Source organism: Saccopteryx leptura, chromosome 1 (genome assembly GCF_036850995.1).
Source record: "Saccopteryx leptura isolate mSacLep1 chromosome 1, mSacLep1_pri_phased_curated, whole genome shotgun sequence".
In the NCBI taxonomy this organism is placed as follows: domain Eukaryota; kingdom Metazoa; phylum Chordata; class Mammalia; order Chiroptera; family Emballonuridae; genus Saccopteryx; species Saccopteryx leptura.
The window spans coordinates 243,630,267-243,746,421 of NC_089503.1; the positions used below are offsets into that span (position 1 = coordinate 243,630,267).

At 52.0% G+C, this 116,155-nt stretch overlaps 6 protein-coding genes, 1 non-coding gene and 1 pseudogene across 15 annotated transcripts; 5 read left to right on the forward strand and 3 right to left on the reverse strand.

Moving 5' to 3' along the window:
* The first annotated feature begins 5,834 nt into the window (after nucleotides 1-5,834).
* FGF22 (fibroblast growth factor 22) lies at nucleotides 5,835-9,590 on the forward strand. Its single transcript, XM_066341797.1, has 3 exons — nucleotides 5,835-6,075; nucleotides 8,380-8,483; nucleotides 8,571-9,590. The coding sequence occupies exons 1-3, from the start codon at nucleotides 5,862-5,864 to the stop codon at nucleotides 8,763-8,765; spliced, it is 513 nt and encodes a 170-aa protein (XP_066197894.1). The 5' UTR covers nucleotides 5,835-5,861; the 3' UTR covers nucleotides 8,766-9,590.
* A 1,023-nt stretch (nucleotides 9,591-10,613) lies between these two features.
* Nucleotides 10,614-23,047, reverse strand: RNF126 (ring finger protein 126). 2 transcript variants are annotated; one of them, XM_066341744.1, is made up of 9 exons: nucleotides 22,859-23,047; nucleotides 15,921-15,979; nucleotides 15,502-15,565; nucleotides 14,930-15,174; nucleotides 12,897-12,965; nucleotides 12,754-12,823; nucleotides 11,624-11,717; nucleotides 11,263-11,378; nucleotides 10,614-11,164 (listed from the first exon to the last, which is right to left on the reverse strand). In XM_066341744.1, exons 1-9 carry the CDS (start codon nucleotides 22,931-22,933, stop codon nucleotides 11,015-11,017), a joined length of 942 nt encoding a protein of 313 aa, XP_066197841.1. In that variant the 5' UTR covers nucleotides 22,934-23,047; the 3' UTR covers nucleotides 10,614-11,014. The 2 variants fall into 2 exon arrangements, with proteins under 2 accessions (XP_066197841.1, XP_066197844.1); XM_066341747.1 differs by lacking the exons at nucleotides 14,930-15,174; nucleotides 22,859-23,047 and adding exons at nucleotides 21,898-22,051; nucleotides 22,194-22,821.
* Nucleotides 23,048-32,531: 9,484 nt separating this feature from the next.
* Nucleotides 32,532-38,533, forward strand: FSTL3 (follistatin like 3). The gene is made up of 4 exons (XM_066341775.1): nucleotides 32,532-32,707; nucleotides 33,963-34,148; nucleotides 36,277-36,492; nucleotides 37,017-38,533. The coding sequence occupies exons 1-4, from the start codon at nucleotides 32,614-32,616 to the stop codon at nucleotides 37,385-37,387; spliced, it is 867 nt and encodes a 288-aa protein (XP_066197872.1). The 5' UTR covers nucleotides 32,532-32,613; the 3' UTR covers nucleotides 37,388-38,533.
* A 341-nt stretch (nucleotides 38,534-38,874) lies between these two features.
* Nucleotides 38,875-76,280, reverse strand: PRSS57 (serine protease 57). Of its 3 annotated transcripts, XM_066341736.1 has the most exons (7): nucleotides 50,855-51,406; nucleotides 44,967-45,064; nucleotides 44,600-44,818; nucleotides 44,059-44,212; nucleotides 42,439-42,583; nucleotides 40,340-40,603; nucleotides 38,875-39,258 (listed from the first exon to the last, which is right to left on the reverse strand). In XM_066341736.1, the coding sequence occupies exons 3-7, from the start codon at nucleotides 44,805-44,807 to the stop codon at nucleotides 39,046-39,048; spliced, it is 984 nt and encodes a 327-aa protein (XP_066197833.1). In that variant the 5' UTR covers nucleotides 44,808-44,818; nucleotides 44,967-45,064; nucleotides 50,855-51,406; the 3' UTR covers nucleotides 38,875-39,045. The 3 variants fall into 3 exon arrangements, with proteins under 3 accessions (XP_066197833.1, XP_066197825.1, XP_066197820.1); XM_066341728.1 differs by lacking the exon at nucleotides 50,855-51,406 and adding an exon at nucleotides 76,046-76,280 and having other exon boundaries at nucleotides 44,600-45,064; XM_066341723.1 differs by having other exon boundaries at nucleotides 44,600-45,064.
* LOC136390260 (U6 spliceosomal RNA) lies at nucleotides 46,811-46,914 on the reverse strand. Its single transcript, XR_010748687.1, has one exon. It is a non-coding gene; the product is annotated as a U6 spliceosomal RNA (small nuclear RNA).
* Nucleotides 49,692-79,236, forward strand: PALM (paralemmin). 5 transcript variants are annotated; one of them, XM_066341718.1, is made up of 9 exons: nucleotides 49,692-49,878; nucleotides 62,778-62,829; nucleotides 63,219-63,299; nucleotides 63,454-63,584; nucleotides 65,418-65,568; nucleotides 67,985-68,006; nucleotides 69,147-69,209; nucleotides 71,959-72,090; nucleotides 77,135-79,236. In XM_066341718.1, exons 4-9 carry the CDS (start codon nucleotides 63,523-63,525, stop codon nucleotides 77,665-77,667), a joined length of 963 nt encoding a protein of 320 aa, XP_066197815.1. In that variant the 5' UTR covers nucleotides 49,692-49,878; nucleotides 62,778-62,829; nucleotides 63,219-63,299; nucleotides 63,454-63,522; the 3' UTR covers nucleotides 77,668-79,236. The 5 variants fall into 5 exon arrangements, with proteins under 5 accessions (XP_066197815.1, XP_066197793.1, XP_066197797.1 ...); XM_066341696.1 differs by lacking the exon at nucleotides 49,692-49,878 and adding an exon at nucleotides 49,962-50,261; XM_066341700.1 differs by lacking the exon at nucleotides 49,692-49,878 and adding an exon at nucleotides 49,962-50,261 and having other exon boundaries at nucleotides 69,150-69,209.
* A 2,330-nt stretch (nucleotides 79,237-81,566) lies between these two features.
* On the forward strand, nucleotides 81,567-91,238 carry MISP (mitotic spindle positioning). Of its 2 annotated transcripts, XM_066341649.1 has the most exons (6): nucleotides 81,684-81,720; nucleotides 82,590-82,708; nucleotides 86,031-87,751; nucleotides 88,668-88,798; nucleotides 89,492-89,530; nucleotides 90,094-91,238. In XM_066341649.1, the coding sequence occupies exons 3-6, from the start codon at nucleotides 86,086-86,088 to the stop codon at nucleotides 90,181-90,183; spliced, it is 1,926 nt and encodes a 641-aa protein (XP_066197746.1). In that variant the 5' UTR covers nucleotides 81,684-81,720; nucleotides 82,590-82,708; nucleotides 86,031-86,085; the 3' UTR covers nucleotides 90,184-91,238. The 2 variants fall into 2 exon arrangements, with proteins under 2 accessions (XP_066197740.1, XP_066197746.1); XM_066341643.1 differs by lacking the exon at nucleotides 82,590-82,708 and having other exon boundaries at nucleotides 81,567-81,720.
* A 2,531-nt stretch (nucleotides 91,239-93,769) lies between these two features.
* LOC136390047 (U1 spliceosomal RNA) lies at nucleotides 93,770-93,948 on the forward strand (annotated as a pseudogene).
* The last annotated feature ends 22,207 nt before the right edge of the window (nucleotides 93,949-116,155 follow it).

Below are 116,155 nucleotides of genomic sequence, written 5' to 3' on the forward strand. Positions count from 1 at the left end.
GGTGACTGTAAATCGTTTTCGGAGGACCCAGAAGAACCACTGTGAGGCACAGTGATGTCACTTGCTGGGAATGTCTTCAACAGACTGCAGCATCCTCCCAAACCTGTCCCAGCCCAGCCCACCCCAAAATGCCCTGAGCGTCTCTGACTTCAGACCTGACTCAAACCTGGAATTGCCTTCCTGGCTGGGGGGGAGGGAGGGGAGGGGGGGTAGCTGAATCAATTAGGCCTGGTCCTAGACCTAGAGATATTCCCATGCACCTCAGAAGTATAGCAGGGCCAGGAACCTGGGCTGGAAACCAAGACTCCTGAATTCTTTCATCTCCCCTTATGCCTCAGTTTTCCTTCTATTCTGTGGGATATCAAATGCCCTATACTAGGGGTCGGGAACCTTTTTGGTTCAGAGAGCCATGACGCCACATATTTTAAAATGTAATTCCGTGAGAGCCATACAATGACCCGTGTACGTTTACACATTATCCAATAAAAATTTGGTGTTGTCCCAGAGGACAGCTGTGATTGGCTCCAGCCACCCACAACCATGAACATGAGCAGTAGGAAATGACTGGATTGTAATACATGAGAATGTTTTATATTTTTATTTTTATTTTTTTAATTAATTAATTTATTTTTTACAGAGACAGTGAGTCAGAGAGAAGGATAAATAGGGACAGACAGGAACGGAGAGAGATGAGAAGCATCAATCATTAGTTTTTTGTTGCATATTGCAACACTTTAGTTGTTCATTGATTGCTTTCTCATATGTGCCTTGACCGCGGGCCTTCAGCAGACCGAGTAACCCCTTGCTGGAGCCAGTGACCTTGGGTTCAAGCTGGTGAGCTTTTGCTCAAACCAGATGAGCCCGTGTTCAAGCTGGCGACCTCGGGGTCTCGAACCTGGGTCCTCGGCATCCCAGTCCGACCCTCTATCCACTGTGCCACCGCCTGGTCAGGCAGAATGTTTTATATTTTTAACGTTATTATTTTTTTTATTTTTTTAAAGATTTTATTTATTTATTATAGAGAGGGGAGAGAGAGAGAAGGGGGGAGGAGCAGGAAGCATCAACTCCCATATGTGCCTTGACCAGGCAAGCCCAGGGTTTTGTATTTTCTGAAGCTGGAAACAGGGAGAGACAGACAGACTCCCGCATGCACCCGACCGGGATCCACCCAGCACGCCCACCAGGGGCGACGCTCTGCCCACCAGGGAGCGATGCTCTGCCCCTCCGTCACTCTGCCGCGACCAGAGCCACTCTAGCGCCTGGGGCAGAGGACAAGGAGCCATCCCCAGCGCCCGGGCCATCTTTGCTCCAATGGAGCCTTGGCTGCGGGAGGGGAAGAGAGAGACAGAGAGGAAGAAGGGGGGTGGAGAAGCAAATGGGCGCTTCTCCTATGTGCCCTGGCCGTGAATCGAACCCGGGTCCCCCGCACGCCAGGCCGATGCTCTACCGCTGAGCCAACCAGCCAGGGCCAAGCCCAGGGTTTTGAACCAGCAATCTCAGAGTTTCCAGGTTGACGCTTTATCCACTGTGCCACCACAGGTCAGGCGTTATTATTTTTTTTTAATTAAAGATTTGTCTGCAAGCCAGAGGCAGCCATCAAAATAGGCACATCTGGCCCTGGCCGGTTGGCTCAGTGGTAGAGCATCAGCCTGGCGTGCAGGAGTCCCGGGTTTGATTTCCGGCCAGGGCACACAGAAGCGCCTATCTGCTTCTCCACCCCTCCCCCTCTCCTTCCTCTGTTTCTCTCTTCCCCTCCCACAGCCAGGGCTCCATTGGAGCAAAAGTTGGCCCGGGCGCTGAGGATGGCTCTATGGCCTCTGCCTCAGGCGCTAGAATGGCTCTGGTTGCAACAGAGCGATGCCCCAGATGGGCAGAGCATCGCCCCCTGGTGGGCATGCCAGGTGGATCCCGGTCAGGCGCATGCAGGAGTCTGTCTGACTGCCTCCCCGTTTCCAACTTCAGAAAAAATACAAAAAAAGAAAAAAAAATTAAAAAAAAAAAAAGAGGCACATCTGGCTTGCAAGCCATAGGTTCCCAACCCCTGCCCTAAACAGTATTTTCCTAAGACCTGGATTCTTGGATCTAGTGGCAAGAAAGCTATTCTTTCAGATCCGCTGAAACAGGAAGTGTCCCTTGGTGCCCACCTATATTTGACTCCTATCTCAGCTCCCTGGCTGTGATCCTATTGATCTGAGAATTTGTCACCTGTTCTCCTTGTATTTCTATTTAAGGTCATCTGTTCTTCTCCTTGTATTTTTATTTAAGGTCAATGTGTCAATGTATGACACTAGCTTACCACTCCTGATGGTGATACCAAGTTTCCTTATAAAAGTTTTTTTGTTTGTTTTTTAAGCAAGAGAGACAGACAGACTGGAAGGTAGAGGGATGAGAAGCATCAATTCTTCATTGCAGCACCTTAGCTGTTCATTTTTTTTTATTCATTTTTTAGAAAGGAGAGGGAGAGACAGAGAGAGGAGAGACAGAGGGAGAGAAGGGAGAGAGGAGCTGGAAGCATCAACTCCCATATGTGCCTTGACCAGGCAAGCCCAGGGTTTCAAACTGGCGACCTCAGCATTTCCAGGTCGACGCTTTATCCACTGCGCCACCACAGGTCAGGCTTAGCTGTTCATTGATTACTTCTCATATGTGCCTTGACTGTGTGTGTGGGGGAGTCCAGCCGAGCCAGTGACCCCTTGCTCAAGCCAGCGATGTTGGGCTCAAGTCAGCAACCTTGGGATTCAAGCCAGCAATCATGAAGCCATTTCTATTATCCCACGCCCAAGGTAGCAACCCCTTGCTTAAGCTGGTGAGCCCACACTCAAGCCTGTGACCTCGGGGTTTTGAACCTGGGTCCTCAGTATCCCAGACCAACCCCCTATCCACCACGCCACCGGTCAGGCTCAGTTTTTCCTTGTAAAATTTAAGCAAGCAAGCCTGACCAGTGGTAGTTCAGTGGATAGAGTGTCTACCTGGGATGCCGAGGTCCCAGGTTCAAAACCCCAAGGTCGCTGGCTTCAGTGCAGGCTCATCCAACTTGAGCACAGGGTCACTGGCTTGAGTGTAGGGTCATTGACATAATCCTATAGTTGCTGGCTAGAGCTCAGGGTCGCTAGCTTGAGCAAGGGATCACTGGTTCAACAGTAGCCCGTCAGTCAAGGCTACTGTATGAGAAGCAATCAGTAAACAACTAAAGTGCTGCAACTGAGAGGGGAGAAACCAGAAGAAGGCAGGAGAAGGGGCCTGCAGGAATGACTGGCTCAGCCAGCTAAAGATTATCCACATCTTGCCTGACCTGTGGTGGTGCAGTGGATCAAGTGTCGACATGGAACACTGAGGTCGCTGGTTTGAAAGCCTGGGCTTGCCTGGTCAATGGGAGTTGATGCTTCCTGCTCCCCTCTCCTTCTCCCTCTCTTTTTCTCTCTCCCCCTCTGTAAATAAGAGTAAAAGATGAAATAAAATACAGATTATCCACATATTTAACTCTAACAAGAGATCTCTAACTGATCTCCTGGAGACTCTTACAATACTTATAAGAGAATCAAGATAGGGCCAGGGGTCTGGAAACCCTTTCCCCTTTGCTGCCCCGCCAAAACTCCCCCATCCCACCTTGAGCCACAGGGCACACGTAGAACCTCAGACAAAGAAATCACATGCCCCTTGCATGGACTCTGTAAAAGGTAAGATGTAAGAAATCTAACTTCGAGGAGCTCGTGCTACTAGGCCCACGTGCTCCGTTGGCTACTAATAAATTCCTCTTCCTCTATTAAGTTGTCTGGGCACCTATTATCCTCCACTTGCATGCCAGTTCTTGCTACACAACTACAAGCTGATGCTTCTCATTTCTCTCCCTTCCTGTCTCTCTTGCTCTCTCTGTAGCTCTCACAATAAATAAATAAATAAATAAATAAATAAATAAATAAATAAATAAATAGAAATCCTAAGCAAGCAAAACATTAGTAAGACACAAGGTAAGTGAAGGAAGATGTAATTAAATGGGGGAATACAGTGAGACGGGAGTTTGAGGAACACTGTGTTTTAGAAACTGTGTATGTCAGGTTCTCACCCAAAATATTTTGTCCAAATCATTTAGGGGATGTTCAGATGAATTCAGGTTGTAGGTCACTCTATGAGACTTCAGAAGTGCCCTTGTTTCTGAGAAAGTTAAAAAAAAGGTGGGAATCTCTAGATGGGAGGAGATGATATCCGATTCCTCGGGCTGCTGTAACAAAATACCACAAACTTGGTACCTTAAACAACAGAAATTTATTGTCTCCCAGTTCTGGAAGCCAGAAGTCCAAACAAGGTGTGGGCAGGACAGCACTCCTTCCAAAGGTTCCAGGGGAGGGTCCTGGGGCTTGGGCATTTGCCACAGCCCCTGTTTGGCTGGGGCCAAGAAGTGGGATCGGGGAATCCCCAGAACCACTAGGATGGAAACTCAGCTTCTGGCCAGACCAGTTACCCCTCCAGTGTTCCACTGGGGCAGTCTTGTCACTTTTTCTTCACCCTAGTGCTATCTAAAGGTGCCACCTGGGGCCATGGCTGTATGACTGGGCTGATGGGAGCAGAGGGTCAGGAATTAGAACCGTGGAATGTGTCCTGTGTGGGGCCATGAGGAAGTTGCTGCTCCTCCTAGGCCTCAATTTCCCCACCCATCAATAGTACCTCTTGGCTTTGAGTCTGTGAGGTTCACTGTACTCACCACAAGGGCATGGGATGGCTCCCAGTGGGGCTCAGATGTGTCTGTAAATAATGAGCAGGTGTAAGTATAAACAGGGCTGCCCCATTCCTAATGCTTAGGACATGCAGCTCCAGAAGCTGGGGATGAGGTGCTGGCCTTGGTTGCCATCCACTGGCCATAGACATGTCCATGAATCCATCCTCCCATTGACCACCTTCTCATCACCGCATAGACAACACCGCATCCACCCGTCCACCCAAATGCCTGTGTGCACACTGTCCCCCAAATAGTCATCTGCTCCGGCACTAACACACTCCCCCCACCCCTATGCCCATCCTTCAGTGAAGCCTCCTGCCCAGGGGCCTGGTTCTCAGGAAGATCCAATTTGGAGGGCAGACGTGTTCCAACTGGGCATGCCCAGTCCAGGGGCCTGACAAGCACTGTCAACACTCAGGGTAGAACTTCCCACCTAATCCCTGACCCCTGAGCACTCTACTTCTCCATCTCTCTGTCCACCTTATCCTCTGTTTCTCATATATCTGAGAGTCTCTCTCTGTATCTCTGTCTCTTAGCCATCTTTCCCTATCTCATAATCTCTGTCTCTCATCTTAGTGTCTGTTTCTCTTTGTAGCTCGCTTAGCCTGTCTTTGTCTCTCTGTCTTAGTCTCTGTACTTCTATTTCCATGTTTCTCAAGTCTTCCTCTGTCTCATTGTGTCTCTGTCCCTCAGTCTGTCCCTGACCTCTCACTTTTTCTGTTTCTATCTCTGCCTATCTATCTCTCTCTGTCTCTGTTTCTATCTGTCTCTATTTCTGTCCCTCTGTTTTTCTCTCTGTCTCAATGTCTCTGTCTCCCTCCATGTCTCTGCGGCCAACTTAAACCTGCAGCCACTGCAGGCCAACTCGGTGACTCACAGACACATCCCGCCCTCCCCACAGAGCCAGACACACGCCAAGAACCCAGCGGGTTTTCCTTAATGTGCCGCCACCGCCCTCCGCCCACTGCCTTTCGTGGCCTGGCCCCGCCCCAGTTGCTGCTCCCTTGCGGCGTTATCCCCGCCCCCCGAGGCTCTTATTGGACCATGTGGGCGGTTCCATTCGGGCGCTCCGCCCCTAACACAGCAATGGAAGAGCCACGGACTTGCTTTAGGAGGCAAGAGCCGGCCGCTTGCGGGCGTCGAGGCCATGCACAGCAGCCCTTGGCTGAGTCTGGCATGGCTGCTGCTGGCACTGGCTTCCGGCGCTGCGGGGACCTCAAGCGGTCCGCGGAGACCACGCAGCTACCCACACCTAGAGGGCGACGTGCGCTGGCGGCGCCTCTTCTCCTCCACTCACTTCTTTTTGCGCGTGGACCCCAGCGGCCTCGTGCAAGGTACCCGCTGGTGTCACAGCCGTGATAGTGAGTAGCAGGGGGCTGCCTGGTGACGGGGTGGGGATAAGGGCAGTTCTAGGCAAATAGGCAGGCAATAACAACTGCAGCAGTAATCTTAACGATGAGATGGGCCCTCCCTCACGCGATTCAGGGTTCCAGGGGCTCCTGTGGTTGTATAGATAGCATTGGACAAGTCATTTCCCTTCGGGGGCCTCACTTTCCTCAACTGTAAAATGGGCCAATCCCAAATAGTCACAGAGGAAGCCCCCTGCTCCAGGCCTGGCTCAGTAACTGAGAAGGGCCTTTGCAGAATAGTTGAGTTTGGGGTCACTGGGCCCACTTGCAAAGGGGAAACTGAGACTCCAGGGAGTTACATAATGCGATGGGGCAGAGCTAGGCTCTGAACTCGACTCCCACAATGTAAAACAAGACTCAAGACCTGCCTGGGTTGAGGACCTCTCTATTTCTTCCTAGGAAACAGAGAGGGGAAATGACCTGTCCAGGGTCACACTGCCGGGGCGGGGGGGGGGGGTGTTGCTGCGGCTCCTTGATGCATAAGAACCTCATTGAGTTGGAGTCACTGTCCCTGCTGCTCCACCCAGTAAACAACAGGCACTCAATAAGTATCTGTGGAGTGTATGAGGCAAGAGGAGATGAAGGGGCAAAGAGGAGGGGTTTGGGGACAGCTGGGAGGCCAGGGCGGTCAGTGACCCACCCCACATGCCTACCTCAGTTTCTACACAACTCAGGTCTGGGCAGGGGAAGCTGGGGAGATTGGAGCTAATCGCTGGCCACTGCCTGAATCACCACCATTATGGCAGATAATCACCCCTGCCCTTCCCAGTTGCTTTCATCTGGGGCTCCCAAGGCCCTCATTAGGTTCACCAGGGCAATGACAGGGGACTGGCTGGCCCTGTCTAGTGGTGTTGGACATGGCCAGGCAGGGTGGCCTCAGGCTGGAGGAGAGGCCTTGCCCTGCTGGGTAATCTGAGAGAGTCACTGCTTCTCTCAGCCTCGGTTTCCCCATCTGGGCAGTGATGGGGTGATGGATGGTCAATGGCTCTGTGTGGGTTGGGTTTAGAGGTCTTGTGTTCTTCATTAATTCAGTGGTTATTAATTGGGTACCTCTTATATGCTGTGCTGGGCATAAAGGACATAGTAGTGACCAAGACAGCTCACCTTCATGGGGTTCTGGAGCAAAGTAAAGCAGTTAAATCCGTGAACAATATGATGATTTTAGAGGGGACCACATGAGGTGCAAAGAAAATGAAAGCAGAGCAATGTACAAAAAGACTGAAGGGCTGCTTTATCTGGAAGGTCTTGGGGGCCTCTCCAAGGAGGTGGGCTTGAGTTGAGCCTCATATTGAGAGAAGGAGCATACCATGCACAAGAGGAGTCAGGGGCCTGGCCAAGGAAATGGCAAGAGCAAAGCCTCATGGGGCATGGGGTGAACTCCTTGTCACCTCAGGCATCCAAGTGCAGACTGAAAAGCAGAGGGCAAAGCCTTGACTCCAGATTAGACCCCAGTGCGTTGGTGAGGTGAAGGTGTATGTGGTGGCTTGTACTGAAGTCATGCTTCACTGGACAGGAAACATTGGCTCAGAACTGGACAGGGCTTGCCCAGGGTCACCCACCAACAGATGGAGCCTGAAGCTGACTCTGCTCCTTCCCAGTCCTCAGTTTCTTCCTTGGGAAGTGGGCACAGTCAGCACCTCTTGCCTGGAGCTGTGTGGGATTAGTGGGGTACAGTGCTTGGCATACATTTGGCACTCAAGCAGTGTTACTGGCCATCAAGTTTAATGCTCTGTGCTATAAACATTCTGCATCCCACCCCCAGGCCTTTGCCTGGGTCATGCCTTCTTTCTGGAGTTTCATCTCCCCATAGCCACATAGCTGCAGCTGACTGAGCTGTCTGAGCCAGACATAGAAAGGATGGTGAGAACTGTGGGGGAAGACTGTGCAGCCCATTATCACTGTTACAGTCATTACTTGTTCTTACTGAAATCAGCAGCTCACCCAGGTAGGGACCCATCTCCTCCAGCTTGGTTTTCTCATCCCTGACCTAACCAGGGCTCTCCCCTGCTCCACAGCTTGCTGTGGCTCCCCAGTACCCTCCAGAGAAAGACAGACCCCTCCCCACTTATGTCTTCCAACATGTCAGGACCACATCCTTGGGACAGCTCTTGGCTGTCTGTGTGATCCCCAGTGCATACCCATACCCAGCACAGGGCCAAGCACACAGGTGGTACTTAGTGAATGTTATGAATGAATGAATGAGTACAAAGGGAAGCAGGTGGTGGCTGAGGGCCCTGACCGAGCCCCTCCCAGCAGGCATCATTGAGATCCGTTCCATCCGCGTGGGCGTCGTGGCCCTCAAGGCTGTGCACACCGGCTTCTTCGTGGCCATGAGCCGCCGGGGCCACCTCTACGGGTCGGTGAGTGCATGGTGGGGTGGCCGGTGGTGGGCAGGTGCTGTCAGGAAACGGGGTCCAGTGGCCGCCTCACACCCTCAACCCCCGCAGCGGGTCTACACTGCCCAGTGCAAGTTCCAGGAGCGCATTGAGGAGAATGGCTACAACACCTACGCCTCACTTCGCTGGCATCACCACGGCAGGCCCATGTTCCTGGCGCTGGACAGGCGGGGGGCCCCACGACATGGTGGCCGGACCCGGCGGCACCACCTATCCACCCACTTCCTGCCTGTCATGGTCTCCTGAGGCCCCGAGGGGCCATGAGGAACAGCTAGATGAGGTTCCAGAAGACATCTGGGTAGGCGGACAAGGACCAGAGGCTGGAGGCGGCCAGGCCATGGTCAAGCCATATCTGGTTACTCTTTCATTTCACATGCATTGAGAGCCTGCTTTGTGCAGGGCTCTGGGGACCCTGCAGTAATCAAACAGACACAGCCCGGCCCTCCTCTGAGTCTGAGGTGGTATGGACATTGAGCTGAGCAGGGGCTATAGGTGTCCAGTCATGAGTTGGGAAGCAAGGAATCTCTACCTAGGCACACATCCTGGGCTAGAGACTGAAAGATTCAGCTCTGCAGTCCCCAGGTCAGGGAAGGGCACACCAGGCTGGGACATAGCCTGTCAAAAGTTCAGCAGTGGGAATCCATTGGAGTGTTGGGGCAGCAAGGAATGGAGGAGCCAGGGATAGGGGGGTGGTCTGGGGGTCAGGGATAAAAGGGCAATATAGGCATGCCACAGGGTGAAGTCCTAGTCCCAGGACCTATGGACACATTGTCTCACATGGTAAAAGGACTTTGCAAGTGGGATTAAGTCCAGGCCCATGAGATGGGGATGATCCTGTATTACTGGGGGCCCAGTGTTATCACAAGGATCTTTACAAGAGGGTGGCAGGAGGGTCTGGGCCAGAGATGGAAGAGGGTATGCTAACTATGATGAAGGGGCCACAACCTAATGATGTGGCACCTGTAGAAGCTGAAAAAGACTGGAAAAGTTCTCTCTGGAGCCTCAGAAGGACTAGCCTTGCCCATACCTGGGTTTAGCCTCATGAGAGTTATGTAAGCCTCTTGGTCCATGAACTGTTAAGAGAATAAATGTATGTGGTTTAAGCCACAAATTTCTGGTGATTTGTCACAGCAGCTGTAGTAACACACACACACACACACACACAGGTCTGAAACTGAGTAATGTCTTCAGAGCTCCTTAGTTCTTCGGTGGGAAAGGGGGCCATGTGCAGGCCAAAGGGCTTCATGTCAGCATCCTCCACAGGCTGGGGGAAGGGGAACACGGGAAGTGCTGCAGCTGGGGGAGTACCTACCGCCTTCCCAGCACCTTTGAGCCCCCCAACCTGGGGCTGAGCTCTGTGGCCTTAAGCCAGGAAATTCCACTCTAGGCCTCAGTTTGCTTTTCTATAAAGTGGGGATGATGATGCCATTTACCCCATGGAGTTTTATGGGAGGCTTACATGGAAGCCCCTCCCAAGCCAAGGTGGGACATTCTGGTTAGGGCAGGCAACAGTCCTTGGAGGTGAGATGAGGGCTCCCACCCCTTCCAGCCTCCTCTTGCCACTTAAAATACAAAGAACAAGTTGGGGATCAATTACTTAGGGAGTAGAGTCGACACTGTGTCCAGGATCAATATTTCTGCCCGGGTGACTCCAGAATATATGAACACCACTGGCTGCAGTAGGATGGGCTGTGGAGGCCCCACCAGACAGCTCAGCACATTGGGGTTTCCCCAGTTTCACGTTTCCAACACAGTGACCCTCTGCACTTTCTTGTTGAACATCACCAGCCCACTTCCAGGGTTCTGGTTTGGGACAGCAGTGCTGTCTGATGCTCAAGAGGCACAACCCCAGGGTCCGTCGCAGAAGGACAACACCAACCACCTGCTTCTCTTTCTAAGTAGGTGTATTTTTAAATAACTTTCAAGATACACATTTTTTTCCTTTAAAAAACATGTCAGAGTTCTGTTTTGCTGGTCATCCTTGTGGTCCCGAGCCCCTCACACTCGGGGTGGGGACTATTGGCCTGTCTGGTGGGTCCAAGACCCCGGCCAAGCGGCTCTACCCTGTCTTTCCACAGATCATGCAGGGCCGCGTGTAAGCTAATGTCCATTTATTTCAAAGCAGTAATAATTTAAAATTATAAAAACCTTTCCACTGTTGAACACAAAGAGGGTAAGGTTAAAGACAAATGGGACAGGGGATGCTGGGGACGCCTGGGACGATATGTGCCCTGCGTCCCTCTGTGCCCAGCCCCTCAAGGGACGTTCCTGGGGGAAGGCTGGGCTTTCTCCACAGCCTGGAGGCAGTGGGTCCTCTGAGCCTCTGCCCACAGCTGGGGGCACAGCTGGCACCAGAGTCCATGGGAGCCATGGTGGTGTGAGAGCCGAGGCAGGTGGGGGGCACCTCTTGGGCTCCAGGACATCAGTGTCCCCATGCCCGCTGGGCCTGGTGCTGGCCGGGGTCCTGTGCTTACTCTGGGGACTGGCAGGGGGACTCAGGAGTTGCTTGCTGGGTTCTCATTGCTGGGTGAGCTAGAGGACGACGACGAGGAGGAGGAGGAGAAGCTTACACTAGTCAGGCCTGGAGGGTTGGTGGCTGTGTTCTGTCCCGTGAGGCTTTTTCGGCAGACGGGGCAGCTGTCGTGCTTTGTGGGGATAAGGCAAGGAGAGGGAAGCAGTTCAGAGGCTGGTGCAGAGCAGGGGGTAGGGAAGGCCCCCTGGCTGTGGCCACCCGCCTGCCCACCTGCTCTAGCCAGGGCACGATGCAGCCGTCATGGAAGAGGTGGTTGCAGGGCAGCTGCCGCACGCGCTCACCCAGCCCGTAGTCATCCTTGCACACAGGGCACTCTAGCCCAGAGCCTGAGGGGAGCAGGGAGCCCCTGTGACACCCCCAACCAAAGGTGTCCCACAGGGGAGTCTGCCCTTCCAGTTCACCGGCAGACCCAGGGGAGAGAGGCTTGTGTCCTGAGTCCTGTGTCCCAGAACAGAAGGACACTGATAAAGCCTCTCATTCAAGCTGACCTTTGGTCCAACTGAAAAGTCCAAGGGAAAGGGTCTCAAAAAAAAAAAAAAAAAAAAAAGCTGGGAAACTGAGGGCCACGTACCTACGTGTTCCTCAGTGACAGGGACGGTGGGGAGGGCCTGGATTTTCTCTTTGTCTGCGGGCGGGGGGCCCGTGTTTTCAAACTGATTGAGGAGCTGAAAGACAAGAGGCCAGAGTGCAGGAGCTTGGTCGGTGGGCGGGGTCCCTTGCCCCGCGGGACTCTGAAATGCAAGGCTGGGTTACCTGCAAAAGCACCGAGGCCACGTTTGTCCTGGTCCCCCAGGCCCCCAATTTGGGGGGTTAGAGGTCAGCCACCCAATAAGGCCCAGCCACAAGATCCTGCCCACTCTTCTGCTCATCTAATTAGTGTCACCTAACAGCCAGAGTGAAGGATGGGGCCCTGAGGCAGACGGTTCCATCCAGGGGCTCATGAGGTCACTAGAACCAGAGGGCTGGATCCCGCCAGAGACAAAATACTCAAAGGAATCATTGATGAGCAGCCCTGAAGGTGGCAATGTTCCTGCCTCACAAGTGCCACTGAGGTCAGTGACAGTCAAGGGAGAACATGGAGACCTACATGGGACAAAGCCAAGACCCACAGAACCCAGCATGTGGTTTCCTGCTCTATGGTGGGGCTGTGCTGGGAGAAAGCATTTGGTTGACATGCCCCAGCCTCAGGAAAGTTAAGGGGAGCTGGGAAGCAGAGTGTCTATGCCAGAAATGTACTCCTAACAGTCCTCTCAGCTGAGGGGTTGGGGGCCATGGGCCTGTCAAAACTTCTCATCCCCCCTGACTAGGCGGTGGCGCAGTGGATAGAGCATCGGACTGGGATGTGGAAGGACCCAGGTACAAGACCCCAAGGTCGCCAGTCTGGACTCAAGGTCGCGGGCTCATCTGGTTTGAGCAAAGCTCACCAGCTTGGACCCAAGGTCGCTGGCTCCAGCAAGGGGTTACTCGGTCTGCTGAAGGCCCGCGGTCAAGACACATATGAGAAAGCAATCAATGAACAACTAAGGTGTCGCAATGTGCAAAAAAAACTAATGATTGATGCTTCTCATCTCTCCGTTCCTGTCTGTCCCTGTCTATCTCTCTGTCTCTGTTAAAAAAACAAAAACAAAAAAACCCTCCTCATCCCATCATAAGGAAAGATGGCAATTCCCCTAGTGCTACCTGGGGAGGCCCACCCTGTACCTGTGTGATGATCGCATCCAGCCCGTTGGCCCCCCAGGCGTAGTCCATCGGATTTGAATGCAGGACACCCCTGGGCAGAGACATGTGGGGTTCAAGTGGCAGAGGGGCCAAGTGGGACTTGGGGGACCCGCCCACCTACTCACCAGGGGCCCAGGCCCAGGTTGGGGATGGTGGCTGGAGTGATGATGCCATTGACCAACTGCTGGATGATCCTAGAACAGAGGAAGGCCGGGCCCGCAGTTAGTGCCTTCCCAGGGTCAGGGCCTTCTGGGTGTGAACACACAGGAAACTTAAGCCCAGCTTCTAAATTCAAAGCATTTAATGGTTGTGCTTTCAACAAGTAAGATTCATGGTGAGCCTTGGCTGGTTTGCTCAATGGTAGAGCATTGGCCCAGTGTGTGGATGTCCCGGGTTCAATTCCTGTCAGGGCACACAGGAGAAGCAACCATCTGCTTCTCCATCTCTCCCATTCTCCCTCTCTCTTCCCCTCCCAAAGCCATGGCTCAATTGGTTCAAGTGCATTGGCCTGGATGCTGAGGATGGCTCCATGGAGCCTCCACCTCAGATGCTAAAATAGCTCGGTTGCAGGCACAGCCCCAGATGGGGGTTGCCAGGTAGATCCCAGTTCAGGAGCATGCAGGAGCCTGTCTCTCTTTCTCCCCTCTCCTCAACTTGGAAAAAAAGAAAAAAAAAAGATTCAGTGAAGAAAAAGAATGTAGCACAAAAAGGACCCAGAGAAGCATCTCCCTCACTGAGTTCCAGGCCAGGTTTCCCTAAGGCAGCGGTTCTCAACCTGTGGGTCGCGACCCCGGCAGGGGTCGAACGACCAAAACACAGGGGTTGCTTAATAAATATGTATTTTACGATGGCTTTAGGCGACCCCTGTGTTTTGGTCGTTCGACCCCTGCCAGGGTTGCAACCCACCAGTTGAGAACCGCTGCCCTAAGGCCTTGATGGCACCTATGGCCATGTCACAACCAGCCTCCATTATACAACCAGGGGAACATCCTGGAAGTCATGAAAGCTATGGAGTCTGCCCCGCTTTTCGCAGCAGCCTCAAAGCATCCAGCTCAGCTTCCAGTGTACCCAGAGCCTAACGTTGGTGGGGTGTGGGTGCTACTCAGATATTAGACAGCTGGGGCATCAGAGACAGGCTGGGGTATGTCTCCAGCTTACATTGAGGGAAAAGGACAGACTCTGTGTGGGTTTAAATTCATTTTAAGGCCCTGGCTGGTTGGCTCAGTGGTAGAGCCCAGCATGTGGAAGTCCTGGGTTCGATTCCTGGCCAGGGCACACAGGAGAAGCGCCCATCTGCTTCTCTACCCTTCCCCCTCTCTTTTCTCTCTATCTCTCTTCTCCTCTCACAGCCAAGGCTCCACTGGAGCAAAGTTGGCCCAGGAGCTGAGGATGGCTCCCTCAGGTGCTAGAATGGCTCCAGTTGCAACAGAGCAATGCCCCAGATAGGCAGAGCAACACTCCCTAGTAGGCATGCCAGGTGGATCCCAGTTGGGCACATGTGGGAGTCTGTCTCTCTGCCTCCCTGCTTCTCACTTCAGAAAAATACAAAACAATAAAATAAAATAAACCCATTTTAAGTGACACAGGTGTTTCTCCGTGTAGTCATGTCCATCTCAGACATGCAGAAGCCCAGCCCCACCTCCTCTGGAGGGATGGGACCTGCAAGAAACTTTTATTCTCAGTCCTTCTGAGCACTTTTCTCCTTCCTGTGCTGTCCTCTAGCTAAAAAGCCATTATGGTGCCAATCTGCATACAGGAGGGATCTAGGGGTTCCACTGCAGGACAGGGATGCCAGGAACTGCCTGCTCATTGACGCTCTAGGACAAGAACTCAAAGGTGAACCAGCCACACAGAAGCTGATGAGGCCCTGCTCAGAAGGACAATAGGGACACTCAGTAGACATGAGGCATGCCTAGTCCTGTCCAGGTCCTCGAGCCACACTTCAACCCCCTACCCCCATCTGCACCACCCATTTTGTATGGTGGGCTTGGGTGGTTTTGCCCAAACTCAGGGGAACTGCCCTGCCCAGAGGTAGCAGCCACACCTCTAAGACCACAGAATCTTCTGGATAGCAGACAGCCGCTCTGCCTGAGAGGGGTGGGGCAGGCTGGAAGCCCCCAAGAGTGAGCCACCCACCAGCCACCCCCAAGCCCCTCACCCTTCCAACGTGGGGACGCCTTCATGCCGGCCGGTGGCCCGCCTCGCAGTGAGGCGGGCACGAGGCTGCCGGGCACCATACCGGTGCCGTGACTGCTGCTCTCTCTCCCGCCGGCTCTCAGGGTCCCTACCATTGTCAGCCAGTGCCCCTGGGGGGAACGTGGGGATCTCAAAGCTGTCGTCAAAGATGCCGAAAGCAAACTGCCCATAGCCCTGCGGCAGCGTGAAGAGGTGCTGGTCCACATTCTGCAGGAAGAAGGCCGTGACTGTGGGCCCTTTGCATGGATGCCACAGTTCCTCCCCACTGTGGCCACTGTTCTAGGCTCAGGGCTTTGAGGGGACAAGGAGACACCAGGGAAATCTTGGTACATGTGTGGGACACAGGAGGGGAAGAGAGACCCAGGAAGGGGAGTTCAAGAGTTCTAGGGGATTGGGGAGGACAGCCCCGCTTGTTTGGGAGTAGGGTGGGCATCTCCTAAAGGGTGAGCAACTGCCTGCAGGACAGGGGGGCTGAGCCTGTTTCCTCAGCCATGCAGGGCATGATCCATTGTCAGGGGTAGCCAACCAACTCACCTCAAATGGCTGCCTGCTTTGGTCTGTGGGGGCTGTGGAGGGAGCGGAACCATTTTCTGTACTCCTGGGTGGACACGGTTCAAGTCAGCAGTGGGGCGACCCGCTGGAGAAGAGGCAGGACCCCCGCCTGACCCCCATGGGCCTCAGGTTCACTCTTGCCCTCTGCTGCCCTTGCCATCATCCCAAGTCAGGAGGTTGGAGACCATCTCAACCTCTGGCTGCCCAGGAACTCCAGGACACCGCCCCGAGCCCACTCCCTGTCCACCATGGCCCCCAGGCTCCCGAAACAATTCTGAGACAGCACTGGGTGCAGCACCTGAAAGTCCACTTATCACAACTCCGCTCTCTCACCCTGGAGGCCTGGATCCTACCAGCATGCACCTAGGGCCAAGGCCTCTGTGACCAAGGGGCTACATTACCTGGTCTCTTCTGGAAGCTCCTCGATGAAACCAGACTCACATCGTGGGCAGATGTAATCCTGTGGGAGGAGAGAGCAGGTGAGCATGATCTCAGGCTCCCAGCCACCATGTCACCTGCATCCATGGGTTCACTGGAAACCCCTGCCTAGAGCAGGACACACCTTCGGCCCCTGCCTTGGGCCACAGCAAGCAGCAAAGGACAGGAGACCCAGGATGGGCATCACCTAAAGATACCCATTTATGAAACTGCTCCAGTCCAAGGTCAGACCCACCAGAGGCCTGGCTGATGGGTGCGGGCAGGGCTCAAGCATGGACATCTTTTTTTTAGCGAGAGACAGAGATAGGGACAGACAGACAGGAAGGGAGAGAGATGAGAAGCATCAATTCTTTGTTGCGGCACCTTAGTTATTCACTGATTGCTTTCTCATATGTGCCTTCACGGGGTGGGGGTGGGCTCCAGTTGAGCCAATGACCCCAAGCCAATGACCTTGGGCTCAAGCCAGTGACCATGGGGTCATATCTATGATCCCATGCTGGAACCAGCAACCCTGCACTCTAGCTGGTGACCTCAGGGTTTCAAACCTGGTCCTCTGCATCCCAGGCTGATGCTCTATCCACTGTGCCACCGCCTGGTCAAGAAGGCACGAACATCTTTCAACCAAAGCTATAACCTCTGTATCCTGACCTACTCCTCTGCAGGTGATCTTCCCAGACACCCACATCCCAGTTACAGAGTTTCAGATTGTACACTCAGCACATCAGCTGATGAAAGCTCTGACCAGGCCTGCAGCAAACAAGCCAGCTAATGTGGGTCCTCAAGACCATTCTGAGTGACCTCTCACACGCACATATAGGGGACATGGACCTGGGCAGGCATCTGACCCTATATTCCTGGAGGGCTGCACAAGAGACTATCTATGGGGCTCCAGGACTATCTGGGCCTCAGAACAGGTCAGCTCCCAGGAAGGCGGCCACTAAGAGCAGTGGGAGAGGCCCCACAGTGGCATTTCTAGAACATTCTGGCAGTCCAGCACACAAACTGTGACCCTAAGTTGGAGTGTAACCCCATTGACACTGGCCATGCCCCCTGCACCCCCTCTTCCACAGCCAAGTGGCAGAGACCGTGATGTTCTGAGAGGAGAGTGGAGGCCCCGCCCCAGTTACAACATGTGTAAGCCCTGAAACCATGCTGATGTCCCTGAAACAAGCCCATTCCACATCCTGCTTGCTGGGTGTGTACAGGTCAGGGCTAGCATAGGTGTCCCTAAAGCCACAGACAGAAGATAAGACAGGAGTGCAAGGCCTCCTTCTGCCCAAAGTGACATCTCAGAACTGCTGCCTGCATGCTGTGTGGGAGAGAATGCGAGACTGTTTACAGTCCCATGTGACATGGCTCTCTGCAGGAGCTGCCCCATGAGGGTTGTCAGACTCCTCCATCTGTACAGGGGATGCAGTACAAAGCACACCTGGTCCCTCTCACCTGTCCCACTGCCAAAAGTAAACCTGCCAGAGCCAAGTGGGGAGAGCAGAGGGGAGCTGCACAGGTCATGAGGCCCTGTATCCAAAATATCTAAGAACTCTTATAATTCAGCAATAAAAAGACAACTCAGTAAAAAAATGACCAAAGGATCATTTCTTCAGATACACAAATGAAAATGACTTCTCACAAAAAGACACTTGACACCACCAGGCAACAGGGTAATGCAGGTCACAACCAGTGAGATAACTGCACACCAGCAGGACAACTACACTCAGACAACAGTGACAAGCACTGGTGAGGATATGAAGGAATCAGAGCCTCCAGCACACTAGTGGGAATGTGCAATGGGCAGTCTCTCTGTAATACAGGGAGCAGTTCCACCAAAGGTCAGTCACCACGCAACCCTGTAACATTGCTAGGTGTTCACCCAAGAGAAATAAAACCCTGCCCACGTAAAATCCTATACAATCATGTCCATGGCTTGATTCACAAGAGCCACAACATGGAAACAACTTAGTGTTCATCAATGCCTGAATGTAGTCAACCATGACAGGAGTATTATTCAACCATGTAAAGGAGGGAAGCATTGACACTCAATGTGGATGAACTTTGAAAACATGCTGCCTGAAACAAAAGGTCACACAGTATAGATCCCATTTATATGAAATGTCCAGAACAGGCAAATCAACACAGACAGGAAGTAGATCAGTGGTTATCAGGCGTCGGGGAGGGTGATGAGGTGACTGCTGATGGGGACGAGTTTCTTTTACAGTGGTGGAATGTTCTGGAATCAGATAGAGGGGACGGGTTCAGGACTCCAAATATACTGACCACACTGAAGTGTACACTTTAAGTGGGTCATATCTTAGTAAATTGTTACAAGAAACGGTGAGGACAGCAGCCCTCGGCCCTCCCTGAGAAAGGGTGTGGGGACAACTCCACTACAGTGAGTGCCTACGACAACCATAACACAACATGAGATTCCTAGCCAGTGGGGTATCACTCCTCCTACTGCCCTCCCGCCATTCATCAGCTTGTTGTATACCTTTGAGGTTTCACACTAGCTACAGAAGGCTTTGTAAACAGGCCCACAGGGAAACGAGTCTGCAGGGGAGCCTCCATTGACCACAGTGAGGATGCAGGGAACCAGACACCCCATAAACATGGCAAAATCAGACAAACCTGAACTCTGGTATGCCCACCACCAGGGGTCTGCCCAAGTAACCCCCCAGCTCTGGGTCCATGAGAAGGTCCCAACTCTCACCTAATCCTGGTGGCGCCCCCATCGCCCCTCTGCAAATGTGCCACATGGCCTCAGCTTGAACATTAGTTAGACCCACAGGAAACAGGCAACCTCTTCTCCCACTTTTAAGGCTTGTTGCAGCTCCTGGGCTCTCACTGCTCTCAGCCTGTCCCATTATCCTTGTTCTCCAAGTTCTCTACACCTCGCTGAACCCAACCGCTCTGCTGCAAGTCACTGGAGTGCCATCTCAGCACATGGTCAGCTCCAGAACAATCTGGCTCTGCCACACTCCTACAGCTCAGCCCCTTCAAGACCCCAGTCCAGGCTTCCTCCACCCTCACCATCTCCCTCTCACCTTGGCAGCCTCATAATGGTCCTGCCCATCTCAAGGCCTGCACACCTTTCCTTCTGCAGGAACACTCTTCCCCATATAGCTACCTGGCTGGGCCCTTCACAGAAGCTGGGTCTCTGTTCAAATGTCAGCTCCCAGCTGCAATCCTCGGTCTTCCCTCCTGTAAACGGAGGATGGCCTCAACCCCAGGTCTCTGAAACCCAGAAGCCACTGAAGACCCAAGTTCTATGGTTTGACATTGGGTTACGGTCAGGCCCTGCCTGTGCTCCATCCTCAATAGAGAGCCCATACCACATCCAGAGCGGTCCATCTGAGCTGTGGGCTGCCCCAGACTTGAGGCAGGGCTCTAGCCTCTGCTTGCAGGTGGTGGGGAAGAAGTCAGAATCGAGGGTCTTCCAACACTCTCCTCCTTAGACAGCATATCCCAAAGATCTTTATTAAACCAGAGTGGCCAATGGTAGAAACCCACATCCCAGCAAGGGGACTGTGAGGTGGAGTGTATCCCTATCACAGAGCAGAAGCTGTCACTGGCAACAGGGCCAAGGTGGTGGCTGCTCCTCTCCCAGGTGGCAGGACCAGCCTGCTTGCTGGGCCCTGGTTGCTGGTGCACCCTAACTTGTGAGCACCTATCCCTAGCCAATGACTTGACATGAATTTGTTACTTCTCCCCTTAGAGAAGTAGTGGAAGGTAAGGGAACCACCCCAACATTATCACAATCGCAACAGCAGTGGCCAGAACACGAAGGATGACATACAAATGCTAAATTCACTGAACACTCATTCCATGCACTAGGCCACTAGGACATGCCCAGGAGGTACTATTTGGCCCCTCCTTGGTAATAGGGAGAACACGGAGGCTTTGACATAGGGGCCCAGGTCACTGGGGCCAACCCTTACAACAAGCACAGCCTTTTATCCAAGAGCTCCTTCACATCAACATAAACAGAGACTCCACAGCCAGGGGCATACAGTGAAGTTGGAAAACTTGAGGTGGGAGTTGGAGAAATGGCTGGCCCCATATGATCACCCACTCACTCTACAGTGACATTGGTCTCTCAAATAGCAGAGCTCCAGGCGCAGCACAGACTCCAGGGAGGCCTGGTGCAGAGCTGCAGCAGGGGTACAAGGACTCAGACCCAAACACAGACAAAATAAGACCCGTATAGCCCTCTAGCCCTCAAATGTACACTTGCTGCTTCCTCTGCCCCTCACTGCCCTCCTCAGATGTCACTGGGCAGAGGCCTGCCCAGACCCCGTGGGAAAGCAGACCCAGCCCCATTCCTGTTCCTCACCCCAGTCATGCCCTGTCTATCCCCCCAAGCCTCCGTGAACCCTATGTACACTAGATGCTAGGGTACAGAGCCCTGCCAGGACGTGTGTCATCCAAGGCCCGCTTCATGCCAGCCACGTGCCCATAGTGCACACAGAGACCCCAGCAAACAGTTTAACCCAGGCACACCTACCTAACCCAATCTTCATCCATCTTCCCAGGCTGCTCTGACACCATAAACAGGGACTGAGATTCCATTGCCCACAGACACAAGTGTGGAAGAACCTGCACTGAAGGTCTGACCTCTACAGAAGCCCCAAGGATGTCTACATCTAGGACCCTGCAGTCATGCATATCTATCACGTCCCCAGCACTCCCATTTCCAGAAAAGAATCAAATCTGGGCCTGTGCACCAGCCTCAAGGCCTCCAGGCTAGCTGGCCTGTCTGGTTCCTGCTCCCACATGCCACACTCCAGCTAGGCCACCTGCCTTTTTCTGTGCATTCTCTACACATGTACTGCCAGTGGACCTCATCAAGCAAGTGTGGATTATCTCATCAAATGCATCTAACAGCAAGGAGACTGAGGCCCAGGGCGGTTTAACACCTCACCCAGAGTCACACAGCTGAGAAGTGGTGCAGCTGGGTACAGCCTCAGCCTGATCCTAAAGCTGAGCCCAGCTGGTAGAGAAGCCTGAAATCCAGGGTGCCTGAGAAGATGCCACTGTGACAACAACCTGTTCCTGTCACAACGGCAGTAGGACCTGCATAAAAACCAACCCAAGCTATCTTAAAGCAGAAACAGTGGGGGTGGTTTCCCACAAACAGAAGTCCCAGTTTCAGGGGTGAATGCTGGCTGGGACCTTACCCTATTACCAAGTTAAGAGCCAACTTTCCCTCCCTGAGAACACCAGATGTGCCCCTTAATAATAAACATCACTCTTGTCTACTGAGCCCCATTGAATCCCACTGCAAGCACCCCCTACCAACTCAGACACCCCCTTACCAGTATATTTCCTCTTACCATATTTACCAACGTTCTTGACTAAATATTTGACAATCACATGTTCAGGGTTGGCTCCCTGACCAATCTATAAAGCAAAGGTCATGACTACCTTGTCACCACTGGATTCTGTTACTAGGAAGGTCCTCATCAGCCCAGTGAGTCAGAAGAGGTCAGGGTCTTCCTGGTTCAAGGCCACATAGCCAGCTAGGAAATGACCACACCAGGCCAGGACCCAGGCCCTGCACTGGCTCCAGGATGGGAAATCTACAACAGCTAACTGTGCAGATGCCCAACCTGACTAGCCTCAGCTTCCAACTTCCTGATGGTTCTAGACAAGCTACTTTGGGGGTAAGCCTGAGAACCAGGGCCTAAATGGAGTTCACACCACCTATGATGGGCTCCACGCAACTAATCCAGGCTGGTGGGCTGTCAGGCGACCAGCTCCTTCCTGCCACAGAGTAGAAAGACTCAGAGCTGGGGCGTGCAGGAAGCCAGAAGAGGCAGAAACAAGACTTCCAGGAGACTGGAGTGGGGCAAGTCTCGGCTCCCCAAGTCTGTGCTCACCCACCCGAGGTTTCATTTCATTTTTCCCTTCCCCTAGAGAGGGAGGCAAACCCCTTGCCCCTACCCTTTCTCTCCTGTTCGGCCTAGGCACAACTCGTCCAAACCCCGACTCTTGTTCTTTTTCTTTCCTGTGGCTGAGATAATGTAGACAGACTCTTTCTCCTGGCTTCTCCTGGCCCCCTCCCAGCAGCAATTCCTCTTCCCAGGGAATCCCATAGCTGGAAAGGAAGGACTAAGAATGTGCCTCTGAAATCAAAACAAGCTCTTCCTCCCACCAGCCAGGTGACTGTGGGAAGATAAAGTACATGGAGCGCACCTAATAAGTGCTCAGTAAATCCTCACCACTTCCAGATTCCGCACCTGCTCCCTGTGAGCTGGCCCAGTGGAAAATGTCAGGACCCTGGCCGGCCTGAACCGCCATAGGTCTGTTTTTCCACTAGTGAAATGAGAACGGGTAAGCTAGGGGCAGGTCCAATCCCAGACCTACTGACTCAGAACCTCCAGGATGATGGCCCCGGGAAACTATCTTTAACAAGCAGCCCCCTCCTGCACCACGCGGCGCTATCAGGCCATCTTGGAGGATACTGGCCTAAATAAGCAGGAGGCAACACCGGGCCACAGGTTGGGTGACCCCCCAGGGAAGCGCAAAAACGCAGGCTCGGGGCAGCTGTCAGACCCGGGCAGGGACACAGCCACTCGTCCCGACGACAGATCGCAGGCGGGGGACTTCCACCTGGCGGCCCGCAGCAAGGCGCGGCGCCGACGACGCTCTCCGGCAACAGCCCCCGGTCACCTCATCTAGCGCACCGCTTCCTCCTGGGCGGCGCGCCGGAGCAGATCACGCGGCCTCTCGGGGCGTGAGCCCGCGGATCGGAATCACCGGCTCCGCTGCGCCACCGGGGACAGGCCCCGCCTCGGAAACCTTCGCGGATCCCAGGGCCGACGCCGCCGGGGCTCAGTTTCCTCGTCTGGGCCAGTTCGCCTCAGACCGAGGGAGAGGGCCCGCCACCTGGATCGGGGCTCACCGGCAGGCGCGGCACGATCTCGACCGAGCAGCAGTGGCAGAAATACCGTCCGGGCTGCGGCGACGCCTCGGCCATGGTCGCCGCCGCCTCCTCAGCGCCGCCCACCCCCCGCGCGGCTCCCGCCGCCGGCCGTTTTCTGCTCTCTCGCCGGCCGACGAGCCCGCGCACGCTCACGCACAGCACGCACGGCGCGTAGGGAGGAATGGAGAACGCGGGAGCAAGCCTGGCGGCGCGCGCAGCGGGGTTGTGGCCCTGCCGACGGTGGCCGCGAGGGGCAAACTAGATGCAGGAGCTTCCCGAGCTGGGCGCGGGGCGCTGGACAGAGAGGCCAGGCCTGAATAGAGGGAGATTGAGCTACCTCTCCAAACCCGGAAAGGCTCCCACTTCCCTTCATTATTTCTCTTTCCTCATGTCCCAATACTTCCCCTCACTGTCCTCATTGCTCCTGGTAAGCGATAGGCGCGCTCTCACATCCAGGCTTTTGCACTGGCTGTGCCTCTACTGGGTGCACCTTTCCCCCAGACACCCGCTTGGCGTTCTTCGTCTTTTGTTTGTCTAACCCAGGGGTAGTCAACCTTTTTATACCTACTGCCCACTTTTGTATCTCTGTTAATAGTAAAATTTTCTGCCTGACCAGGTGGTGGCGCAGTGGATAGAGCGTCGGACTGGGATGTAGAAGACCCAGGTTCGAGACTCCGAGGTCACCAGCTTGAGCACGGGCTCATCTGGTTTGAGCAAAAGCTCACCAGCTTGGACCCAAGGTCGCTGGCTCCAGCAAGGGGTTACTCAGTCTGCTGAAGGCCCACGGTCAAGGCACATATGAGAAAGCAATCAATGAACATAAGGTGTCGCAACGAAAAACTAATGATTGATGTTTCTCATCTCTCTCCATTCCTGTCTGTCTGTCCTCTGTCCCTATCTATCCCTCTCTCTGACTCTGTCTCTGGAAAAAAAAATAGTAAAATTTTCTAACTGCCCACTGGTTCCACAGTAATGATGATTTATAAAGTAGGGAAGTAATTTTACTTTATAAAATTTATAAAGCAGAGTTACAGCAAGTTAAAGCATATAATAATAATTACTTACCAAGTACTTTGTCAGATTTTCGCTAAGTTTGGCAGAATAAATCTTTATAAAACAAGTTACTATAGTTAAATCTATCTTTTTATTTACACTTTGGTTGCTCCACTACCGCCCACCATGAAAGCTGGAATGCCCACTAGTGGCGGGTAGGGACCAGGTTGACTGCCACTGGTCTAACCTATTGGGATATCCTCCTTAAGAGTACTTATTTTTACCTGATAAACTGTCGGTTCAGCCTCACAGCAGACAGGATATTTGTATTTTGTTCCTGCTGGACTCATAACAGTGCCTGGGACACAGGCATTTCATAAACACTTGTTGAATGAATGCAGAGACCCATTCCTGGCTCAAAGGAGGATCCAGGCCCCAACCAGATAGCTCAGTCCAGAAAGCTCAGTTGGTTAGAGCATCTTCTGGAAGCACAGAGGCTACTGGCTTGATTCCCAGTCAGGGCACATACAGGAACAGATTGGTGTAACTCACTCTCTCTCTCTCTCTCTCTCTCTCTCTCTCTCTCCTTTCTCTCTTACTGAAATCAATAAACTTTTTTTTAAGACTTTATTCATTTTTAGAGAGGAGAGTGAGAGAAGGGGGTAGGAGCAGGAAGCATCAACTCCCATATGTGCCTTGACCTGGCAAGCCAGTTTTGAACCGGCGACCTCAGCGTTCCAGGTCGATGCACAGGTCAGGCTGAAATCAATAAATTAAACAAATAAAAAGTAGGATCCAGCCCAATCATGCATTTATTTCTTTTTTTTTTAAATTTATTTTTATTTTTTTTATTTTACAGAGACAGAGAGTGAGTCAGAGAGAGGGATAGACAGGGACAGACAGACAGGAACGGAGAGAGATGAGAAGCATCAATCGTTAGTTTTTCGTTGCGCGTTGCAACACCTTAGTTGTTCATTGATTGCTTTCTCATATGTGCCTTGACCATGGGCCTTCAGCAGACCGAGTAACCCCTTCTGGAGCCAGCGACCTTGGATTCAAGCTGGTGGGCTTTCACTCAAACCAGATGAACCCGTGCTCAAGTTGGCGACCTCAGGGTCTCGAACCTGGGTCCTCTGCATCCCAGTCTGACGCTCTATCCACTGCGCCACCGCCTGGTCAGGCAGCATTTATTTCTTTTATGTACTCAACATTCATTGAGTACCTGGCTGCAAAGATACAGTGGGGTAAATGACAATAAAAAGGGTGGTCTGAAATACCCTCTGACTAGAGTAGACAGAGATGGGTTCAGACACCTCCAGGCCCTTAAGGTCGAGCCAGAGGATGGGATACTAGGATGGCCCTGGCTCTTCCTGGGAAGACACAGAGCTTCCTAGAGGATGGGGAAGTGGAGCCAGGGTGTTGAGGAAATAAAAATTGGAGCTTGTGTATAAAGAATGTCAAGAGGCTAGGAACCGGGACCTGTCTGCCAGCCACTGTCTTCTCCTTAAGGCTCAGGGGTGATTCCAAGCCATTCCTGCTCTGACCACCAGAGAGCGCATGAGCCCCATGACTAAGAATCCAGGAAACCTCAGGTCCAGGGAGAAGCTGTCCTTTGCCTCAGACCTCTCATGCCCAGCTCCTGGCTCACTTCACACCATCGACATTCATTCATTCATTCATTCTGCAGAAGTGTATGAGATACCACCCAAGAGGCCTTGTAGCCAGCAGGCTCATGTTTAAATCTCACAAGTAACACTGTGTGACCCTGGGCAAGTGGCAGAACCTGCCTCCCAGGGTTGTAGGATTAGATGAGGCTTGAGGCACAATGGGTAGCCAGCCACGGCACCTCCTCGGTCCTCAGTGGACCCTGCTGCCTGCCCTGAAGTCATCTGCTCCTCACCCATTTCCTCCCCGACCCAGCCTCATTGATCAGCTTGGATGGGCCAAGCTGGATCTCACCTCAGGGCCTTTGCCTGCCCATGTCCTTTGCAGGGAGTGCCCTTCCCACTGTTCTCTTTCCCTGGTTTCAGGAGGTTGCCTCCACCCCTTCATGTGGTAGCCACATCCCCTATTGCATCCTACTGCCAAGCACCCTGATCTCTTCCACCACAGCCATCCCCCAATCCATGTTAGCATTGGTGTCTCCCAATGTGTAAGGCTAACACCCAACATACAGTATATGCTCAATAGAGTCATGAATAACTGAACATTAATGAGTACGTGCTGTGTGCCAAACCCAAGCAAGGTTCTGGAAATGCAGTGTGAACAAGATACACAGTGTTCTACGTTATAAAACTATCCCTGGTGGGATAGCTCTATTGGTTAGAGCATTGTCCTGAAGTTCAGAGGGGGCCAGTTAGATTCCCGGTCAGGGCACATACAGAAACAGATCGATGTCCCTGTCTCTCTCTCTCTCTCTCTCTTGTCCTCCCTCTCTCACTAAAATCAATAAAAAAAAAAAAAACTATGAGCTCAGAAGGTTTCAGGCCTGAAGGTTAATCCTCACACAAGCACCATGAGGTGGGACAATTATGATCTCACTCTATAGACAAGGAGACTGAGGCTCAAACCTGGTCAAGCATGTGGCCCAGCATCCCTGAGTTTCTGGGGCCCTCGGGGACTTATTGGTAAACCCATTGGGACAGATTTGGGAGGCTCTCCAACTGCTGGGCACGACAAGACAGGTGCCTATTGATTGACGGTTTCCCAGAAAGTTTTTCTTGGAAAGGATTTGAAAGTAGAGGTGGAATGTGGCTTGGCCCCTAAAGACTCCCCAGGGCAGGACCATATCAACCCCTTCAGTCTGTACCCCAGGTGGGGCAGAGCCTCACTCCTTAGATGCAGGGCAGGGCTATGCTTCCTCCCTCAGATTCAGGGCAGAGCTGTAACTCCCCTCTCAGACTTGGTTGTGCCTTCCTCTTCAGACACTGCAGGACAAGGACACACGCCCTCTGAGCCTTGGTCTTCCATGTGTATAATGGGTCTCTCACCTGTGCCCATAGGATTCATAGGGAGAACACTCTGTAATGGCCACTGTGATTATAGATATCCAGCTCTCTTCACCTCTTAACTTTTGCCCAGGTCTGCTGCACTGCCTAGAGTGTGCTGGGACCATAAGGGAGGATGCCAGCTACAACTTGGTGGTCAGCCCTCATTGTTCAGTTCAGAGAGGGAAAGTACCTGCCCCATAGCTCAGCACATGGGTTCTGGAATCTTGCTTACCTAATACTGAATCCAGTTCTAACCCTGTGGAACTTTGTGACTCTGAAAATTCACTTTCCCTCCTCCAGCTTTAATTGCCCCTCTGTAATTGGGTGCCTGCCTCACAGTGTCATGATGAGGGGCAAAGAAGACTCATCACACACTTGCCCTGGCTAAACACCAATCAGTTCATTTATAAGTATCCATGCACACGTATTACACCCCCACTGTGTGCCAGGCACTGTTCCTGGTGTCACAGCTGCAATCTGCAGTACTGGGAGCCAGACCCACTTAACAGATGAGAAAACAGAGGCCCAAAGAGGTCACACATGGCCTGGACAAGGTAGCACAGATTAGACTGAGCTTCTAGAGACACTTCCTCCCTCCAAGGCTCAGGGTCACTTTCTCAGAGAACCTACAATCTTCCTGTTCCCAAGGTCTTCGTACTACCACCTGTCTTCACACCTTGTTCACTCCTTTGTTTCCAGCCTTGCAGGGACTGTTTCACTGTGGTGACACATTGAACCCAAAAAGGCTGCCTGTATTGGCCTATTGCTACTGTAACAAATCACCAGCAACTTGGTGGCATAAAAAACAAACAAAAAATAACAAATTTTTCTCTTCCAGTTCTGGAGGTCAGAAATAAAACATGGGTTTTGTGGAGATAAAAATCAAGGTATTGCCTGACCAGATGGTGGCGCAGTGGATAGAGCATCAGACTGGGATGCAGAGGACCCAGGTTCGAGACCCCGAGGTCGCCAGCTTGAGCGCGGGCTCATCTGGTTTGAGCAAAAAGCCCACCAGCTTGAACCCAAGGTCACTGGCTCCAGAAGGGGTTACTCAGTCTGCTGAAGGCCCGCGGTCAAGGCACATATGAGAAAGCAATCAATGAACAACTAAGATGTTGCAACGCGCAATGAAAAACTAATGATTGATGCTTCTCATCTCTCTCTGTTCCTGTCTGTCTGTCTCTGTCTATCCTTTTCTCTGACTCACTCTCTGTCTCTGAAATAAATAAATAAATAAATAAATAAATAAATAAATAAATAAATATCAAAGTATTTGGCCTTGGGCAGTTGGCTCAGTGGTAGAGCATTGGCCCGGCATGTGGATGTGGATGTCTCGGGTTCAATTCCTGGTCAGGGCACACAGGAGAAGCAACCATCTGCTTCTCCACCCCTCCTCCTCCCTCTCTCTCTCCCTTCTTCTCACACAGCCATGGCTCAATTGATTTGAGAGCATTGGCCCAGGAGCTGAGTATGGCTCTGTGGAGCCTACACCTCAGGCCTCAGTTGCAAGCATGGCCCCAGATGGGCAGAGCATCAGTCCCAGACAGGGAGTTGCTGAGTGGATCTCAATCAGAGCACATGCAGGAGTCTGTTTCTTTATCTCCCCTCCTCTAACTTGGAAAAAAATAAAAATAAAATCAAGACATCAGCAGAGTTGCTTTCCTTTCTAGAGGCTCTAGGGAAGAATCTGTTCCCAGCCTTTCATAGCTTCTAGAGCAGGGGTCCCCAAACTACGGCCCGCGGGCCACATGCGGCCCCCTGAGGCCATTTATCCGGCCCCTGCTGCACTTCCGGAAGGGGCATCTCTTTCATTGGTGGTCAGTGAGAGGAGCATAGTTCCCATTTAAATACTGGTCAGTTTGTTGATTTAAATTTACCTGTTCCTTGCCTGACCTGTGGTGGCGCAGTGGATAAAGCATCGACCTGGAAATGCTGAGGTCGCCGGTTCGAAACCCTGGGCTTGCCTGGTCAAGGCACATATGGGAGTTGATGCTTCCAGCTCCTCCCCCCAGTCTCTCTCTCTCCTCTCTCTCTTCTCTCTAAAAATGAATAAACTAAAAAAAAAATTAAATTAAAATTTACCTGTTCCTTGTTTTAAATATTGTATTTGTTCCCGTTTTGTTTTTTTTACTTTAAAATAAGATATGTGCAGTGTGCATAGGGATTTGTTCATAGTTTTTTTTATAGTCCGGCTCTCCAATGGTCTGAGGGACAGTGAACTGGCCCCCTGTGTAAAAAGTTTGGGGACCCCTATTCTAGAGGCTACCCACATTACTTGGCTTATGACCTCTTCCTCCAGGTCCCTTCCTCCATCTTTGTAGCCAGCAATGTCAGGTCCTGTCCTTCTCATGTATCATTTCTCTGACCACAGAGAGAAAGGTCTCCACTTTTTTTTTTTTACAGGGACAGAGAGTCAGAGAGAGGGATAGATAGGGACAGACAGACAGGAACGAAGAGAGATGAGAAGCATCAATCATCAGTTTTTCGTTGAGACTCCTTAGTTGTTCATTGATTACTTTCTCGTATGTGCCTTGATCACAGGCCTTCAGCAGACCGAGTAACCTCTTGCTCGAGCCAGCGACCTTGGGTCCAAGCTGGTGAGCTTTGCTCAAGCCAGATGAGCCCGCGCTCAAACTGCCGACCTGGGTCCTTCCGCATCCCAGTCCAACACTCTATCCACTGCGCCACTGCCTGGTCAGGCACCACTTTTTTTATTATTATTATTATTCAGTGAGAGAAAGGGAGGCAGAGACAGACTCCCACATGCATCCTGACCGGGATCCACCCAGCAAGCCCACTAGGGGATGATGCTCTGCCCATCTGGGGTGTTGTTCTGTTGTTTGGCAACTGAGTTCTTCTTAGTGTCTGAGGCGGAGGCCATGGAGCAATCCTCAGCGCCCAGGGCCAACTCATTCCAATTAAGCCATGGCTGCAGAAGGGAAAGAGAGAGAGAGAAGTGAGAGGGCGAGGGGTGGAGCAGATGAGTGCTTCTCCTGTGTGCCTTGACTACGAATCAAACCCAGGACATCCACACACTGGGACGACGCTCTACCACTGAGCCAACTGGCGAGGGCCAAAAGATCTCCATTTTTTAAAAATAATTTTTTAAAGACTTTTTTTTTATTCTTTTTTTTTTTTCAGAGAGGAGGCGGGGGGGGGGGGGAGAGAAGCAGGAAGCATCAACTCCCATATGTGCCTTGACCAGGCAAGCCCAGGATTTTGAACCTGCGACCTATGTTCCAGGTTGATGCTTTATCCCACTGCACCACCAGAGGTCAGGCAAGGTCTCCACTTTTAAGATACTGTGATGACATTGGGATCATCAAGTAATCCAGGATTGTCTCCCCATCTGAAGTTCCTTAATTTAACTCCATCTGTAAAGTGTCTTTGCCACTGAAGGTGACAGAACAGGATTAGGATTACACATCCCAGATTGAATTGGGCTTTCTTTTACTTGTAGCACAAAGATCCCATTATTGTGCTTCTGTTCCCACTCCTCTCTTCCTCTTGGTTTAGTTTAGCTTCCAAGTCTCAATTTAAATGTCCTGTCCCTCTAAGAAGTCTTCCTTGCTCTCCCTGGCTGGGTCAGGTATGGCCTTGGTGCATTCTCTATCACAGCTCTGATCACAATCTATTTCATTGCCATTTTACCTGTGGGGTCTGGGGAAGAGAGAAGCCTGGGATGGGGATCAGAGGTTATGGTGGGTCTTTGAGGTGAGGAGGAGCCTAGGGCAGCTGGAGTAGGAGGTGGGCTGCAATGGATGATGCTGAGGCTGGGTCAGGGTAGAAAGGAAGGTACAAATGGGAAATACTTAAAAAGGAGCTCCCCAGAATGGGCCAGTGACTTGTTGAAGTCACCTAGCAGATGGCCTCTGGGTTGGGGAGACACACCAGACTAGGGAGATGGAAGCCACTGGCAGCTGGTCTACATTTGGAACCCACACCAGGCTGACAATGACCTTTTGATTTGCACAGCCCAGGCCAGCGTGTCTGAAGTCAGGTCTTGGCCAAGGTCTCACTGTCCAGCCCACACACACCCTTGTAAGAACACAGAGTCCCATCCCTGCCCCATTCCCCAACCAAGGGAGAATTCCCTCAGACTCTGAGAGGCCAAGGCCACATCAATACAGCTGGGCATCTTCTCTCAGTGCCTCTAGGCAGTAACATGGCCCTTGGCCACAGGCTGAAAGATATGGGTCAGGCTGGGTAGCTAACGGGGAGGAAGAAGGATGGATGTAGCATCCAATGGCAGAAGTTCTAGAGGAGGGGCTGTGTTATGTGGCCATGAGGACTCTCAATTTCCATACATGAGGAGGGGACAGATACAGGAATAGGGGTTGATGAGGCAGAGTTGGCCCTGGGAGATGCCCAATTGCTTTCCATATTTTTATTATTATTTATTTATTTATTCATTCATTCATTTTAGAGGGGAGAGAGAAAGAGAGAAAGGGGGGAAGAGCAGGAAACATCAACTCCCATATGTGCCTTGACCAGACAAGTGCAGGATATCGAACCGGTGACCTCAGCATTTCAGGTCAATGATTTATCCACTGCACCACCACAGGTCAGCATATTTTTAACTTTCCTGAAAATGTACCCTTCTTTAAAGTTATATATTAATTTGTTTGTCTATATATTTTATTGGCTATGGCCCCTACAAACCATGAGCTCAATGATGATGGGACTGCCTTGGTCACCCTGGTACCTCACCTCAGCATCTCCCAATGGTCACTACCACCAGGAGTTGGTCATTAATTATTTTCTTAGAAACACAAACATAGAGGATTTGCACAAAACCTGAGCACTTTGAGGGCACCCTGACAATTTAAGAGGCTCCCAAGGTAGAAGGGGTCAGTTCCAAAATAGGAAGTGTGCCTGGCTGCACCAAGGCCCCTGTAGACTCACTTCCCAGGTCCATGCTGCCGTCACTGTCATAAATTGAGGACATACAAGATTCCAGGGCGCTGAACCTCAGCAGAGTGAAGGAAAAGTTCTTGTGACTATAGCCCCAGCAGACTGTCTGCAGAGGTCTGGGAGGGGTGCATAGTCACACAGGGTATGAGAGGCATTTGGAAGTCTTGTGGTATAATTATTGCAGTCAGTGACATTGTTGGATCGATTTGTGTCCCTGGGTCTCTCCCTGCAGTCCCCCTCCACTCCCCAAAAACACTTGCTCACACCCAGCTGTGCCCACTGGCTCCAGCAGCCAGGTGGCTTAGGTGGGTGGACTGGCTTGTGAACACCCAGGCTAGGGGCTGATATCCTTGAGTGTGGGGGCATATAAGGACGGGAGGACCACACTTGGGCCATGCAAGTGACCACATGCAATCCACGACATGGTACACACACTCCCACGAGTCACCAATTAGCTCAGCCACAGCCCTACAACGGAAGACCCCCAAACGCAGGGTGACACCTTGAACTCACACCCTCGATCACAATTTTGCCCCCTTGCCTCAGCTACACCATACCTTTCTAGATAAATTCTCGGGCTCCAGGGTTGGGATCACCACCTACCAGCTGCCACCCAGGTGGTCAGGCCCAGCCCCTGCACACATGCTACACGACTCTGCCTCGTGCCCCGCCATTCACGCGCCCCGCCCCAGCCCCGCCCCGCCCGCAGCCAGCGGGACCTTTATAGGGAGCGCCGGCCGCCGAGCACTGGGAAGTCGGTGCCGCCTTCTCTGCCGCCTGCTCACGCGTCCGCGTCCAACGCGGGGGACTGCTGCCACCGGTGTCTCTGTGTTCGCCATGCGTCCCGGGGCGCCTGGGCCACTGTGGCCACTGCCCTGGGGGGTCCTGGCTTGGGCTGTGGGCTTCGTGGGCTCAGGGCATCCCGCGCCCGGTGAGTGGGGTGGCCGAAAGAGGAGGGCGGGGGTGGGCCACCCACGTGGGCCTGCCCGGAGTGCTGTCGGGGAATGTTGGGGGTCGCAGATGCGGTGGCAGCTGCGGGTGGAGGGCGGTAAGGAAAGGCTGCCTGCCAATCTTTGGAAGGGCTTGAAGGAAGGTAACCAGGAGGTAACAGAACAGATGTGACTCTCCCACAATTATGATCAATAGCATTCATTGAGCACTTAGTGCCTACCTCTTACCTCCCTGAATTCATATAACAGCCCAAATGGAGTGGGCACTCTTATCATGCCCATTTTCCAGATAGGGAAACTGAGGCATGGGGTCACACAGTTTGTGGCAGAGCCAGAATTGGAACCCAGACCATCCGGGTCCTGGCACTACAGAGAAGCAGGGCTGGGTGGCTGGACCCAGGAACCCCAGCAGGAGCCTCAGATCATCCCTGGGTCTGGCTTAGGAATATAGATCATTACAATGTCAAACCTGCCACTTATTGGAAGACACCAAGCAAAAGTATCCCTACTCTTGGTCTCAGTTTACCCTTTTATGAGTGCCATGGTGCTGAGTTCCCAGAGTTGGTCCCTAAGAGGCACTCAGTACAGCACCTGGGAACCAGTAAGCTCTCTGGGATGGGGGCTGTGGTCATTCCTACCCCCATTTAAGGGTGAAGAAACTGAAGCCATCTGCCCCCCTCACTAGGCAGCCCCACCCAGCCCTGCACAGAGGGAGGGGAGAGCAGAGCCCCCTCCCTGAAGGCCGTGTCCCCAGGGAGACAGTGAGCTCATGCAAGGGGAATGTTCCCAAATTGGAGTGAGTTAGAGGCAATCCAGGCAATGGGGGGGGGGGGCTGTCAGGAGAGGGAGACCGTATGCCCTCATGTACTGTTTAGACAGAGGGCAGAGGCAGGAAAGGCAGCTCCCAGATCTTACTGACCCTGACACATCCAGCTCTGGGTGTTTGACTGATTGGGCAGGATATCAGGCCTGGCTGGGTAGGTTGCATAGAGAGAGGAGAGCTTCCCAGGATGGTCAGGAGTTGACTAGGGATTAGTGGTGGAGCAATGTGGGTGGTGGAGCTCAGAGAGGAGAATCCCAAAAAGATCCGGAGTCCCCTCCTTCCCATGTTGGGGGAGATCACTCCCTTCATAATTACTGAGTACCAACTGTATGCACCCATGGGGCTGGCAGCTGGATGGAAGGTCAAAGCCTAGATATCAGGAGTGTCCCTTCCCCACCTGCCCTGGTCCACAGGTGGTGTTTGCTGGCTCCAGCAGGGCAGAGAAGCCACCTGCAGCTTGGTGCTGAAGACAGATGTGAGCCAAGCTGAGTGTTGTGCCTCTGGCAACATCGACACTGCCTGGTCCAACTTCACCCACCCAGGGAACAAGATCAGCCTCCTGGGCTTCTTGGGCCTTGTCCACTGCTTCCCCTGCAAAGGTAAGATCTTGGGCACCAGACAGAGTTCTAGGTCACTATGGTGGACCAGCTGGAAGTGAGCTCCTTGTCTCAGGAGTATGCAGGAAGAAGTCAGACTGCTAGGAGGAACAGTTGTGGAGAGGATCCCAGCCTTAGCCTCCCTCAGTTGAGGATTCAGGAAGATGCTCTGAGGACTCCCCAATTTGGTTTCCAGCCTCTAGGTCCTTGCTTACACCAAGCTTTCTGCCAGGATGGCCTTTATCACCTGCATCCCACCTGGTAGAAGTACACTTGGCTCACACCTAACTCCTGGGAAAGTGGATTTTCCTGAGTGGCCATTCTGGTTTGTGACCCCACACTCAGTGTTCTCAACTGTACTTATCTGTCCTTAAATCCATTGCTTCCCAGAGAACTGTGGTGGATCCCCAACTGCATTTTTAATAAGCATGTGCCTTCTGGACCATGTTCTTAGGAATGCAGCCTCCTCCATCAGACAAGGAGCTATTCAGGGGCTGAATGAATAAGTCAAGACATATCCTCTGCCCTGGAGAGGGGGCTGGGAGCCCTCCCAGCCCCTGTGGTCAAGGCTGAACCTACAGGAACCCAGTGGGGACATAAAGGATGTGGGCATTAGAGACAGGGTGTTGAGGGATGATTAGGAGTTTATTAGCTGGAGAAAGTATGGGGAAGAGCATCAGCAGAGGCCAAGGCCTGGGATGAGGTCCTGGTGGGTGGTGTCAGGGCAGGGGAGCAGGGAGGAGGCTGGAGCTGAGGGCCAGAGTGCTGAAGGCCAAACTGAGGAGTCTGGCTGGCCACTGGAATGTGATTAATCCCAGAACAGTCTGGCTGGGTGGTCCTAAACTCACTGCCATGTGCCCTATCTCACTCTAGAACCCTCTCTGGCTTCTAGGAGGAGAGACCAAAAAGTTCCTGGCCTGGGCATAAGATGGTCCAGGACAACCTTCCCCCACCCCCATTTTGGCCTTGGGGTAGGGAATTCAGCCTCCCACTTCTGTTCCTTCTTGCATGAAGTCGAGCATTTCCAGATGTGCATGTGGGTGGGAGGCTTCCAGGTGCAGCCCACATGCCCTGGAAGGGGCAACCAACATGGGGGTGCAGGCCATTTTCTTAAGAGAATCCACTTATTTTATGCCCACCCTGTAAGGTGGTTTCCCCATCACCCCCACTGTATACACAGGAAACTGAGGCTAGAGTGTAAAGTCAGCTTAGAGTCCACCCTCCAGACCCACAAGCAACAGAACTGGGTGTATGTGGGGGGTGTACATCTAGGATCTAGCCTGGAGTTATCCTGAGGTGCTCCTGGCTCTCCTCCACTCATAGAGGTGACAGGGCCTCAGTTTCACCTTTTGTAAAATGGTGACAAAACAGCAGGACCTCCTAGGGTGGCTGGGAGCCTGCAAAGAGCCAGGGAGGGCCTGAGAGGAAGGAGCGACCATTAGCGGGGTATGATTTGCATTTCCAAAGGTCCCAGGGCCAGAGTAGAGGCGAGGACCAGAGACTTCTCCTGGTCAGACCTGTTTCCCTACCTAAGAAATGGGGCTGAGAGGGACTGGGTAACCCCTAGTCCAGACGGCTTGGGCTGTGGGAGGCCCGCTCCCCAGGAAATGAGCCTCAGGCCAGGCGCCGACGCTCCGCCCTCCCTGTCGCCTCGTCCGAGGAGGTCTTGGCAGGCGCAGGAACAGACACTGCCAGTCCTCCCCAGACCTGCGCTTGGATGGGGTGGAGCCCCCCACCCTAACCCCGGGCTGACGCAGACGGACTCCCAGCCGGCCTGCCCAGAAAGGAGAGTCAGGGAACAGACGTCAGTGAAAGCCGGGCGAGGGGGCTGGAAGCCTGTTTCTGGACCCCAAGATTCGGGGCATAGACGACCTTCCCGCCATTGAGCCCAATCTCCAGACACAGCCCCCAGCCCCAGGTGTCTACCCAGGCAATGGCGGAATCTCTCTCACAACGGAACCCCCACCTAGACTCCGAACCAGTACCCTCGCTGTGCGCCCCGACTCCAGACAGTCCCCCACTCCGGCCCGGCCTCTATCCTTCAGAACAAGGGACGAGACGCCGTAGGTTCAGAAGACCTCTGGCCTCAGCCACGCGCCTCAGCCCATGGGCGCGTGTCCTGTGTCCGCAGATTCGTGCGAGGACGTGGAGTGCGGCCCCGGCAAGGTTTGCCGCATGCTGGGGGGCCGCCCGCGCTGCGAGTGCGCACCAGACTGTGCAGAGGGCCCGGCGCGCCTGCAGGTCTGCGGCTCCGACGGCGCCACCTACCGTGACGAGTGTGAGCTGCGCGCCGCGCGCTGCCGCGGCCACCCGGACCTACGCATCATGTACCCTGGCCGCTGCCGCAGTACGTGGGGGCGGGGCCTGATGGGGGGCGGGGTCACCAGACCTGCGCGTCAGTACCTCAGCCGCAGAACTTGGGGGCGGGGCCTGAGGAAGGGCGGGACCTCCAGTGGATGCCTAGTTGCTTAGTAGTGTAGGTATTGGTCTCGAGGGGAACTTATGGGGGACGGGGCCTAGATGGCTAGGTCGTGGGTGGAGTCTAACAAAGGGAGACTTTATGCTCCTGAGAGAACGTCAATGGATTGGGTCTTTTGTAGGGTCGAGAATAAGGAAGAGTATGGAGGAAGTATGGAAAGTGGAGTTCTGAGGCTCACAGGGGGTGAGAGGTATGGGCGAGTGACTCAGGAGCTTATGGGTGCAGAGGAGCGGGATTTAGGATTGACTTGGGCTATAAAAGGGATCTAGTAGAAGAGGTGTGGCTTCTGGCACAACCAGAGGGGCGGGGCCTGAGTGTGGATTCAGTGTTGTGGGTGGGGTTCGTGGTGGTCCTGGTGGCTTCCCTGACCCACCCTGGCGTCCCGCCCGCAGAATCGTGCGCACATGTGATGTGCCAGAGGCCACAGTCGTGCGTGGTGGACCAGACAGGCAGCGCCCACTGCGTGATGTGTCGCGCTGCGCCCTGCCCCGCGCCCTCCAGCCCTGGTCAGGAACTCTGCGGCAACAACAACGTCACCTACATGTCCTCGTGCCACCTCCGCCAGGCCACCTGTTTCCTGGGCCGCTCCATTGGCATGCGCCATCCAGGCAGCTGTGCAGGGGCGGGGCGAGGCGAGGAGCAACGGTGGACTCTAGCTTCCAGTCCCTCTCCTCAACCCCATTTCTCTGTTCGTCCCTCCCGCTCAGCAGGCACCCCTGAACTGTCAGATGCTGAGTCTGAGGAAGAGGAGAACTTCGTGTGACTTACAGGGCGACCTGGGCCTGGCGTTCAAGGCCTTCCGCATTTTATTTATTGCCACAGCAAAGCCTAATTTATGTCCCACGGACACTCCCCAGAGCCCGGGCCGGGCCAGACCACTTGGGGGAGCCCTGGACCCCTCTCCTCAACCATTTAGAAGGATTGGTTGAGGGAAGCCTGGCAATACTGGTGGGTGGATCCTCTACCCCAGACACCTACTGTTCAAGAGATCCCAGCTTCTGCTCCCTCCTGTGTTAATTGTTATCAACTGTCACCAAGAGAGGGCTGGGGATCCTCTGTCAGCTATTAGTGGAAAGGTACCCTGGCCTCTAGAACAGGAACCAAAAGGTAAGGAGAGGTTCACAGCCTAGGTGTGTATAAATGAACCTTGAAACATGCTCAGACCTCTGAACGGGCCAGGGAAGAAGCCTCAGTCCCCTAACAGCCCAAGAATTCAGGACTTTTCTTCTTCACTACCTCCATGCATCTGGTAGGTCCTGTGAAGGCCCCTGAGAAAAGCACGGCTTGTCCTCTGGTGGTGGTGGGGGCACTATATGTGCCTCCTGACACAGGCCTCAGCTCAGCATCAGCTTAGTACAGGGCACCCTGTCAGTGGTATCCAATCCACTTAGGGTGAGACCTGGTGGGGTGTAGATGCCATGGCCCAATGCACACAAGGCCTCCTGAAGCTATGTGTCTGAGTAGCAACTCTAGTGCCTGCTGACCTGTCCACATTTGAGGTCCAGACCCTGGACCCCTTGATGCTATGAGGCCCATCCTTGCCAGGACTCTAGGCCCAGTTCCTAGCTGGACCCTTTATACTCACCAGCTAGGCTCAGAAGTCTTGACTCACATACCCCCAATGCTAGCCTAGGGCCAATTCCCTCTATCCCTTTGGGCTGTCATTTAATGGTGCCTCCCTGTGCCTTTGTGCAGACCAGAGGCTCAAACCAGATATGGGAACTCAGCTCCTCAAGTTTGGGGCAAGGAATGCAGAGGGCAGTGTGCTCACCTTCTCCCAGCAAGTGCCTTACCTATGACATCCAGAAAAGTACCCTTGAGTAGGTGAGTTGCTCTAGCCCCCCGATAAGGCAAGTTTCCCTATCCTGGGGTCCTGCCTCACCAAAGAAATAAAGATTATAAAAAGCCATCCTGGGGTTGATTCCCTCTCTCTGAGCCTCTGTGTTGCCCACTTTGGTAGAAAGTTACTAGCCTGGAGCCTGGGTTGCTATCAGGGTAGTAAGTGGAGGGTTCTGGAAGCATCTGGGGAGACACATAAACATATGTTCTTGGAGCAGCCACTGTCCATCTCTGAACCTCTGTCCATCTCTGGGCAGTGGACAGCAGCCAGAGAGAGGACTGAGACAGATGGAATGGTGGGGAGTGGAGAGTAAGAGAAAAAGGGGGCCAAGCAAGTGGCCCAGCTGGACCCTCAGCCACCTTGAGACCAAGAAGAAGTTCAAGGAATATGGGCAGACCATTGTGTCTGGTTAGTTAACATTTTATTCTGTTATATTGGCCCTTTTTGTTTGGAACTGATGTCTACCCCAACCTCCTGGGTTTGAGGGCCCAATGGACCCCCTGTCCCAGCCCCAGATTTTTCAGGCTGAACCTGTTTGCATTGGTTGCCATCTCATTTGTGTACCGAGCACTGCTGTGGGTTCAGGCACCTCCTGTGGGGGCCCTAGTGGTCCTGGGTGGGGGACTGGACTGGGGGCTGTGTGGGTGCCGCCGAACCACATCCCAGATCCAGGTCATGAAATCAGACACCTGTGTGTACACATCTGGAGTCTTGGGGTCACCGCACCAGAGGCCAGAGAAAGAAACGATGCCATGGGCCCGGTTCCTGCACACCAGGGGCCCCCCGGAGTCTGCCTGGGATGGAGGGAAAGGTGAGGTCAGGATTTCTTCTGTCAGCCTCATATCACCTGAAGGAGTTTCTACATGTAAAGCCCACCAGGATCCTTTCCTGCCCCCCAAACCCTTTCATGTAGGACCCTCTACTGGTCCTACAGCAAAAACTAAACTCCTCACCTCAGCCTTCAAGACCTGGAAGATCCTATCCTCCTGTCTGCCCTTCTCTTCCTGTCACTCACGAGTTTCCAGCCACAGCAGCCTTCCTGGGTGTTCCTGGAGCAATCCAAGCTACATCTAGCTTCTCTAAGCTTTTGTGTGTTGTTGAGACCTGTTACTTCCCCCTACTGGATACTGCTTGTATAAACATAGAAGTCTGCAGCTGTTTGTGTGGTGCAGACCTACACAACAGTACATGGCAGCCCTGTGACTGTCTCTCTACCTGGCATGTCTTCCCTCAGATCTTAAGGCTCCTTCAAGTCTCAACTCAAAGGTGCTCTCCTCAGAGAAGCCTTTCTGAATACTCACCCTAAAATTCTCAGTTTCTCTCATCCCCTTACCTCCTGGGTCTAGCACCCTAATTGTCACCTGGCATCAGCTTTGCCCCTATGAAGTAGCAGTTCTTTATATGGAGAAAGATGGAATGAGGTCCAGAGAAGTGAGGTGACTTTTCTAAGGCCACACATCTGGAAAGTGGCACATTCTGGATTTGGACTCAGGCAGTTGGGCTCCAGAACCTGTGTTCTGAACTACTGAACTCTCTTTCCTAAAACAAAAGATCCTCCAGGCTGTTTCTCTCTCTGCGCCAGGACCAGGGTTGCCACTGGTCCTTACAGGGAATTAGGAGCAGGGGCTCCTTTCTTGAGATCTTTTACTGCAGTCTACTGGATACTGTTTATAAATACCCAAGTCCATTACTGTGCACTGCACAACCTGCACAGCCATACATGGTCACAGCCCTGTGACCTTGGGCCTCAGATGAGGTCCATCTGGCCAAAGATAAGCTGGAAATTAGTTCCTAAGGCTCTTCCCAGCTCTGATCCTTCTATGTAGGCTTGGTTTCCCCATATGGTAAGCAGGAGGGACAGAATGAGTATCTTACCGAGCAGAAGCCTCGCCACTGTCGGTCCCCACTGTGGGTGCAGACCATGGCAGGGCTCAGCTGACCCTTCCAGGAGCTGTTGCAGATGTCCAGGTCCAGTACACGCACCTCAGCCTCCATCAGCCCAGGTGGTAGCTCATCAAAGTCGGACACAGAGCCCCAGCCAGCCACCTGGCACCGTGCCCCAGCCTTGAGTGGCCTGCTGCCCCTCTTTGGCAGTCTCAGCAGCCCCACTGCAGGACCCAGGGTGGCAGACCTGTTCAGCTGCAGGGAGAACACTGAGTTTTGGACTATCCAAACCATCACCACTACTCCGGCCCCAGTTTGCCCATCTGTGACACTTGGTCTCTTGGCCTTATGGAGAGAAAGCAACAGCTGTCAGAAGGCCCATTGCTTTTGCTAGTATATGTTCCCTGTCCATAAGGCCTTACCTACTCAGACTAGGACTGTGACTACCTCTCAGCTCCTCAGTTGCCCAAAGGGTTTTTCTAACCAGCATCTCGTTCCCTGCTCTAAGCCCTCCCTTGACTCTCCATTGCCCTTGGGATAAAACCTCTTGCCCTCCCCTCCATCCAGAATTAATTTACACATACCCTGGGCCCACTTCCACACTTTTGCTCACACTGTACCCCCTGCCTAGAGCACCTTTCCTATCCAGTTTTCAGGTCTCAGCTTAGACACCTCCTACAGGAAGCCTTCCAAGACTCCCAGGCTACGGCAGGCTCTTCCTCTGGGCTCCCTTGTGCCCCTTTTAAGGCCAGTTTACCTAGCTGCCACCCTAATAGACTGGAGGCTCTAAGAGGATCAGCCCTAAGGTTTGTTCATGTCTATGCCCTTGAAGACACAGCTGGCACTCAAGCAACAGTTATGGAATGAATGACTTGGGTCCTTGGTTTTGGTACTCCCTGACCTTGGGCACATCTTGACCACACCCCAAGCTCAGTTTCCCTATCTGCACAATGGGATGAGTGAGTCAGAACAGCAGGTTCCAGGCTTTGGGGTTTCACAAATGAGTAAAATTCAGGCTTTAGCTGCTGATCATCACTTCCCCCTTTTTATTTGCTAAGAGAACCCAAACCTCAGACCCTCCTGTTTCAAGGAGCATCTCTCCACTTTACTTTTTTACATTTGGAAGGCAAGTTTGGGACATTCTCCCTTTACAACAAAGGCCTTGAGGTACCTGGAGTTGAATAGTTGAATTTGGGATGCCTGGGTGGGAGCTGCCAGGGGTGGTTTGAAAGGATGCACCTGGGGGGGATGCAGAGGAAAACTTACATTTGTGGGAGGAGCCACTTCCTGGCCAGAAAACCCCAAGAAGGGCCCGAGTGACAGGGAATTGAGGCTTTTCATGGCTCTAGTGCCTCATTTGTACCCTCTTTCAGCCTGAACATTGAGCACTTGCTGTGTACTATAAGTGGTCGTAAATAAGATAAGAAGTCCTGCCTGACCAGGCGGTGGTGCAGTGGATAGAGCGTCAGACTGGGATGCGGAGGACCCAGGTTCGAGACCCCAAGGTTGCCAGTTTGAGCGCGGGCTCATCTGGCTTGAGCAAAATCTCACCAGCTTGGACCCAAGGTCGCTGGCTCAAGCAAGGGGTTATTCAGTCTGCTGAAGGCCCACGGTCAAGGCACATATGAGAAAGCAATCAATGAACAACTAAGGTGTCGCAATGTGCAACGAAAAACTAATGACTAATGCTTCTCATCTCTCCGTTCCTGTCTGTCTGTCCCTGTCTATCCTCCACTCTGACTCTCTCTCTGTCTCTATAAAAATGAATAAATAAAAATAAAATAGAAGTCCTGTCCTCAGGTCCAGAGGAGGCAGTGAACAATGGTGAAGTAGCAAATGTGCAGGTGCTGCCAGCAGGTGACAGCTATGCTGGACACAAGACACAAAGAGAAGGGATGGGAGGACAGGGGTAGGTTGTAGGATGGGAAGCCATCAAGGGAGACCTGAGAAGGGGACAGTTGAGCAAAGATTTAACCTGACTCAGGTGTTTCAGGATCCTTCAGCTATTTAAAAAAATGTTCAGTCATCATGGGGCTGGCTGGGATGGGTCAGACCCACATCCAGTGTTCTCCCCAGCCCACAAAGCTCACCTGCAGCAGACAGATGTCATTGGCATGGGTTGTGGGCTGGAAGTCAGGATGCTTGATGACAGCTGAGATGCTAAACACCTGCTGAGTGGGCTCTGAGGTGCGAAGGGCATGGGCCCCCAGCACCACCAGGACTGTTCGAGGGTCTCTGCAGGGGGAAAGGTATAATGAATAAGACTGGGGCAAGGGCCACTTGTCCCTGGCCTTGGTATCCCCATCTGCAAACTGGTACACAGCAATTCATTTAATCCTGATGACAGCCCTGTGATAATAATGTTTGTTACCATTCCCACCTCAATTATAGTATTAATTCTAATTATTATAGTATTAATTCTACCAACTATTATAAACTATACTTAGAATGAATAGAATATTTATTATAATTTCCACCTCAATTATAACATTACCTCTGAATGGATTCAGAACAGGCCTTCCCAAGATGTGCCCTTTGGCATGGGGATTATTTTGAGCTGAAGGCATTCAAGACCCAGTGGCTCATAAGAAACTTCTGCCTTGCATTTAACCACCTATGTAGGGCCTTCGTCCATTATGAGGGTTATCACCAGAAATAACATTTTATGGCCTATCTAAAGGGCAAGGCAGCTTCTAAATGCTACAACCTACTCTTTTTAAGGTCTTGAGGGTGACCCTTCTTTCCTCTAACACCTCAGCACCTGACCTCATCCCTAGTTCAGGTGACATATTACTTCTTCTGTCCTTTCTGTTCTTGAACCTCTCATGGATGTGGGGTCTCTGACTCCGTCATGTCTGTGGTGCTCCCATAGGTATGTATGTATTAAATTTGGTTATTTTCTCTTGTTCATCTGTCTCAGGTAGATTTAATTATTAGACCTCTGGAAGAAACTAGAAAGGTGGAGGAATATTTCTTCTTTATTTTATTTTATTATTATTATTTTTCTTTAAGTGAGAGGAGGGAAGATAGTGAGACAGACTCCCACATGTGCCCTAACTGGGATCCACCAGGTAACCTCCTCTGGGGCTGATGCGCTAATCAACTGAGCTATTTTTAGCAACTGAGGCTGACAGAGCAATCTTCAGTGCCTGGGGCCATCACTTGAACCAACTGAGCCATTGGCTGTGGAAAGGGAAAAGGGAGAGAAGGGGGAGAGGAAAGGGACAAGAAGCAGATGGTCACTTCTCCTGTGTGCCCTGATCAGGAATTGAACCCGGGACATCCATACACCGGGCCAATGCTTGATCCATTGAGCAAACCAGCCAGGGCCAAATTTCTTCTTTCAATAATTTTGATATTAATATTAATAATTACAGAAATATACTTAGATCAAGCACAGCGATGATCACATCAATAATACTTATGTCATAGAGGTTGCACCTTCAGTACTCTCTTGGGGTCAGTCCTCAACCTTTTTCCTTTATTGTCCCATAAAGCTGTCCCCACAGAAATACCTCCTCCTACAAAAGCCCCCCCCCCCCAGGGGAGGGAGTGGTGTCTGGCCATCCCAACCATGCCTCCACCTGGAATGTAGCCATGTCCACACCAGGAACACCCCTCAACACCCCTATTGCCCTCCGCACGGCAGCCAGAGCATCCTAGAGTCCCAAGTAGCAGCAGGCAGGGGAGGGCTTCCAGGTTGGGCTCACCTATCACTGAAACAGTGGGCAGCTGAGACCACCCAGCGGGCACGAAGCAGGAAGCCCCCGCAGTGATGCTGGCCTTCAAAGCTCACCGATGCCATGTAGGGACGGGAGTGTGGGGTCACCTCTCGGCCCCCAATGATCCTGGCCTCCCAGGAACCTGCGGGCAGAGCATAGCAGGAAGAAGGGCTAACGGGGGCAGCTCAGGCACTGGATGGGATGGGGGTCAAGCTGGGGGAGAAAGAGTCAGAAATGGACAGAGGCAGAGATGGAGAGACACGGAAGGACACAGAGTGGGTGATGAGGAGCCCAGAGAAAGCCCTTGAGTGTGCTGGGAGGGGGACTGGATCTGAGAAAACCCGGGCCTGGTGAAGACACCAGCTGGGCCTCCTGCCCCTCTCCTTCTTGAGGCCACAGAGGATGACCAGCCAGGGGTTGTGTAGCTGCACCAAGTCAGAGGCCCATATGAGGGAGCCTGGGGGTTTCCTGGGGTGGGTCTGAGTGGGGGCCTTGGGGGCACCTGGGAGTTTCTGGGTAGGGCCCTCACCTGGAGGCTTCATGGATAGCATCAGAGCAGTGGACACAGTCAGCAACAGGTGGTGCCAGCCCCCAGCCCCAGGCCTCATGGCTCTTGTAGGCTGGAGTCTCCCTGAAGAGCTTCGAAGGTCAAGGCCCCTACTCCCCCAACGGCCCGGAAAGGGTGAACTCAGCTGTGGCCTGTGGTTGGAGGCCCCTCCAGGCCCTACCAGCAACATGTAGATCTGAACTGGTGATTATGGAAACCAATGATTTGACTCTCTTGGGGATGTTGATCATGATTGCACAGGAGGAAACAGGGCAGTGGGGGAGCGGGGGTATGCCCACCCAGGCAAACCCTGGCTCTGCCAGTCCTTGTGACTCTGAAAGTCACTTACCCTCTCTGTGCTTCAGTTTACCTCAGCATCTGTCCCCAGGTTTTGGTCATTTCCCCTGCCACATGCCCTTGGGGGGTTGGTAGAAGAATTGACCAAAGCTGCAGGGATGTGGAAACTCATTAGTCCTGGAGTGACCTGAGGATGTCAGTATTGTTTTTACCCCCATGTTACTGACGGGAAAACTGAGGTGCAGAGAAGTTAAGTGCCTTGGCCAAGGTTGCACAGAGAGGGAGTGAGGGGGCCAGGGTTGCAGCCTTAGGACTGCTCCTATTGCCTCTGCCACGGGCCAGTTCTACCCACAGCCGGGCCCATTTCCTTCCTATCTGATGAGCAGTTGTGAAACAGGCAACTGTCCTTCATGATCACAACTAACCAAGCTCCTAGAAGCTCTGCGGAATGGGCTGGGTGGGGGCTGGTATTTTCATTTTCCAACCTGAGGCACAGAGAGGGGAGCCTTATTGTTTGGGGCTGCATGGAAAGTAGTCTTGAACCCAGAACTCCTGGACTAGAGTCCTTGACAGGTCTTTCCATGGAGGATGTGGGTGGCTTTTCTAGTCAGAGCAGACTCAACAACAATGGTGATAATGATAATTATAATAATAACTCCCTTTACTAAACATTAAAAAAATTTTTTTTTACTTTATTGATTTTTAGTGAGAGAGGAAGGGAGTGAGAGAGAGACAGGAACCTCAAGCTATTCCTGTATGTGCACTGACTGGGGATTGAACTGGCACCCTCTATACTTCAGGATGACCAACTGAGCTATCCAGCTAGGGCTAAACACTTACTTTTGTTATTGATTTGTTGGAGCTCTATATATACTGAGGAGATAAACTCATGGTCATATTAATTTCTTTTCTGAGAATTCTCAGGTACAGAGAACACAGCCCTCCTGGGGAGTGAATTTGGTTCTGCTAATCACAGACAGACCAATGCTGAACTGGCTAAAGCAGAGTAGCTCCATCAGGTCCCTGTCCCCTTTACTTGTGAAGGCTGGGCCTCCCAGGGCCAAGGAGCAGGCCAGGAGGACTGCAGGGTCGAGACTCTGGCATGCTGCTCGCTAAAGGGCCCAGACTAGGAGTCAGGACTAGGAGGAGGTACAGGGGTCTCTCACTCAGGGACAGAGGAGGAGTAGGCTTTGGGGGCCCACACAGAGTCCAATGTGAGACTTCACTTGGAGTCCAAGGGCCCCAGAGGATGTCCCAGTGCAGCCACACCAGTGAGGTGGGCTTAGATAGGGGAAGGGGATGCTGGGCAGAGCTCTGGAGATGGCGGCACCCAAAATGGACAGAAGTGACCAAGGAGGTGGGAGAAGGGTTTATTGTGGAAACCATGGTTGTAAGTGGTCCAGGACAGAGGCAGGGCCCGGGATGGATGGGAACTGCAGCACACCGAGTTGAGAGGAGTAGTGATGTAGCCACTTTTATAGAGGGTGAAAGGTCAACTCAAACCCACTGCTCTAGTTCACTACACATCCTGCCTTGTCCTACCGCCAAGCATTTTTGTGGGCTGTACCTGACACCCAGGATGCCTCTCTCTACCATCTCTGCCTGGCCTGATATTTCCAGCTCATGTCATCACCGGAAGCAACTGCCAGTCCCCTGGAAGCAACTGCCTGCACAGCTAAGTATGGGGTGTGGATTTTGGGGTCTTAGGGTCCTCAGGTCCTTGAGAATTGCGGTGTGCAGGGGAGGGTAGCTTTTGATGGGAGTCCTGGAGAGTTTAGGGCTGGGAAAGGTGTAGCAGTAGTGATGCTACCAGAAGTCCCTCTGCATCAACTCTTACCTTCTTCCTTTTCCTCCTATTTTTTCTTTCTTTCTTTCTTTCTTTCTTCCTTTCTTTCTTTCTTTTTTAAACATTTAATGAATTTGTGTGTCATCCTTGTGCAGGGGCCATGCTAATCTCTGTATCATTCCAATTTTAGTATACGTGCTGCCAAAGCAAGCACTTTTCCTCCTACCTGTGTGTGTGTGTGTGTGTGTGTGTGTGTGTGTGTGTGTGTATTTTCCTGAAGTTAGAAGCCAGGAGGCAGCTCCTCCCTATGCCTGACTGGGATCCACCCAGCATGCCCACCAGGGGGTGATGTTCTGCCCATCTGGGGCATTGCTTCTTTGCGGCCAGAGCCATTCTAGCCCCTGAGGCGGAGGCCATAGAGCCGTCCTCAGCGCCTGGGCCAACTTTGCTCCAAAGGAGCCTTGGCTGCATAAGCGGAAGAGAGAGAGAGAGAGGAAGGAGAGGGGGAAGGGTGGAGAAGCAGATGGGTGCTTTTCCTGTATGCCCTGGCCATGAATCAAATCCAGAACTTCCATACCAGGCCAACGCTGTACCACTGAGCCATCCAGCCAGGACTTCCTCCTATTTTTAAACAAAATGCATCCAGCATCCCTTAAACCTTGAATCATTCACTTAGTAGTTAAAAATGCCACTTCTCTGAGAACAAGGCTTCTGCATTTCTGGTACCTAACACTGCCAGATGCACAGTAGGTGCTCAATAAGTCTTTTTTGGACTGATTGGACACTGAGACCGAGTGGTACTGATGGAACTACTCACACCTCCTTTCTGTACATATGTGTACATATTGCCTCTGGCTGTTTTTATGTTGCAATGAAAGACCTGTGTCTGAAATGCTGAAAATATTTACTGTCTGGCCTTTCACAAAAAGAATTTGCCTGAACTGTTGTGTGCTGGGCCCTGTTCCAAGCCCTTCCTGTATATTCACTCCACTAACCCTCGCAGGTGCCCTCTGAGATGAGGAAGTGAGGCTCAGAGAGGGTAAGAAATACTCCCAGGGTCACACAGCACATGTGATTCTGGCTGAGACTCAAGCCCAGCATCCCTGATGTTTCTCAGGGTTGTTGTTGTTTTTCTAAGTTTGCCAATTTATATCATTGTTTTTGTTTTTTGTTTTTTGTTTTTTTTTTATAAAGATTTTATTTATTCATTATAGAGAGGGGAGAGAGAGAGAGAGAGAGAGAAGGGGGGAGGAGCAGAAAGCATCAACTCCCGTATGTGCCTTGACCAGGCAAGCCCAGGGTTTTGAACCGGCAACCTCAGCATTTCCAGGTTGACACTTTATCCACTGTGCCACCACAGGTCAGGCTATATCATTGTTTTAATGCTAAATGAATGCATATTCTTTGTAAAAAGGAGATAAAATGGCCTGTAAAGAAAGAGGTAGCAGTGTCCCTGCCCCCTCTGGGGTGCATCCTTATGAATCTTTCTCTAGAGCCCAACCAGAAGAAAAAGCTCTTTGCCCTGGCCAGTTGGCTCAGTGGTAGAGCATCAACCCAGAGTGGGGAAGTCCCAGGTTCGATTCCCGGTCAGGGCACATAGGAGAAGCAAGCACCCATCTGCTTCTCCACCCTTCTGCCTCTCCTTCCTCTTTATCTCTCTCTTCCTCTCCCATAGGCAAGGCTCCATTGGAGCAAAGTTGGCCCAGGTGCTGAGGATGGCTCCATGGACTCTGCCTCAGGTGCTAGAATGGCTCCAGCCGCAAAAGAACAATGCCCCAGATGGGCAGAGCATTGCCCCCTATTGGGCTTGTTGGGTGAATCCTGGTCAGGTGCATGCAGGAGTCTGTCTGCCTCCTCGCTTCTAACTTCAGAAAAATACAAAAAAAAATTTTTTTAAAAAGCTCTTTCCCTTTGTACACATATCCATTTATTAAGCACCTGCTGAGTACAACCACTTTATTTATAAGAAAACTAAGGGATTTAGAAGAATCTTCCTCTCCTATCCCTCCCTCCTAGCCAGACCCCAGTAAGTAAGTGTGTTAGGGGCCAGGGGACTAGTGTTCTTATAGGAACCTGGGAAGTCAGGGCCACAGTCTGCATGTTGGCAGCAACAAATCCTGCCTCTTTCAAGGTCCATGGAATCTATATGGTGACACACGGAGCACAAAGGACTCAAGATAGAATGTAAGAAATCAAGGGGCAGGCAGGAAAACTGGTTGCTTCTATCTTCTGCCTGTGCCTGCTCCCCACATGATCTTGTCCAGACTTCCCCTACCCAGGCTGGGCCTCACCCTAAACTCCAACCTGGATGGCCAACTGCCCACCCAATGTTATCCTCTGTTGTTTCCCCAACTCCATCATGTCAATGTGTCCTTTCAGTGGCTCAGTCTAAAAATGGGGGCCCCCAATGCCTGTCATCCACACCGTTTTGATGGCAATCCTGTAAGTCCCCCTTAAGATCCATCCACAATCCACCTGCATCTCAACCATATCCAGCCTCCATGCCCTGGGGTTCCCAGTTCAGCCTCTTCCTGGAGGCCTCCAAGCCTCTCCACTCTGCCCTTCTTAATCCACTCCCCACCTAGCAGCCAGAGGGGCCTTCACAAAAATAAACCAGATTGGTCCCTCTCCTGCTCTAAACTCTGCCGTGGCTCCCCAGTGCCCTCAGAACAAAGCCTGAACTCTCCTTGCTCCCTCCTCTATGCACCTCACTCACTTTGGCCACTGGGGCCTGCCCTATGCGCTGTAGGAGCTGAGGCAGATTTCAATCATTAACCCTCCTCCAACTCTAGGACCAGGACCAGCGCGCAGTTAAGTGCTCAGAAGCGTCAGGAATTGCTGTTATTATCATTCTTCCTCAACCAGGCCTGGCTTGGTCCCACCGCCACGCCTTTGCACTTGCTGTGCTCTCCACCTGACCACTCCTGTTGCAGACCTCCAGGCTGCAGCAGAGAGATCAGCTCCTCCTCAGAGCGGCCTCCCAGACCTCCCCTGGGGTCCCACTTGTACTTTGCTCCCCTTTCCCCCACCCGCCTCCCCTCTGGACCAGGAGCTGGGGAGGATCGGGATTTTGTCGACGCAGCCTCAGCTCCTCTCGGACACAGGATGAATGACTCCATGGGAGAGCGGGGGGGGCGGGGCACGGCTCCAGGGAGGTTCCAGGCCAGGCCTATGAACCGTAGGGAGGCTGCGGGGATGGCCCGCGCGCGGGGATGGGGGCGCTGCGGCAGCCCCGGCGGCCGGCAGGAGGCGCAGCGCGGACCGTGGCGCCGGGAGGTGGGAGGGGACCGAGTTGGGAGGGGAGCGACAGAGAAAACGCGCTGGCGGCGGCGGCGACGCGCGTGCTCAGCCCACCCCCAGCGCCCGCCGCCGCCCGGACAATAAACAGCCGCGCGCGGGGCGATGCCCGAGCCGGTGCCTACGCCCCCGCGCCGCGCAGCTCGGGTCGCTGGGCCTTAGCCCGCCGACCCCCTGCTTTCCTCCCCCCACCCCCTGCACAGCCGCCCGCGCTCGCCCCCGCTCAGCTTCGCGGACCCTCTAGGACCTGGGAGGGGAAATGGAGTGAGTAGGCGCGCTCGGGCCGGGGGCGGGGGCCCGGAGGCTGGGAGGGTCCGAGGGAGGGGTGAGGCCCCCGCTACCGCCCCCATCGGGAGCGTCGCGGCCCCCGCGTGGAGAGGAAGTGGCGAGGGGCTTCTGGGACTCCCACATCAGCTTGGAAAGGATTCGGGCTGGGTAGCGCCCGCTCTGAGGCCTCCCCTCTACCCGATTCCGGCGACCCACCGGCTGATAGGGATTCGGGAAGCAGAGGCTGGGGGCAGCCCAGGACACTGGGAGGGGGGGGGGCGCGTGTTTCCGTCTGCGCTCTGCCCGCGTCCTGCCCGCGCCCCCTGGGCTAGCCTTGGCCACCTGTGGGCTCCAGAGTGGGCTCCCTAGGCTGATGGAGCAACCCTTCCAATTGCACAGGTCAGGCCTTGAGAGCATCCGCCATCCCCCACTCCCCCTTTCTCACCCCCTAGCTCGAGCTCGCTGCTCCCTGCTCCCTGGACGCGCCCATTGGCCAGCCCTCTCTCCTCCTGGCTTACTCCCCAAAGGCCTCGAGTACTGTCCAGAGCCTCTCCTAAGGCTGGGGTCGACCACCAAATGTCCCGAGTTACCTCTGGAGGGAGGGGCCTTCTCTCCAGGCTTCTAATCTGGGATGTGTGAGACTGGAGGTCCAGGTGCTTTCCAACAAGGGAGCTTGGAGCTGATGCCCTCCCAGGAAAGTGTCTCCGAGATGGGGTCCCAAGTGGTGTAGCCAAGAGTCCACTGGTACCTGGTTGGAATGGAGTGGGTGGCCTGGATCTGTGGGGGGTTAGGTGAAGAGCTGCTGGGCAACGGATGGCTCTTGCACAAGCAGGTGCTGAATGAGTATTCATGGTTATTTCAGACAGAGTCCTTCTTTCTTGCATCAGGATGGCCCCACACCCCCACTTCCACAAGTGGGCGCTGGGAAGTGGTGGAGTATGTTTGCCAGGACAGGGAGTGGGAAGCAGATGTCATCTGGAGTCCTGCAGCCAGCCCCACTATGTGTGTGTGTGTGTGTGAAGGGGGCATCTGCTGCCCTGCTCTGGGCTAGGTCCTCATGGGGCCAGAGGCCTGGACCTGGCGGTCCAGCCTGTTTAGCTCCCCCTGCACTTCCCACTGGGTGTGTTTTCTGAGCATACACTTTACTCCAGGGATTCACCCATGACCTACCACACCCTCAGCTGGGTGGGAGCCCCCACCCTCTGCCCTCTCTGGAATGCGACACCCAGTGTCCTCTGCTTTTGAAAACCCAGACAAAAGCCTAGCTGCTCCCCAACCCGCCCTGGGAGCCCAGCCAGGGGCTCAGGGGAGCCAGGGCCCAGACTTGTCTGCACTGTGATCCCCCACTTGTTTATCTGTTCTGTTCTCTGGGCCCAAGAGGAGCCTCTGGGCTCCTGACAGCAGACACTAGGCAGAGTGTGGCTTTGGGCAGGGGGCTGCCTCAGGGGATGAGGGCTGAAAATCTAGGAAAATGCCCATCCAGAGCAGAGGAATGAGGGGATATTTGGGTTGGACCTAATTGCTTCCTTTTCACCACCCCTTTCTTTCTCAGGGTAGATACTGGAGCACAGGGAGGGGCAGCACTGCCCCAGGGTCACACAGCACAAGGAGGACCCATTGTCCTGTACCTTCTTGGTCACAGGTTAGATATGGTGCCATGGCCTCCCCTTAGGTGGATCACTGACTTTTCTGGGAACAGATGTGGGAAGGGACTTGGCATTACCTGTCTGGAATAGCCATGAGAGAAAGCCTCCCTTTCCAGTGCTTGGGCTAATGGTGGTGGGGAGAGACTCCATATGGTGCTGCCCTGACTGGAACACCTGCCCCTCAATCATCATTCTTTTCCATGAGGGAAGAGCAGGCTCCCGGCATAGAGGAGCTGTTAGAACAAACCACTCACCTCATTCCGTTTCCATGGATTTTGCCATCAGAGTCATGGGAGATGGTTGTGACTTACAATGGTGCTGGAAAGTTTCTTTTAAAAATAAATTTAGGCCCTGGCTGGTTGGCTCAGTGGTAGAGCATCGGCCTGGCATGCAGGAGTCCCGGGTTCGATTCCTGGCCAGGGCACACAGGAGAAGTGCCCATCTGTTTCTCCACCCCTCCCCCTCTCCTTCCTCTCTGTCTCTCTCTTCCCCTCCTGCAGCCAGGGCTCCATTGGAGCAAAAGTTGGCCCGGGTGCTGAGGATGGCTCTGTGGCCTCTGCCTCAGGCGCTAGAATGGCTCTGGTTGCAACAGAGCGATTCCCCAGATGGGCAGAGCATCGCCCCCTGGTGGGCGTGCCGGGTGGATCCTGGTCGGGCATATGCGGGAGTCTGTCTGACTGCCTCCCCGATTCCAACTTCAGAAAAATATAAATAAATAAATAAATAAATAAATTTAAGCCCTGATAAGATAGCTTGGTTGGTGAGAGTATTGTCCTGAAGCAAAGAGGTCGTAGGTTCAATCCCCAGTCAGGACACATACAGGAACAGATTGATGTTCCTCTCTCTCTAAAACCAGTTTTAAAATAACTTTATTTTAAAAATAAACATTTAAAAAAAGGAGTAGTTTTTTAAAAATAAAAATACATTTAAGATCTGGCCAGGTAGCTCAATTGGTTGGAGCATCGTTCTGATTGTTAAGGTTGTAGGTTTGATTCCCAGTCAGGGTACATATAAGGAATCAACCAATGAATGCATAAATGGGTAGAACAACAAATCCGTGGTTTCTTTCTCTCTCTCTCTCTCTCTCTCTCTCTCCCCCCCCCTTTCCCTTCCTCTCTCTATTTAAAACAAACAAAAATCTATTTTAAAAATTAAAAATATAAATTTAAGAATGTGACAATTTTGTTAAAGGTTAAAACAAATTTTCATTTAAGGATTTATTGAAAAGTAGAAAGTAACTAATCACCAAGGCGGAGAGAGAGATTGCTGATGCTGCAAAGACAGGACAGGGTAGGAGTGGCCAAACAGGGACACGTTCCTGGTGGGGGGAGCTGAATGTCAGTCCTGCCTTGAGGAGGGTTAGCTGTGTGGGCCAGGGTGAGGTACTGCTCCTCTGGGAGCCTTAGGGTCTGACTGGTAAAATAAGGGCATTTTAACTTAGAGCAGCCATTCTCAGATGCCCCAGCTGTATCCTGTGAGGGCAGGACTCCAGCCAGGGGACAGGAGGAGGAGAGCAGAGCTGGGGCAGGACCTTCCCAGATTCTTTCTTGCCCTCCGGCCTGGACGTCTTCAAGAAGTCTCTTTTGGGTGCTAACTGGGTCCCTAATGTTTCTTTCACACTTACTATGTCATTTCCCTTTTTAATGAAAGGCACAGCCAGTGAAAAGGAAACAGTATCTAGTGATAATTGAATAACAAGCTTTTATTTTCATTGTATTTGTTTTTTGGCATTTTTACTCTGTGGCAGTGGCTTCTTGTTTCTCAGTCTTGGTAACAATGAAATGTTTCCTTCTAAACAAGAGGGTTTGATTCAAACAGTGAGCAATGTGAAGGGAAGGAACATGCAGATAATAACAGGTGATGGTAGGAACATGAGAAAGTGGTTCAAGAAGTGCTGGCATCATTTGTTTTCTTACAGATCATTTAGTGAGCACTTGCTGTATACCAGGTCCTGTTCTGAGTGCTTTGTGTCTGTGAATTCTCTTGGTCCTTATAGCAATCCTGTGAGGTGGGGACAATGAGGCACAGAGTGGTGACATGACATGCCTAAGGCCACACAGCTGAAAAGGGGTGGGGCTTGGATTTCCTGGGTGTTTCTCTTAGCTGCCAGGGTGAGGGTGATGAGTGGGTGGTAGGGAATCTTTGTACCTTCCTGTGTCCCAGAGGCTTTGTTCTACAGTGTTTCTAGGTATACTGGCATTGGTTTTCAACCTGGTTGGTGGCCATGGCTCTGGGGTCATCTGTCCTTGCATTCTCTCCCCAAAGACCCCTCTGTGACTAATGATTTGAGAATGGAGCATAGAAAGGGGGTGTCCTAATTCCTTACAAGAATGGACATGTTATTTGCCTTTTCTGGGCCTCACTTTTTGCATTTGATAAATGGAGACATAAGCTCACACAGCCCCCTCACAGGTGGGGCACAGCTAGAAGAGGGACTGGTGCTATATGGATTTGGACCTTGTAAGTACTACCTGCAGCCCCATGAAAGGCCCACCCTCAAGGGTCTCAGATGTTTTTAAAGATTTCATTTATTGATTTTAGAGAGAAGAGGGAGAGAGAGAAAGGGGAAAAGGAGCAGAAAGCATCAACTTGTAGTTGTTTCCCATATGTGCCTTGACTAGGCAAGCCTAGGATTTTGAACCAGAGACCTCAGCATTCCAGATCAGTGCTTTATCCACTGCACCATGACAATGGTAGGAAACCAAGAGGCAGAACCCAAGCCAGGCCTTGAAGTGGGCAGACTAGGTAAGGACCAGCATGAGAGCAAGCTGGTTGGGAGTCACTGCATGGACAAGGGAAACGGTAGAACAAGTCCATGCCTGGGAGCCCAGCCAGGTCAGGCAAGGGCCTCAGATTTTGATGCTGGGAAATGGGTTGGTGTTCTGAAAGAAACATCACATCACCTTTTTCCAAGTCTGGGACCATGTTCCTGTCTATCGTTCCTCTACCCAGGAAGTGTCTCACCCATTCATTTAAGAAAATGCTCCCTGCTGACCATCCTAGCCCCATACAGGATCAGAAGGCCTGAGAGAGCCCCTGGAGGGTCTTTATCGAGGTATGGAGGAAGGTTTTTCTGGTCCTTTCCATCATGGACCTTTTCTGTGAAAGATATTTAAGGATTTACCCAGCAGGCACAAGGGAGCACCTGGTAGAGTGGCCTGTGCAAAGGCCCAGAGGTGGGAAAGCATTGGGAGAAGGGAGCACTCTTCGTGCCCTTGGGGCTAGGTTCTTTTTTTTTCTTTCTTTCTTTTTCTTTTTTTTTTTTTTGTGTGTGTGTGTGGCAGAGGCAGAAAGAGTCAGAGAGAGGAACAGATAGGGACAGACAGGAAGGGAGAGAGATGAGAAACATCAATTCTTCATTGCGGTTCCTTAGTTGTTTATTGATTGATTTCTCATATGTGCCTTGACCTGGGGGCTACAGCAGACCAAGTGACCCCTTGCTCAAGCCAGCGACCTTGGACTCAAACCAGATGAGCCTCCGCTCAAGCTGACAACCTCAGGGTCTCGAGCCTGGGTCCTCCACATCCCAGTCTAACGATGTATCCACTGCACCACTGCCTGGTCAGGCGGGGCTAGGTTCTTACAGGCCTAGAGTGTCCAGCTTGGAGCCATGGAGAGCCATGAATGATGTCTGAGCAGGGGCAAAATGAGAGCTGATGCCAGGCACCAGAAGGGGTTCAGGTAGCTGAGGGGCCAGATCAGTGAAGAACATGTCATGGTTCAGCTTGGAAGGGGCCTGTGGGGGCAGCTCAGAGACAAGTGCCAGAGCCAGGGGAGCAGGGCCTGTCTGGGTGGTCATAGACCTGAGTTCAAAGCTTTGTGGTGTCAGAACAATGCATAGGGCCAGGCTGGACTGGTCAGGGAGAGACAGCCCAGGCTATGGATGCATGGGGAGGCTAGAGGGCACCCTTACCATGCTGCTAAGGATCTCCATGCACTATAGGATGGCTGAGTAGAGAGGTCTTGCATCTGCGAAGTATGAAATTGGACTGGGATGTCTGTCTCCTACCCAAGGTTTTCAAGCAAGAATTCAGGGACAGGCCTGGCCAGTTAGCTCAGTCAGTTAGAGTGTCATAATGAAATACCAAGGTTGTGGGTTCAATCCCCAGTCAGGGCACATAGGGGAAGCAACCAGTGAATGCACAACTAAGTGGGACAACAAATGAATCCTCCCCCCCCCCCCCGTCTCTCTAAAATAAAAAAAAATAAAAAATAGAATTCAGAGACAGTCAGAGCCCATCACTGGGATAGTCTGGATTGGGCCAAAAATCGAGAGGCCTTGTGGTAGGCAAACTAGGTAAGGAGCAGCATGAGAGCAAGCTGGTTGGGAGTCACTGCATGAACGAAGGTGGTGGTAGGACAGGTCCATGCCTGGGAGTCCAGCCTAAGTGAGCAGAGAGGGTGAGGGGGGCAATGATATGGGGCCATGAGGCTGAGTGAGGGGAGGGGCTTGGCAGGGGCCCTGCAGGGAGTGAACGGGTGATGCCCTAGTCAGTTTATGTTCAAATCCTTCTGATTATGGAGAGTCTCAGGGAAAGGCCATTTGGGCAGGACCTCAGCTCCGGCCCTGGCCAGGCCCTTGGTGGACGGGGTCAGTATTTCTGCTATATAAAGGTATATATTTATTTTTGCCAGCTTTATTGAGATATTATTCATATACCACATAACCCACCCACCTAAAAAGTATAATTCAGTGGTTTTTAGTACAGCCACAGAGTTGTATAACCATCACCTATAATTCCGTCATCCCCCAAACAAGCCCCTTTCCCATCTGCAGTCACCCCATCACCTTCCCCAGCCCCTGGTAACCACTAACCCACTTACTGTCTCTAGATTTCCCTGTTTTGGACATTTCACATAGATTGAATCACACACTGTGGCCTTTTGTGACTGGCTTCTCTCACTGAGCATCATGTTTTCAAGGTCCATCCTGTAACAAGTGTCACTGCTTCACTCCTTTCTAAAAAATTATATTGGTTTATTTTAGAGAGAGAAGAAGAGAGAGAGAGAGACTCCAATTTGTTGTTCTGTTTATTTATGCCTACATTGGTTGAATCTTACATGTTCCCTGACTGGGGATCAAACCGACAACCTTGGCTTGTTGGGAGGATGCTCTAAGCAACTGAGCCACCCAGCCAGGGCACTTGGCTCCTTTTTATGGCTGAGTAATATTCCATTATATGGATGGACAATATTGGGTTGTTTTAAAAGGTGAAAGATTTATACCATCTGAAGAGAAACCAGAGTATTGGGTTTCTCTCAATATGAGTATGTTGTTTGTTATGTATTAATTTTTTTTTTTTGTATTTTTCTGAAGTTGGAAACGGGGAGGCAATCAGACAGACTCCCACATGCGCTTGACCGGGATCCACCTGGCACGCCCACCAGGGGCGATGCTCTGCCCATCTGGGGAATCGCTCTGTTGCAACCAGAGCCATTCTAGCGCCTGAGGCAGAGGCTGCAGAGCCATCCTCAGTGCCCGGGGCCAACCTTGCTCCAATGGAGCCTTGGCTGCAGGAGGGGAAGAGAGAGACAGAGAGGAAGGAGAAGGGGAGGGGTGGAGAAGCAGACGGGTGCTTCTCCTGTGTGCCCTGGCTGAGAATCGAACCCAGGACTCCTGCATGCCAGGCCGACGCTCTACCACTGAGCCAAACGGCCAGGGCCTGTTATGTATTAATTTATACAGTTACTTCCAAGGTGGTTGGTGTTTGTCCCTTGTCCTCTGTTGGATGTGGGGAACCTAAACCCTGTTTTAGATCAATATGACAGAGATTCATTAAAAAGAAAAAAAGGGAAGTGGTCATAAGACAAGTGATCTTATGGGAGTCCATGGGGGTGGGAAAAATGTGATGAAGGGAGGGGAACCCTTAGGTGAGGGCCTCCTCTAAACACAGAAAGGCCCTAATTGACTTGCTTGTCCAGTGAACATTTATTTATTTGTTTGTTTGTTTTTGAAACTTAATAAGAGTTTATTTGAACCTAACTGACAACATTGCTGGGAAGCAAGATCTCAAATGCTTCTGAAGATTTATTGAGTCCTTGCTATGTGCTGTGTGCTGGTTAAATGGCAGGGACAAAAAGAGACATTTACTGTTCTCATGGGGAAATAAGAAACAAAATAAGGTCCAGGGTGTTGTATAAGGATCAGGGCGGGTGGGGCTGAAACTTAAATAGGGAGATCAGCGGAGGCCTAAATGAAGAGGTGATGTCTGAGCAAAGGTCTGAGAGAATTAGTGAGTCCTGTGGTTGCACGGAGAGCATGCAGGGGACACGGCCCTGGGGTGGGAACATGCTTGGGATGTTTGAGTGTGGCTGGAGCGGAGTGAGGGGTGGACAGGGACCATAGGTCCTTGGGGCTGGTCTCTGCAGCTGGATATGCCTTGAGACACGGCCCCTGGATAAGGCCTCTGTCTACAGGGCCTCTGTTCATGCTCCACTGCCCTTCCTGTCACAGGGCCCAGGGCAGGGTCCAGCTCCTCTCTCTCCCTGCCCCAGGTTAATAGGCAACAAGTTATGCTCCTCTGGGTCTGTGTCCTGCTCTGACCTTGGTCTCTACCATGAGGGTAATGTCTCTCTGCCTTGAACCTTCTGGGAAGCTCGCTGTTCAACTCACTAATGACAGTCATGGTCCTGGTAGTCACTGGATGAGGGAGGAGACCGAGGAAGGTGCTCGAAGAGGGCACTGAGTTTGAGCTGAGCCTGGAGGTGGAGGAGGAAAAGGGGAAGGCAGGAGGAGCTGATAAAGGGCAGAGAGGCTGAAGTTTTTTCAGGGTGTCCAAACTGTGGAGAGTTTGGAGCAGGAAGGTGCTGAAGAGACAAAGCCTATCCCTACAGGGAGCTGGGAACCAGTGGGTGGAATGGGGCCTTCCCCCCTTCAATGAAGGAAGGGGCCCATCGGGCCACAGGGCTCCCCCACCTCCCAGCCCCGCGTGACTCTGCCACCACCCTCCCCCCATGGCAAGGTCGTTGTCAGCTGTTTTCTTTCAATTAACACAGGAATGTTCCAGTGCTGGGCTCTGAGCCTGCCTGGGCTGGGACCCCCTCGTTCTGGCTGGAGCTGCCCAGGCATGCGCTCTGGAAGAACTAGTGCGATTCTCCCACCCACCTCCTGCCCCGCCTGTCCTGCCCGCTGGGTGACCTTGGGCCGGTTGCATAACCTCTCTGGGTCTTTAAAAAATAAACGCCCTGCAAAGCTGGAGCTTCTGCCGTGCCTGTTGGGTTTGGGCCCCATTAGCTCATCTCCTGGGGCCGGGATTATCTCGCCAGGCTCACAGTGGCGTGCTTGCAGTCTACACCCTCGTCTTGTCCTTAGCCGCCCACATCGCTGCTTGAGCCCAGAATTTGCTTCAAGCGCCATAAAAATAATCAAGCAAGGACTAGAGCCAGCGTGTGCTGAGGGTGGGCGTCTAGGCAGAGAGCGTGTCCTTCCACCCACAGCTGCGAGTGATGGCCCATTGCACAGCGCAGCCAGTGGAGGCTTAGAAACTCCAGAGATTTCATCCTAGGTCAGACCCCATGGGGGCTGCTACCATGCAGCTCTAAAACCTCCAGTGTTTTAGCCAAAACTGAGCTGCTCCACCCAGCATGTAAGATCTTTCGTGATCCGGCCTCTGCTTCCCTCAGAGCATTTCAGCCATCCCACTGACCCACTCTCTGCCCTTGCCAGACCTGAGAGACCCTTGGGCGCCTGAGTCTGCCTGTCTGAGCCCAGATCCCACTGTCACCATTGAGCAGCTTCATTTCTTCCATTGATAAAATGGGTATAGTGGCCCTGGCCAGTTGGCTCAGTGGTAGAACGTCGGCCTGGTGTGCAGGAGTCCCAGGTTCGATTCCTGGCCAGGGCACACAAGAGAAGCGCCCATCTCCTTCTCCACCCCTCCCCTTCTCCTTCCTCTCTGTCTCTCTCTCCCCCTCCCGCAGCCAAGGTTCCATTGGAGCAAAGTTGGCCCGGGCGCTGAGGATGGCTCTGTGGTCTCTGCCTCAGGCGCTAGAGTGGCTCTGGTTGTGGCAGAGCATCGCCCCAGATGGGCAGAGCATCACCCCCTGGTGGGCATGCCGGGTGGATCCCGGTCGGGCGCATGCGGGAGTCTGTCTGACTGCCTCCCCATTTCCAACTTCAGAAAAATACAAAAAAAAAAAAAATGGGTATAGTTATCCCTCCACCTCACAGGATCTTCAAGAGGATGGACACTTAGTATGTCATTTACAGACCTGTCCAGCTCAGTTTCCTCTCCTGTTAAATGGGGCTGAGACCAGCCTGGAAGGTGGGGAGACCAGCGGGGAATTGGTCCTTCCCTTGGCTCTTCCCATGGTTCTACTTTTATTTTTTACGTTTATGATGCTGAACATTATCTTGTCTTGACTTTGGCTACCTTGCGCCAGGGATGGGCCCAGACCCTTCCCTGGTAGAAGCCCCTCCCTGAGTTGGCATCCCTGGACCCAAGATAGGACCTCCACTACACCCAGCAGCAGGGAAAGGGTAAACCCAGTTACCTCTGCCTCCCACCCTCTCTAGGCAGTCCTTCAGGCCCTGAAGCCCCTGCCCCCCAGAGCTGGGCTGGGGGCGGGAGATACATGGTGGGCCCCATGCTGGCTTGCGGGCCTCCGAGTTGCCTTGGGGACGGAGTGGTTTCCAGGACAACCGCCTCCCTCTGCCGCCATCCATCACCAGGAGGCAGCGGCATCCCAGGCGGGGCAGGGTGGCTCCCGCGCCCCCAGGCCTGAGGAGTGGCTTTGAGGGGGGTGCACAGCCTGCACCCCTTGGGCTGTGACAGGAACATGGATGGGAAGGGATTGAAATTTTTTTCTGGGCCTGTCTGACCTTCCCTTGCCCTGGCTTGGCCAGCAAGGACAGGCCACTGGAGCCAGGACACTGCCGCCTTGTTTGCAGCCTGGGGAGCTGACTTGACAGCCATCCCTGTATTCCTGTGTCCAGCCTGAATGGCCACCTGCCTGCCATGGTGGAAACGTGGCGTTAGGTGGTGTCTGGTCCCTCTGCCCAGCATGGCCCTGCATGTACTGGGATCTCAGCTTCTATATGCCCCCCTGCAGCTATCTCTTTCCTGGAGGTGTCTCTGGAGGCCTGATTAGGACTGGGAAAAGAGATAGTCTGTGTGTGGCCTAGAGCTGGGCAGTTGTGGTTTAAATCTGAGTTCTGCCCCTTCCTAGCTCTGTGACTTGGGGCAAGGAATTGCCCTTTCTGGGCTTGGATTTCAGCCATGGGAAGAGCATACCAAGCATAGGGAACAGCAAGTGTGAAGGCCTTGAGATAGGCACAACCTTGGTGCAATCAAGGGACAGACAAGAGGTCCTGCTAACCGGACCAGAGTGAGGAAGGAGAGTAGATGGGATGAGCGCAAAGAAGTGGCTGGGGGTTGGGCTATGCCAGTCTCATGGTTTCTCTTAAGGGGTGATGGGAGCCAGGGAGGCTTTAGAACAGGAGAGTGACAGAGTCTGATTCATTTTTTTGAGGTGAGGCCTCTGGTTATAGGGTAGAGAGAAGGCTGTCAGAGGCCAGGGAGATGGTAGGTAATGGTAGAGTCCTGGGCTGGGGTGAGAAATGTGCTTTGTGGGAGGTGAAGGGATGGGCCTACATGGGAACACAGGTGTGGCATCCTGTCTGCATCACACAGAGCAATGGGGCAGACTCAGAAACCTAGTTCATCCTGCCCTTCAGGAAGGGCCTGTGAGCTGAATAGATGGATGAAGCCTTTCCTGAACTCAGACTCCCTGAGGAAGGAGAGAGGGAAGCTGCCAAGGGTGCAGCTGGTGCTGCTGGGCCCCTAAGAGGCATGGGGGTAGGGGTGCCACCCGCCAAGAAGGGAAGAGCTGAATGGGGTCAACCTGGCTGGGGCGTGGGAGCCAGATGACTTCAGAGGTCTCAGTGAGGCCAGGAAACTGAAGCTGAGTAGGGCAGGCAGATGGGGCACTGTGGCCCAGGATAGATCGCCCCAAGGGCGCCAGGATGGGGGTAGGGGCGGAGCGTGGGCCCTGGGGTGGACCCAGCACACTGTGACTTGAGCCTCCGTTTCCCTACTGAACCACAGGGGAAGCAGGGACATAACAGGAAGGTTTAGAGCTGGGTATCTACTCCAACTGTGCAGGTGGAGAAACTGAGGCCCAAGGGGGTAGAGGGCTCCACAGGTCTTTGGAAACCACAGGGTGGCTCTGGGCCCTGATGCAAGGCCAAGGGATGTTGGAGGGTGGGTAGAATCAAAGAATGGTCTGTAATTTCAGTCCCTGTGAAGATAAGGGCCTTTGGGCAGGGTAGAGGGCAGCTGGGGGTGCTCTGGCTCCCACCGCTCAGACCCTGCCACCACCACTGTGCCCAGCTGGCCCTGCCTCCCAGAGGGTTCTGGGATCAGTTGAGATTTGAGGCAGAGGTCGAGATCTACCCCCCACCCCTAGGGCTGAAGAATGCTCCATAAGCAGGAGGGTGAGGAGGGGGCTGCCCGATCAGTCTCCCAGCTGGGCAAGGAGGCAACACAGCTTATCCTGAAACCCCTTCAGCCTTTGATTCCTGGTGAACCCCTATGCATCCTTTACATCCCAGCCTCAATGCTCTCTCCCCAAAGCCTTCCTCGGGCATTAGACAGAGCCTCACCCCTCCCTTCTTTTGGTCCTGCCCTGGGGGCGTGGTGGGAGGATTTGGTGGGAGAATTAATGAGGTAATAAGGCTGGATGGAGAGGGTGGTGCTGCCTCTGATGGCAGCAGGGAAGGGTCCTACTTTACAGAAGGGGAACTCGGGGAGGCCAGGCCCCTTGCCACAGTCACCCAGCTGGAAGATGCATGGCGGGGATTTGAACTGGATCTGCTGAAAGTAGGGGTGAGTTGCACCCCTGGCTTGACTTGTCTGTTCCCCTTCAGGGTCCTGGCAGGGGACAACACATTCCAGCAGGAGCGGCTGCAGGCCATTGCAGTGAGTTCTTCCTGCCCCTTGGACTGTGGACAGTGGGGTGACTTGGGGTCTCAGGGGCTCCCTACACTCAGCCCGGGGCCCCTGTGGACTCAGTAGCACCTGCTGGCACTTCCCCACAAAAAAAGCCAGAGAGACATTCTTAGTCCTTAGAATGTGGAATCTTAGGCCCCTCGTGCTCTTAGACCCCCTTGAAGTAGGGAAACAGGTGTAGTAGAACCCTGCCCTTATGCCAAGGCTGGGGGGCATGTTGGGGGCCAGTGGGCCAACTGGGTGCCATTTACAGAAAAAACAGAATCCACATGGCCAAAGCCTTAGGTGGGTTGGGTGGGGTCTTCGTGGCCCCCTGCCTGAACCTGACCCCGTCCCTGTCCTGTCTGTCCACCTATCAGGAGAAACGGAAGAAGCAGGCAGAGATTGAGAACAAGCGGCGGCAGCTGGAGGATGACCGGCGGCAGCTGCAGCACCTGAAGGTACCAGGCAGCGGGCTGCCCCCTCCAGAGTCTGGCCGAGGCTGGGGGGCAGGAGGGAGTGGCAGTGCCCAGGGACCCCAAGCCTGGCTTGAATATGGAGTTAGGAGAGCAGGAGGACGGAGGTGACCCTGACCCAGACCCTTGCCGCCCCCAGTCCAAGGCATTGCGGGAACGCTGGCTGCTGGAGGGGACGCCGTCCTCAGCCTCAGAGGGCGACAAGGACATGAGAAGGCAGATGCAGGAGGATGAGCAGAAGGCCCGGCTCCTGGAGGAGTCCATCTCCAGGTGAGTGTGGGGGGGGGGGGAGCTCACAGACCTGCACAAAGTCTGGGTGTCAGAATCCTGAGCAGCAGGCCCTGAAGATCCCTGCTAGGGGTTGGGTTGGGGTTTGGCCGCCTTGCTCCATGTGTGGTGGAAGCAAGGAGACCTCCACATGCTGGAATGAGGGGGGGCAATGTGGGTTGTCAGGGGCAGTGGGCTGCCCTACTCGATCCCTCCCTTCTCTTGACACCTCAGCAAAGCAGGTGCATGAGGGACATGGAATCAGGGCAGAGCTGTGTGTCCCGGAGGATGGGAGTTGCCAGCAGTGGCCTCCCCAGGGGCTTCCTGGCGCCAGCCCAGCTGACGAGTTCTTCCCGAGCTCTGAGCTCTTCCCGGCTGGGTTCTAATGGAGGCCACAGAGGCACTGGCAGCTGGGCCTGCAGGAAGGCTGGGAGGGGCAGGCTGGGGAAAGTGACCATCCCCCTGGGCTGGGACAAAAGACCTCGAGTTTCCAGGCAGGGAGGAGGCCCAGGCTCAGCTCCAGGAGAGCAGGGTCAGGGTGGAGGGAAGTGACAGCCAAAATTCCAAATGTTCCCTTGCCCAGGGAAACGCCTGAGAGGTTGCGGCCTGCCCAGGTCCCACAGCACATTGGGCCATTGCCCTGCTGTACACTGAGGCTGGCCCTGCGGTGGGGACCTAGGATCCTATCCTGATGTGTTTGGTTTGGAAAAAAGTGGGCTGGATTTCCCTCACCAGGCCTCAGTTTCCCACCTGTGGACAGGGAGGTGAAGGTCTTCTATGCCTTTTAATTCCAACAAACATTAAGCTGGGGCAGAGGTGGGTCTATGTAGAGACAGTGGGATTGAGCAGGCAGAGCAGCACATGCTGGGTGGGTTGAAAAGTCTGTAGAAATTACCGGCCACTGGAATTACCAGCTGGACAAGGTGGGCTCCTTTACACCCCACCCTGCTGGTAACTGTCCTGGGGTGGGGTGAGTGGCTCACTTGAGCCCTACTGTGAATTTGGCACATGCTGAGTACTGTGGCAGGCCTTGGCTTTCTCTCCTCAGTGGCTCTATCACCCACATTTTGCCCATTCAGTGCCATGCCTCCTACCTGGACACCTCCTCCAGGAAGCCTTCCAGCTGACCCAAACTATGTCCATCCTGCTGTCCTGGGCTCACTTGTTGAGGGACTTCAGACTCTTCCCTTGTCCGTCCCTCTGGTGGGGATAGCTGGACAGGATTTAATATGCAGCTTTGTTTTCACAGGGTTTCTGTGTAGTTATCTTTTGGCACCTGGAAAGTGACTTTTTTTCCAGTTTTTCCGGGAGAGATAAAGAAAGCTTCCTGTAAAAATAAATGTATTTAAATGGAAAAAAAGGAGTCAGTTGGAAGCAAATGAAGTCAGCAGTGGCACAGGTGATAAGGGGAGAGTGACCAGAGTTCAGGTCCCAGCGCTGCCACCTTCTGGCTGTGTGCATTCTTCACTCTGCCTCAGTCTCTCCAGTCACGAGAGGAAGTGGCAAGAACACCTCACAGGGTGTTAGGAAACATCAGTCTTTTTTTTTTTTTTTTTAAGATTTTATTTATTGATCTTAGAGAAGAGAGAAAGGCAGTCGGGGAGGAGCAGGAAGCATCCATTTGTAGTAGTTGCTTCCCGTATTTGCCTTAACCAGGCAAGCCCAGGGTTTCGAACCGGCGACCTCAGTATTCCAGGTCGACGCCTTACCCACTGCACCACCACAGGTCAGGCAGGAAACATCAAAGTCAAGGGCTCCCATTACGGAAAGTGCCTGGAATGACAGTGGGCACTTGGAAGTACGTGGTGAGGATTGTCACTTGTGCCCTCTCTTTAGGCTGGAGAAGGAGATTGAGGTGCTGGAGAATACGGATGCAGTCACTGCCACTGCCAAAGAGAATGTGGCTGCCCCAAGCCTGGCCCATACACTGGCACCCAGCCCGACCAAGGAGACCCAGAAGGCAGAGGTGGTGCTGAATTCTCAGCAGGTGAGGAGGTTCCCAGAGCCCCACCCCTTCTGTGCCCAGATGTTAGAGCTTCTTGTCTCTCTTTTTTTCTTTTTCTTTATTTTAGAGAGAGAGAGAGCCAGAGAGAGGGATAGATAGGGACAGACAGACAGGAACAGAGAGAGATGAGAAGCATCAATTATCAGTTTCTCGTTGCAACACCTTAGTTGTTCATTGATTGCTTTTTAATATGTGCCTTGACTGCGGGCCTTCAGCAGACTGAGTGACCCATTGCTTGAGCCAGTGACCTTGGGTCCAAGCTGGTGAGCTTTTTTTGCTCAAGCCAGATGAGCCCGCGCTCAAGCTGGCAACCTTGGGGTCTCGAACCTGGGTCCTCCGCAACCCAGTCCGACGCTCTATCCACTGCGCCACCTCCTGGTCAGGCTAGATGTTAGAGCTTCTTGGATTTGAATCTCAGCCTGTCACTTCCCAGCTATGTGACCTGGGACACGTGGCTTTTCCTTCTGGGCCTCAGTTTCCCCACTGTAACAGTACCCATGTGCTGGGGATGTCACAAGGGTTAAATGAATCCATGGACAACAAGCACTTCATACAAGACCTGAAACTGAAGGAGCTTTCCATGAATGCCCCCCTCTTGTCATCATTATTATTACTTTTACTGAGCACCTGTGTATTCCTGCTTGTGCCAAGCATGTTCTAGGTACCATCTGTCTAAGCCTTGTGACAGCCCTTTCAGGGGCAAATAGTGTCCCCATTTGATGGAAGACAAAAACTGAGACCCAGAGAAATTGAGATGGGGGTTCAAGACCACAGTGAGGAGTGATCTTTACTGGACTTAGCTATTGATTCTAGGACCTGATATCTATACCTGGTTCTGGTGATACCAGACCCTGGACTGTTTTGGCCCCAGCTTGTGGTCACCACAGTACATTCATGCATATTCAGGAATCTCCCAACCACATTTCTTCTGTCTAGGACTCAAGGGACCTGTGGGACATGCTTCCTTTCCCCCTACCAATCCAGGTTACCCTCAGCTCCAGCTGTCCAAGGAAGCATGTGATTCCTGAGAGGGCTGGGCAGGCTTCCCAGAGGAAGTGGGGTTTTGTGTGTGTGTGTGTGTGTTTTTTTGTTTGTTGTTTTATTAAGAGGGAAGCAGGAAGGCAGAGAGACAGACTCCCGCATGCACCCCAACTGGAATCCACCGGACAAACCTACTAGGGCTCTGCCCATCTGGGGCCACTGCTTCGTTGCTCAGAAACGAGCCATTTCAGCACCTGAGGCAAGGCCATGGAGCCATTCTCAGTGCCCCAGGGCCAAATTGCTTAAACTATTTGAGCCATGGCTGTGGGAAGGGAAGAGAGAGGTAGAGAGAGAGAGAGAGAGAGAGAAGGGATAGAAGGAGGGGTGGAGAAGCAGATGGTTGCTTCTCCTGTGTGCCCTGACCCGGAATCGAACCCAGGACTTCCACACTCTACCACTGTGCTGATGCCCTACCACTGAGCAAACCAGCCAGGGGAGGAAGTAGGTTTTGAAGTTTGAGTATGAGTTCTTCAGGTGCAGACTCTAGTGAGAGGGTGATTTCAGTGAGATTGATTGAGCACAGGGTGTGTTAGCATGGTCCCTGCCCTCATGACGTCCATGTCATGGGGGCAGACAGAGACACAAGCTGGGAAGATAATATATGCAGAGGGGAAAAAGTAGGTTTACAGTTGTGAGTGTGGGAAACAGTTTATTCTTTTAAAATTGATTTTTAGAGAGAGGAAGGAAGAGAGGGAGAGAGATGAACATTGATTTATTCTTCCACTTATTTATGCATTAATTGGTTGATTCTTGTATATGCCCATACAAGAATGGTATGCACAACCTTGGCATATCAGGATGACACTCTAAGCAACTGAGCTACCTGGCCAAGGCCAGAGCTTATTCTTGTATTATTATTTATTATTGTATTATTTTCCATACAAACAACTGTAACCCTACTTTCATCCCACCCTGTAGTAACTTGAGAGGCTGCAATGTGATGGGAGAACTTTGGATTGGGTGGTCAGGGAGCTGAGAGAGGAGCCAGCCAAGTGAAATCCAGGGAATAGCCTTCCAGGTGGAGGACACACAAAGGCCCTAGGAATGTGTTCAAGGACCAGTGAGAAAGCCAGTCGGAGATAGGGGTGGGAAGGAGAGGCCAGTAGGCAAGGGTCTCCTAACATAGAGCCCAGTATATCGGGAGTGCTAGAGAGCAACAAATACTTCTGAGCATGTCAGGGACATCTTGCTTTTACAGGCTAGGGCAGGGGCAGGAGATGGGTCCAGGAGGAGATGACACCTGGGATAGGGTCATGGCTGAGCCAGACCCTCCCCAGGTTTCTACACCCATGGGTTGAGCCCTGGTTAGTGGGTTGGGGGCACCAGCACCACTGACCCCTCTCCTTCTTTCTTGCAGACCCCGGTGGGCACTCCCAAAGGTACGCTTCAGCAAGGGACCCGCTGGGCCTGGGCGCCCTCTGGTGGCCAGAGTGGGGGTGGCGGGCATAGGGAGCATGCCTTATTGCTACTGAGCAACAATAATGGCAACAAGACCCGTTATTGTTACTTTTCTCAAGGAGCGGGACTTGGAGCCTGACCCTCATCATCATTGTATATACTTAGTTTTCACAACATCCCTGGAGTGGAGTTGCTGCAGCACCCTCTGCACACACGCACACACGCACACACACCCAGTTACAGATGAAGAAGCTGAGGCTTCACGGGGGCGTGACCGGCTGAGGCTCTGGGTCTGGTCTGTCCCTGTGAGGGCACCTGGCCTTGGCCGACCTTCTATGTCCACTTGCTCTGAGCTCCTGGGAAGGTGGAGGTCCTCAGTTTTCACATCTGTAAAATGAAATCTGTGGGGACTAGAATTCAGAGGGGCTCTCGGGGAGAACAAGATCCCTGCTGTCCTGGGGATTGGGTACCATTTAAAAGAAAGAGGGTCCAGGAAACAAAAAGAAGCACACAGTTTGAACTCTGGGACCTACTTTATGCTCCCCAAATTATTACAGGTATAACGTACACATTTGCAAATATTTCACATTTAAATATATACACTCTGATATAAAGATAAAATAGTTTGTTAAGTATATTAAAGTTATTTAATATAATTTGTATTTAAAAACATATTAAATTTGTCTATTTCCCTATGTAAAGTGTGGAAAGAGAGTCACCAGCTAGAATTGGAGGTGGTGGCCAGGAGTGTCTTGGCCTGATTTTTTTGTTTTAATTATTCATAAAGAGAGTCTCTCCTTATCTTACTGTGAAATTAAAATTTTATAATTAAAGAAAGTCCACACAGGCTTCTCAGGGATTTTGTGAAAATCACTTGAGCTCAGAGACAGGAAATGGCCTGTGGGCTGATGTATGTTTTGTGGGGGGAGGGATTCCATGTCGGGGGGGGTGCACATATGGAGCAGTCCGAGTGTGTGTGCTTGCGAGGGGCAGGACCTCGTATCTGGGCAAGTGTGCCTAGGAGCTGTCCACGTGTCTGGGGCATGTCCAGGTGTCTGGAGGATCTGTATCATCATGTCTCCCCTGACCCTCATCTCTCTCTTCCCTATTTGCCCTCCAAGCAGAGAAGCAAGTCTCTAACACCCCTGTGAGGATGATGGAGGGCTCCACCATGATGAAGGCAGGTAGGTCAGCCCCCAGCCTTGGCAGCCTCATTCCAGCTGCTGTCCTGGGCTGATGTTGGTCCTGGAAAGCCTGGAGGGACTGGAGTGAGGTCAGATGCAGATGCACCCTTTGTAGGGGCATTGTTATGGGGGTGGTGGCTGGACCAGGCTGAAGCTCCAAGCCTGGGGTAGGGCTGGGCTATGCCTCTGCTTTGGCAGCTTGGTCACATGCCAGTCCAGCTTCGCCAAGAAGATGGACCCTCTCGCATGGCTGCTCTAACCCATCACTTTCTCACAGCTTTCATCCCCTTAACCGTGCCACTGGCTCCTGGAGCCAGGTGGGGGTAGCGCAAATGCTCAGACACACCCGCACACACTATGAATCCTCCTCTTCCAACCTCATGCTGCCTCAGGAGTGGGAGTGAGGGCCTTGACCCTGGAGGTGACCAAACTGGGCCTCAGGCATTCATTCTGGGAAGCAGGGAGAGACGGGGTTAGTGCTAAGCATTCTGAAAGGTCGGGTTCAAATCCCTGCTCTGCCTGCCAACACCTGACACCTGAGTCTCCACCTGTGGGAGGGGTGGGGTTGCAGTGACTTCATGTCTGAGACCTGGCCCAGAACCAACCCAAGAGCAATATTGTCAGAACAGATGCGAAAACCTTCTTGCTGCTTCTGCTGTTATTGGAGTGAGTTAAGAGGTGAAGACCCTCTTAAGGGTGGAGTGTGCCTAGGAGCACAGGATGTGACAACACTTGGGAAGGGAGAAAGTAGCAAGGGAGGTCCAGGTGGAGTTTTGCCCCAGGGGGCAGAAGACAGAGGGGGGGCACTTTCAGGGCTTCTGTGCCAGTTAAACCAGCCCAGACCAGCACTGAGCCCCCACTTGTCCTCTCAGTTGGCAACCTTGCGCAGTATATGACCCACCCAACTGTGTCTGCAGATGGGGGTGTTAGGCTGTGTAGGGACATGGAATTAAATGGCGCTCATTCATTCTTTCTTTTCTTTTTTTTTTTTTTTTTTGTATTTTTCTGAAGTTGGAAACAGGGAAGCAGTCAGACAGACTCCCGCATGAGCCCGACCGGGATCCACCCGGCATGCCCACCAGGGGGTGATGCTCTGCCCATCTGGGGCGCCGCTCTGTTGCAACCAGAGCCACTCTAGCACCTGAGGCAGAGGCCATAGAGCCATCCTCAGCGCCCGGGCCAACTTTGCTCCAATGGAGCCTTGGCTGCGGGAGGGGAAGAGAGAGACAGAGAGGAAGGAGAAGGGGGGGGGGTGGAGAGGCAAATGGGCGCTTCTCCTGTGTGCCCTTGCCAGGAATCGAACCCGAGACTCCTGCATGCCAGGCTGACGCTCTACCACTGAGCCAACGGGCCAGGGCCCATTCATTCTTTCAACAAGTGCTTATTGAGTCCCTGCTGTGTGCCAGGGATGAGTGACTCAGCCTGAGGGAGCTGATACTCTGGTGAGGGCACAGCCCCCAAAATTAACTTTTGGAGAAAATAAGACAGACCATGGGGAGCTGGGATGGGACAGTTTTAATCATAGGCCTCAAGGGAGGCCAAAGTTAGAAGGTGACATTTGGAAAAGGACCCAAAAGAAAGGAGCAAGGCATACAGACATGGGACAAATGCAGCTCAGGTAGAGGCACTGCATGTGCAAAAGCCCTGAGACTGGATGGTGCCTGGTGTGTTGGAGAAACAGCGGGAGACCTGTGTGGTTGGAGCGGAATAAGTGAGAGAGAGGGATGAGCTGAGCCAAGGAGGTGATAGGGCAGGTGGTACATGGTCTGGTGAACACAGAAGCGAGGGCGGGCCTGGTCAGAGCCAGGATGTGCTCATCTGGTGCTCACTCGAGTACTCTGGTGGTTGCAAGAGGACAAGCTGTGGAAACTATGTTAAACCTGACTTGGGTGCTTACTGATGCCTCCTGGTGGCTGTGAGGAGAACAGACTGTGGGCTGCAGAAGCGATGAAAAGTGTGCTGGGTTCAGGGTGTTCCAATGGTGGAACCTACAGGATTTGCAGATGGACAGAGAATGGGGTTAGAGAGAGAGAGAAGGGAGCTGCCCTGACTGGGGCAGGAAGACCCAGGAGAGGCAGCTGTAGGGGGCAGATTGGGAAGGGCTTTTGGAAATGGTGATTTGGGGGCTTCCATGGGACCTCAAAGGAAGGGTTGAGGAGGCAGTGTGATGTTGGAATTTGAGGTGAGGTCGTGGAGGGTCAGTGCTGTGACTCAGTCCTGACCTGGGGTTTTGTGGTAATGTTATCTACAGAACGTGGGCCAGATGCCGGTATGGAATAGTGGCCCTAAGGGGTAATGACATTCGCTTATTTCAAGAGAAAATTATCCATTCTTCATAGAGATAGATGAAGACAAGTCTCATAGTTGACTAGAGAGAGGCATGAAGGACAGGTAATGCAGGAGTCCAGGACAGGCTGGCTGGCCTGTTGACCCAAGTTCCAATTGTAGCTGTGAACATGGGCAAGGCAGCCCAGTCTCTGCACATTCTTTCTTTTGAGCAAATGGGATAGTGTAAGGGTTTCTAGACAGGATGGAATGTCAAGGATGGGCTTCATGTGGAGCAGAGGAATCCACACCTGCGGCCAGGGCACTGGGGAGCCACAGAAAGATGTTGAGCTGGGGAGGGCCATGCCTAGGGTGTCCCTACTGCTTGGCTCTGCGCTGCCAGCTCCCCTCCCTGGCTTGGCTGTAGCCCAGTGGGGGGCACTTGGGCGGGTGGCCGTGGTATAACCCGTGCCTCTCGTGCTAGCCATGTATTCGGTTGAGATCACGGTGGAGAAGGACAAGGTGACTGGGGAGACCCGGGTGCTGTCCAGCACCACTTTGCTCCCTCGGGAGCCACTCCCTCAGGGCGTCAAGGTCTACGAGGACGAGACCAAAGGTATGAGACTCCCATCCCCCACCCCAAATCCCCATTCACTGCCTGACCCTCATCCAATTTGGCAGGGATGCCATTTAGGACCAGGGCCTCATCCCCCTTAGCTCACTGTTGCTTAAAACTTGGACCTGTGGCCCAGTCCTTCTTCACTCCAATTTCTTCCCTTGAAGGCTGGCTGAGCACCAGGTGCTGGACTGGGCTTTGGGAAGTGAATCCCCAATGGGACTCCCCAGCCAGCCAGTAAGTCCAGCTCTTCAATCCTGAGCTCACAAATAACTTGCTGAAATAATTACTGTTGTGATAGAGGCCACAGAAAGCCCCAGAGTTGTAAAGGGGGACCATGAACTGGTCTAGCAGAATGGGGAGGGGGCCTGAGGAGGATCCTCAGAGGAAATAAGCAGGAACTCATTGGATGCACAGCAAGGTATAGGGGAACAGTGCACCTATCAGTGGCCATAGTATGTGCAAAGGCCCTGAGGTAGGATGGATTTTGCTGGGCTGGAGGAAACAAAAGGAGCCTATGGGCTGATAGAGAGTGGAAGGAGGAAACTGGAGAAGCCTTGGGACCAGTGAGCAGGCAGTAAGACCTGATTTAGTTTTTGGGGTTCCCACTGGTGACTGGGAGGGGAACAGGCTAGGGGAGACACTCACTAGAAAACCTGGAACACAAAAAAGTAGGAGAGCCAGCGTAAAAACCCCAAAGCCCGTCTATGTGTATATGTATGAATATAATTCACATACCATCAAATGCACTCTTATTTAAACAGCAAAAATGTTTATTTAAACAGTATAATCCACCAGTACTTACAGAGCAGTTTCATAAATATCTTGTCATTTAAACTTTTGTTCATTTTTGGCATGACCTGTAGGATATACATAAAGGACCCTGGGAGGAGAAATTCTAGGCCTGTTCACTGTGATGCCAGTAAAAGAAGACAAACCCACTTTAGATACTTTAATAAGACATTAAAAAGGTACATTTAAAAAATCAAGGTAAACATTAACTTTCTTCATGAATGGAATTCACAGGACCACTCCCCTGAGTCAGTATAAGATGAATCCAGCTTGGCTCTAGAGTCCATCAGGGCACCCACAATGCTGCCCTTGTGAGAAACTGGTATACAAAGTGGTCAGTGCACAGTTCAGTGGGTTTGGGCATATTCATCACATTGTGCACCCTCACTGTCTAATTCTAGAACATTTTTGTTCCCCAAATAGAAACCCTATTACTCTCCTCCCCCAGCCCCTTGACAATCACTAACTCACTTCCTGTCTCTTGTTCTGGACATTTCACATAAATGGAATCACAGACCGTGGCCTTTTGTGTCTGGCTTCTCCCATGAAGCTCCATTTTTAAGGTCCTTTCCATTTTCATGTTTTATGGCTGAATGATATTCCATTGTTTGGATGGACCACACTGTGTTTATCCAGCCATCCACTGATGAACGTTTAGGTTGTTTCCACCTTATGGCTTTCTGAGTTTGTGTGGGTGAATATTTTCATTTCTCCTGGCCAGATACCTGGGAGTGAAATTGCTGGGCCACATGGGGACTTTGTTTAACCTTATGAGGAACTGCTGGGGTGTTTTTCCACAATGGCTGCACTATGTTATTTTCCTACCAGCAGTGCATGAGGGTTCTAATTTCTTTTTTTTTTTTTTTTGCATTTTTCTGAAGCTGGAAACAGGGAGAGACAGTCAGACAGACTCCCGCATGCGCCCGACCGGGATCCACCTGGCACGCCCACCATGGGGCGATGCTCTGCCCACCAGGGGGCGATGCTCTGCCCATCCTGGGTGTCGCCATGTTGCGACCAGAGCCACTCTAGCGCCTGAGGCAGAGGCCACAGAGCCATCCCCAGCGCCCGGGCCATCTTTGCTCCAATGGAGCCTTGGCTGCGGGAGGGGAAGAGAGAGACAGAGAGGAAGGCGCGGCAGAGGGGTGGAGAAGCAAATGGGTGCTTCTCCTGTGTGCCCTGGCTGGGAATCGAACCCGGGTCCTCCGCACGCTAGAGGGTTCTAATTTCTCCACATCCTTGACAACACTTATTAATGTCCATTTTTATTTATTTATTTATTTATTTATTTATTTATTTATTTTTGTATTTTTCTGAAGTTGGAAACAGGGAAGCAGTCAGACAGACTCCCGCATGTGCCCGACTGGGATCCACCCGGCATGCCCACCAGGGGGCGATGCTCTGCCCATCTGGGGTGTCGCTCTGTTGCAACCAGAGCCATTCTAGCACCTGAGGCAGAGGCCACAGAGCTATCCTCAGCGCCCAGGCAAACTTTGCTCCAATGGAGCCTCGGCTGTAGGAGGGGAAGAGAGAGACAGAGAGGAAGGAGAGGGGGAGGGGTGGAGAAGCAGATGGAAGCTTCTCCTGTGTGCCCTGGCCAGGAATCGAACCCTGGACTCCTGCACGCCAGGCCAACGCTCTACCACTGAGCCAACCGGCCAGGGCTTAATGTCCATTTTTAAAATTAGTAGTAAAGCCATCCTATTGGGTGTGAAGTGACATTCCACTGTGGTTTTAATTCCCAAAGCCTCATGTTCTTAGTGGTTATTTGAGCCTTTGGGGTATCCAGAATGCGCTTTTTTTTTTTTTTTTTTGTATTTTTCTGAAGTTGTAAACAGGGAGGCAGTCAGACAGACTCCGCATGCGCCCGACCGTGATCTACCCGGCATGCCCACCAGGGGGCGATGCTCTGCCTATCTGGGGCGTTGCTCTGTTGCAGCCAGAGCCATTCTAGCGCCTGAGGCAGAGGCCATGGAGCCATTCTCAGCTCCCAGGCCAACTTTGCTCCAATGGAGCCTTGGCTGTGGGAGGGGAAGAGAGAGACAGAGAGGAAGGAGAGGGGGAGGGGTGGAGAAGCAGATGGGCGCTTCTCCTGTGTGCCCTGGCCGGGAATCGAACCCGGGACTCCTGCACACCAGGCCAATGCTCTACCACTGAGCCAACCGGCCAGGGCCTCCAGAATGCTCTTATGGCGGTCCTGTCATAGCCAAGCTCTGCTGTAGTTCAGGGCATAGACCGAGGTAGGAAGGACTCTGGGTCTAGCTTTCACCACCTATGTAGTCCTGGGCAAGTCCCAGTTGCCTGTCTCCTGGGCAAAAATGACTGCACATGGCTGAAGGGCAAAGGAGATGCCTGTGATTGCAGAAGGTTCTCACTACAGCCCCTCTGCCCAGACTGGCCCAGCCCCCAGGGACTCCGGACCCTCCAGACTAGATTCTGGTTGCTTAGCAATGGGAAGGTGATTTGTTTCCATGGCAGCCGAGGGCTAGGATTACTGTCTTGGGGCAGTGGCCAGTGGGAAATACTCAGCTTGATTCTGTATCACCCAGGCACACCCATCCTCTGGGCCTCCAGCCCAAAGTCACTTCAAGGCCTTGAAGTGTGGATGCCCTTCCCTGGGGGTTTGGAAACTGAAAGTTGAGAGCACTTTCCTTCTGGCCAGAAGCCAGAAATCAGAGCCCTGACCCTTGGCCGGGAGAAGATGAGTCTTTGGGCTCTGTGGGTCCCTCCCTCCTCCCTGGGCAGCCAGACTGCCGTGATTCTGGAGTTTCAGGCTGTGATCTGGGGCTGGCATCAGACTGTGGCCAGGACTCCTCTCAGCTCTGAAATCCCATCCCAGAGACTGCGGCACAGTTCAAAAAGTGACATATCAGAGAGATATGGGACAGGAGAGTTGGAGAGATTTGGAAAATGCATGTAACAAGATCAATTGCAAGGGGTTAAAAAAAGATTGATTGCAGATATAAAACTCTGTCCCATGGATAATGAATGTTCTTGTCAAACACAGGTAAAGCATTTAAAGAAAGTGACCATGTCCTGAGCTGCAAAGGTAGCTGTAAGGATCATTACAACATTTATATCTTATGCTCTGTGTCCCCATACCACAGTCCCTTACTCCCCCATATTTAAAAACATCTTTCTAAATAAATCTTGGCTGCCTGACCTGTGGTGGTGCAGTGGATAAAGCATCAACCTGGAACACTGAGGTCGTGGCTTCAAAATCCTGTACTTGTCTGGTCAAGGCACATATGAGAGTTGATGCTTCCTGCTCCTCCCCCTTTTCTCTCTCTCTCTCTATCTCTCTCTCTTTCCTTCTCTCTCTCTCATTCTCTCACCTCTCTAAAATGAATAAATTAAAAAAAAATTATAAATAGCCTGACCTGTGGTGGCGCAGTGGATAAAGTGTCGACCTGGAAATGCTGAGGTCGCAGTTTCGAAAACCTGGGCTTGCCTGGTCAAGGCACATATGGGAGTTGATGCTTCCAGCTCCTCCCCCTTCTCTCTCTCTCTCTCTCTTTCCTCTCTCTCTCTCTCTCTCTCTCTCTCTCTGTCTCTCTCTCTCTCCTTCTCTCTCTCCTCTCTAAAAATGAATAAATAAAAAAAGAAAAAAAGTTATAAATAAATCTTGGCTGAGAGAGGCAATCAATCAAAATGTAAATTATAAGATAATTAAACTTGAAAGAGAACAAGGTAATCTAACCTATGGGCTGCAGCCAAAGCTGAACTCAGAGTAGGAGGTGTAGCCCTTGGAGCATTTATAGGAAAACAAGAAAGACAGGATGAATGAACTCAATTTAATTCAGGGTCAACCACACAGAAGGGAGAAATCAGGATCCTTGCAACTCCTCAGGGCAAGGAGACAGGCCTGGACTAGAAGTAGGGTCTGCCTGGCCAGCTGTGCGGCCTTGTGCTAAATACTTCCCTTCTCTGAACTTCTGTTTCCACCATCTTTTTAATGGAACACACACACACACAGACACACACACCCCCACAACTACTTTGCAAGTACAAATACTTCAAAATGCAAGACAATAACATCCCAATTCATTGAATTTCAGTCTTTATTTGTTTATAACAAGTGTTTGCCCATGAATTTTCCTCTGTGCACCAGTTTATCTGTGTCCACAGATCCGAATAGGGAGTTTAAATTGTCCATCTAATTTGGTTTATGCTTTTCTCTTTAGCTTGGAGGGTGGCTCACAGACCTGCCAGGCATTCTCTCTGGTCTCATTTTCTCTCTTCACCCCACCAGTTGTCCATGCTGTAGACAGCACTGCAGTGAACGGGATCCAGCCACTGAGCTCCTCCGAGGTGGACGAACTCATCCACAAGGCAGATGAGGTGACGCTGAGTGAGGCAGGTCCTGTGGCTGGGGCAGTGGAGACCGGGAGGGCATCCGAGGAGGCTGTCCGGACCACCACGCCCTCTAGGCGGGAGATCACTGGGGTGCAGGCACAGCCAGGTGAGGCCACATCAGGCCCACCAGGCATCCAGCCTGGCCAGGAGCCCCCGGTCACCATGATCTTCATGGGCTACCAGAACGTGGAAGATGAGGCGGAGACCCAGAAGGTGCTGGGGCTGCAGGACACCATCACAGCGGAGCTGGTGGTCATCGAGGATGAGGCTGAGCCCAGGGAGGCCGCCCCACCCAACGGCAGTGCGGCCGAGCCCCCTGCCACCGCAGGCTCCAGGGAAGAGAACCAGGTGGGGCCTGAGGCACCTGCCAGTGACACCCAGGACCTTGACATGAAGAAGCAGCGTTGTAAATGCTGCTCCATCATGTGAGCCGCAGGCCCCAGGCCCTAGCCCCACCCTCCACACCACAGACACCCACAGCCTGGCCCCGGTGCCTGCCCAACCTCCACCCACAATCATGGGCCCCAGGATATGCCGTGTTGTCACATCTTCCTTCTGAGTTTTCTTTCACTGGAAAGAGAGGGACAGTGGTCCTGTACCCATCACCACCCCAACGCACTCTAAACCTGAGCCGTGTGCCTGTGCCTGGTAGGACAGAGACATGGACAGACCCACCTTTCCCAAAACGAGGATCCCCTACATGTCATGGCAGCTCCACAGATGGGCTCTTGCCCACAAAGTTCCTGGCTGGTGGGACCCGGGCCTCTGTGCAGCCCCAGGCAAGCCCACCACCCTCTGGGCCTTCTGCCTGTGCCTTCCTGCCACCTCCAATGAGATCTCCAAGGGACATCCCACTGGAGAGGGACTGGGGTTCCGAGGGGTCCTGGGGGCCTTTTCTCTCCCCTTAGCCCTGGAAGTGCGGTCCCCCAGCCAAGGCAGTGGTGTCGGGACTTTGGGCTGTTGGGGGTGAGGCTGTGCCTCATTGGGGAGCCTCAGTCAGAGACCAGGCTTCAGTTCTTAGCCTGGAACAGGGGCCCCTCTGGACACTTCAGCCTGATGTGCCCTTCCTTTTATGCTCTGTGGGCGTGGCTGGTGGACGGTGGAGCCTAGGAAGGGGGAGCCCAGAGGACACACTCTCCACTTGGGGGGTAGGGTCTATGACCCTTGTGCTGTCTTCTGGATGGGGCAGGTGAGGGTCTTCAAGTTGTCTCTTGCACAAGGCAGGACCATGTGAGCCACTTTCTGTCCTGAGCTCCCACCCTCACTGGGCCCTCCTTCTTCCTGGTGCTAATTTGGGGACTCTAGGGGGCTTCCCCAGCCCATTCTCCAGCCTGCTTGGGCCAGGGTCCTGGGTCTCCCAACTGTACCCTGGAAATCAGACCCACTTCCAGTTCTACTGGGCTTGGCATAATCTGGGCAGTGGAAGAGCACACAGCTTGGGGCAGGGAGCTTTCCCATGGGTTGCAGCAGGAGACCCCCATTGGCTGCCCAGCCCAACGTGAGCCTTCCCCCCCTCACTGGAAGGGGTGAGGGGTGAGGGACCCTTCTCATGTGGGCAATTGACACCCAAATGTGCACACACATCTCCCAGGTTGTGGCTACACTTGCCCTCAGAGGCACATTCATGCCCATGCTCAGAGACCCTCTTCTGTGTGGGCTATAGGAAGACCAGGCCCCATCTTGGGCCCCTTCCCGGGGGGGTCCCTTGGCCTCGTGCCCAGGCTGAAGCCGCTCCCCCCTTCCACCTCCTCAGAACCGTGCAGGGGCCGCCTGAAACCAGCCTGGCCTGTCTAGTCTCAGCTCTGCCCCTCAGTGGTGGGAGGAGAGTCCTCTCTGAGGTGGTGTCAGCAGTGGCATGGACCCCCTTCCTCCTTAAGCTGCCAAGTTCTCGAGCTGAGAGCCTCCGCTGAAGTGCCCTTGCTGTCCCCTCTGCTTTCGATGTGTGACAGGCCCGTGTTCTTGACTTTCCCAGAGAAGCAAATAAACCGTGTGAACGCCCTGGGTCTTGGAGTTCTTGTATTGGGGGGGGGGGCAGCCAGGGTGGGGCCCACCAGAATGGGTATAAAAGGAGGCTGCACCCCTCCAGCTCATGCGGTCCTGTGGTGGGGACATCTGTGGAGCCACACCTGCACCTGAGCACATCTGAGCACTCTGGGGCAGGTAACATCTGGAGCTAATGTGGCAGCAGCCAGTGTCAGGACTTGCTTTCTGTTTTCCTGTGGAGTCCTCCGTTCTACACCTACCTCGCCCCATCCCTCTCCTGTTCTTTGGCTGTGAGGTCACCCCTGGCTGGGTTCAGCCTCCCAGGAAACCAAAAGGACCTCATAGACACCCCCACATTCTGCAGGGAGCCAGTCTTTGGAAAACAGGTGGGGCCACCAAGGAGGAAGCATTTATGGGACACAATCCCTTTCTGTCTCACTGTGACTGGGAGTAGTCACTGACCTCTTGGGCCTCAGTTTGCCCATCTGTTCAATGCTCTTTGAATCCTAAGTGAGAGTCCACACCATCTGGGAGCAGGACATTGGGGTTCCTTGTCTCCACAGTGCCCCAGCACACTGGGTATTGCAGTCTCTTTCAGGGCCTCAGTTTCCCTATATAAGCAATAGGGTGGTAGGCTCAGGTTCAAATCCCAGCCTTACCACTAACAAGCCTTGAAGCTTGCTGTGCCTCAGTTTTTATGTGTGCAAAACAGATAAAAGGACCTGCAGTGGGGTAAGGAGAAGATGGCAAGACTATATCCCGGGTTTTGACAGAACTGGCCCATGTTGCACACTCAAAAGCTGTCATTCAGGGCTGGGCCCTTTATCTGGACCCATCTCATATCCTCCATCCCAGGCACCCTTGCCAGATTTGGGGCTCCAGGCCCATCCAGTGGAAGAAACTGAGGTTCAGAGGGACCCTACAGAAAGCCAAGGGGTAGGGCAAAGCCCCAGCCCAATCCACTAGGTCCCCTCTGCCATAGACTGACTGCTGGTCCCAGTGGTCTGACTTCCCCATGAATGCTGGGCTCTTGCATTCTCTATCTCAACCAAGAATCAGACAGGATGGCAGAGTGCCTGGGAGGACCTGCCACACAATTAGAGCCTCAGTGCCCCATCTGTCAGTGGGAACTGCCCACCCACCAACATTTTCTGGCACTTTTTTTTTTTTTTGTATTTTTTTGAAGTTGGAAACGGGGAGGCAGTCAGACAGACTCCCGCATGCGCCCAACCGGGATCCATCTGGCATGCCCACCAGGGGGTGATGCTCTGCCCATCTGGGGCGTTGCTCTGTTGCAACCAGAGCCATTCTAGCGCCTGAGGCAAGGCCACAGAGCCATCCTCAGCGCCTGAGCCAACTTTTGCTCCAATGGAGCCCTGGCTGCAGGAGGGGAAGAGAGAGACAGAGGAAGGAGAGGGGGAGGGGTGGAGAAGCAGATGGGTGCTTCTCCTGTGTGCTCTGGCTGGGAATCGAACCCAGGACTCCTGCACGCCAGGCTGACGCTCTACCACTGAGCCAACTAGCCAGGGCTTTTTTTTTTTTTTTTAACAGAGACAGAGAGAGTCAGAGAGGGGTAGGGATAGACAGGGACAGAGAGATGAGAAGCATCAATTATTAGTTTTTCATTGCGCATTGCGACACCTTAGTTGTTCATTGATTGCTTTCTCATATGTGCCTTGACCGTGGGCCTTTAGCAGACCGAGTAACCCCTTGCTTGAGCCAGCGACCTTGGGTCCAAGCTGGTGAGATTTTGCTCAAACCAGATGAGCCCACACTCAAGCTGGCGACCTCGGGGTCTTGAACCTGGGTCCTTGGCATCCCAGTCTGACGCTCTATCCACTGCGCCACCACCTGGTCAGGCTTTCTGGCACTTTTGATGCCTTCCATAGGCTGTTTATGTCCAAGTGGCCTGGGGAATTCAGCCTGCTGTGTGATGGCTCCATTTCATGGGAAGTAAACAGGTTCAGCGACGTTACGGGGATTTGAACCCAGACCCACTGAATTCCCCAGAGACAAGTAAGCTGAGCTTGTCCCTTTAATAAAGGGTGCTGGGGGACTAGCTCCAAATATGGGCAGAGTCAGATTACTCCATGGAGGTCTGGGATTCAAACCCCACAACCCAGAAAGGGGCAGCTGTTTCATGGACCTGCTTTGTGACCCTGGGAAGTGATGTTCCCTCTCTGAGTGACACTAAAAGGTGATGGGGAAACCAGATGGCAGCTAGAAGGAGGTTTCAAGTGAGTTCCAGCTCCGGGGCTTGAGGCCCTGGGGCCTGGGGGGAGTGTGCAGTGGGCATGGTGCCTGCCCTCCGTCCTGCCTGGGTATCGGCTTTCTTCCTCCTCCTCCGGACTTTGTTTCCTGAGTCCAGGTGGGGCCAAAGAGAAGGGGGTGCACCTGCCTCCCTTGGGTGGGGCCTTGTCCCCTGGCAACCTGTAGGCAGGGCAGCGCCGCCAGAGTGGAGCCGAGGCTTGGAGGCTACTGGGAGCCAGGAGCTGGCAGGTGAGCCCGGGGGACTTGAGGGGGCAAGATGCACAGGAAGCTATGGTGGGTGGGGGCCTGCATGAGGTGGGGGCCTTTATTTTTTTGGCATGGGGGTTCCTGTGTCAATTGGCATTATCAGTTCACCCGTGGAACCCTTGGAATGCAGGGAGGGAGGAAAGCACCCCTTCCTCACCTCATACCCCTCCGGACCTACCTAGGTTTCGGAGCTGGTGGGGGTGTCCCATTGCTCTGCACTCTCATTGCCCTGAGGTCTATGTCCTTCCTGCCCTCCCTTCCCCTCCTCCTCAAGGAGCAGAAGGCCTGTCCCTGAACCTTGTCAGGGCCTCAGTCTCCAACCTGGGCTCCTGGCCCCAAATTCAAAAACCTTGAGCCTTGACCCTCTAAGGGAGGCCAGAGAGACCCCCACTGCTAGTACTGCTCATGGGTTCTGGGAATCCTGGAGGCTGCTGGGAAGGCACTTAGCACCAGCCAGAGCCTTGCTTGGGGAGCAGCGTGCAACATCCTCACAGGTCTGGGGCTTGGTAAGGCACTCGAGAGGAGAGTTTTGGGTGGGGCTGTCGACCTATGCAGTGTCAGCATGGAGGCCCTGTCCAGGTTCTTTCTAGTGGGAGACAGAAACTCAGTCCAGTGTCCAAGTGTGTCAAAGGATCGAGTACTCTGTCCAGCCAGGGACTTGGGGGTCTTTAGCCCTGAGTGTTAGTAGAGGAACCCCTGGAGCCCCTTTCTGCTGTGGGACCTTCCCTGTCTGAACCTCAGCCTCTCCAGCAGGTTTTTGCACCTATGGCAGGAGGCCAGTGTCAGTGATGAGGAAGCAGATGTGTGGCACCCAGGGCTATAAACCCAGTTTCACTTTGTTATTGACACAGGTATGGGGTGGAGCTGGGAAGAGCAATTCAGGAAGGCTTCCTAAAGGAGAAGGCAACCAAATGGGAATGAGGGCTCAAGCTTCAAGACCTGTTGCTCTGTCACTCCTGTGTAATCTCAGGTGAGCAACTTCTCTCTAGGCCTCTGTTCCCTCTGCTGTAAATTGGGGGTAAGAATGGTCCCCTCATTGCAGGAACTTATGAGGAGCAAATAAGATGAGGGGTGAGTTGAGACTTGCCCAAGGCCACAAGTGAGAGGCGCCCTGGGACCTTGAACCCAAAACCCAGCCCTTCTTGTCCTCAGTGAATCACCTGGGAGGAATGGGCCAAGGAGCAAGTGGTGCCCCCACCCTCACCCCACCTGACCAGGAGACCCAATACCCTCAGGGCAGGCAGACCTTTTTCCCAGGAGTTAATGTCCCTGTGGGTTATAAATCCTGGTGAGTGAACATCCAGTTACTCACTCAGCAAACACTCTTGTGTCACCCCTGCCACACCTGCTTTCCCCAGGGAGCCCAGGGCATGGTGACAGAGCTGATCCAGAGGACAGGCTATGGTCTGCAGGGGAGCCCCAGAGGGGCAGCCAGATGTGCAGCTAAAATAACCCAACCCCCACCTCCTGAGCACCTGGGATGAGTAGTGTTTGCAAAGACCGCGCCCTGTTCAGTCAACCTTCATTAAGAACCTGCTGAATAACAGACTCTGGGTTGCAGGGGTGGTGCTCACCCTGGGACAGAGGGTCCTGGGCTGCTGACTTCAGGTGAGAGAAGACAGGCTTTAAATAAACTTATTCTCCTTTTTTTTTTTTTTTTTTTTTTTTTTTTTTTGGCAAGAGACAGAAAGGAAGGGAGAGATATAAGAAGCATCAACTCATAGTTGTGGCACCTTAATTGTTCATTGATTGCTTCTCATATGTGCCTTGACTGGCAGGCTCCAGTTGAGCCAGTGACCCCTTGTTTAAGCCAGCGACCTTGGGCTTCAAGCCAGCAACCTTTGGTCTCAAGCCAGCGACCATGGTGCCATGTCTATGATCCCACGCTCAAGCTGGTGACTGTGTGCTCAAGTCGGCAACCCATGCTCAAGCTGGCGACCTCGGGGTTTCAAACCCGGGTCCTCAGCGTCCCAGTCTGACCACTGCGCCACTGCCTGGTCAGGCTTTATTCTTCTTTCAAAAACATGTTCCCCCATAACTTTCAAGGAGAAAATCTCTGTGACATACTGCTCAGTCATTGGGACAGGGCTCAGCTTAGTGGCCTGGCATTTACTATCCAAGCTGATTGTTTTAAATATTGTTTTCCTAATTATTGTTTCAAATATGATACCTAATCTATTAATTGTAACATTGCCCCCATGATTGATTTTGTTACTTGACACTTCCCCAGTTCAGGGACAAGCAAGTTTGTATAAAAAGGTAGCAGACATACATAACAGCTCAGGTGAAACCAGGTTCCAGGGCGGAGGGCACAGGCTGCTTGAGCAGTTGGGAACAGCTCATCTTCCTTCCCTCAGCTGTAAAAAGGTAACACCTAATACTAGGATGCTGGGCTGGGCACACAGGAGATGCCAAGACAATGGGCTTTAACCATGGGGACAATCGGGAGGCTCCCTGGAAGAGCTGTCTGTGGGCCACAGCTAAGGAGGCTATGGAAATGCAGAAATGAGGGACCTTCAAGCAAAGGGAGCTTCAGGGGGACAAGGAGGGTCAGGTTTGGGGTTTAGGTACCTACAGAGTTTGGGGTTTGTGCTGAGGCCAAATGGAGGCCTTGAGCATCGGGGAAGGTAGTGAGACTGAATCCTGGAGAAACCAGGACCACAGGGTGTGAGATCAGGTGTGTGACCTAGAAAGTTCCTGGAACCATGCTCAGCAGGAACCTAGACACTTAGGTGGGGGAGGGGAGGCTTCCTTGGGGCACTGGTTCAGGGTGTTGCCTGGCTATGTGGGACAAGGTCCAAGGCATTCCCTAGTCTGTTCTGGCTTTATGAGGCCCAGGCGGTGGTGGGGGTTGCCTAGGATGGGACAAAGTGTCCCACTGGGCAGGTGCAGGAGAGAGGAAACAGGATGTGGGATCTAGAAAGCTGAAGTCTCTGACAGTTGCTGCCCCTCTCTGGGCCTCAGTTTTGCCACTAGCCATCCCTCAGCGAGAGGCAAAGCCGCTGGAAGCATCTGTAAATGTTAAATGAAAACAATCACAGAGGGAACGTCAGAATGTGTGTGCCCTGAGTGAGAGGCAGACGCACTTTCTGGTGGGGGCCCAGGGAGGCAACCCAGGGATGGCTCTGGGTCTGGACACAGTGAACTAAGTGGAAGAGGGGAGGATTGGGGCATCAGGGGATCCCCGATCCAGGGTGTGCAGCATCTGGGAGATGGGCAGGGTGCCTGCAAATGTCAGACACACATGGGGCGAGTTGTTGGGTCAGTACAGGGGCAAGATTCAGGTGTGGCTGGATCCAGAAGTTCAAACATTTTTTTTTTTTTCATTTTTCTGAAGCTGGAAACAGGGAGAGACAGTCAGACAGACTCCCGCATGCGCCCAACCGGGATCCACCTGGTACGCCCACCATGGGGCGACGCTCTGCCCACCAGGGGGCGATGCTCTGCCCATCCTGGGCGTCGCCATGTTGCGACCAGAGCCACTCTAGCGCCTGAGGCAGAGGCCACAGAGCCATCCCCAGCGCCTGGGCCATCTTTGCTCCAATGGAGCCTTGGCTGTGGGAGGGGAAGAGAGAGACAGAGAGGAAAGCGCGGCGGAGGGGTGGAGAAGCAAATGGGCGCTTCTCCTGTGTGCCCTGGTCGGGAATCGAACCCGGGTCCTCCGCACGCTAGGCCAACTCTCTACCGCTGAGCCAACCGGCCAGGGCCAAACATTTTTTTTTAAAGACTAAGTCTTTTTTTTTTTTAATTGATTTTAGAGAGACAGAGAGAGAAATATTGATATGTTGTTCCACTTGTTCATGCACTCATTTGTTGTTTCATGTATGTGCCCTGATCGGGGATCAAACCCACAACCTTGGAGTATCAAGACAATAGTTTAACCAACAGAACTACCTGTTCTGGGCCTTCAAACATCATTTTTAGGGTATTGTGTTAGGGTTGCAGTTGCTCTCGAGCAGGCTGTGTCCACAGGAGGCATGTATGCCTCCCCCAGGTCTTTTCAGTTTCGTCCCACCAACCTAACAAGCCTAATGGGAAGAGGGTACAATTTCCACATTCACTGCCAAGTCCAGGATTTCATGTCACTGACCAGGTTGAGTCATACGTCCATCCCTGAACCAATCAGAGAGGCCAGGGGATGGAATGCTCTGATTGGCCAGGCTAAGTCACTTATCCATTCCTGAACCAATCACGGAGGCCACTTGGGCAGAACTTTGCCCTTTGAGGAACTGAACATTGTGCCTTTCCCCAAGTATTCTGACCTGGTGGCTGTCATTCCTTCTCATCCTCAGGGAGCTGAGTGTGTCTCCACCCCGGAAATTTGTGGCAGACTGAAACTCCTAGAACATGGACCGAGTGACCAGATACCCCATCTTCAGCATTCCCCACTCACCAGGCATGGCTGGCCTGGCCCTAAATGGGGACACTAGCTACACATTCCAGCTGGTGGATGTAGAGCCCTCAGCCAACGGCTGGGACCAGGACCAGCCTATAGCATGGACAGCTGATCGTAAGGCTCAGTCAGACATGTTGAGGACAGGGGCATCTTGCAGCCTGCGTACCTTCTCCAGCCAGCCAGAAGACGATGAGGACGAGCAGGTGAAGACCTACCACTTGGACACCAGGGATGCCCTGCCCAGGCGGCCACAGGACCTTGAGAGGGAGCGCTGGGCAGTCATCCAGGGCCAAGCAGTGAGGAAGAGTGGCACAGTGGCTACACTTCATGGCACCCCTGACCACAGGGACCTCAGAACCCCTGGACGACCTCAGTTCATGCCCATGGAGGAAAATATGGTTGACAGGGAGCAAATCGACTTCCTTGCAGCGAGGAAGCAATTCCTGAGCCTGGAGCAGGCAAATGCGGGGGTCCCTCAGAACCCACCAGCCAGGGTGGCCCAGGCCTGTGCCCCACCCAGGGTCAGCCAGGCCCCCAAGGCGTTGAATGAGATGCCCCTCGCCAATGGATATGTTGTTTCAGTCAAGCCCCAGGTGAAAGAGGCGGTCAGGGAAGAGAAGAAGGTTCATAGTTGGTTCACTGGGTCTGGTGTCCAAGCTGTGGACGACCCTGGTTCCCAGTCCCAAGCAGAGCCACTAGAGGCCTCCAAAGAGACACCCATTGAGCGAGAGATCCGACTGGCCCAGGAGCGCGAGGCAGCTCTGCGTGAGCAGAGGGGGCTGCGGCAGGCAGTGGGCCACCAGGAGCTGGTGGAGATCCCCACCCGGCCTCTGCTGACCAAGGTGAGCCTGACTGAGGCCCCGTGGCGGGACAGGGGGCGCCCATCACTCTATGTGCAGCGTGACATTGCACAGGAGACACAGCGCGAGGAGGACCACCGGAGGGAGGGCCTGCAGGTGAGCTGTGTGTCCATGTCCAGCTGGAACTCTGAGGGCCCCCGGCCTGGACTTAGGAGAGTACTCAGCTCAGACTCCATTCTTGGCTTAGCCCCAGATGCCAGTGCGGCCAACGCTGCCCCAGAGCTGAGGAAGGTGAACCGCATCCCGCCTGATGCCTACCAGCCGTTCCTGAGCCCTGGTACCCCCCAGCAAAAGTTTCAAGCCTTCCACACGTACAGCAAGCCTAGTGGTCTCTCTGCAGATGTGGCCAAGGCAGTGGCCTTGCCGAAGGCCACAGCGTCTCAGAGGCATCTCTCAGATTCCTCTGGAAAACCTTCGGGCACAAAGCAGGAGTTCTGGAAGCCCCCGAGGGGACCCCCACAAGCCAACGGGGGTGTCGTGCGATGGGAGTACTTCCGCCTGCGTCCCCTGCGGTTCAGGGTGCCAGATGTGCCCCAGAAGGCTGAGGTCTCCCGTATCTGGGGTTGGGAAGTGGCTGGAGCCCCGGCGTTGAGGCTACAAAAGTCCCAGTCCTCTGAGCTGCTGGAGAGGGAGGTGGAGAGTGTCCTGAGGCGGGAGCGAGAGGTGGCGGAGGAACGGCGCAATGCTCTTTTCCCAGAGGTCTTCTCCCCGCAGCTGGACTGTGACCAAGACTCCAGGAGCTCCTCCCAGGCATCCGGTGAGGAGGGATCCTGGGGAATGGCTGCTTTGATCTGGGCCTCATATTGTAGCAGAGAAGGGTGGGGAAGTGGAGTTTGGGGGTGTCAGGAGGGGTTCATCTGGGGGACTCTGTCCACTCCCTCAGTTTGCCTGCATGTTTCCTTAAGCTGTAGACTTTGGAGAGAGGTATGAACTTTACTTTGGGGTTTTTGCTATGGATTTGGACATTTTGTTAATAGGCACATAAAGGTTTACAGATGTTGTATCCTCTTGGTCAATTGCTGTGTACTTTTAATGTTTTTTTTGTGTGTGTGTTTTTTTTTTTGTATTTTTCTGAAGCTAGAAATGGGGAGAGACAGTCAGACAGACTCCCGCATGCGCCTGACTGGGATCCACCCAGCATGCCCAGCAGGGGCTACGCTCTGCCCACCAGGGGGCGATGCTCTGCCCGTCGAGGGGGGGGGGGTTGCTCTGCCGGGACCAGAGCCACTCTAGCGCCTGGGGCAGAGGCCAAGGAGCCATCCCCAGCGCCCGGGCCATCTTTGCTCCAATGGAGCCTTGGCTACGGGAGGGGAAGAGAGAGACAGAGAGTCAGGAGGGTGGGGGGTGGAGAAGCAAATGGGCGCTTCTCCTATGTGCCCTGGCCGGGAATCGAACCCGGGTCCCCCGCACACCAGGCCGACGCTCTACTGCTGAGCCAACCGGCCAGGGCTACTTTTAATGTTTTTTACCTTGCTTGATTGGCCCATCCATTTACCCAGTCTCTCCTGACTGGCTATTTTGGTCACTCAGTTTTCCTAGCAAGCTGTCTGCTCTGTACCTCTGTCTGTTCACCTGTCTCCTTAACTGATTCAGCTCTCCTGGGCTTTGGTCTGATAGATGTTCTGCCCTCAAGGGACTAGAGAGCTGTCCCTGATGCGCCTTCCTTTCCACAGGCATCACGGGCAGCTACTCAGTGTCTGAGTCACACTTCTTCACGCCCATCCACCTGCACTCAGACCTGGTGTGGACGGCAGAGGCCCCTGCGGAAGCTGTTCCTGAGCAGAGAAAGAGGAAGGAGCAGTGGGTAAGTCCAGAACCCTGCCCATCCCCTTGGAGACCTGGCTGAGGTCTGACACCCTCCATTAGGGCCACAGGAAGGTGGAGTGAGACCTTGCCCAGAGTCACATGGCCCGTGAGTTCCTGAGCTGGGAATCCAGGCTTGAATCCATACCCCACATTTGTAACTATTAGGTCATCTCCTCCCTAGTGGGGTATTGGGAATACCATGGAGAATAACACCAACTCCAGCCTCACCCACACTCGTAACCTGGCCTCATGGGTTGGGGCACAGAGTGGAGCCCAGTTATGTGGGTTCAGTTCTCAGTACTGGGACTTTCCGGCTGTGTAATGTTGGGCTGCCCCCTCTCTGACCCTCAGTCTCTTTCTCTATGAAATGAGCATGATGATAAATCCAGCCACCTCAGAGTCTTATAGCAGGGCCTGACCATGGGAAATGCTCAGTAAATATTGACTGTCTTTATTATGCTGAAGTTGACAAAGAGGAAAAAACTGCAAATGATAGACTGTGGCTGCACTGTGGGGAACAGCGTGAGGGAAGAGCATGGTGGATGGTTGAGTGAGGTGATCGAGGGGCACTCAAGAGAGCCATGGTGGAATACCTTCCCTCTTGCCTCGAGTTGTGCATTAAGTTCCAGTTGGACTCTGGGATGGGACAGGGCCAAAGACTCAGGGGCCACTGTGTGTTTCTTTTCTGCAGTATGCCGGCATCAACCCCCTGGACCATGTCAATTCGGAGGTGAGTGTGCTCCAGGGGTGAGGACTATCTTTTCCTCCCCTTCTCTGCCTCCTGCCCCATGGCACCAGGGCCATCAAAAGCCTTTCTTTTGGGTGTGAGGGCTTCACTTGATAGCTTCTCAATTGATAGTGTCTACCTGCAGTGAATTTTGCTCTGATCTGCTTGTGATACCTGCCATGGCACAGATTGTGCAAAATAGCTGCACTTGCAGCTACTTTGTCAAATAATGAAGGTTTTAGAGCAGATTAGACAAGGGCATTTTCTTTGGGGGAGGGGTTCATCTAGGAGTGTGGAAAAGTCCAGCTATCTTAGGGATTTGTGGAATATATTTGGGGCCATCGTTGAGCTGAGCTTAAGAGGCCAGATCTGGGCATTTCCCCTGCTGAGGAGCTCAGAATGAGTTAGGACATCCCTTGGTGCTATTGCTAGGAGTAGAAGGTCTGAAATAGAGGAGGGGATGGTCATTCTTTATCCCTGTTCTAAGCCTGTCCTATGAGTTGGCAGTGGGTGAGGTTTCTGTGGGGGTTAGGACCCTACTGGGGACTCTGGTTATCCTCTTGCAGGTCCTGGAAGCCACACGAGTGACCCGCCACAAGAATGCCATGGCTGAACGCTGGGAAGCCGGTGTCTATGCCAGTGAGGATGAGGACTGAGCCTGGAGACGGGGGCACCCTCACCCTGTGTTAACTGCCAAGACTATCACTGAGCCCTCCACTTTAGGAAACAGGTCCCCATTTAAATCCACAACCCGCCTGACCAGGCAGTGGCGCAGTGGATAGAGCGTCAGACTGGGATGAGGAAGGACCCAGGTTTGAGACCCCGAGGTCGCTAGCTTGAGCGTGGGCTCATCTGGTTTGAGCACAGCTCACCAGCTTGGACCCAAGGTCGCTGGCTCGAGCAAGGGGTTACTCGGTCTGCTGAAGGCCTGTGGTCAAGGCACATATGAGAAAGCAATCAATGAACAACTAAGGTGTTGCAACGAAAAACTGATGATTGGTGCTTCTCATCTCTCTCTGTTCCTGTCTGTCTGTTCCTATCTATCCCTCTCTCTGACTCTCTCTCTGTCCCTGTAAAAAAAAAAAAAAGATAAATCCACAACCCAAGAACCACAAATGACACGCTGACAATCCCAAGGGTGGATGTGCCTTCAGACTCAAGGGCTTCCTCTTCCGTTTTTATTTTCCTAGAGAAATTGTCCTCCTTTTTCTGGATCTAAAGCTGGGGATAAAACGGGCCCCCTGTCAATTCTTTCTGCTTCTAGGACTTTGCCAAATGCTGTTGGGTTCCAGAAGGAAGGAGACCAGCCCCCCTCCCCCAGTTGTAACTGTTCTCGCTAGTCTGAGGGCAGAGGGGCTAGTCGGAGGAAGGTATGAGTCCTGGCATCTTGAGGAGCTGTGGGTCTGAGGGGAGGGACACTAAGCTCACTCTATGTCCCAATCTGAGAAGAGGGATATGCTGCATTCCAACCCCGGGAACTTCCGGTCTGAGAAAGGAAACCTGACTGCCCAATCTGATGGCCTCCATACTGCCCAGGAGTCCCCTCCATGGCACACCAGCAAAGTCCTGACATTATGGGGTCCCATGGGGACAGCACCTGACCTGGCAGAGAAAAATGCTTGATTTGTCAGCTGAAAGGGATCCTTCTGCTCCCCCTAAACTGCTTGTCCATGTCCGCCATGAAATAAACCCTCCTCCTCTGTCTGGTTCATTTCTCTTGGTGACACTTACTGCTCCCATGGGTACCTCTGGCCTTCACCCCTCCACACACAGGGCTGCAAGATCCACGACAGGTTGTCAGGGTCATACTCAGCATTTCCAGCATGCGGCACGCAGTAAGTGCTCAATCCGTGTCGTGGAGTGACCATCTTCAGTAACGCCAAGCCCAGTCTTCCCACGTCCCATGCACCGAGTCAGTCCTTGCTCTTCAGTCATACTCACAGTGCTTATTAAAAACAAGTACTGTGTCATTTCACTCATAGGAGGTCCCTAGAGGAGTCAGATTCACAGAAACAGAAAATAGATGGTGGGTGACAGGCTGGGGGGAGGGGATTAGTGTTTAATGGGATCAAAGTGTTGGTTTGGGAAGATGAGAAAGTTCTTGGAATGGATGGTAGGGTTGGCTGCATGACAGTGTGAATGTGCTGAGGCCACTGAGTTGTGCAATTAACAATAGTTAAGACAGCAACTTTTTTTTGCATCTTAACACAATAGAAAGGTGTTGGGGGGAGTATTGGCTCTCCTGAAGGCATCAGGGTAAAATGAAGCCGGGCGGTCCAGTGGGCGGCACTTCTCAGATCTCATACCTGCGGCTCCCTGACTAGCCCTCATTCTTCCCTGTGAAGGGCAGATACTCACCCCTGGTTTTCCTCCAGCTCAGTGTATTATGATCTGAGAAGGGAGGAGAGTTCTCTCCCAGGCCATTAGACAGGCTGAAATACAAACCGAGTTGCTTTTTTTTTTTTCCTTCTTTTTCTTTTTTTTCAAACCGAGTTTCTAACTAAAATGCCAGAATCCTGACTCCCTCCCAGGTCTGCTTCTCAGCACTTTTCACGGTGTCCCTGCCTTCCCCTCTGAGCATCACTTGTTTAATTGACCCCTGCAGGATCCCAGGGTATTCAGGAGGCCATGCCGCTGTGGTCAGCTTTCACTTTCAGGGAACCCCTCTCATGCAGATGGTCAGGCCACCATCAGCCAGGGGCATAGCGTTGTGAGATAAAACCTGGGACACCTGGTTAATTGTGAATTTCAGGCCAACAACAAATAATTATTTTTTTATTTAATTTTTTTTTTGCTGCAGAGACAGAGAGAGTCAGAGAGAGGAACAGATAGAGACAGACAGACAGACAGGAAGGGAGAGAGATGAGAAACATCAGTTCTTCGTTACGGCTCCTTAGTTGTTCATTGATTGCTTTCTCATATGTGCCTTGACCAGGGTGCTACAGCAGAGTGAGTAACCCCTTGCTCAAGCCAGCGACCTTGGGTCCAAGCTGATGAGCCTTGCTCAAACCAGATGAGCCCATGCTCAAGCTGGCGACCTCGAGGTCTCGAACCTGGGTCCTCCACATCCCAGTCAGACACTCTATCCACTGCGTCACTGCCTGGTCAGGCAACAAATAATATTCTTAGTATAACCACATCTCATGCAATATTTGGGACATACGTATGCTTAAACACACACACACACACACACACACACACACACACACACACACACACACACCAAAAAACCCCCCACATTCAATGTTTGTCTCAAGTTCAAATGTAACTGGGCATCCTGTATTTTTAGTTACTAAATCTGGCTGCCCTTGATGCCGGACTGGCTGGCTCTTTCTGCTGAGGGACTTGTAGGCATCCAGGAATGAAAGGACAGGCAGGTCCCAAAACACAAGCACTTCAAATGCATATGTCACACATGCTGCTGTCCCTCCAACCACATGAAGCATATGACCAGCCTTGAGTCAGAACAAAAGGGCTGCACAGGCATATGGGATGCTTGAGCCACTAGGACTATTCCTGGAATAATCTACCAGACCAAGGGACCTGGGAAGATCCTTACTCTTCCTATGCCTCAGTTTTCTCATTTGTAGCATAAGATATCAATGGTATAGTATCACCTTCATAGGGCAGTGGTGAGGATTAACTGATTAATAGAGTACTGTCTGGTATACTGTAAATGCCAAATTAGCATTGGCTCTGATGAACCATTGTTGATGATTTGATTCATACCTGTCATCCCACTAGGCTGGGTGCCTGATTGGTGGTTGGTGGTGCAGGTGGGCGGTGTCTCTCTTGTCCCTGTCATGTACCCAGTGCCTAGATCAGTGCCTGGAAAACCATAGGTGCACAATAAATATCACAGTCTCTCATCAGTTATTAAGTGTCTGGTATTGTTCAAATCACCGGGACCCAGCTGTGACCAAGGGGCATGGTGTGCAAATCATGGAGCTCACAGGAATTAAACAATGACACTTAAATTTGTGATCTGTAAACTCTGGCCAGGTGGCTGGGTGGCTCAGTGGATAAAGCACCGACCTGGCACTCCAGAGGTCACGGGTTCAACCCCCGGTAAGGGCATGTAGGAGAAGCAATCAATGAGTGCACAACTAAATGGAATCACTAAGTGAAACAACAAAATTGATGCTTGTCTCTCTCTCTCTATCCCTTTCTCTCTCTCTTTCTCCCCACTTTCCTCTCCCTCAAATCAATGGAAAATTTAAAAAATAATAATGTGTGATGTGTATGCTTACCTGGCCTGGGAGATACCAGGATTAGGAAGGTAAATGATCATGAAGGTGGTTTCCCAGGATGAGTCTCACCCACTGCTCTCTGAATGCACTGACCCCTGTGATTTCCCCAAACGTGGGAAACTTGACTATGTAATTTATGGTAGTGGGGGATTGCATTTGCACTTTCTCCTGGGGGAAGAATGTGTGCTGTAACTGCTGATGACATGACACAAGGCAATGAAAACCGTAAGCAGAAACAGAGCATAGCGAGTAATGAGATGGTTTCCTGGGCCAGGGTGGTGAGGGAAGACCTCTTGGAAGAGGTGACCTTTGAGCAAAGGCCAGAATTAGGTGAAAGAATGAGCCAGAGGAACATAACCAGAAAGTGAGCACAGCATGTGCAAAGGCTCTGAGGCTGGACAGTGGCTGGCATGTTGGGGGAACAGTGGGAGACCCAGGTGGTTGGAGTGGAATGAGTAAGAGGGAGAGAGGGAGAAGGTGAGAGTAAGGAGATGATGGAGGGCAGCGGGCAGAAAAGATTAAGTGCTCACAGGCGCCCTCTTGTGGCTTTGGGGAGGCCAGGGTGGAGCTGGATAGAGGGACCTGGAGCTGATGGTGGAGTCCCTCCCTTACTCTATGCCAATGCGGTGGATGAGAAATGTTTGTGGAGAGAAGGCAGGGAATAAATGGTCCCAAAGTTGGCTCCTCCTGGCCGAATAGTCCTTGGGCTCCCAGTTTTCTTGCTGCTTTCCCAAGTTCTTTGCCACATGGCCTCCTTCAATCAGGGCTGTGTGCTGCTCCCAGGCTGTTAGAGAAGACTAGCCTGATTAGGTCAGGCCCACCCAGCATAATCTCCCTTTGGATCAACTCAGAGTCAGCTGATTTCTGAACATTATTTACATCTGAAAAAGCCCTCCACCTCTACCAAATAATATCCTACAAACACTCAAGGGCATGTACATGGCGGCAGGAATCTTGGGGCCTCAGAATTCTGGCAATTTTGGAAGGACCTAAAGTAGGATTTAGGGCATGGGCTCCAGGGAGATGAACTCAGTTTAAATTTCATCCCCAGCATGAGCTGTTGTGGCACAGTGGATAGGGCATCAACCTAGAATACCGAGGTCGCCAGTTTGAATCCCCAGGTTTGCCCAGTCAAGGCACATACCAGAAGCAACTACAAGTTGATGTTTCCTGCTCCTCCCCACTGACTTTCTCTTCTCTCTCTAAAATCAATAAATAAAATCTTTAAAAATTTTTTCATTCCCAGCTCCCATTAATCAGATTGTCTTAAGTTAACCAGTTATTTTAATCTTATGATTCTCAGTTTCCCTATCAGTAAAGGGTAGAGGTGACCCCTTTGCCCACAAGACTAGTTGGCCAATGAAATGAGGTGACTGAAATTCTCATGCTTGAGATCTCAAATTGGCCTGACTTGTGGTGGCACAGTGGATAAAACATCGACCTGGCCCTGGCCGGTTGGCTCAGTGGTAGAGCGTCGGCCTGGCGTGCAGGAGTCCCGGGTTTGATTCCCGGACAGGGCACACAGGAGAAGCGCCCATCTGCTTCTCCACCCCTCCCCCTCTCCTTCCTCTCTGTCTCTCTCTTCCCCTCCCGCAGCCAAGGCTCCATTGGAGCAAAGATGGTCTGGGTGCTGAGGATGGCTCTGTGGCCTCTGCCTCAGGCGCTAGAATGGCTCTGGATGCAACAGAGTGACTGCCCCAGAGGGGCAGAGCATCGCCCCCTGGTGGGCACGCCGGGTGGATCCCAGTCGGGCGCATGCGGGAGTCTGTCTGACTGCCTCCCCGTTTCTAGCTTCAGAAAAATGCAAAAAAAAAAACAAACCCAAAAAACATCGACCTGGAATGCTGAGGTTGCCGGTTTGAAACCCTGGACTTCCTTGGTCAAGGCACATATGGGAGTTGGCTATTCCTCCTCCTCCCCACTTCTCTCTCTCTCTCTCTTGTGTACTCTCTCTCTCTCTCTCTCTCTCAAATGAATAAATCAAGTCCTAAAAAAAAATCAATCAGTGATATCTCAAATTGGAGGTATTCAGAACACAGACTTGGCCATGTGTTTTACTTTTCTTATTTTCTTTTAAGGAATTGTCAACAGTTAAAAAAGCAGAGAATCTTAGCATGACCTGTGGTGGCGCAGTGGATAAAGCATCAGCCTGGAATACTGAGGTCCTCAGTTCAAAACTCCAGGCTTGCCTGGTCAAGGCACATATGATAGTTGATGCCTCCTGCTCTCCCCTGCCCCCCACTTTCCTCTCTCTCTTCTCTAGAATGAATAAATAAAATCTTTTTTTTTTTTTAAAGTAGAAAATTTTAAAAACATAGATTTCTCATCCTGGCTGGATAACTCGGTTGTTTGGAGTATTGTCTCAAAACACAGCAGTTGTTGGTTTGATCTCCAGTTAGGGAATATACAGGAACAGATTGATGTGCCTGTCTGTCTGTCTCTCTTTCTCCCCCTTCCTCTCTTTCTAAAATCAATAAAAATTAAAATTAAAAAACAATTTTAACTTGGAATTTCTTACTTCTCTTGAGAAGTCCCCACTCTGGCCAGGCTGGATGTGGTTTCATGGAGCTACACTGAGCCAGCATAGAGCAGTGTCTGGTCTTCAGGCAGGCCCTGGGCCCCTGAGGTCCCTCCTGATCTCATTCCAGGTGGCTCTGAGTGGATCCAGTGGGGAGAACACCTGTCACTATTTTACCTCATTTCCCCTTGCACAAGAGTAGTGAAGAAACTCTCATTGGCCTAGGTAGGCCAGATAGCTCGGTAGTTCAGTTGGTTAGAGACTTGTCCTAAAACACCAAGGTTGTGGGTTTGATCCTGGGTCAGGGTACAGACAAGAATCAACCAGTCCTGGCCGGTTGGCTCAGCGGTAGAGCGTCAACCTGGCGTGCAGGGGACCCAGGTTCGATTCCCGGCCAGGGCACATAGGAGAAGCGCCCATTTGCTTCTCCACTCCCCTCTCCTTCCTCTCTGTCTCTCTCTTCCCCTCCCGCAGCCAAGGCTCCATTGGAGCAAAGATGGCCCGGGCGCTGGGGATGGCTCCTTGGCCTCTGCCCCAGGCGCTAGAGTGGCTCTGGTCGCAGCAGAGCGACGCCCCGGAGGGGCAGAGCATCGCCCCCTGGTGGGCAGAGCGTCGCCCCTGGTGGGCGTGCTGGGTGGATCCCGGTCGGGCACATGCGGGAGTCTGTCTGACTGTCTCTCCCCGTTTCCAGCTTCAGAAAAATACAAAAAAAAAAAAAAAAAAAGGAATCAACCAAGGACTGCACAGATAAGTGGAACAATAAATTGATTTTTTCTCTCTCTCTCTCCCATCCTCTAAAATTACTTTAAAAAAAAAAAAGAAGATACAAAACAAAAAAGATACTATAATTGGGTAAAAACGAGCAATGGGCCTGACTGGGTGGTGGTGCAGTGGATAGAGCGTCTGACTGGGATGCAGAAGACCCAGATTCGAGACCCTGAGGCCACCAGCTTGAGCGTCGGCTCATCTGGTTTGAGCAAAAGCTCACCAGCTTGGACCCAAGGTCGCTGGCTTGAGCAAGGGGTCACTCGGTCTGCTGAAGGCCCGCGGTCAAGGCACGTATGAGAAGGCAATCAATGAACAACTAAGGTGTTGCAATGCGCAATGAAAAACTAATGATTGATGCTTCTCATCTCTCCGTTCCTCTGTCTGTCCCTGTCTATCCCTCTCTCTGACTCTCTCTCTGTCTCTGTAAAAAAAAAAAAAAATAAAAAAAAAAAAAAAAAAAAAAATAAAAAATATATAAAATAAATAAATAAATAAATCCTCCTTGCCCTGACTGAGTTGCTCAGTGGATAAAGCACTGTGCTGACACACTGAGGTCATGGGTTCGATCCCCAGTCAGGGCATGTGTGAGAAGCAATCAATGAGTACACAACTACGTGGAACAGCAAGTTGTTGTCTCTTTCTCTCCCTTCATTTCTGTCTCTCTCTCTCTCTCTCAAGTCAATGGAAAATTAAAAGTGATAAAAATAAATCCTTCTTTGCCAACCATCTTCCTCTCAGTCTGGGTTTCAGCCTGGTCCCTGAAGCAAAGGCCAGGCGTCTTCCCAGAACTTCCTCTCCCAAGCTCATTGTGATGGTTTCCAGGCACTTGGTGCACAGTCAGTGCTGAATAAATGTTGGTTCTGGTTATTTTTTTAACTGATTTTAAGAGGAAGGGAGAGACAGATAGACATAAATTTGTTGTTCCACTTAGACATCAATTTGTTGTTCCACTTATTTATATATCTCTTGGTTAATGCTTGTATGTGCCCTGATGAGTACCTTGCCATATCCAACTGAGATACCTGGCCAGGGCTGGATCTTATTATTATTGACCAAGTAAATAAAGCAATCTCCACCAAACAACCAAGGTACAGTACTTAAAGCTACTTCTTGATTTGAGACTGAGAGGAGCAACTGCATGCTGCCACCAGAGGGCAGCAAAACACCAGCAATCCAGCACCTGTTCCCACCCACCTAGAGAAGCCTGCCTCTTTCAAGTTCCCTACTCTCCCTGGCAGAGGCTCCCCTGCACCCTGAACCCCTGTGCTGGAGAAAACACAGCTCCAGCCCCACAGAATGCCTTTGGGCTGCTGGGTACAACAAAGAGGGGAGTGTCGGTAAACGGAGCTCACTGAGCCATATTCCACAGGGAAAAATGCACACCCTGTATACATTTTAATATATTTAAACATATTTTAATAGATTTCTCCCCCAGAACATTAAAGTAGTTGAGAAGTTCTTAAAAATTAAAAAAGTATGGGCCCTGGCCGGTTGGCTCAGCGGTAGAGCGTCGGCCTGGCGTGTGGGGGACCAGGGTTCGATTCCCGGCCAGGGCACATAGGAGAAGTGCCCATTTGGTTCTCCACCACCCCCCTCCTTCCTCTCTGTCTCTCTCTTCCCCTCCCGAAGCCAAGGCTCCATTGGAGCAAAGATGGCCCGGGCGCTGGGGATGGCTCCTTGGCCTCTGCCCCAGGCGCTAGAGTGGCTCTGGTAGCAGCAGAGTGATGCCCCGGAGGGGCAGAGCATCGCCCCCTGGTGGGCAGAGCGTCGCCCTGGTGGACAGAGCGTCGCCCTGGTGGGCGTGCCGGGTGGATCCCGGTCGGGCGCATGCGGGAGTCTGTCTGACTGTCTCTCCCCGTTTCCAGCTTCAGAAAAGTACAAAAAAAAAAAATTAAAAAAGTATGTGTATTAAAACTCACAGCACTGCCATGGCCAGATAGCTCGGTTGGTTAGAGCATTGTCCAAATGCATGGAGGTTTCTGGTTCAATTCCCAGTGGGGGCACACGCAAGAGCAGATGGATGTTTCAGTCTGTCTGTCTGTCTGTCTGTCTCTCTCTCCCCCTTCCTCTCTACCAGTGGGGGCACACGCAAGAGCAGATGGATGTTTCAGTCTGTCTGTCTGTCTGTCTGTCTCTCTCTCCCCCTTCCTCTCTATCTAAGATTCATAAATAAAAAAAAATGAAAAAATCACAACACTATTTTAGCTTTAAATGTATATTTATGTATTTATACTCCAAACAGAACATATAATTTTCTTCCAGTCCTGCCCTCTGCAAGCTACATTTCCTGAGTTGGTTTCCTGCCTGGGACCTGCTGAGTGGAGGGTGACAGCTTGTGGGCATGGAGCTTCCTTTGTGAAGTGACAAAAATGTTCTGGAATTAGGCAGTGGTAGAAGTTGCACAAGTCTGTGAATGTACTAAGAACCACTAGATACAACTTTAAAATAGTGGATTTTTATGGGATGCAATTACATTTTAATTAAAAGAAAATGTTTTCTGGCCCTGGCCAGTTGGCTCAGTGGTAGAGCGTCGGCCTGGTGTGCAGGAGTCCCAGGTTCGATTCCCAGCCGGGGCACACAGAAGAAGCGCCCATCTGCTTCTCCACCCCTCCCCCTCTCCTTCCTCTCTGTCTCTCTCTTCCCCTCCCGCAGCCAAGGCTCCATTGGAGCAAAGTTTGCCTGGGCGCTGAGGATGGCTCTGTGGCCTCTGCCTCAGGCACTAGAATGGCTCTGGATGCAACAGAGCGACGCCCCAGAGGAGCAGAGCATTGCCCCCTGGTGGGCGTGCCAGGTGGATCCCAGTCGGGCGCATGCAGGAGTCTGTCTGACTGCCTCCCCGTTTCCAGCTTCGGGGTGGGGGGGGAAAGATGATGTTTTCTGCCCTGGCTGGGTGACTCAGTTGGTTAGAACGTCGTCCAGATGAGCCAATGTGGCAGGTTCAATCCTCAGACAGGGCACATAAAGAATCAACCAGCCTGACCAGGCGGTGGCATAGTGGATAGAGCTTTGGCCTGGGATTCTGAGGACCCAGTTTCAAAACCCTGAGGTTGCCAGTTTGAGCACAGACTTACTAGCTTGAGCATGGGTTCACCAGCTTGAGCATGGGGTCACAGACATGACCTCATGGTTGCTTGCTTTAAGCCCAAGGTTGCTGACTTGAGCCCAAGATCACTGGCTTGATCAAGAGGTCACTGGGCCTGACCTGTGGTGGCGCAGTGGATAGAGTGTCGACCTGGAAATGCTGAGGTCACCGGTTCAAAACTCTGGGCTTGCCTGGTCAAGGCACATATGGGAGCTGATGTTTCCTGCTCCTCCTCCCTTCTCTCTCTCTGTCTCTCTCTCTCTCTCCCTCTCTCTCTCCTTTCTAAAATGAATAAATAAATAAATAAATAGCATGTACTTTTGCCTGACCTGTGGTGGCGCAGTGGATAAAGCGTCGACCTGGAAATGCTGAGGTTGCCAGTTCGAAACCCTGGGCTTGCCTGGTCAAGGCACATATGGGAATTGATGCTTCCAGCTCCTCCCCCCTTCTCTCTCTCTGTCTCTCCCTCTCCTCTCTAAAATGAATAAAAAAAAAAAAAAAAAAAAGAGGTCACTGGCTCTGCTGAAGCGCCACGCCCCCCCCATCAAGGCACATATGAGAAAGCAATCAATGAACAACTAAGTTGCCACAACTATGAGTTGATGTTTCTCATCTCTCTCCCTTTCTTCCTGTCTGTCGCTCTCCTGTCTGTCGCGCTCTCTCTCTCTCACTAAAAAAAAAAAAAAGAATCAACCAATAAATGCATAAAACTGGAACAAATGGATGTTTCTCTCTCTTTCACTTTTCCACTCTCTCTCTCAAATCAACCAATAAATTAAAAAAATAAATAAAAAATAAAGACATTTTTAGAACTTTCTAAAAGTGGCTGCCTCCTCCCATCCTCATTGCATTTTCACCTGAGATATCAGGGGTTCCCTTTGGCAGATACTGGGCAGCAATTGGCAGTACTGATCTTTTGGTGTTAGTCATTCTCATGTTGCAGTGGCTCCTTTCTGGAGTTTTAATCTACACTTCCCTGTGGACTGGCTCTGGAAGGAACATGCTCATGGGCGTGACCAGGCAGTGGCGTAGTGTAGAGAGTGTCGAACCAGGACACAGAGGACCCAGGTTCGAGACCCCAAGGTCGCTGGCTTGAGTGTGAACTCATCTGGTTTGAGCACAGCTCATCAGCTAGAAACCAAGGTCACTGGCTTGAGCAAGGGGTCACTCGGTCTGCTGTAGCCCCCCAGTCAAGGCACATATGAGAAAGCAATCAATGAACAACTAAGGTGTCGCAACAAAAAACTGATGATTGATACTTCTCATCTCTCTCCGTTCCCGTCTGTCTGTCCCTATCTATCCCTCTCTCTGACTCTCTCTGTCTCTGTCACACACACACACACACACACACAAAACATATTTATGGCCATTGGGCATCCTTCCTCAGGAACTGCTCTTTCAAATCCTTGGTCCAGCCTGACCAGGCGGTGGCGCAGTGGATAGAGCATCGGACTGGGATGCAGACAACCCAGGTTCAAGACCCCGAGGTCGCCAGCTTGAGCGCAGGCTCATCTGGTGTGAGCAAAGCTCACCAGCTTGGACCCAAGGTCGCTGGCTCAAGCAAGAGGTTACTTGGTCTGCTGAAGGCCCACAGTCAAGGCACATATGAGAAAGCAATCAATGAACAACTAAGGTGTGGCAACAAAAAACTGATGATTGATACTTCTCATCTCTCTCCGTTCCCGTCTGTCTGTCCCTGTCTATCCCTCTCTCTGACTCTCTCTCTGTCTGTGTAAAAACAAACAAACAAATCCTTGGTCCATTTTCTTAACTTGGTTTTGATTTGTGAGTTATTTACATATGCTAGACCCAAGTTCTTTGCTGTATAATACACTGCAAATATCTTCTCCCAGGCTGTGCTTTGCCTTTTGACTCCTCTAATGATGTATTTGGACAAACCAAATTGTTTAAAATAAAATAGTAGGCCCTGGCCAGTTGGCTCAGTGGTAGAGTGACGGCCTGGCGTGCAAGAGTCCCAGGTTCGATTCCCAGCCAGGGCACACAGGAGAAGCGTCCATCTGCTTCTCCACCCCTCCCCCTCTCCTTCCTCTCTGTCTCTCTCTTCCCCTCCTGCAGCTAGGGCTCCATTGGAGCAAAGTTGGACCGGGTGCTGAGGATGTCTCTGTAGAATGGCTCTGGTTGCAACAAAGCAACGCCCCAGATGGGCAGAGCATCGCCCCCTGGTGGGCATGTCGGGTGGATCCCAGTCGGGCTCATACGGGAGTCTGTCTGACTGCCTCCCTGTTTCCAACTTCAGAAAATAAAATAAAATAGTAAATGTTTTCATTAGAAATAAATTCTACAGGCAAGGAGGCTCACCGGATGAGTCATTGAGGAGAGAGTTTGCCAACAGTAGCATCAGCTTTCCCACGTTGAGGGCAGAGAAAATGAGATGGCTTCATTCACAATAAAAAGACCCAGGTTGCGAGAAGCACCCTGACTTGTACTGGGTCATCTAGGACTGTAACCCCATTTTGCACTCCGGCCCCTGATCTAAGGAGAAGTCTGGGAGGGAAACAATCCCCTTGGCCCACATTAGGGTATTTCTAGCAAATCTGAGGGTTTGCATGAAACCCTCATTTTCAAGATACAAAACCTTGTTTCTCGCTAAGTGTAATGAAAAAGACTGGGGGCCCTGGCTGGTTGGCTCAGCGGTAGAGCGTCGGCCTGGCGTGCGGGGGACCCGGGTTCGATTCCCGGCCAGGGCACATAGGAGAAGCGCCCATTTGCTTCTCCACCCCCCCCCTAACTCTCTGTCTCTCTCTTCCCCTCCCGCAGCCAAGGCTCCATTGGAGCAAAGATGGCCCGGGCGCTGGGGATGGCTCCTTGGCCTCTGCCCCAGGCGCTAGAGTGGCTCTGGTCGCGGCAGAGCGATGCCCCGGAGGGGCAGAGCATCACCCCCTGGTGGGCAGAGCGTCGCCCCTGGTGGGCGTGCCAGGTGGATCCCGGTCGGGCGCATGCGGGAGTCTGTCTGACTGTCTCTCCCCGTTTCCAGCTTCAGAAAAAATACAAAAAAAAAAAAAAAAAAAAGACTGAGGACTTTTTTGTCTTATTCCTCTGGCTGGCTGCCTCATAGGTCAATCATTTGTGTAACTATGTGGTGTGGAATGAGGACATGGCCCCCCTCGGGGGCTCCCGAAGGACTTGTGCCTTATCGCTGTCCACTTCTGGGTCCCCCAGGGGCAATGAATGCTAGGAGGTACTAGAGTGGGCAGCCCGAAGCAGTGTGTCCACACGGTATTAGTGCCCAGCCTTTCTGGGCATTAAATATCTGGAGTCCTGCAATCCTTCACAAAATAATTGAAAATTGTTTGGCAGCTCTTGGGCAAGTCAGCCCTGACCACACCCCTTCCTTGATTCCAGGCGGCTGGAAAGTACCACAAGCAGGATCTGCAGTGAGGTTCCCTTATTCAGTGCCTGGTAAAGGGGGGGCAGGATTCCTCCTACACTGTCACACCAGCCCTATTTAAACAGGAACCCATGGAAAGTTCTCCTGGTCCTACTGAACTGCTCTCATTAATAAGTCATTGGCAGGATGAATGATTCCTCCCCAGGGAGCAGCAGAAAGGCGGCTGCCTCACCCTCTCCATGCCCTGGGTGGGCCATGTCGGCATGCCAAACCGGCTGGTCATACCTTTCCTCAAAAAGTCAAGTACGGAATTATTGTGTGGCCTAGCAATTTCCCTCTTAGGTGGAAAAGAAGATGAGAACTGTAGACATATGTACACACAACAACCCGCACTCCCATGTTCACAACTCACCATTCACAGCCACACAATTCACAACAGCCAAAAGGAGAACACAACCTGAGTGTCCATCGATGGGTGAACGAACAAACACAATGTGGCCCCTCCACACACTGGATTATTACTCAGCCATGAAAAGGAGTGCAGCATTGACACTCCCTACAATGTGGATGAACCTTGAACACATGATGCTCAGTGAGAAGCCAGACTTAAAAGACCACACAATGTGTGGTTCTAATTATGTGAAATGTTCAGAACAGGCACATCCACAGAGACAGGAAGTGGGTCACTGGTTGTCAGGGGCTGGGAAAGGGTGGGTTGCTACTGATGGGGACAGGTTTCTTTTTGGTTGCACACCTCTATGAATATACCAGAAACCATTGACTTATATAATTTATTTTTCTGCATAGTTTAAAAATATATCTTTACCTGGTTTGTGTACAATTTAATTTATACAGTACAGTTGGATATACTGGGGGTTTTTTTTATTGAGAAGAAGGGAGATAAAGAGAGATAGACTCCCATAGGTGCCTCAACTGACAGCCACCTGGCAACACCTGTCTGAGGCCGATGCTTGAATTAACCAGCTATCCCCAGTGCCCAAGGCAGATGCTTAAACCAATTGAGCCACTGGCTGTGAGAGGGGAAGAAAGAGAGAGAGCAGAGAGGGAGGAGAAGAGAAGCAGATGGTTGCTTCTCCTGTGTGCCCGGACCAGGGATCAAACCCTGGATGTCTACATGCAGGACTAACACTCTATCCACTGAGCATACAGGCCAACACCAATAAAATCTTTTTTAAAAATTAAAACAAAAGCCCTGGCCAGATGTTCAGTTGGTTAGAGCATTGTCCTGATATACAAAGGTTTGGGGTTCAATTACTGGTCAGGGCACATATAGGAATGGATTAAGGTTCCTAGCTCCCTGACTCTCTTCTTTCCTCTCTCTCTAAAAATCAATACACTTTTTTAAAAAAGCTTAAAAAAATGGCCTCCCTGACCCCCAAATTGTCTGTTTTGACTTTCATTCCCATCTCCTCTTCAGCGTAAGTACAACCTTAGAGTCTAGTTGGTAAATTTAACCCAGCAGTCAAACAAAGGAATCAAGTTAACCAAGCAAAATTTTGTTTTTAGGCCCTGGCCGGTTGGCTCAGTGGTAGAGCGTCGGCCTGGTGTGCAGGAGTCCTGGGTTCAATTCCCGGCCAGGGCACACAGGAGAAGCGCCCATCTGCTTCTCCACCTCTCCCTCTCTCCTTCCTCTCTGTCTGTCTCTTCCCCTCCCGCAGGCAAGGCTCCATTGGAGCAAAGTTGGCCCGGGTGCTGAGGATGGCTCTGTGGCCTCTGCCTCAGGCACTAGAATGGCTCTGGGCGCAACAGAGCAACACCCCAGATGGGCAGAGCATCGCCCCCTGGTGGGCATACCGGGTGGATCCCGGTCGGGCGCATGCGAGAGTCTGTCTGACTGCCTCCCTGTTTCCAGCTTCAGAAAGGTGAAAAAAAAATTGTTTTTATTTATTTATTTTTATTTATTTATTTGCCAGGCCGACGCTCTACCACTGAGCCAACCGGCCAGGGCCAAAATGGTTTTTAATTGTATGTATTTAAAGTGTACAATGTAAAGGTTTGTTATCTGTATACATTATGAAGTGATCACCACAATCAAACTAATTAACACCTGTATCATCCCATGTGGTTTTACCTTTCCTTTTTTGTGATAAGAACATTAAAATTTTACTCTCAGTAAATTTCAAGGACACAACACAGTGTTGTTACTGCTGTTACCACATTAGATTTCCAGGACTTATTGATCTTATAATTGAAACTTTGTGTCCTTTGACCAACATCATCCCATTTCTCCCAACTTTAGACCTCTGGAAACACCACCATGCTACTCTCTGTTTCTATAAGTTTGGCTTTTCTAGATTCTACATAGAAGTGAGATTATACAGTATTTGTCTTCGACTGACATCTCTCTTAGCATAATACCTTTCCAACCATATTGTCAAAATGGAAAGATTTTACACTTTTTATGGCCAAGTAATATTCCATTGTATATACATACCACATTTTCTTTACCCATTCATCCATTGATGGGCACTTAGGTTGATTCTATATTTTGGCTATTGTAAATAATGTTGCAATGACCATAAGGGTGTATGTATCCTTTCGAATTAGTGTTTTGGATTTCTTTGGATAAATACCCAGAAGAGAAATTGCTGGGTCATAAGGTAGCTTTATTTTTAATTTTTTGATGAACTTCATACTATTTTCTATAGTGGCGGCACCAATCCGCATTCCCACCAACAGTGCACAAGGGTTCTCTTTTCTCCACTTCCTCGTCAACAGTTGTTCTTTGTTGGTTTATTGATAATACCATTCTGACAGGTGTGAGGTGATAGTTCATTGTGGTTTTCTTTAATTCTTTTTTTTTTTTTTAACTGAGAGGAGGGGGATAGTAGCACAGATTCCCGCATGCACCCTGACCAGGATCCACCTGGCAAACCCTGTCTGGGGCCGATGCTTGAATCAATCATGCTATTTTTTAGCACTTGCTCCTGATGTGCTTGGACCAACCGAGCTATCCTCAGTGCCTGGGGCCAAGCTCAAACTAATTGAGCCACTGGCTGTGGGAGGGGAAGAGAGAAAGGAGAAGAGAAGCAGATGGTCACTTCTCTTGTGTGCCCTGACTAGGAATTGAACCTGAGATGTCCATACGCTGGACTGACACCCTATCCCCTGAGTCAACTGTCCAGGGCTTTCTTTAACTTTTAAAAAAATATTTTATTTATTAATTTTAAAGGGAGAGGAAGGGAGAAAGAGAGATAAATATCTGTTTGTCGCCTGACCTGTGGTGGTGCAGTGGATAAAGCCTTGACCTGGAATGCTGAGGTTGCCAGTTTGAGGCCCTGGGCTTGCCTGGTCAAGGCACATATGGGAGTTGATGCTTCCTGCTCCTCCTCACCTTCTCTCTCTCTCTCTCTCTCTCTCTCTCTCTCTCTCTTCTCTAAAATAAATAAAGAAATAAATAAAATAAATTATTTAAAAAAATATCTGTTTGTTTTTCCACTTGATCATGCATTCATTGGTTGATTCTTTTTTTAAATTTTTTTCCATTGATTTCAGAAAGAAAGAGAGAGGAAGGGGGAGAAAAGGGGTCAAAGGAAGAGAAAAGAGAGAGAAAGAGAGAGAGCGAGAGAGAAAAGCATCAACTCGCTGTTCCACTTAGTTGTTCCATTTAGTTTTACATTCATTGGTTGCTTCTCACATGTACCCTAACAGGAGATCAAACCACAACTTTGACTTATCAGGATGATGCTCTAAACAACTGAGCTACCTGACCAAGGCCTCATTGTGGTTTTAATTTGCATTTCCCTGATGATTAGTGACATTGAGCATCGTTTTATATGTCTGCTGGCCATCTGTATGTCTTTTTTGGAAGAATGTCTATCCAGACCTCCTGCCCATTTTTTAATTGGGTTGTCACCCCTATGTCACATCTGGACCTGACTATTAAGAGTGTCTGGCCCTGCCCTTGTGCCCTTCTCAGCATCCTTCTTCTTCTTCCTTCTCCTCCTCTTCCTCCTCCTCCTCCTTCTTCTTCTTCTTCTTGAGCAATTATAAGCTTACAGAAAAATTGAGCAGAAATAACAGAGAAGGCCCTAGCCAGTAGGCTCAGTGGATAGAGTGTCAGCCTGGCATACGAATGTCCTAAGTTTGATCCCCAGTCAAGGCACATAGGAGAAGTGACCATCTGTTTCTCTCCCCCTCCCTTTCCCTGTTCTCTCTCTCTCCCCCTGCCACAGCCAGTGGCTCGAATGGTTCAAGCATTAGCCCGGGACGCTGAGAATAGCTTGTTAGAGCTTGGAGTGTCAGCCTCAGGTGCTAAAAACAGCTCAGTTGATTTGAGCATCGGTCCCAGATGGGGGTTTCCAGGTGGATCCTGATCTGGGCATATGCGAAAGTCTGTCTTACTATCTTCCTTCCTCTCACTTAAAAAAATAAATAAAATAAAATGCCTGACCACGCAGTGGTGCAGTGGATAGAGCATTGACCGGGACACAGATGACCCAGGTTCGAAACCCCAAGGTCACCAGCTTGAGCATGGGCTCATCCAGCTTGAGTGCAGGCTCACCAGCTTGAGAGTGGGGTTTCTGGCTTGAGCATGGGATCATAGACATGACCCCAAGTTCACTGGCTTGAGCTCAAGGTTGCTGGCTCGAAGCCCAAGGTTGCTGGCTTGAGCAAGGGGTCATTGGTTCACCTGAAGCCTGCCCCCCCCCGTCAAGGCACATATGAGAAAGCAGTCAATGAACACCTAAGATGCCGCAACGAAGAATTGATGCTTCTCATCTCTCTCCCTTCCTATTTGTATGTCCTTATCTGTACTTCTCTCTGTCTCTCTGTCTCTCTCACTAATAAATAAATAAATATAAAATAAAAAGAAATTAAAAAAAAGAAATAACAGAGAGTTCCCATACACCCTTCCCACAATTTCCCTATTATTAATATCTTATGTTGATGGTACATTTGTTATAACTGATGAGCCAATATTGATAAATTATTAACTAAAGTCCACAGTGGACACCAGGTTCTCTCTTCATGTTGGACCATCTATGGGTTTGAACAGATGTACAATGACACATATTTACCATTACAGTGTCCTACAGAGTAGTGTCACTGCCCGGAAACCCTCTGTGCTCCATCTACCTGTGCATCCCTTCCCCACCCCGGCACCTACATTGCCTCTTCCTGTCTCCACAGTGTTGGCCTTTCCCAAAATGTCCTAGAGTTGAATCATATAGTAGTGTGTAGCCTTTCAGACTGGTTTTCTTCACACAGTTTACAGTTCCTCCATGTAATTCCATGGTTTGATAACTCATTTCTTTTTTTTTTTTTACAAAGACAGAGCAAGAGTCAGAGAGAGGGATAGATAGGAACAGACAGACAGGAACGGAGAGAGATGAGAAGCATGAATCATCCATTTTTCATTGTGACACCTTAGTTGTTCATTGATTGCTTTCTCATATGTGCCTTGACCGCGGGCCTTCAGCAGACCAAGTAACCCCTTGCTCGAGCCAGCAACCTTGGGTTTAAGCTGGTGAGCTTTCCTCAAACCAGATGAGCCCGCGCTCAAGCTGGCGACCTCGGGGTCTCGAACCTGGGTCCTCCACACCCCAGTCCAACGCTCTATCCACTGCACCACCGCCTGGTCAGGCGATAACTCATTTCTTTCTAGCACTGAATGACACTCCATCATCTGGATGGACCACAGTTTATTTATCCAGCACCTGTTGAAGGGCATATTGGTCACTCCCAGTGTGCCCATTAGGAGCAAAGCTGCTGTAACCACCACATGCAGTCGGTGTGTGGATGTCACCCTTTGGTTTTACGTCTTCAGGGCACCAAACATCCCTGGCAGGTTTTTCCAGCCATGGAGTCCAAGGTGGTAACTCAAGTGGGGCTGCCTGAACTTGTCCAAATTTCCCAATTTCCCTCCTATGCACATAGCTCTGAAATGATGAGAGCACGCCATTTGGTCTAACACACACCCTCGCCAAGCAAGTCCTGACTCAGCCAGTGTGGCCTCGGGGGGCCAAAAATAGGGCCTTGTATCCAGGCTCCGTGTGTGTCCATACCATGAAGAGTCCTGCTCCCTGGTGGGAATGAAGTAAAACAGGTCAGCCCCTGCGAGAAAGTCAGCAGTTCCTCCAAAAGCTAAACTAAGAGATTTGCTTCTGTCCCAAGAACTCCACTGGTCTGTACCCCAAATAACCAAAAGTTGGTGTTCAAACAAAAAAGTGTTCACGACTGTTCACAGCAGCAAAAAAGATGAAACAACAGGTGAATGAACAAACAGAATGTGGTTCATTCACACACTAAAAGATTATCTGGCCATAAAAAGAAGTGAAATGCTGCCTGACCAGGCGGTGGTGCAGTGGATAGAGCATAGGCCTAGGACACTGAGGACCCAGGTTTGAAATCCTGAGGTTGCAGGTTTGAGCACGGGCTTACTAGCTTGAGTGCCGGGTTGACAGCTTGAGAGTGGAATCATAGACATGATCCCATGCTTGCTGGCTTGAAGCCCAAGGTCGCCAGCTTGAGCAAGGGGTCACTCACTCTGCTAGAGCCCCCCGCCTCAAGGCACGTATGAGAAAGCAATCAATGAACAACTAAGGTGCTGCAATGAAGAACTGATGCTTCTCGCCTGACCAGGCGGTGGTGCAGTGGATAGAGCGTTGGACTGGGACGCAGAGGACCCAGGTTCAAAACTCCGAGGTCACTGGCTTGAGCGCGGGCTCATCTGGTTTGAGCAAGGCTCACCAGCTTGTGCCCAAGGTCACTGGCTTGAGCAAGAGGTCACTCAATCTGCTGTAGCCTCCTGGTCAAGGCACATATGAGAAAGTAATCAATGAACAACGAAGGTGCCACAACAAAAAATTGATGCTTCTTATCTCTCTCCTTTCCTGTCTGTCTGTCCCTATCTGTCCCTCTCTCTGTCACAAAAATAAATAAATAAAAATAAATAAATAAATAAATAAATAAAAAGAACTGATGCTTCTCATCTCTCTCCCTTCCTGCCTGTCTGTCCTTGACTGTCTCTCTCTTTAAAAAGAAAGAAAGAAAGAAAGAAAGAAAGAAAGAAAGAAAGAAAGAAAGAAAGAAAGAAAGAAAGAAAGAAAAAAAGAAAGAAAGAACTAATGAATGCATAAATAAGTGTAACAAGAAATCAATATGGCTTTGGTGGTTGGCTCAGTGGTAGAGTGTCAGCCGGCATGTGGAAGTCCAGAGTTCGATTCCCAGTCAGGGCACACAGGAGAGGTGACCATCTGCTGCTCCATCCCTCCCACCACTTCATTCTCTCTCTTCTCCTCTCCTCCCACAGCATGGAGCAAGTTGGCCATGGGCACTGAGGCCTCCGTGCCCTCCACTTCAGGCAATAAGAAAAAGCTTGGTTGCTGAGCAGCAGAGCAGCACCCAGAATGGCAGAGCATCACCCCATAGGGACCTTGCCGTGTGGATCCCTGTTGGGGCATTAGCGGGAGTCTGTCTCTGCCTCCTCTCCTCTCACTTAATAAAAAAAAGAAATTGATGTTTCTCTCTCTCAAATTAATCAATAAAAATTAAATAATGAACTTAAAAAAGATTCTTGTTCAGTGCAATTTTTCTTTTTAAAAGACTGGTAGGGGCCCTGGCCGGTTGGCTCAGCAGTAGAGCGTCAGCCTGGCGTGCGGGGAACCCGGGTTCGATTCCCGGCCAGGGCACATAGGAGAAGCACCCATTTGCTTCTCCACCCCCCACCTCCTTCCTCTCTGTCTCTCTCTTCCCCTCCCGCAGCCAAGGCTCCATTGGAGTAAAGATGGCCCGGGTGCTGGGGATGGCTCCTTGGCCTCTGCCCCAGGCGCTAGAGTGGCTCTGGTCTCGGCAGGGCGACGCCCCAGAGGGGCAGAGCATCGCCCCCTGGTGGGCAGAGCGTCACCCCTGGTGGGCGTGCCGGGTGGATCCCGGTCGGGCACATGCGGGAGTCTGTCTGACTGTCTCTCCCCGTTTCCAGCTTCAGAAAAATAAATAAATAAATAAATAAATAAATAAATAAATAAATGAATGAATGAATGAATGACTGGTAGGATTTATATCATCAATTTTTTTTTTTTTAGCCTGACCAGGCGGTGGCACACTGGATAGAGTGTCGGACTGGGATGCGGAGGACCCAGGTTTGAGACCCTGAGGTCACCAGCTTGAGCATGGGCTCATCTGGTTTGAGCAAAAGCTCACCAGCTTGGACCCAAGATCACTGGCCCGAGCAAGGGGTTACTCGGTCTGCTGAAGGCTCGCAGTCAAGGCACATATGAGAAAGCAATCAATGAACAACTAAGGTTGTCATAATGAAAAACTGATGATTGATGCTTCTCATCTCTCTCCGTTCCTGTCTGTCTATCCCTCTCCCTGACTCTCTCTCTGTCTCTGTAAAAAAAATAAATAAATAAAATTTTAATTTATTGATTTGAGATAGAGAGATTTGGGGGGGGGACGGAAGAGACATCAATTTGTTGTTCCACTCATTTATTCATCACTAGTTACTTCTTGTATGTGCCCTGAACAAGGATCAAACTGCAACCTTGGTATATTGGGACAACTCACCAACCAACTGAGCTACCCTGCCAGGGCTCAAAGCAACTTTACTCTCAGATTGTTCAGACCTTATGATAATCCATCATGCACTTGCTTTGTGCTGGCAACAGTTATGAACCTGGGTAACAATAAAGGCCCAAGTGTAGCACCTGCTGGGGCTGAACCAGACCCTAATTCTCCAGTTTCCTGAGAACAGTTTTATTTGAACAACTGAAGCCCACCTGAATGCCCAGGACCATGCTGAGGACTGACCTATGTTATCTGGTTCTATTCTGCTTTTCTTCCTGGAGGAGGGCACGGTCATATAAGAAGGAGGTATCCGCCTGACCTGTGGTGGTGCAGTGGATAAAGCGTTGACCTGGAAATGCTGAGGTCGCCGGTTCGAAACCCTGGGCTTGCCTGGTCAAGGCACATATGGGAGTTGATGCTTCCAGCTCCTCCCCACTTCTCTCTCTCTGTCTCTCTCTCCTCTCTCTCCCTCTCTGTCTCTCTCCTCTCTAAAAATGAATAAATAAAATAAAAATAAGAAGGGGGTATCCTGCTCTGGCCAGTTTGCTCAGTGGTAGAGCGTTGGCCTGGCGTGCAGAAGTCCCGGGTTCGATTCCCGGCCAGGGTACACAGGAGAAGCGCCCATCTGCTTCTCCACCCCTCCCCCTCTCCTTCCTCTCTGTCTCTCTCTTCCCCTCCCACAGCGAGGCTCCATTGGAGCAAAGATGGCCCGGGCGCTGGGGATGGCTCCTTGGCCTCTGCCCCAGTCGCTAGAGTGGCTATGGTCGTGACAGAGCGACGCCCCGGAGGGGCAGAGCGTCGCCCCCTGGTGGGCGTGCCGGGTGGATCCCGGTCGGGCGCATGCGGGAATCTGTCTGTCTATCCCCGTTTCCAGCTTCAGAAAAATACAAAAATACAAAAAAAAAAAAAGAAAAAAAAGAAGGGGGTATCCTTTTTTAGGGGTTGAGGACTCTCAGCAGACCAGGCATCTAAGTTCCACACGAGGTGACCCTGGTCCCTCCTTTAGAGATACTATTGAGGCTTAGGGTGGTCAAACAGCTCCTAAAATTGCCTGCCACCCCCAGACCTGACCCAGGCCAGTCTGTCCCTCTCTGAGAAGCCCAGTGTGCACCAGGCTCTTGGGACATAAATATACACTCAGTATGGGGTGGATCCAGCTGAGGACCTGGGAAAGTGAGTTTAACCTCTGCCTGTTTCCACCAGGAATTTGGTCTGCCTCCAGAGCTGGCCATTGCCAAACCAGTATCTGAAATTCTGTCACCTCCCCTGAATCCAGGCATCGGTGTCCAGCACTATTGGTCAAATAAGTTTGTAAATATGATATATATGTTTGCTCGCTTATAGTTTGCACTGGGTATGGGGGACAGGCTGTAAGCAATCAGGGTCCTTACAGCCTAAGGTTTAGTTTTCTTGTTTGTTTGTTTGTTTTTATTTATTCATTTCAGAGAAGAAAGAGAGAGAGAAGGTGGGGAGAAGCAGGAAGCATCAACTCCCATATGTGCCTTGACCAGGCAAGCCCAGGGTTTCAAACCAGTGACCTCAGCATTCCAGGTCAAGGCTTTATCCACTGCACCACCACAGGTCAGGCGCCTAAGGTTTAGTTTTAAAACTAAGCTTTTCCCCATACCCTTGACTGTTGCATGATGTGGGGTAGTGCACTTTCATGAGGAATCCCATTATGCCTCAGATAAGTAACTTTGTATCAGAGACTTCCTTGTCTGTATATTGGATTAAAGGTTTTGATTTCTATACTATAAAGTGGGGCAGAGAAGCCCATTCTAGAGGACAGCAGAGAAAGGCCACATGGAGGAGAGGAGAAGCAGGCAAGATTGCGGAGTGCTGAGGGAGAAGCCAGTTTGTGCAGAGAGAAGGAAGGAGATGGGGAACACAGGTGAATAAGGCTGGTGAGCTAGAGACCTTTAATTCTAGGAAACTCAGATAAGTCAGTGGCTTTGGGAGCCCTGAAAGGAAAGGGAAGTGTTTCCTACTGTGTGTATTTCTTGCCCGCCGGGTGCAAGCTAGGATTAAAGCTAATGGCCCAACAGTTCTTGGCTTCGTTGTTTCATTACCATCTGTCGGAATCAAATGCGAACCTGCATGGGCCAGGTGGCTGTAATGGTGGCCGTGGCTACTGGCTTTACAAGCATCATCCAGTCTGGCCTGCAAGGGGCAGAAATCTCTTTCCACCTCCTTCCACACAACAGCAAAGTAGGGGAAGCACAGTTCTCTTGGCTGAGGGTGGACAGTTTTTGTTTTTTGGGGTTTTTTTTGTATCTTTCTGAAGCTGGAAACGGGGAGAGACAGTCAGACAGACTCCCGCATGCGCCCGACCGGGATCCACCCAGCACGCCCACCAGGGGCGATGCTCTGCCCCACCGGGGCGTCGCTCTGCCGAGACCAGAGCCACTCCAGCGCCTGGGGCAGAGGCCAAGGAGCCATCCCCAGTGCCCGGGCCATCTTTGCTCCAATGGAGCCTTGGCTGCGGGAGGGGAAGAGAGAGACAGAGAGGAAGGAGGGGGGGGAGGTGGAGAAGCAAATGGGTGCTTCTCCTATGTGCCCTGGCCGGGAATCGAACCCGGGTCCCCCGCATGCCAGGCCGACGCTCTACCGCTGAGCCAACTGGCCAGGGCCAGGGGGTGGACAGTTTTGATGGAGGGAAGTAGCTTGAGGCAAGTCAGCCATGGGTGGCCAGGTCTGTAGTGGCCAGTGGTTGACAGGGTGTTTGGGCCTGGGGTCATGTAGGCCAGCTGCACACACTTAGAGCAGTGTGGTGTCTGTGGAGTACAGTCTGGGAGGGTGCTAGCATGTCTTAAGGCTGGGCCAGCCGGTGGTTCAAGGACATGCAAAGTCCCCAAATGCTGGTGGCAGCAGAAAACAAAAAGGAGTTCCTGGAGCATCTAATTTAAAACAAGCAAACAAACAAGTGAGTACAAAGGAAGGAACGCTCGGAATGTGGCCAGGTCCGCTTCCTGTATGGCTGACCCTATGGGACCTGAGGCCACCCAGCTCTCTGCAGCAGGCCGCAGCGCCGTGCTCTGTGGGAGGGAGCAAAGAAAATGATTAACACTAAGGAATTTTTCTGTCTTGACTGGCCTCGAGATTGTTTTCTCCTGCAACTTTGCTGTAAGGGGAATCTGGGGGTCTGCGTGGGGAGCCCCTCTGGGTTTGAATTCTTGGATATGAAAGAACCTGTGGAAGGTTTCAGAGACAAAAGTTTCACAGGGTGGAAAACAAGCATTTTAAGAGCAGTATTTTTAAGCGTTGGCCTGATTGTGCCGGCCCCTCTCCCGGAACTCTATACAATGTCTGGAAATGACACAACATTCCAAGCTTTGGAGATAAACACCAGCATTTGGTATGTTTGTTTTTATGTTTGGACCTGTTTTATCTTCAGCAAAAAAGGAAGGAGCCTGTGCTTGCCCAACTAATTCTAGAATTTTTTTCCAAGATCGTGCCCAGAAATTTAAACTTTGTTAGCTGGTCAGAGAAGCTAGGGCAGTGAATGTGGCTTTCTTCAAAAAATAAAGATGCAGATTTTAGGGAAGCGTTGTTGTCAGCTTAAGTCTTTCCGGGTTTTTCTTATTTGTTGAACTTTGCTGTTCTGACAGGGAGACCCCTGGGCATTGGGCTGGTCAGAGGTCCGGGTTCTGGAGACTCCAAAGGGCGCAAGGTGGCAGGTCCCAGGTCAGCTGGTTTAGGGAGGACTCCTACCTCCTCTGGAATGTGAGGTGGGGCTGCCAGAATGTTGTGCCTGACCCTGTCCTTTTTTTGTGTGACAGAGACAGGGATAGAAAGAGGGGCAGATAGGGACAGACAGACAGGAAGGGAGAGAGATAAGAAGCGTCAATTCTTCGTTGCAGTTCCTTAGTTGTTCATTGACTGCTTTCTCATATGTGCCTTGACGGGGATGGGGGGTTATAACAGATTGAGTGACCCCCCTTGCTCAAGCCAGCGATCTTTGTGCTCAAGTTAGTGACCACTCAAGCTAAGCGACCACGGGGTCATGTCTATGATCGCATGCTCAAGCCAGCGACCCCGCGCTCAAGCCGGTGACCTCAGGGTTTTAAACCTGGGTCCTCTGTGTCTCAGTCTGGTGCTCTATCCACTGTGCCACTGCCTGGTCAGGCCC

What these genes read in the sequence shown, in the direction of transcription:
- FGF22 (XM_066341797.1), top strand. Translation starts at nt 5,862, where the DNA reads ATGCACAGCAGCCCTTGGCTGAGTCTGGCATGGCTGCTGCTGGCACTG. An exon ending in CTGGTGTCACAGCCGTGATA is followed by an intron (nt 6,076 to 8,379) that starts GTGAGTAGCAGG and finishes CCCTCCCAGCAG; the next exon opens with GCATCATTGAGATCCGTTCC. An exon ending in GGGGCCACCTCTACGGGTCG is followed by an intron (nt 8,484 to 8,570) that starts GTGAGTGCATGG and finishes CAACCCCCGCAG; the next exon opens with CGGGTCTACACTGCCCAGTG.
- RNF126 (XM_066341744.1), bottom strand. Translation starts at nt 22,933, where the DNA reads ATGGCCGAGGCGTCGCCGCAGCCCGGACGGTATTTCTGCCACTGCTGC. An exon ending in AACCTGGGCCTGGGCCCCTG is followed by an intron (nt 12,824 to 12,896) that starts GTGAGTAGGTGG and finishes GTCTCTGCCCAG; the next exon opens with GGGTGTCCTGCATTCAAATC. An exon ending in TGTCACTGAGGAACACGTAG is followed by an intron (nt 11,379 to 11,623) that starts GTACGTGGCCCT and finishes TGCTCCCCTCAG; the next exon opens with GCTCTGGGCTAGAGTGCCCT.
- FSTL3 (XM_066341775.1), top strand. Translation starts at nt 32,614, where the DNA reads ATGCGTCCCGGGGCGCCTGGGCCACTGTGGCCACTGCCCTGGGGGGTC. An exon ending in CCACTGCTTCCCCTGCAAAG is followed by an intron (nt 34,149 to 36,276) that starts GTAAGATCTTGG and finishes CTGTGTCCGCAG; the next exon opens with ATTCGTGCGAGGACGTGGAG. An exon ending in GTACCCTGGCCGCTGCCGCA is followed by an intron (nt 36,493 to 37,016) that starts GTACGTGGGGGC and finishes TCCCGCCCGCAG; the next exon opens with AATCGTGCGCACATGTGATG.
- PRSS57 (XM_066341728.1), bottom strand. Translation starts at nt 44,807, where the DNA reads ATGTTGCTGGTAGGGCCTGGAGGGGCCTCCAACCACAGGCCACAGCTG. An exon ending in GCTATCCATGAAGCCTCCAG is followed by an intron (nt 44,213 to 44,599) that starts GTGAGGGCCCTA and finishes CTCTGCCCGCAG; the next exon opens with GTTCCTGGGAGGCCAGGATC. An exon ending in ATGACATCTGTCTGCTGCAG is followed by an intron (nt 40,604 to 42,438) that starts GTGAGCTTTGTG and finishes TTCTCCCTGCAG; the next exon opens with CTGAACAGGTCTGCCACCCT.
- PALM (XM_066341696.1), top strand. An exon ending in CTGGAGGAGTCCATCTCCAG is followed by an intron (nt 63,585 to 65,417) that starts GTGAGTGTGGGG and finishes CCCTCTCTTTAG; the next exon opens with GCTGGAGAAGGAGATTGAGG. An exon ending in TGGTGCTGAATTCTCAGCAG is followed by an intron (nt 65,569 to 67,984) that starts GTGAGGAGGTTC and finishes TCTTTCTTGCAG; the next exon opens with ACCCCGGTGGGCACTCCCAA.
- MISP (XM_066341643.1), top strand. Translation starts at nt 86,086, where the DNA reads ATGGACCGAGTGACCAGATACCCCATCTTCAGCATTCCCCACTCACCA. An exon ending in GAAAGAGGAAGGAGCAGTGG is followed by an intron (nt 88,799 to 89,491) that starts GTAAGTCCAGAA and finishes TCTTTTCTGCAG; the next exon opens with TATGCCGGCATCAACCCCCT. An exon ending in TGGACCATGTCAATTCGGAG is followed by an intron (nt 89,531 to 90,093) that starts GTGAGTGTGCTC and finishes ATCCTCTTGCAG; the next exon opens with GTCCTGGAAGCCACACGAGT.